We start from the raw sequence: 121896 nt of genomic DNA, 5'->3' as shown, positions 1-121896 counted from the left end.
TCTGCTCCGAACTGGGCTAATGACGACGGGCATACACCATACAGTGCGCTATGAGGGAAATTTTGCCCGGGCAGCGGCACAACGGCCTTCTTTTATATCGAATTCCAACTGTCCAGGGATCTTTTACATGTACGCCAGTGTGTACACAGGACCTCGATTTTTCGTCCCATCCGTACGACTAGACAGTTGTACTTGTCAGGCCCTCTGCCCTGCATCACTGACAAGGGGGAACCACGTCGGAAAATCTGGATGAACTTTCTCGGCCAATGCAGGGATCGAACACCCGACCTCCAGGCTAGTGAGCCAGCGTCTTACCCACTTAGCCACAGTATTTGAAATAGTATTTACAAACCATACATATATATCACGTTCAATGTTGTTTGGGGGTTGGATGGCCGAATGGTTAGCACGTGCGCGCTGTATCTTAAGGTCTGTCATTGAGTCAACTGGTGTGGTTTCGATTCCCCGGTTGTACGTGACAAGGAGTAGGGTCGCCTGTCCAACCTCGTGGTTTTTCTCCGGGTCCTCCGGTTTCCTCCCACTGCTTAACACCCCTACACGCAAGCAAATTATTGAAATAAAATTGAACCATGTTAATACCGAAATGACCTAGTTTGTGTCGAGTGGACGTTAAACCCCATCCCCCTCTCTCTCTCTCTCTCTCTCTCTCTCTCTCTCTCTATGTTGTTTTCAATTTTAACACTCCGTAAAACCATTCAACCGGACGAAGAGCGAGTCGTTTATATCAACAGAATGGTCCCGATCAGGTGCTCACGATGGCGACACCAAACGACGTCATAATGATGGTTGCTAGGTAGAAGTATCAAAATTCTAAATTTGTTTGCCGTTCATACTTAACATGTAAAGCGACAATGAAGTGGACATTTTTCGCCTTAATAATAGAAACAAGATGAAACAGAATTAAAATTTACACTGAACAAATAAAGAAGTTGGATTATACATTGTCTTAATTTAGAAATTACATGAATGGAAGCTAGAAATGACATGAATGGAAGTTAGAAATTACATGAATGGAAGTTAGAAATTAGAAATTACATGAATGGAAGTTAGAAATTACATGAGTAGAAGTAAGAAATTAGACGATAGCATGTTAGAATTTTGAATCTAATATACCGCCATAGAAATGGAGTGGGGTTTAATGTCGCACTTTTCTGCACCGACGCTATTTGGGATTAAGGACAGTGTACACAAGTTTAATGATTTATAGTAGGGGGTGGTGTTATTTTACAAATGTTTGTGTTCAAATTCGAGGCCCCCTTCAAATGTTGTAGTTACCCTACCCACCCACTTATGAACATATTTGTTTTATTATTTTCTGACCCCCTAACCCCATAGTACCCCCCCCCCCCCGTTAAAATGTGTGTGTGTGTGTGGGGGGGGGGGGGGTCATTATTTCTCTCTGTGTAAACCTCTTCTTGACTCTATAGTAGGGTTTTGGGGGTCGCTGGATCCATTGCAGATGTTAAATTTAAGTTTTAAAAATCCAAAATTGCATAAATCCAAGATGGCGGCATTATTTCTACAAATTTCATACGTGTTGATATTTTCCCAGTGTTCAACGACCTGTCTAACATTTACCGTTACATTTACTGGGCACTTTCTAACCTCTGTATCGTCACAATACATATCAAACAGTACAGAAGATTCAGTGTTATATAATTTAACATTCTCTTTATATTTTCATTTTTCCTAGCCAGGCTCGTTTGGGTGTGATTTTGGAATCTTGTGTAAAGAGTTAGTATATTCTTTTTCATGTATCAGCTGCATCATTTTTAGAACGTCCACTTTGACCAGCCCTAGTTGGTCTCACAAATATAGGTAGATATGTAGATAAGCAGTGCCGTAACTAGCTCAGAGCAGCGAGGGGGGTGGGAAGTGTTCTCGGGGGTGCTGTAATATTGACGGATAATGTATATCTAGTTTTTTTTATGAAAAGAGAAAATGTTTTATGAAATCTACAACTTTTGGAGTGGGCCCCTTAAAAATTCATATTTAACACAACCCCCTATTTATAGCGTTTAAAAAGCGTCTATTAAGAATCACGTGTTTGATGTATGTGCGAACCAGGAAGTCACATCTAATGCCAACTGCATGATGTCACATGTACTTATAGAGTGTCGTGGTAATTTTGTGTATGTTACCAAACTTTGATACACCTTTGTGTCGTAACATTGGCAGGTAGCCGCATGGGTATCACGTGGCTAAGTGGGTAAGACGCTGGCTCGCTAGCCTGGAGGTCGGGTGTTCGATCCCTGCATTGGCAGAGAAAGTTCATTCAGATTTTCCGGCAGTGATGCAGGATGGAGGGCCTGACAAGGACAGCTGTCTAGTAGTTCGGATGGGACGAAAAGCCGAGGTCCAGTGTACACATTGGCGTGCACGTAAAAGACCCCTTGGTAGTTGGAATTCGATATAAGAGTAGGCCGTAGCGCCGCTGCTCGGGCAAAATTTCCCTCATAGCCCACTGTATGGCGTATACCCGTCTTCATTAGCCCAGGTTAGGAGCAGAACAGTAGGACGTTAAATCCCATTTCATTTCAGGTAGCCACATACTTTTGGAAGACCAAACAGCTCTTTATTCAGCGTTATTAATTCTTAGTTCTTAATTCACAGTCCTTAATTTTTATTTCGTCATTTGTTGCCGTATTTGTATCTTAAAATGAACTTTCTCGGACAACGCAGGGATCGATCTCGGGATCTCCCAGTTAGCGAGCCAACGTCTTACTCACTGAGTCAAAGTAAAGATAGCCTTGCTTGTCTGATAAACGTACATTACTCTACAGAGTTCAACTCTTGATTGATTTTTATGAAATGTTCAGGAATAGTTAAAATGATGTTGAATTTCCAGCCGGTTTACCCTTATTGATGGCGGACAGGGAAATTACCACGGATTAGAGTCTTAGTTCTTCGTTGCCTGTCCAACCTCGTGGGTTGAAATTATTGAAATAAAATTGAACCATGTGTTAGTCCCGAAATGACCTTGCTTGTGTTGGGTGGACGTTAAACCCCATCTCTTTCTCTCTCTTAGTTCTTCGGGAGAACGTTAAACATGCACGTAAATAAATCCTTGTTAGTTTAAATTCAGTGAAGAGTAGGCTGATAATGTATGTTTAATCAAAACCCTCTCTATTGTTCAGATAATCGCCATGCATTATGTGAGGAGTGTGGCCAAACGTTTTATTTTTAATTGGCTTACATTTACGTTGTAACAATGTCTGCACATGGTCAGAAATGTATCGTTGGGTTGGCCTTGAACTTGTATGTCGTTTACGTGACCTTGGCATTTGATAACTAAATTGCTTGAATTTCGTAGTTTTGTGGTATTTTGGATAACAGAAACTATTGAGAATTGTCACAAACATGTGATATTTCTGACTCAAACGATTAATGTAGACTGTAAATTATTGTCGAATTTTAAAAGTATTTAACAAATTTTAAACTAATCCACGAAAAAGCGTAAGCCTAGATTTGAAATGTGAGTCCAATGGACCCTTTCAATAATATACTGATGTCCAAAAGAAAGTATACACTGTGCATTTTGTGCTGCATCAACCAAAGTCGTTTTTCCATGGTATTTGGGTAGAATGTCAATTCGTTTCACATTTTTATTTTGCTTAGAAATGTTGAGTTTGGACACAAGAGACAAACTCAGTAATGCTTTATCAAATGTTTTTAATCTAAACAAAACTTAGCATACTTTTAGTGTGTATACTTTCTTTTGGACATCAGTATACTTTGAAAATGCCAAAGTGTTATACACTTTATTGGATAATGGCTATATATCTTACTTAATTAAAATGATTTTTCCCCAATAAAAAATACCCTTGGCTCCAATATTAAACTTCTTTGATTTACGCAGTTTATTAACGAACGCCTTTATTTAGAAATAATAATAAATTCACGATATTAAAATGTAATTTTATTCAAATAGACCTAAAACATTTTTCAATAAACACATTTGAGATTATTGATAATCTTTTTAAAAATCATCATAACCAGAAAAAAAAAATATGAGTAAATACTTTGTATATGGCGTGTCTAGTATTATAGGACTGTAGGTCTTCTAATACCAAGAAAATAGCAATTTTAAACAATTGTAGGCCTACAAACATAGCCATTAGAAACGAAGTGGGTTCAGATTTTTTTTATTATTTTTTGTTTGTCCATTAATTATTTGAAAATGGTCTAATTTATACTTGAATCATATGGTAATATATAAAATAGTAACAAAACGTTTTTTTTTTTTGTTTTTTTTTTGTTCTTGGCGTTTTATTTTGGGGCGTCATTTAATTGCTTATATTGCCTTACAATAAAATAAACGGGTGGGCGCAGCTATATTTCCCATGCAATGTAAAGAAATTGAATGAAAATTATTTTTGTAGGTTATGTTAAAAGTATGTGACCCGGGCCATTGGCAATAGTATCCTTTTTGCAAATATATCTATATGTCGCAATATACCTAACAACGTAGCTCTAATCAATGTTTGTTAATGTCGTGATTTTAAGTTAGGAGAGGGTGACGGCTGTCCTAAGTTAAATTGATTTTACTTAAAATTGTCCCTAAAATATTTTAGTGTTAATTTAAGATAAAATTTTAACTTAAAATATTATTTTAGTGGATTTTATCTAAATGCTTAAAATCGTTTTGTGAAACGCATCTATCTTAAGATAGGATGGAATTTTAGTTTAAGTCAATTTTACGGAGATTTGAGTTTTTGTGGAACCGGGCCCTGATCAATGAATTTTGTGATGTAATTTAAGAACTGTAATACAGTATCATACTTTATACTTCATATTAACTGATTTCTTGGTGTGTGTTTTATGTAGTCTTCAGAATTGGGGAAATGAAAATATAATTATGTAGTATACTGATGATGGGATTACTATGACTACCAAGTAAAATGTGTATTACATGTTAATTTATGTAGCTATAGTGCAGGTAGCGAGAGATAGAGAAATGGGGTTTAATGTCCACTCGACACAACTAGGTCATTTGGGGACTATATAGTGCAGGTATCCAATAATCTAAAAGAGCATAATATAAGAATAATGACATCACATCAAATAACATTATATGGCCGGATATCAGATGTTATGTTACTGGGTGCATGCAGTGAACATTTTCTTTCCACACCATTAAAACTGGAGTTTATTGCATAGTATGAACAAGCATTTGTTATTTACAACGACACTTAAAAAAAGTACAATTTTTCGTATTTAAAAGGATCTAAGATTTATTTCACAAACTTTCTGCGAACTATTGTTATTATTTTTAAATTTCACAAATCACAATTTATTGACGGGTCTTTATCAGAAAGCACACAAGCGTAACGTATTTGTGAACACGGTTTAACATTGGCGGCGTTGTGTGCATAGCTATAGTCACCTGTAATAAAGAGATTGTTACATATATTAAAAATGGCGACTGCCGAATGGTTTATCCTTATGACGGTTGCTGTAATAACCGCATCGGGTAAGTTTAAATATGTTTATATATCAGATGGTGCTTATGAGGTTTCACAAACATAAATGTATTGCTTTGTTTTAAATGGTATCTCCTTTATCAGACAGCTATACATTGTCACGTCTGGTATAATTATCATACGAGATCACATTCGTGAAATGACACCGTCGGGCGTATTTGGTCTTAACAATACATTAATTTCGATTATATTAGAACACTGTTGCAAGGATAATTTATTTAAATCTTTTTCCAAGATGAATAATAATGTCTATAATCTGATCACACCCCAAAACAAACCATGTAGATCAAATATGCAACTCATCATTGCGGCGAGTTCGGGTTTTTGCACAAGGAAACAAAGGGCAGATCTCAACAGGTAAAACTGTCACGTAATATACCCATCTCTCGCTGATATTGTTACGACCAATATAGAAGACCGCCATATTCTTCAAATTATATTTGAAATAACACCGTGAACTTGCCATTAGTTCGAATTCATTTCCATTATCTGTAAAACTGAAAAATGTGTACAAATTTAGGGAACCCGATTTCTATTTCAAAATTTTCATCAAATTTGGACCGATAAAACATGTGGATGGGGGGGGGGGGTCTGGATAAGGTAACATTTCATCCTATTTGTTTGGTTGTGATGGTCACGAGACCAAAAGTGTTATAATAATGCTTAATTCAATATAACATGAAAGAAAACAAAGACTACCACTGCTATATATTGATTTTTAATTAATAATCAATACTCCAGAGAAACTAATCCAGATGATTGATCATGCCTTGAATATATTTAAATATGTATGTCAACTTATGGATTTTACATGATTTATTCTTCAGCATAAGTAAAATTACTGATTTTGCTATATTTTTTTATGTCCATTGTGTATACGGATATAAAATCAATGGACACACTTTCACATATATTTCTTTATTTAATGCTACTAAGTATAATGAATTGGACACGCTTCCAATGCGTATACGAGAACACGAGAACGTCATCTTGTATGTCTAGTATATTAGTTTTGTAACTGATAAAATAAAATATTTCTGGGTCCAGCTCGTATTTGATTTCTATGAAATCAAACTATGATGTATATTGTTGTACACGGTTAGAAACAAGGTTTATAAATAATTTATTTTAAGATGATTTTGAAATAGAATTGTACTAAATTCAACAACGTATCTGTCTATAAAATGTCCTAACTAAAAACTTAATTGTTAGCATCTAAAACAACACAAATTCTCAACTAGTGGAAATAACAAATAAAATGTCTCGACTCTCGTACTGATTAAACAGGATTAAATCAGACTTCTCGTGGAACCGAATATTCGATATTTTGCATATTATAGCATTAAAAAACATGTAAGGCTAATTTTCTTTAATGAAAAGGCATCTTATTTTCACGTGAGCGACACGTTTTTCCCATGGGTAACTGTGCTGTGTTAATTTGATTATTAGTGGCCATGCCTATTTTGGAATAAATTACCATAATTGAATGGGTCAGAAATCAGCAACCATCGTTAGTCCTATCCATATCAGCTTTGGCAACCAAAACAAGGGTAAACCAAATTTCAACAAACTCGTATAGAGATCACTGGAATAAACCAAGTCTCTGCATAGCGGGAAGATGGGCCGATGCCCTCAACCCTACCCGCACCACAAGCTGTATATTGCTTAATAGAAAATGAAGGAGGACCACACTACATGCCAACAAACCTGATAAGACAAACCTGCGAACACGACAAACAAGCTACACAGACATTGCAAGAAATAGACAATGAATAATAAATTTAATGAAGTGAATAGAAAGTGGGCCGGTAGTAAGCGTCTACTGTGATGTACAAGTAGTCACTATACCTGCCCCAAATAACATATACATATATCGGTGTATGATTGTTTTTTTAACAATGTGCTTTGTGGCATTCTGATAAAACTTTCTTTAAAAAAATAAAACTTCATTATATCAGTTTCCCCTATAGACGTATGAACATAAAATGTAATTCGCCTCATATTAGCCGATATCAAAAAAAAAAACATGAACAAATCTCCAGTCGAAGTTTCAATATCAATGCCATCTGCGATCGCCTATTTAAAATTTAATTACACAGCTTTATATGATTTAAACTTGGACAAACGATTAAACTATTTATTTCTTGATGTTTTAAGATTTGAGAATCTGACATGGTCTTATTCACTATCGGCTGACAAATCCTCACTGCATAAATATATATCTACTCTTATACTCGGTACTATTGAAACTGTCTTGATAGTAGTTTTCTCATTATAAGCAGAAAAGATCTTGGTATAATTCACATACCCTGCATATCAGCGTTTTGTTAGGAATTATCCCCAAATATTCCCAATAACTTTGTTGTCCAGACATTCTTGAACACTACAAAATTTTGAATCAAGACTATTTATCTCCTGGGCTAACGATATTGTATTTAGTTCTTCCCTTTAAGCTTTAGGAAATGTGTCCTAGTAACTTCGAATTTGTCAAATTGTTAAAGATGTCTATCACATGAGCCTTATATTCTGATCCCGCAGTTTGAGTCCTTTCTTTTGGCCGTTTCTACAATCATCTTGTATATCACAAAAGCTGTATTCTACAACTATTTAATCTGGAAGTGGGTGACATATTCAACTAATGGGCTGTCGATTGGTCTAATGCGTGCGCTTTAGGTCTGTCATCACGATATCCAAATCAAATATGTACAAGAACAATAATATCTTTTCTATACGTTTTATGTCAAAGCAGTTAAACAATAGTCCAAATTACAATACTTAATTAACACACCTGTCTCTCAACCCCACTCCTGTAAAGTCTAACCAGTGTGGCTAGACTCTTGAAACCAGTACATCATGGCCTTTTGAGAGAATCAAATGGTCGTCTGGGAATCAACATTGTCTGATTATTCAAGTCCAGGGCCCTGTGTCACAAAAATTTAAACTAAAATCACTAAAATAGATTTTTAACTAAAATCAAAATGAAATTTTATATTTTAAGCGTTTCACGAAGATCGATTTTAATAGATTTTAGTTAAAATTGCTTGCTTAGGGTGTGGGCATAAACGATTCGGAACAGAAAACTGTTGCCAAAATGAACTAACCGTTATAATACCAATGAGGAGAGTTTCATACGTTGTAGCAATGTCTGCACATGGTCAGACAGTCGTAGAGAGATGAAATAAAACAGTTCATTGCGTATTATTCGTTTTGAAATGTATCAGTGGGTTGGCCTTGAACTTGTATGTCGCGTTCGTGATCTAGGCGTTTGATTTACCCGCAGGCTTCAATGGAAATAATGCGTATCGATAAACTAAATCGCTTGAATTTCGTAGTTTTATGGTATTTTGGATAACAGAAACTATTGAGAATTGTCACAAACATGTGATATTTCTGAATCAAACGATTAATCTAGACTTAATTATTGTCGAATTTTAAAAGTATTTGATTTGAAATGTCAGTTCCATGGACCCTCTCAATAGCACTTTGAGAATGCCAAAGTGCCACACTCCTTATCTGTCTTACTAAATTAAAATGATTTTTTCCCAATCTAAAATACCCTTGGCTCCTATATAAATCATCAATTGTAGGCCTACAAAGATATTTTGTTTTTATAGACATTAGATATGAAGTGAGTGTAGATATTTTTAGGTTTTGGTCTATTAAATATTTAAAAACGGTATAATTTATACTTGAATCACGTGGTAATATATAAAATAGTAACACGAAGTTTTGTTTACTGTGGGTTTGAGGAGAGGGGTGGGGTGTTCTTGGGGTTTTAATTTGGGGCGTCATTTAATAGCTTATATTTCCTTACAATAAAATAAACGGGTGGGCCGCAGCTATATTTCCCAAGTAATGAAAAGAAATTGAATGAGAATTATTTTTGTGAATGATAGTATGTTTAAATTATGTGACAGGGGCCATTGGCAATATTACCATTTCGCAATAGATCTAACAACGTAGCTCTAATCAATGTTTGTTAATGTCTTAGTCAATTGTCTCTAAAATAGTTTTGTGAAACGCCACTATTTTAAGTTAAGATAACATTTTAACTTACAATTCAGCATATCAATCATTTCAATAACAGAATTGTACCTATTTATATTGGTCCATGTCCAACACCCAGGGGCAGAGTCACGCCCATCTTTTGTGTTTATCGTCTACAGCCTGCAATTCTAAATGGGTAATCTTTTAACTTGACATATGTATTCCTTATACACCTAGACTTCTTTAACTCTTGTCATATTACCATCGTTGCACCCATTACATATTTCATTCTCTTCATTTTAAAAATACTATATCAATCAAAGCAGGAATGTGGACGTATATTGCAGCGGTAGCGATGCCCTTGTTTGAATACTCTATAAACCATTTTTATGTTTGTCAAATATTTACTTTCTATACCGGTTTAGATTGTTATCCTTTTTCTTATATTTAGATTAAATATTCTTATATTTGGACCGAAAAGGTAATTAGTTATTATGAGTGGTCGCGGTGGCTAAGACGCTGGCTAGCTAGCCTGGAGGTCGGGTGTTTGATCCCTGCATTGGTCGAGAAAGTTCATCCAGATTTTCCGACGTGGTCCCCCCTTTGTCAGTGATGCAGGACGGAGGGCCTGACAAGGACATCTGTCTAGCCGTTCGGGTGGGACGATTACCCGAGGTCCCGTGTACACATTGGCGTGCACGTAAAAGATCCCTTGACAGTTAGAATTCGATATAAGAGTAGGCCGTAGTGCCGCTGTCCGGGCCAAATTTCTCTCATAGCACACTGTATGACGTATGCCCGTCTTCATTAGCCCAATTCGGAGCAGAACAGTAGGGTGTTAAACCCATTTCATTTCATAGTTATTTTGATATCTAGATGAATGGTCGGTAAATGAAGTCAGTTTTATTGTACATGATTTTATAAAATCTTGGACGTTTTCCAATATGAGCCAAAAGTCAATTCCTTTTACCAATTGATTCGTTTGTTTTCAGGTAACTCCTTAATAATATTATTAAAGTTCTGAACATATTTAAGAGATTATAATATTAACTAATGATTGAATATGACATTTTGTACCTCCCGATGATATAAAACCTTCAATTGCTGATCCTAAGACAATGGGGCAGAATCGTGTTTACTTCGTATCGTATTCGTGAGGAGGAAAATGCCCAGTTGCACCGATGATCATACGAAGCAAAGACGGAGATGATACGATTTGACATGATGCCCTCACGGCGGCCTTATCAAGGGCAAAATGGACACACGCATTTAATACGAAAATGAACTTTCGCAAGGTCTTTCGGCAATATTTTGGCATTCCAGTGTTTGTGCAAGCGCTCGCTAAGTTTCTGCCGGAGTATGAGAAATCCACAGGAGGTCATACGATGACTTAAGATCAGAACCGAATTTGAACATTTACTTTATCGTATGTCCATTCTGCTGTCACTTTCGGGACATGTATCAAGAACAGTCGTACTATGGATCAGGAATTGACCATGTTGTTGGATGAAATTCAAAAATCACCAAATCGATGCAGAATTGTTCAAAAAAAAAGCATGCCAATTTGAATGTCGATCGGACCTGAATTTACGGAACCTTAGGCGTTTTCGAAGAAGATTAGTAGCTGAGGTTAGCGTCCAGTTCCTGGTCCTAAAAGACGTGCAGACAAAGTAGCGGTGCTCGTGACTTTCATAGAAAAATCTAAACAAAGAATGCATTTCTTGTAATTTTACAGTGTTAATATCAACATAGGAAAGATCAAAGTTTAAAGAAATTAGTATTGTGCAGACAAAGTAGCGGTGCTCGTGACTTTCATAGAAAAATCTAAACAAAGAATGCATTTCTTGTAATTTTACAGTGTTGATATCAACATAGGAAAGTTTAAAGAAATTAGTATTGTAAGTTTGGTTTAAGTTGGGTATTTTTAGCCATTGAATTAATTCCTAATGACATGGTATTTTGCTCTACCCATTCGTTGATATTGCTTGTAATTCTATTCTACAGTTAGCTGTGTTTAGTTCTAAGTGGTCCTATTATTACATGTTTTGTGGTCCTATTATTAAATGTTTTATTATTCAAATGTGTTCTATTATTAAATGATTCTTTAGAATAAAAACTGTCATAAAAGTAAGGTTATTTCCTGCGTTTGTAGTTTCTAGTTTCAAATCATATACTCTTCAAACAAAGTAGTGGATATTGAAATGCAAATACATATGCAGGTTGGGATATGATAAATAGTCATAGACATTTGACATGCTTTGAGAGTATGTTCACAGATGAAGAACGTATTGCCCCTACAGAACCACTGAGCTGCACATGCGACACCCAATAGCGCCATACACGTGGGAGGGGTTCATTGTCAAATTTGACACTTCAAGGAAGGGTTAATGAAAACTGCCGCGTGCTTGATTATCTATCCCTGTTTGCTTTCCTATCGGTTTTTGCCTAAGATAACTGTTTAGTGTATCTTTGCTTTTGTGTGTTACGTTTAATTTGATCGGGAGACGAGTTCTTCGACGTCAACGTCAACCGACAACACTGCAAGAATTGGTTGTTGCACTGCAAGTGGAGTGGGTCAGATTGCCCCAAATCGTGACTGGACGGTTGATTAGGAGCATGCCACTACGAATTGCTAAATGCCTGAGGATTGGTGGAGCAATTACCCATCACAAACATCCATTTTAATATTTGACGGTGTATCTCTTTGTGAGTGAAATGGGGCCGTCAGATAAGCCGCCCATATGAACTGTTTATGTTCATGTGTAGGCAATTGGCCTGTTATTAACATACACTGGTTACCTCTTAATAAAAACAGCAGTGCATTTCCGCAGTTTTGTATTGTTTCTAAATACCCCTACCTTTTTTGAAGAGTATATATACTATTCAAAAAAAGTAGGGGATATTTGATTTTTAAGTGTTATTAAAGTCACCTAATGAAACTGACGAAGAAACAAATGACAAAATGAAATGAAGTTCACATTCATCGATTTATTCCAAATGATCGTTAGACTAAGTAAGGCACAGACTGACCATTATAAGGGTAAAATGATACCCGGGGTCAAACAGCAAAGTTACCACAGCATCACAACCAAGTCAGTAACGGGTAAATCCTCCTCTGTTTGCCAAACAAGCATTGATCCGACGTGGCATACTCCTAATGAGACGTCTAAGGTCATTTTGGTCCAGATTGTCCCATTCCTGTTGCAACGCAGCAGCAAGTTCTTGGACATTGGCAGGACGTTGTTGACGTTGACGTAACCTCTGTCCAAGCATGTCCCAGACATGCTCGATGGGGGAGAGGTCGGGACTCAGTGCTGGCCAAGGTAATGTGGTGATGTTCTGTTGTTGGAGGTAACCTGTAACGATCCTGGCCCTGTGACATCTTGCGTTGTCATCCTGGAAGATGAAACGGCGGCCATGACGTCGTGCGAACGGCACAACATGGACTGCCAAGATGTTGTCCCGGTAGTACTGGCCTGTAACACGCCCTGCAACAACATGTAAAGCCGTTCTTCCAGCAACAAAGATGCCTCCCCACACCATAACAGAACCACCTCCAAATCGATCATGTCTGATGACGTTAACGTCTTGGAAGCGCTCGTTTCGACGACGCCACACCCTCCTACGTCTGTCCAAAAAATCAACAGTGAACCTTGACTCATCTGAAAACATCACATTGCTCCAGCGTCGATTATCCCAGTGTTGACGATCCCTACACCAACGACGTCTTGCCTGAATGTGATGATCTCTCAAACAAAGGATCACGCGAGGACGTCGGGCGCGAAGGTGACCCCTATGCAGTCGATTCCGAATCGTCTGGCCACTCACTCTCACACCAGTGTCTGTTTGAAGACGAGCGCTGATCTGATTTGCTGTCATGACACGATTTCTCAAGGCCAAGGTACGGATAAATCGATCCTGGGCTTTAGTTGTCGCCCTTGGTCGACCTGAGCGTGGTCTGTCCTGTACAGATTGTGTATCACGGTATCTGGACCATAGCCTGCTTATGACAGACTGAGAAACATTCATCGTCCGCGCCACAACCGCCTGTGTTGTGCCGATCTGTAGCATGCCAAGGGCACGTAACCTTTCATTTTGGGTAAGCCGACGCATATCAAAATTTGTTTTCTGGTCACTAAAACAATTAAACTGATGTTTCCACCCTGGAATTCAATGCCACAATGACTGTAACATTCAAAGTCAGAGTCGTGCAAATCTTGGGTTGGACCCCCATGATGATCCCAAGCATCACCTGCATTCCATGCGGTAGCTATTGGTGCGTTTGGGCGTCACATGTAACTGGAAATGTTTCTTCTGTTAGGTTCTATAGTAACTTCTTTCGTAGTCATTTGCATATTTTAGTATTATGCCCCCAAAATCAAATATCCCTTATTTTTTTTGAATAGTATATTTCGATATACTATTAAGCCAGACATATCGATCAACTTTTATGACGAGAATGGATATAGAAATATAGAAACACCGCCTAGTAATTTTATTAGTATTCTGCTACGTTTGAATATTATATGGGTCTTTAAAAATGAATGAATAGAATAAAATTAGAATATATTTAGACTTGACTGCATGTATTCAAACGGGTTTATCTCAATCGGTTACGACAGATCTAAAATATCATTGACCTGTTTGTCTACTTTTCATGTAGATTTAATTCAAGAAATACATCTAAATTGAAATTGATCGGTATTAGGCCTATATCAAATAACACACTATTTATGGATAACAATCAGGCCTATATATTTAAACTAAAAACAACACAGGGTTAATTGAACTTTCGTCGTCATGAAACACGTATTTTATTATATTCTTGAAATAGCACAAGTAATTAACCTAAATAACCTGCGTAGACTCTGGAATACATATCAGCGTTCCTTAAATTTCCCACGCAGGGTTACTGTTTGTTTCGGATGTGGTTCATTAACTTTCCCATTATCAAATCTATCACTTCTTTCTAGAGGTGATAGATTTGATTTATAAGAATTTGACTGGATACCCTGATCTAATACTGTGTGAATATAATTGTCTAAGTGTACATCTCTACCTGGATTGTGCGTGAACTGTGACTTATTGCGGAACAGACGTGATAAACTTGTCCTGCAGTATGCCCTGCAGTACGAAAATAGCGTGTTTATAAAATCATATTGTATTTAACATCATATTTAGACCCTATCATGAGCATTTATATCTACTCAAGGATAATGTTATTCGGTATTCGCATACAATCCCTTTTGCCTGAGGCTGGTATCAGCCTTGACAGTATTGTAAGGGCGTTTTCGACCTTACAAAACACAAAGACACTAGTTCGACGGTGTTCCAATCTCTCTTCAGAGAGCTAAGGTCTAAGTATGTTTTTTATACTCTCAATTATACAGATGGTTCCACAGGTGTTGATCGGGTAGCTTCGGCTACGTATCGCCATCTGAGACCATTTCCGTTCGCCTACCACCAGTCCTGGAGTTCATTTAGTCCTCATAGGTTTAAAAACACATTATGTTTTCTGATTATATGTCCTCGTTACAAGCAATTAGTAACAAACAGCTTGGTCACTCATTAGTAGCAGACATTTTTCGTCTGCTATCATAGGAGTTCATCAGCAAGGACACTGGCCTTTGCTGGTTCCCCAGTCATGTGGATATCAAAGGGAATGGTCAAGCAGACTCGGCTGCCAAGTCTGCTTTAGATCTTCCCATATCCGACAATTTTAAATATATAATAAACAATTTTATTTATGGGCGTTGGCAACGGTCTTGGGACCTTGCAAGCACAAATAAGCTTCATCACATCAAGCTTCTGTTAGGAGTCTGACCAAACTCCTATTGAACTAACTGAACTGATGAAGGTGCTTTGCGTTGCTCTTGCATAGTTCATATTTTTTTTAACACACATTATCATCTTGAACCGAAAGCCTCAGCCAGAAAGTGAACACTGTCGTGTTCCTGTGACAATTAAAAACATTTTGATTGAGTGCAAGCATCTCAAAGATATTAGAAGATCAAATTATTATCGATCTTGTAGAGACTTTTACTACTCTTGTTTCTTTGCATTGAAATAAGAAACTTTCCGTTCGGACATTACCTGTTGAATCTGTTTCTCCTTTCGCCATATTGGGCACTCGCCCATATATGAATCAACAGGTATATTCAAATAACCGGCCTTGATAGATTTCGATAACTAGGGACGATCGAAAGTAAGAATGTAAGTATTTGTCGGGACAAGCACATCGTTGCTTCTAACACTCTTTTTTTTAACGTGAGTCACGCCTTCTGACGATAGGTTATCTACCATTTCCTCCTCACTACTACCTTCGAGTTCCCGGCAGCGAATACCACCTCTCGAAGAATTTAATGATTTATGCGGTGTCACTCTGATAGGAATGTTGGCCAAGGATTCAGATTTTAAGAGTAAATCTGTATGTTTTTCCTTAACACATTCAACCAGAAGTGTTCCATTTTTTAAAACTTTTTAACCGATTCCGGTTCACCAGCTAATCCAACAATACCTTTGGAAATAGCAAATGGGGATTTTAGATAAATCAACTTCGGGGGTGCTCTCTATCAAGAGAAACCTCGGCCATGTTCGTAATTGTTTAAATGAGCTACAAGGAGCATCATCATCGGTAGATCTGACGCGTTTAACTGCAGATCGTTCCTTTTTGGGTGGGGAAGGAGTTTGGTAATCCATGAAATAGGATTTAGAGATTCACTCCTCGTCGACCCCCAGGTTACCTTCCTGCCTACCAGGGGGGAGGGCTAGCGCGGAAATCCACCGCATGACCTCAGGGATAGACGAGGAGTATACTGAAGCTAGAAATACAGTAACGTAAATCTAACCTGATTGGCCCAAGCCGACCACTGAGTATAAAAATCAAGCAAGAAAAGGATAATTATCACCTCCCCAAGAGCAAGACTAAGTGAACCATGGGCCAAAGTAATGTGATGCAAGCCAAATCCCCACTCAATCACGAGGATTCTACTCTCCACCGACACGGGTCGCAACGCACGGCAAACACGTTGCCCCATTACAGGGATTCTTTTAGTCGCCTTTTAAGATACGCACGACATAAGAAGGGTATATTCTTATCACACCCTACACCCCGGCGGTCGGGGTACATGTTAAGAGCGCCAGAAAAGATATACAATAAATGTTCACGTGGACGTACATTGTCGTTGCCCCTGCCCGTCCGTCAACAATTCGGTTATGGACACTCTACAGGTCACAACTTTTATCCGATTTTAACGAAACTCGACACATAGGTCTATCGTTATTGGCATGTAACTTAGTGGATTATGGCCCCTGTTTGTACGAACAATCACGTCTTTAGCTTGCGGATATTCTAGAGGTCACAATTTGTATCCGATTTGATGAAACTGTACATGCATGTTTATAACCCAACGATCTTGGTTCCTTTAGTCCGGTCGCCAAACCTGGGGCCTGTTTCACGAAATTTTAACTAAAGTTAAAATCTAAATTTTAGAAGATACTTCAATTTTGATTGTCTAAGCACTAAAATCAATCTAATATTATCCAATCAAATTACTAAAATTTGGATTGTATCTTAGTTAAAATTTCGTGAAACAAGCCCTTGGAAAGTATATACAAAGTTTTTTTATGATTGATTTTAGTAGCCAATGGTGTCCTCTTTGAGCGTTTTGAGAAATTCAAGATGGCGTCCAAGACGGCCGCCACATCAAATATTCCCCTATAGCTCCCGTAGTATTTATACTAGGATGATAATTTTGGTGTATAACCGTATGTTTCCTGGGTCAAGGAATACACTGAAATCATTTATTATGTTGTGGGGTGATTAGATGATATTAAAACCAAACATGCCAGACAATATGGTCCTTTCACTAATTAGCGGCGGTTGGGGGCAATTATTTCACCGAACTAAACTATATCAGGAGATAAACTATATATTTCTGGACATAAGAGCGTATGAGTGATAGGAAAACACCACAAACATCCCTATCAGGACATTCAGGGCCACATGGGTCGGTCCTGAAAAGGGAGGCACAAGCTGATTGCTGAAAATTCTACCCGCAAAACAGGAACATAACTTCCACAAAACTAGATAATATCCAGTTTAATACTTTAGTCTTGTTTCTGACTGCAAACTGTGACAGCACAAGCGCAAAATATTGTATATTCTAAGCCCTCACTAGTGCAGCTACAAGCACACGTACTAGATGAGCTGTCACTATTGCATCCACATCTGATGAGCCACATGGCAGACTCTGGACCAAGTTTTACGGTTGTGATGTTTTCAATTTATTGTCCTTCTCCCAGCAATACAGTTCAGAATCAAGTTCACTGCAAATGCATCATTCGTTGGAGCTAGACTACATGGTTTAGATGGGGATGATGTCGATACATTTCCAGTTGTAGATGCCTGATACCTTCAAGCGTGTTTTAAGTCATTGATTTGCAAGAGTTCGGTCCAAAATCACCAATCCAGGAAAGAACAACTGTTGACATTGGTCAAACTACGGAGAAACACATGTCAATTATCATTGAAATCCTGCCAGCTCATTCTCGTACTGGATGTGACACGGGTACATGCGGCTACGTCGTGTGGAAATCAACAGTTTTGAAAGTGGTTAGAGCTTGATTGTATTCTCTCTCACCCCACTCGTCGGAGTAATAGACACTCCAATAGAATCATTGCTCACACAGTTACACAGGCCACTGTATTTATGTCAGCTTTTTTATGAACAGAGTTCTAAAAATCTATGTCCGAAACACGCTGGAGGGTGTGGACATCTAAAACAAACTGGAAATGTATCATTATTCTCCACCCAAACCATGTAATCTTCCTCAACGAATGATACATTTGCAGAGAACGTAAAAAGAGCTCATCACCAAGCTATTGTGTGGCGTTCACTGGAAGATCGGAATCCATCGGAACTTGATCTAAAACAGTATTGCTGGGAGAAAGATACCAAATTGAAAACATTACAACCAGTAAACTTGCTCCTGAGTCTGCCATGTGGCTCATCAGATGTGGATGCAGTAGTGACAGCTCATGTAGTACGTGTGCTTGTAGCTGCACTAGGGATGGCTTAGAATATACAATATTTTGCGCTTGTGCTGTCACAGGTTGCAGCCAGAAACACGACTAAAGTATTAAACTGGATATTACCTAGTTTTGTGGAAGTTATGTTCCTGTTTTCCGGTTAGAAATAGTTTTTTTTAAATGTTCAACAATCAGCTTGTGTCTCCATTTACAGAACCGACCTATGTGGCCCCTGAGCCCCTGATAGGGCTGTATTTAGTGTTATCCTATCACTAATACGCTCCTATGTCCAGAAATATATAGTTTGTCTCTAGATTTAGTTTGGTTCGGTGAAATAATCGCCTCCAACCGCCGATAACGAGTTAAAGCGTCATATTGTCTGGCATGTTTCATTTTAATATCATCTAATCACCCCACAACAGAAACATACGGTTAGACACCAAAATTATCATCCTAGGACAAATACTATGGGAGCTATAGGGGATTATTTGATGTGGCGGCCGTCCTGGACGCCATCTTGAATTTCTCAAAACGCTCAAGGGTGACCGAGGTTCACCCGGCAGATTCTGAACGAGGACACCCTAGGCTACTAAAATCAATCATAAAAAAAACTTTGTATACAATTTCCAGGTTCAGTCATAGGTCTGCCGGACTACCTTCGATAATCGCGCATATCGGTCAGTAACGTCTTGGATTATGGGCCCCTGATTGTACGAAAAATCACGTATTGACCCTGTAGTCACAATTTTGATTCGATTTCAAAAACCGTTCAAATATATCACCGTTTCGCCCTAGTGATGGTTACTTCGAATGGCCCGACAAAATGGCTGCTACCTGTACGCTAATAGTGTACAAGTATGTAATACCAAGGTTGTCACAGTGTTTATATTAATGAAACTTTAAATTTACGTTTATATCACAAAGATTACCGGACTGTAACTTCGTGAATAACAGCCTCTGATTAAACACAAAATAACGTTTTTATTTCGTGGCCCCCCTGGGTCCCAATTTTATTAGATTTTAAAGTAGCTAAGTCTCTAACTCAAAATCATCAAAAGTCTTCCACATTGAAACTACGAATTATCTGTCAATTTAAATCAACATTGATGTTGTGATCTTACCGGGAAATGATGGGCTTCTGATACCTAATATTTAAGACAAAATAAACATTTTACCATTCTACTCGAAGAATGATGCTGGACATATTCCACAAGTCATGTCAAACGGCGACGGCACATAATTATCTGGAGAGAATGCGCAATAGACTGGAATTATCTGAATTATCTTTTGGAATTACTATGATTCTTAACAGAATATATGGAATTGTAATTAACAACTAGATATTCATATGAAAAGACAATGTGAATAATGTCTTTTAACCGAGCTTTTAAAAGTCAAACGTTTGTATAGATGAGACTGAAACAAATGTTCTAGAATGCAAACCATCAAGTAATTCTTCTTTGGAATTTTTTAATATCCACAGATGATATGATTAATACCACGACGAGATATTTTGCAACAGTATGTTTGAATACCCTCTTTAACTGGCGTTAGTATAGATGTCAATATTGTTTTAAAGTAGTTCTGCGGAACAAGTGGATGAACCTGCTATAAAATGTTGTTTGTAGGGATTTTTGTGTAGTTTAGGCATTCAATATAACAAGGGCAGATCTGTATAGGTATCTCCACACGGAGTACCAAATGAAGTGAGTACAGATCTGTGATTGGATATAATTTCATCTTTACTAAGAGTAGAGCGTTTATATGTAGCACTGTCGATTGATTTCCCGAAACCAAGTTCTTTGAAGAGACAGTCGTAATAATATCGTTTTCATATAAACACTATGTTATGAGACGCTTTGTCAGCAGGAACAATGACATACTTGTCTCCGTCACCCTTTGTTTCGTCGCGTCTATGCCATGGTCTCTATACATTAACGAAACTAATTTAACATCTTGTTCACAAAAGACATGTTCTTACCAGGAAACCAAACGCTTTACTATAGCAAAAATGTATAGAGTGTACATTGCACTGCCTTTTAACTGGTATGCATTTACCAGCATCACGTTGTTCAAGTGTGGTTTTGTCGCCTAATCTACACGATTCTTAGACGTTGAAGTTTCTACGTCACCGTAAGTTTCTTTAAGTGAGACTGTTTTAATCCCCCTTATTTTGGTTTTTATTTGTGGGGCACACTTTTAATGTTCCCGATCATAATGATGTTGAGAATAGGTAATTGGATTAATGTTGACATATCTATGAAAAGATAAACTCCATCATAGTTTCACGATTTATATCATGTAAAGCCTCAATAAACAAGAATGTTGTAAATAATCACTTTCCTATATACATAAGAACACAAGTATTGTAACACTTCTACTTGAATACAGGGCTAGTATCATGGTTGCGGTTTATATTATATATCTTTAAAGCCTCAATGAACAAGAAAGTTGTAAATAATCACTTCCCAATATACATAGGGACACAAGTATTCTCACACTTCTGTTTGAATACAGTGCTAGTAAACGTTCTGAAATGAAATGAGCTGAACTGTAGGATTCCCTATTGACCTGTATCAGCCATAGTCACCCATTTTCCTCACCTATTTTGGAACTCGACAGAATCACAGTAAGTCATCTTCTTAAACTTTTTATATTTAATTTGCTAACTCAGTGTTTTACTTGAGGCCGTCCAGGACAATTTAATACCTACATGACGTTGCTGTTTTCTCTGCGTATAAAACCCGTCAGTACTAAAAAGTAGGACATTAAAGCCCATTCCATTTCTATTTAAACATGAAACAGAACTTGATTTAACCAGACAATGAAAACCCATCGGATACGTCTGCAGGTTGTCCTACGAAACAGAATTAATTGACCTGTTTCATATTTTCAGGTGAACCAGACCCGTGTTTTATATCATCTATATGGACTGATGGAGATGGTAGAAGTATTAATTGTCATGTAAATTATGATAAATGTGACAGATATATGGAACCAGGATGGTATCGTGTTCAATCAGAATCTGGTCAAGATCTCACCATGCCCACTTCACCTGTACCAGTAAATAGTTGTGGTACCAAGTATCCTATATGGTTAAATGGTAAGATCATTATAAATGTATAAAGGGCGATAATTACAGATTTCTTAAATCATAATTCCAAAATCTTGTATTGGAGATAAAATCATTTACTTTATAGACAATTACTGTACTATAGAAGGATGTCAGATGGACATAGATCCGTGACGGAAATTATTGGTTATAGCGGCGGATTTGAATTTGATTGACAATATCTATATATTTATAGGAGATCATCCAAGTTCATCAGATGATATTGTTGACCATGTTGCATGTGTAACCACTAACTCCTCGACCTGTCGCTACTCCTACCAAATAAGGATCAAGAAATGTCAAGATTTTATGGCTTATTACCTGGTAAAAGCTGAAGGATGCAACGAACGATATTGTTTTGGTACGGTGATGGTTATTATATATTCTCTGGGATTTGTTTAGTAAACGGCGCTGTATATGGTTAATAGATTAATTAAATCGCTAGGGACATGTAATTCACCATCTAATTAAAAGACGTTGGTGATTATAATATAATCACGGATTATTAGACTCGGTTACGAAGACACAGAATATTCGCCGTCGTATGCTTTAGATTCATATTTCATGAACGTAATGATTTAGATATGGAGTTTGTCATTTATTTAAACCTTTACCATTATCAAATACTTTTATTCATTTGGTTGTAATATGTTAGTTATTGCTTAAATTCCTTAAATATTATAGAAAGAACAATACAAGATTTGTTTCAGATAGGAAATACGGTCATTTGTGGGTGGGACGATTTACCCAATATTACCTCAATCGAACACATACTATACAATACTGATGTATTATTTGGTAGAAATATACTACATCACCAGTGTATGTCTTTTGTAGGAGACACCTATGATTGCAAGACAACGACACCAATATCAACAACACGGTCATTCTATGTTGGAAGTAGACGTAAATCTTCTGGAACGAACGAACGGACATTCCATAAATCAGCTACCTTTCGGGATTCAGATATAGGTAAATAATTGCCACCTAGCATTGACATTGTATCATCGATAGATGATTTGGATAGGACGCAAGATAGTTTAACGCCCACTTGACAAAGACCTGCAGTATATAGTGTGCTTTTGATGTTTATGCTTGTATGCTTAAAATATATTTATGAAATAGTTGAAAGCTTTGATCTAGCTGTGGTTTCGAAAACTTATATATTGCCATAGACTAGACCTTACTGGTGTTTTTTATCCCAAGTTTGGCGTGCAAAAGTTACATTGCCACCTAGTCTTCGAATAGGGTGCAATCTTATTTTAGGTGTGAGGGAAAACCGATGGACCATACTTCTTGTCACGAACAAGCAGGGTATCGAAACCATACCGCTTGATAGACCTTATGATCGTTAACCCATTCCCCCCCACCCTCCCAGGCTTGATGGTCAAGAAAGTCCTAACACTATGTTTACCATTTCAGTTAGACCAGACCCTATGCTGTATATTGCAATTATTGTTGTGGTGATATTCCTATTCGGTGGTGCTGTGGCCATTTTGGTATACATCAAATATAACAAGTATGTACCATGTATTTTTTTTCATATTCATTAAATGTTCGCTCTGGTCACAGTGTGTCGAGGGATCTAAGAATATTTATAAATATTAAGCTTGTTTGTAAAACGAAGGTATTCGTCAGCGAAGCCGATAAACATTCAAGATTGTAGTATATATCACTTAAATAATGCTAAACACAGGCTCAGATATGGTTACGTGTAAGTAGCTGGGATTTCTATTTGAGACCCATCTGTAGAACCGTAATCTTTTTAGTCTATAGCCCAATACATTATGTCCGGGTAACAATCAATGTTTGTAATTCATTGGTTTTCTCGAAAAGACAAAGTGCTACCACCCCCCCCCCCCCCACACACACACACACCACACCCCTAGAAAAAGGTAGAAAAACAACAAATACAAAAAAAACTTTTTTTTTTCTATTACATTTTTATCCTTACGTATTTATATTACAGCCAATGTTACAATTAAAAGATTACAAATTAAACAAAAGTAAACTATGTTTATATTTTTCTACTTACAGGTCAAAAAATAAGGTACATGATCAAAAACAACTGTATAAAACATAATTCCATTAAATGGACTCTCTCTTTATTTGAATATGTGATATCGTAGTTCTACTGTGATATAGAAGTTAGTGCTGTATATAGTGTGATTTTGATGTTTATGCTTAAAATATATTTAGGAAATAGTTGAAAGCTTTGATTTCGAAAAACTTATATATTGCCATAGACTAGACCTTACTGTTAGTTTTTATCCCAAGTTGGCGTGCAAAAGTTACATTTCCACCTCGTCTTCGAAACGAAATTGCATATTCAACTAACCTTAACCCTGCACATAACAGAAGAAGTTACCAAGCATTACTCTCATACCAATACCCATAAAAGTAAAATTACCATATGTTTGATAATGACCAAGGTATTTGTACTAGAAATATTTGTGTAAAGCATAAATAAGTGGGATACATTTTCGTACATATTCTCTTTGAATATGTATATCTAATTGTGTTATGTTCTTGAATAATTTGTTTTGTCTCCTGGTTTATGTATTAGAAGCATGGTGCAGAATAGTATGACGTTAAATCCCATTTCATTTCTATTAGTGGCCACATACTAGGATAAGAACGTAACGCCCCAAAATTTGAAACAGGCTGGCCGGAATTACAAAAATTAAGTTCAAACATTATTCTCCGGGTATAACTCTTCTCATTTGTTGGCTAGAGGCCACGAAACATTTTTTTCAACTTGTGAATTTTTGTCACCCTCCTACCGGCAACACACCCTTAATACAATATATGGAATACATTTGTTAAGATTGGGTTGCCGTATCAAAAGGAAAATATTGATACTACTTTCAGTTACTTTCATGGGCTGTAGCAACAAGCGATTGAAATGAGTTGAAAAACGCCGTTTAGACTGGTCACCATGTATAAAAATTGTAGACCCGTATTTTATGTGTTATATTCATGTATCATTGAATGTATATTATAGTATATTTTATCATATTTCTATACGTGTGTGTATTTCTTGCAATAAAATGAATTCTCAATTGATTGGACAATATACTCCATCTTTGTAAACATGGCAAGGATTGGGTGGGGGGGGTTAGACCATGAAAAATTTATAAAATAAATTCTATTGATTTTGCTGGGAAATTAATAGCTTTTCCTATCGTCCTGTATATTTAATCAGATTTTATTCAGTAGTGTTTTTTAACACAAGATTCCATAAGAATCTCTTCTCAGGCCCCTATATATCCCTTTTTTGGTGCTACATTTCAGAAGATTGTCGACAGAGTGTTTTGGTCTGTGGTATTTTTCGCCACAAAAGTTCCAAAAGTTTTTCAAATCCCATCATCTTAAATTTGGAGTGACCCAAGGAACAGTACTGGGACCGATACATTTCAATCTGTATACATCACCATTATCCCACTTGGATAATAGCTGCTAACAGACAGCGGTGTGTAATGGTGCTCTCCAGATTTTGACCTTTTCTGCGTGTTTAAAGTATAGGTTTGTGAGAAATATTTGCGTGTGAATGCAACCAACTGTAAGGAATCATTTTTAAAAAATCGTTTGGATTTTAAAAGTTATTGTTGAAATATTGTTTCAAATGAAAATAGTATGTTGATCAACTGGTGTAATTGAACTGATGTTAATCCCCATTGTTCTCTTGCACTCATCAAAATACCCATTGTTGTAAAACGAGAGGTGTAAAGGGAACCAACAAAAGATCTTGTTCAAATCACTTTATATCACTAAAGGTTAATCCATATGATTAAATACTCACGTAGTGAGCTTTCAGAACTTAAATCTGTTCATTCATCATTTGACTTTACATATATTTAAGAAAATCAGAAGCAAAAGAGCTGGACGACGAAAACAAAAGCTTATATCTGTTATAAATGGCAACAGACCATAATAATTTAACCCAAATACAGTCAATTGAATATTGTTTGACAAATTCTACTGATTTCAGTGTACTGCATGGTGATTTATCACCCTCCACCCACTGCCACTAATAGATCTTTCAACAGCCAGGTAAGATGCTGGCGCGTTAGCCTGGAGGTCGGGTGTTCGATCCCTGCATTGGCCGAGAAAGTTCATCCAGATTTTCCTGCGTGGTTTCAACTTGTCAGTGATGCAGGACGGAGGGCCTGACTAGGACAGCTGTCTAGTCGTTCGGATGGGACGGAAACCGAGGTCCCGTGTACATATAGGCGTGCACGTAAAAGATCCCTTGGCAGTTGGAATTCGATATAAGAGTAGGCCGCTGCCCGGGCAAAATTTTCCTCATAGCACACTGTATGGCGTATGCCCGTCCTATTAGCCCAGTTTAGGAGCAGGACGTTAAACCCCATTTCATTTCATTTAATTTCATTTCATTTCAGTTTTAATCAGAATTTGCTTTGCTTACATCTAAAGTTGTTCTTCTGTGGGAATCCATACTTAATTTACACATTGACATACCCAGTGATCCTATTGTTGCCCAATATAATGACTTACTTTATTCGTATAATCTGGTTCAGCATGTTAATCGAGCTACACATCTAAAGGGACACATTCTTGATCTAATTATCACCAGGAATGATGACCACCTGAATGACTCAGTGGATGTATTGCCCGATATTATTTCTGACCACCATCCTGTTTATGGAATAATTAATCGAAAGCCAGACGCTGGAACCGATTTACAAGTAACACCGAGAAAAACATAAATTTAGCGGACTTTTCTCCGATCCGTCAGAAAGTTTCAATAGTACACGGATTGGGGATCCATCTAAATTTGTTGAGGATTGTGATGCCTGCATTATCAGTATTGTAGTTTGTACATTCCTTCTACTACTAAAGGCGGTTTAGATGGGGTGGCTATTAAAGCTCTCTTTCGGATAAAAAAAACAAACAAAACGAAATTTCTGAGAGGAACGATTAACTGAAATATACAATAATAATATTTCTGACCACCATCCTGTTTATGGAATAATTAATCGAAAGCCAGACGCTGGAACCGATTTACAAGTAACACCGAGAAAAACATAAATTTAGCGGACTTTTCTCCGATCCGTCAGAAAGTTTCAATAGTACACGGATTGGGGATCCATCTAAATTTGTTGAGGATTGTGATGCCTGCATTATCAATATTGTAGTTTGTACATTCCTTCTACTACTAAAGGCGGTTTAGATGGGGTGGCTATTAAAGCTCTCTTTCGGATAAAAAAAACAAACAAAACGAAATTTCTGAGAGGAACGATTAACTGAAATATACAATAATAATACAATGAATTAAACATAGAAATTATTATAAAAATGATTAAAGGGAGATAACTATAATGAACGTACAGGGAACTGCTGTGATGAACTTATCAAAGACTTGTTTACGAAAGTCTAAATAATTCATCAAAAACTTAAGTAATGGGACTTGTAGCTTGTACATTCCTTCAACTATCTACTAAAGGTGGGTTTAGATGGGGTGGCTATTAATGCGCCCTTTCAGACATAAAAACAAACGAAATTTCTGAGAGGAACGATTAACTGAAATATACAATAATAATACAATGAATTAGACAGAGAAATTATTACAAGAATGATTAAAGGGAGATAACTACAATTAACGTACAGGGAACTGCTGTGGTGAACTTGTCAAAGACTCGTTTGCGAAAGTGTAAATAATTCATCGAAATAAAGGGTACTTGCAAACATTACGACTAAATTAGACTCAATATGACCATGCATCTACGACAGCTAGGTGAAGCCTGCTTTACAATACATAATTTATGAATTCTTTAAATGCAAGAAATAAAGAACTTTCTAACTTTATATAGTAATTAAATATATGACACTAGTTACCAGATTTGTTATCCACCATAGCTAAACATATAGGCAAAATATAGCCCTGGGGGCTGGGCATGCACCCCAAACGATAGGGATGTTCCTTAGGGTACAAAGAATAAGTATGAAAAGTTTCAATATGATACGTTAAGAAATGCAGCCTGTAGATGACAAACAAAGAAATACAAAAAATGGGCGTGGCTCTGCCCTTGGGGGTCGGGCATGCACCAAAAACAATAGGGACCATCCTTAGGGTATAAGGAATAAGTATGTAAAGTTTAAAGATGATCACTTAAGAATTGTGGCCTGTAGGCGACACACACATACAGGCAGATTATGGTTTTGCGGGACCATGACATTTTACATTGTTTTGGGGACCATGGTAACCCCTACTGCAATTAAGCCATAAATAGACTCAGGTACCCCGAAGACGGTAGTGTACCTCCCCGAGGCTATGCTAGAGTCGATATCTTTAGTGGTATGCTAGATATGTGATGTTGGTAAATTGGTGGCGTTAGAGGACCATTCTAAAAAAAGAAACTTTGTATCAAGAAGTAAAGTAGAGAGGGGGGATATGGGGACCAGCATAACACCCACTTGCATATTAAAAGTATTACAACAAAAAGAGGACAAAAGTAACACACTCACACCAGTAAATTAATGGGGTAGGAGGACCATTCTAAAAATAGAAACTGTGTATCAAGAAGTAAAGTTGAGAGGAGGGATATGGGGACCAACATAACACCCACTTGCATATTAAAAGTATTACAACAAAAAGAGGACCAAATGAACACACTCACACCAGTAAATATTAGTAAAATCTGAGGACCTTTATTTTCACACACGTTCAGTTTTTTCACTGGATTCAGAGACCAGTTGAGTGTTTCAAGTTTAGTAGAAACTTATTAGATCTGAGGACCTTCCATTACACATGTTCAATATTTTAAAGTGTTCAGAGACCACTTGGGTGTTTCAAGTAAATATTAGTAGATCTGAGGACCACCAAACACTCATAATAATTAAGTACTTTAAATAGATAAAAAAAAACACTTGTTTAATTACAGGAAAGAGAGAACAAGGCATTGGTTGTCCCCCCTTAGACCACAAAACTCAGTTTTTCCAAAAATGAGTGTTTCAAGTAGATCTGAAGACCACCAAACACTAATAACTATTCCTTTCATTAAATAAAATGTTACTTGTTAGGCCCCCATATGCGTGTTTTTCCCTCCACAACTACAACTTTCAATTGTTTTTGCAAAAATGCACATACCACTAATAGTTAAAAGGGCAAATTTCCCTCATAGCACCCGGCTAGGTGTATTGCCCCATCTTCATTACCGGGTACGGTACAGAAAAGTAGGATGTTAAAACCCTGTTTCGTTTCAATTATAATAGGCAGGAGAGGTCGGGTGGTACCCTCCATTATATATATCTGTGCCTTTGTTTTATTAAAAATAATATAAATCCAATCTCTCACTGGCTCTCATTACGTGATCTCTTATCCGACCTACTCTCAGGAGTTTTGAGCAAAGGTAGATACCTTACTTGAATGAACATCAATTCTAATGAGGACGGGATGTAAAGACCAGCATTTGACTGTTACATACTGAGAATACCATAACAAAAGGTATCACACATGCGTCTCACAACAAGGTAAATCTCGCAGAAGGTCAGGAATGGGACAACATTCAGTTGCGTATTGAGGGGTGTGGGAGTGGGATGGGTCGGGGAGTGGGATGGCCCTGTGGTCTAGACTGTCAATCTAGCTGGTTGGTCATCTCCGGCTTGCAGTTGTGGGTTCGATCCCTGGTGTGAGTAAATAGAGATAGGGGTGCCGCCTTGGGTTCACTCTGGGTAGTCAAGTTTCCTCCCACAGCAAAGACATGTGCACATGAGTTAAATTTGATAACATAAAGGTACCACAGAACTGTCCCAAAACGACCCAGTTGGTGTTGAGTGGGCATAAAACCCCATTTCATTTCAATTCAGTTGCATATTGAAAATATGAAAACAAACAGGACTAACTTCTGAATATCTAACTGTATTTTATTAAAGATTTAATCCATAATTGAAGCTATTTTACAAATACGAAAATGATTGAATTTTCCTGATCATATAGGCAGATAATGACAAAATAGAAGTGTACAATATGGTTTATCTCCTTAAGGAAACCCAACTTTCTAGTAACCCAACAAACATTTTTCAAGAATTAACAGTAACCATGAAGATGAAATCAAAGATTTGAATAACAAAGAAAACAGCACTCCCGGTGTACATTTGAACCAAACATATGAATAATTTGCATTCATATTATGCAAAACTAAATGGCAACAAACAGAAATTAATTCCTCTAATAGAAGCCTTTCTAAACTATTTTTTTTTCTCTATTAGGTTCTTAACTTGGCTTTTTACATGTACCCAGTTACGAGAGCATAAAATACCATGACTAGACTTAATCACTTCTTCGCATTTCTTTTTACCAACACCTGATAACTGTAATTTGCTTATATTATCACTGAAGAATTTTTCAAAGGTAACTCTTTTCAGCTTGGGACCATGACTTATGTGGACATTTCTTCCCACCACCACCTGTAAATATTAAATAGTTAACATAAGACTAAAATCTTTCCATCCACATCTTAATTTTAATCCATTGTGTAAAACATCATAACAAAAATTCTCGATAAGAATGACAATGCTCTAAAAGAACTAAAAAAAAGAAACCCCAAGGAAACCATGGGCGTAAAATTGGTGTGTAACATCTAATCCTCTATTTTGAAGTAGCGATGGGCTTATGTCAAAACAATTCCTTGTACTGATTAAGATGGGTTACATGTAAGCCTTGTTAATTCTGTACACAGTAAGAGCAATACAATATTGATGCCATAACACAATTTACACATTGTGTCATTTTACATTGCGTCGCAAGCACATTATCCACTGAGCCACCACTGACCTCCAAGGGAACAATGGAAGCAGTTAAAGATACGAAAGAACTTCAGCAAATTACCTGGGTTTCTTTTTTCTTTCAAACTGGTATTTGTTGTTTTAGGAATCCCTCTATCCACTGTTAAACAACTTGGCACCTGAGAGGTATGGTTAACTGAAATAATAAATACAATTGCCATAAATATACGATATTTCATTATTTCTCAATCTGAGTCAGATTAAAAATTTACATGACAAGAGGCCTGTTCTTTGCAAAAATTCTTCATATCTATTACCCAACTTATATGTTGATTTATATTTCTATACTCTTGAATACCGTCGTTACTCAAACAACTACTGCATAGTAATTTCAAAGCTACGTAAACAAAATCTTGAACATAAACATGCTGGGGGTGGGGGGGGTGAAATGAAATGAAATATGGGTTTATGTCCAATCAACACCAACGGGGTCATTTTGGAACAATTCTATGATACCTTTATTTTATTCAAATCAGCACATGTGCAGGGCCTTTGTGGGAGGAATTCGGAGTACCCGGAGTAAACCCATTGGGTCGAGAAGGTGCCCCAATCTCCAAACCACATACACTCGCACCAGTGATCAAACCCACAACCACACGCCAGAGGTGACTATCAAGCTAGAGGTTGAAGCGCAACAATCTACACCACCAGATCATCCTAGCCCCCCGGTTTGGGTAGGAGCATAATTTGCAAGGTGAAAGGCTTGTTGTGGGAGGAGCCACAGGCGTGACACTGAGTTGGTCTTGTAATACCTTGTGTTCATCGGGTAAAAGCTGAACTGTTGCTTTAAATAAAAGAGGTACAAAATAAATATTTAAGATGGGTTCCTGCGTACAAACTGGGTGATTTAATGGTATATATAATTTTATGATAATCAAATAATAATTGACACTTTTATAGACCAAAACCTATATCTCTGCAACCGAAAAAATTAGAAACCATTTTGTGATATCTGTATGGTCATATGGGTTTTTGCCCAAATGTCGTCATTTTCAGTGACAGTGAAAATGTTAAATTGGACTGACCTAGTCAAAGGTGGCATGAGGCATCACATGGTAACAAAAATTGAAAATCGAACGATAATTGACTCTTTTACATGCAAAATAACGTGAAAAGTGACGCATGCAAAATTGCCTATTTCTTTGCAACTGCGCATATTACAATCTAATTTTGACATACATTGTCCTCGTATGGATTAATGCTACAAAATTATGAAAGTTGCGTAGAAATAATCTAAAATATGAAGACGATGAATGGGTTGTAAACAGCTGATTTTTACTACTTTTTTCAACCTTAAATCCAAATGGCGCAAATACAAAACTGATATTAAAAAAAACCCAAAAAACTAAGCCCGACATATTTTGCGCCTGTAGTAGGAGGATTCATCTTCATTGATAAGATTTGTAGAAATCAAGATTTTTCCTTAGGAAAAGACCTCCTGACCCGCCAAAATTTAAATTTTAGGCAAAATTACGTCACTTCCGGTGCCGACAGAATACTTTATAGGTAGAAACAAGTTGAGAATTTGCACCAAGGAGTATATGAGCTTTTGTTTTATACAAATCAGGCAATAAATAATTAATTTAGAACCCATAAACTGTAATAAAAATGCGAAAAGTCTTAAAAAGTGATCCTGACAAAATTGGTTATTTCTTTGCAAAAAAAGATGTTAGAGGCTATTTTTTGACATATTTATGATCGTATTGATCCAATCTATATTTCCACTGAAATGAAATATCATAATGATAAACGAATACTAAATATAACTCACTTCAAAAAAAATATTTGTTTTGAAGGCTAAAATACAGTTTTTGCTAAAATGACATTACTTCCGGTGTGAATGAAAATGTTAAATTAGTTTTAGGAAATCAGAAATGGCATAAGGCATCACATGGTGAAAATTTTATGAAAATCGAATAATATTTGACACTGTTATAGACCAAAAACCTTGAAACGTGACTCGTAGAAAATCGTCTATTTCTCTGAAACCTTACAAGTTAGAACCCATTTTGTGGTATCTATATGGTCGTATGGGTTCATTCTATTTGTTGATTGAAATTAAATATCATACTTTTAAACAAATAACATACATGTATATGACTCATTTGAAAAAAATATCGGTTTTGAAGGCTAAAATTCAGTTTTTGCTCAAATGACCTCACTTCCGGTGACAGTAAATGTGTTAAAATGATTTAATCTAGTCAAATGTGGCATTCGGCATCAAATGGTGAAAGAAAATTGAAAATTGAATAATAATTGATTCTTGAACAGGCAAAATAGCACGAAATGTGACTCATGCCAAATGGCCTATTTCTCGAAAACTGCTGATATTACAAACTAATTTTGACATACATTCTCTTTGTATGGGTTATTGCTACGAGGTTATGAAAGTTACGATGAAATATGAAGACGGTGGACGGGTTGTAAATAGCTTAATTTTACACCTTTTTTTCACCTTTTAATCGAAATAGCCGGAAAACGAAATCGAAATTAAAAAAACTGAGTCCGATGATTTGTGCGCCTTTGCATGGCGTATACTTTTGGTAATATCAAATTTTAAAAAAATAAGATTTGCTTTCAAAAAGTTGTACCGAACTGTCAAAATCTGTCCAAATTGTAGTTTTTGCTGATTTTACTTCACTTCCGGTGCCGACACAAATCTTTACCGGTAACCAAAAAAATGACATTTTGGACCACGCAGCATATGAACTTTCTTTTGTACAAATCGAATAATAAAGAATTAATCTAGGACTGAAAAACTGAATTAGCCAATTGCGGCCAAGGAAAATTACGGACACAAAAAATGTTGACATTTTTAGTCAAATCGGATAACTCTTCAACCCTGGTTAAAATGCCATATAAAAATATTCAGAAATAAAAAGGTTTTTTGTAAAATTTTAAATTTTCGAAATTTGGCGCTTAATATCTACGAAGATTCGTCGACAATCAAAAATCAAAAGTAGCACAGCTATGTGCCTGGTCTCCGGCTATGCATCATATGTTAAAATTCGATGATTATTGTTAATACTACGGCATTCTTTTACAAAACGACAACTTCGGTGATTTCGGACATTTCGCGTTGTCACAGAATGCCCAAAATAGCTTTAATCGCTAAGTCACACCCACCTTTCCCAATAAAACCGAAGAAATCGTATCGATCCGACATGTAGTTTCTGAGATACAATCAAATTGGAAAAAAAAAAATAATAAGAAGAAGAATAATTTTAACAAAAACAATAGTGTTTCACACAAGCTACACAGTGTGAAACCCTAATTAATCCTTATGTTGACTTACATTGCATCATCAGAATTACAATTAACATCCACAAAGTTGTCCCCAAATCTCTGTTTAAGTTGGACTGGCCATACCCCTCGACATCCAGGCCCACATATACTGGTAATTCTCTGAAGTATTAAATGTAAAAATATTTATGTTTAAATCTACATGTATTGCAGTATGAACAAAGATTATGACTTAATAATTTACATAAAATGAATAACTAAAAACATAAATTGGTTTTATCCATACAGAATATACATGTATGATAATGAAGCTTAACCATAATTGATATTGTAGGCCACTGGTATTTAACCGTAAGCACAGTAGCATTTTGATGTTAATGATACAGAATCGCAGATCACCAAACTGCAGATAATACATGATTTGGGAGAAAAGCAAGAGAAAGTGGAAAATGGGACTTAACATCCCATGCTTGTGCCTATATAGGGGTCTTTAGTAGGGGTCTTTAGCTGTGGGAGGAAACCGGAGGACCCGGAGAAAATACACGCAGTTGGACAGGCTACCCTAGTCCTTGTCTTTTACAAGCTTAGACTCGAAACCATGCTACTTGACTCAATGAGAGATCTTATGATATAAAGCGCTCGCTTTAAACTACTGGACCCCAAACGGGAAAAGCCATGCTAATGTCTTTAGAATGTAATTCTCTTTTTTTTTGCCGTTAGTTAATATCAAAACTTCAATAAACATTGCTTTTGTATTCTATAATATCCTTCTGAATGACAGACAAAATGACCATCGATTAGAGTATATAATTTACAAAACACGTACTATCAGAATGATCTTGACCGTTATTAGCAACCACATCATTACTCATCATTGCGGAACTAGTCACTCTAGTGAAAATACTAAACCCAATATGTTCTTTAAATGGCATTTAGTAACTGGATAGAGTAACAACAAAACACATACTTATGGAATACAGCTACTAGTGTATTTAAGGCGACGTTTCGTAGAGTATTCTCTCAACGTTATCAAGCTAATAACGTTGAGAGAATACTCTACGAAACGTCGCAGCTTGATAACGTTGAGAGAATACTCTACGAAACGTCGCCTTAAATACACTAGTAGCTGTTTTCCATAAGTATGTGTTTTGTTGTTAAACCCAATATGTCATTGTCATGTTTTACAAATTACATGTAGTCTCTTACCTTTAATATTCGTCATTAAAGTAGCTAAATCTCTAACTCAATACCATCCAAAATCTTCGACATTAAAAACATGATTTATTTGTCGGTTTAAATCAACATAATTGATGTTGTGATCTTACCGGGAAAAGATGGCCTTCTGATATCCAATATTTAAGACAAAATAAACATTTTACAATTTAGCGCTACTTTTAGCTAATACTTTTTAGCGCTATTTGTAATAAGGGACTCGCAAAACGCGGCTAGGCATATTCCACAAGTCATGTCAAATGGTGACGCTACATGTATATTCTTATCTGGAGAGCATGCCCAATAAATACTATCGGCGTAGGTTGGAATAACCAGTCGCTAGAGATTGAAATTCGATTGAGAATACTGGCGTATTTCACCGAACCTAATTGATTAGAAATTACAGTAAAAACAAAAACGATTGAATGTTAATCAATTTATATACATTCATATTTCATTATTGTATGCATTGCAACCCATTTGTGTCAATTTCTAGGTCCCAAATATTAGCGACTTAGCTCCTTTAAGCAGAAACATAACGATGCCAGTGGTATGCTAACAAAACTGTTCATACTGTAAACAAAATACATAATTTAAAGGGGCAAAATCGCTAATATTTGGGATCTAAAAATTGACACAAATGGGTCGCATTGTATATAATAATGTACGGTAATATGAATGTATGTAAACTGATTTACATTCAATTGTTTCCGTTTTTACTCTAATTTCAAAGCAGTTATGTTCGGCGAAATACGCCAGAAGTCTCAATCCAATGGCCATCTCTAACGTCTGGTTATTCCAGTCTACATCGATAGTATTTATTGCGCATGTTCTCCAGATAAGAATATGGGGTCACCGTTTGACATGACTTGTGGAATATGTCTAGCCTCGTTCTTCGAGTCGCTTAATGTTTATTTTGTCATAAATATTGGATATCAGAAGCCCACCTTTTTCTGTTAAGATCACAACACCATTCGTGTTTTCATTGTCGAAGGTTTTGGATGATATTGAGTTAGAGATTTAACTACTTTAAATATAGCGATAATTGCATTTTTTTTAAGTCTTATGTTTAAAATATGTTTAAATAAAGACTTAAAATACATGGCTTCTATATACACAGTCCTACCTTGTTAAAGAATAATCCTAAAAATGGCATCATTATCCCTGTATCTGTTTAACCGCGGATCTTGTGTAGACATAGTTTTCCAGTGAAAAGAAATTATACAATTTCCCATTCGGCAAACCTCGACAGACTCGCCGATATTCTACATCTAGCGCAGAAAAATACCGTAGTGTTGCGCGTGACAATTTCCAAATACCGTCCGCGAATAGAAATTATTTCAAATTTTATGTGAATGTTTTTTTAAGTACTAGAATGATTCCTATGATTGTGTACGTAGTAGATATAGAAATAATTATGTTTTGACTTTCTTAGAAAATATGCAATTATCGCTTTACTTTGGGAAATACAATGACAATGTAGAAATGGTTCCACTACTGATGTACGTCTTCCGCCTTACCGATACATACATAATTGTAGCTAAATGACAATGGTGCACTTTTAATTCTATCTATGTCATGAAATATAAATATTCTATTTCTGAAATAACGATTTTATTTCAGAAATAGGGAAAACATGGGTCAATTTCGATTGCCCATTGGTGCAAGACAAACCTCCGAGACATTTTTAATTTATTTCAACATCACAAGATTTCGTTCTACTGAACACCAGAATATTAGAATATGTTCACCATTCATACAAATACATATATATAGGCCTAGACTCAATCAGTCAATGACTGAATCAATGATACTAGGCCCAAATGATCAGATGATAACTTAAATTAAATGACAAGTTATTGATAGAGTCTACTACGTTGCATATTATGTCGAAAAAGTCGATCCCAATTTTTGTACATGACACCAAGCATAACAGTTAATATGACCAGAACAACAAAAGTGGAAAATGGTCAGCAAAAAAATAACATGAATATTTCTAACTCGACTAAACATGGTGCCTTACCGTGATTGTTGTTGTTTGTTAGTTGTATTTTACGTCCACTTCCACCGAGGTGATTTAAGCTATTATTAATATGGCGGAGATACGCTTACAGTATGCGCATGCGTGATAAATGACGTAACTGAGCTGTGTGAATATGAACTGACATGGGAGGTGATCAGGCTGGAAAACACACCCTTTCACCCAAGGGGTTGGTATTTTACGGTTAACCGAGCACTACCGAGATATTCTAAAAATAAACTCGGCAGGGGGTGGAAAGTAGATGACACAGGTTTCTAAATTCGAGGACCGATTTTGGTCCTCGAAAACCCGATGGTCCGGCAATTGTTGGTGTGCAAGCATACAAGTGTCCCCCAATTCAATGATCTGCCCACACACAGACACACACACATACACGCACCCACAGGCACGCACCCACACACACAGACAGGGGCGACGGCAATATACGTCCACATTATGAATGTGGACGTATAAAAACGATTTTGACCTGGCACTGGATACTAATCTAGCTGTGCACCTAGTACTTTTGGATCTCAGTGCTGCTATTGATACTATAGATCATAGTATTCTATTTCAAAGGCTGGAATGTTTAGTTGGGATCTGTGGTGCCGACTGTCATCGATAAATTCATATCTTCAAGATAAAACGCAACATATGCAAATAATCAGGTCTGTGTCTTTACTTTTTCTGTTATACATATTGGGACCTCTACTTTTTCTCTTATACATTCTTCGAATTGGTCAAATCATAAGAAGGCATGAGGAACTTAACCACGATTTTGCTGATGACACCCGAATAAATGACTACGTTCAGCACAACTAGGATTATATCAGTAGACTAGAGCCTTGTCTTAATAACATTCGAGGCTAAAACTTAACGATGACAAATCCGAATTTCTTGTCATATCAAAATCACAATCCAGTAAATTGTTTTTAAAGCTGATTCCATTCATATCGGTGATTGCTCTATATCTTCAAAGAAGCAGGCTAAGAATCTTGGCTATGTGACCGATGAATTTATGTCCCACATAATAGTATCACACAGAAAATGCATCTTCAAATTAAAGCTATTTCGAAAATACTCTCTAATCTTAATACCGATGCTTGCCAGAGTGTTGTTAGAGCATTGGTAACATTGCACATGGACTATGCCAATTCACTTCTATTGGGATCACCAGAAACAACTTTAACAGACTACAAATAGCGCAAAACAATGTTGCACGTCTCATAACTAGAATACGAAAATTTGATCATATACCAGCTAGGTTACAGAAACTCCACTCTGCTCCCAGTTCGAGCGAGGGTTCAATTTAAAGCTCTTGTAAATGTTTTAAATCAATTCATTCTGACAATGTACCCAGTTATTTAAAAGAACTCTTTGATTGCTATATCCAACCTTCGTTCTGTAGGTGATCGTAGAATCTAAATATAATAAACGTTCTGGTGAATATGCTTTCTCCGTTCTTCGTCAGAGCAGCCAAATGTGGAATGATCTTCCCAAATCTCTTCGAGAGTCACCTTCCATCCAAAGCTTTAAGACCAACTTAATAATATTTATTTCGAACTAACAATAATGATAATAATTTGATTCTCAAATTCAGACTTGAATTTCACTTTATGCGGACGTCACCCAACTGTATATAAGATCCCAACAGTTTTAATATCGAAAAATGTATAGATGATAATAAACGCTGGATTTCACAGAATTTCCTTAACCTTAACGATGAGAAAACAGAATACTTGGTAATTGTCCAAAAACACGTTCTCTCAAAGCTAGATGATGATCTTTCTATCTGTTTTGCAGTAATCCATCACTATATCTACTGCAGCCCTAAACATTGGTGCAATCTTCGATTTCAACTTGCATATGGAGTTATAAATTAACACTGTATGAACAGAAGGCTACTTTCATTTGAGCAATATTGCCAAAAATAGGAAGTTTATTACAATAGATGGAACAAAAACCCTGATAAAAGTCCTAGTTATCCATACACTAGATAAATTGAATTCACTGCAGTCGGGCGTTTCGAATAAAGCATTGGACAAACTGGAAAAATCAGCTGCTCGTCTCATCTCAAGTTGTTCTAAATACTGTTTAATCTCCATTGGCTCCAAGTAACGCATAGAATTGAATACAAAATTCTACTTTTCAACTTTATTGATAATAGCAATGGATGCGAATCAGAAAACGCTCATTTCAAGATAATGATGCCATTTCAATTATTATTTGAAAAATATGGCGCGTCTACTATATTGGTCGCAACGATTATCAGCGAGAGAGAATGGTCTTAATACGTGACAGTTTCACCCTTTGAAGGAGGCAAGTCTCTAACTAAATATCAGCCACAGTCTTCGCCACTTATTGGTCAATTCAAATCATTGATGTTGTTATCTTACCGCGAAAAGATGAGCTTTTGATATCCAATATTTAAGATAAAATGAAGCGATTCGATGAACGACGCTAAACATAACCAACAGGAGAATACTACCGGTATAGACTGGAATAACCAGCCACCAAAGACTGCCATTCAATGATTGAATGTAAATCAGTTTATATACATTCATATTACATTATTATATGATTGATCTACATGGTTTGTTTTGGAAATGGAAATGAAATGGGGTTTAACGTCCTACTGTTCTGCTCCGACTGGGCTATACGCCATACAGTCTGCTATGAGGGAAATTTTGCCTGGGCAGCAGCACTATTGACTAATCTTATATCGAATTTCAACTGCAAAGTTATCATTTACGTGCACGTCAATGTGTACACGGGACCTCGGGTTTTCGTCCCATCCGAACGACTAGACTTGTCATGCCCTCCGTCCTGCATCACTGACAAGGGGGGGGGGGGAGAGACCACGCCGGAAAATCTGGATGAAGTTTATCGGCCAATGCAGGGATCGAACACCCGACCTCCTGGCTAGCAAGCTAGTGCCTTACCCACTTTGCCACCCTATAGTTGGACAAGGAGCAGTGTCTAGTTGTTATAGCTGCAGTTATCTGGCAATATCTGATTATGCCCGGCTTAATCCACGTTAGGAACACATTAAGATTAAGCATATTATTTAGCATCTGATTACGAAAATCAAATCAATATCAACGATGGATAATGGGTTTAAAAGAGATCCGTATTCACATTTTAATGTTATATATATTTTAATTGTAAAGAGCGCCCAGGAACATACTGCGCTATACAATTATTATTATTATTATTATTATTTACCCCTTGAATTCGGAAATCATCGCCACGACACATAGCACGATTTGTTTGTACAAAAACTGGTTAGACATAACATAAGGTATGTGCAAGCTAGTAGAGCAATAGAAAAGGTGGGTGACAATTTAGTAGGGAGCTGTTCAACACAAATAATTTTCTGCAGTCCAATTTGTGATCATTTTGTAAATGAAAATATGTTGTATGCTGTAATTAATCTACACCATTAATTTAGAAAAGGCAGAGAGAAGGGAGTTCAACATCATTTTAACTATTCCTGAACAGTTCATAAAAATCAATCAAGACTTAGAACTCTGTAGAGTAATGTACGTTTATCAGCTACTTTTGTGAAACCAATCGGGACTATCTTTACCTCAATAATATCAAAAACTTGTAAAATGAACACAAGAAAGTGTGAGCGAATGGATAGACAATGGCGAAGTAAGGAAAAATGCTATGTTACGATACCTACCCCTCCCTCAAAAAATATAGACAAGCATTTCTGGGCCACTCTTTGTTAGAAAAACCCCTGTGTTGGTAGAATATTAGGTTCTTTACATCGTAGCTTTGGAAATAAAGTAAAATATAGTATGGGAAAATTTGATCGGTCAAGACTTTGGTAGAATGTTTAAACTCGGTGTAGATGTTGATTAGGTGAATATCGTGACTGAGTTCAATGATTAAAAATTTCCGCTAAACCTGAAGCAATTTCATTGGTCGATGATTTAGGCCAAAGCAACTTTGATTTTAACTGATGAAGAGTGATGCAGCTTAGTGTAGAATTTCATTAACAGGTACTTTAAAAGCTTGACCGAGGTTGATAGTGAAAATGTTCTGCTTCTAAGTATAGATAATCAGTTTAATTGCCCAACACTTTTCGAAAAAGTTAAATTTACAATTAATTTTATTTATATGTGTCATTTATTTATCACTCTCACCCAATTATAACCAAAGTTGTCATGTTCCAAAGTCTGACCCAATCAAATTACGAATCCCTACTTAGCCTTTGTGGAAAAAACTCATGATCAAACACTGTCTAAGCATTCACCTAGTAGACACCTTCACCGCAATTATGAGGGTTATTGTGTTCCAAAGTTTCGATCAATCAGACTGAAGTCTCTACTTATCCTTAGCGGAAAATGCTGATCATGGCACTTAGAAACGATATTGATATAATGAAACTATAACCGAAGTTTCACCACCCTTACTCAATTAGAATCAAAGTTATCGAGCTCCAAAGTCTCGACCATCCACATGGTCAGAAAAGCAGAAAATGTTCATTATCGAACAAGGTATCGATGTAATGAAACTATACACCACGTTTTATCACACTCACTTAATTAGAACCAAAGTTATCGTGTCCCAAAGCATCAATCAATCAAATTGCTTATCTCTGCTTAGCTTGGGCAGACAATGCTCATCATCGAACTCTATCGCGACATTCACCTAATAGACACTTACACCAATATCCTAGTCCCAAAAAGTGTGACAGACAGACGGACGGACAGTCCCATTTTAATAATCCCCTGCTTTCTTTAAAAGGCATGGGGCAAATCGAATCATTGAACCGTTATATATTATGAACCTTTTATTAAAGATACATTATGGGGGATTCGATAACGTGTTGACAGTTCTCACTATAATTTAAAAAACTGGATAATTTTAAGGCAATTTGCTGGCAATTTCATTCAAATTTATCCATTATGAACCGAGAACTAAGTGATTGAAATTTCCGCCTAGCCTCCGTCATCATTACTAAGGTCAATACGATAAACAGCATAGTCTCGATTATCCATTTAGTCGTTAAATCGTGAAGGAAAGTTATGTAGTAAATCGGTTCATAATCCACTAAGGATCGCAGGCTAGCGACGCCATCTACTGTTGATTATGGTCTGGATAGGTTAATTAATGTCTAATTAATAATTTAGATAACATTACAGGCTTAAAGAAAGACCTGCAATAGACAGATTTAGCTCTTGCATAATGTATGTTTAAAGGGCCAATCCCGATAATATTTTGGGGAATATAACCGATTAATTTTGTGTTAAAATCATTTAAAATCCATTACCTTAGGGCAAAACAACTAACTCAATATATGTACTACAACAACTTAAACCTGTCAGTCTTAATCTGGAAATGAGGATCGATGTCCCAAGCTGTATTATGTGGTGTCTGGATAAAACTAGACTTATATTTTATAAAAATACTGTGTAGGTGAAAATTACCTTTTGTTATCAAGTACAGCACAGGGGTCAATCACTGTATAGACCTTTGAAGGAACCGGAATCGATTATCCCAACAAAATATTTATCCCCAAATCTTAAAAGGGTTACGTGTCCGGATAAGCAGTTTTGAGGTTCATGTCCAAACAACTCTAATTTTTTTTAGCTGTAATTTTGAGACAGTGTTAATACACCATTCCTCTATATTCTGGCGCTTAAATTTCATACATACTCGGACTTTTATTTTTGAGACTATTCAAATCGGGATAGTCCCTTTAAGGAAGATGTCAATTTGGCCTTGTGGTAAGTCTATGGTAGTTTGCCTTTACTTTATGCCAGTGAAAGCCCCCAGTGACGTATGTAAATCATCACTCGTGTTATATATATTAGATTGTTGGGTTCTATTACGCCTTAAAGGGGTGTTGCTAACCAACTCCACTTTTCTGCTTCGTATTGTCAAAATAACTCGCCAAGAATGGCAGTTTCTGGGCGCTTGTCCAAAATAAATTTTAAAGGTCTTTCGTTCATAGAAGCATTTTATATTAATGTTTTCGAATTATGTATTATTTTATTTTGCACAACCCTAACTTTGGCGGGTGTGGCGCCAGACAGGGTAAGCTTACTCTTCCGGACACCTGTTGCCACTGTTTGTCGTGTATTTTGTACACGGTGAACAAGTCCATATGCTGCTACACTATTTTGCCTTATTATAATATTTTGCCTACACCGTTTTTTAGGACTTCGAATTTTGTCTAATGGTTTGGATTGTTCGTATTTTATTTCTCAATGCAGGAGAGGCGAAGGTATACATTTAATGTCCTTAAAGTGTCTATCTTCACTGGATCACGTGACAATATCTCTTGAATGTTATCGCGAATCGCATATTGAATTGCATATACTGAGCTTAAACCGAACTGTTTCTATGAATAGTAACAGTCCATGCTCGTATTTCATTTAGTCAACACGACAGACAAGGACATGGATACATCTTTTAAGATATTGCTATATTTTATAGGCTTAACAACATTATGGACAACGGTAAACTGTTCTACTACAGGGGATGCAGGTAAGATAGTACATTGTATCTTCGGGAAATGAGAAACGTGTCTTGGCTGACGACCAGTTATTAACGCACAGAAATTGGTTCTTAGATTTCTGAATTATCCAACATCTGCACCGAGAAAACGATTGCGGCTGTAAGATTAACAACATCAGAGGACCATTGCAAGTATTTTGGAATTATCCATTTCATTTATGAAAGGAAAATCAATACCGTTACTGTTAATTTAGTAAAGTTCGGGGCCGTGGTGGCACAGTGAGTAAGGCGTGGTTTTCCCCCGTGTCATTGGGCAGACACTGGAGAACCCGTTGTATTTTAGAGTATATACAAATGATAAATCGTTGTATTTTAGAGTATATACAAATGATACATTAGACTCACAAGAAGGCGGTGGTAAGTTTTCTGGGTAAATAATAATAAAAACATATGAAATATGGTAAACAGTTCTAAATTAGATCCGTACTTGATCGAGTCCTGTATCCGTCTTCCCTTCTAGAGTGTCTTGTGAACATTCTACAGATTAGTCTAGCCCATTTTGTTTTGTTTGATTGTTGAACTTGTTGATGTTCAATACGATTATATAATAATACGTTGTTTTTTTAAAGATATTCCGGATTTTAGAACCGTACCAAGTGTCACTTATGATCAAGTCACGGCGGCATATGTCACACAATTCCGGTTCTTCTGCAACTTCACCGAATCAACAGACGAAGTATTATTTTATGAAGCACACTGGTACGTCCCTATTGATACAATCATGTATAATACTACTGTGTATCCTACCTTACAGACGGTAGTGTGGTTTACAGTTCTGAAATATTTGTGCTTATAAAACTAAAAAAAATATTAGCCTGTTTCATCTGTAATAAACACGACGTTCAGTCGCAGGGTCGCACAACAGGCGCCTGTAACGTGGAAAATGTTTCAAGCTATGACTAAGTATAATGTCTATAAAGTCTATTACGTCCTGGTTCGTAAGCGAGATTGTCAAATAATTGGTCTGATTCCGATTTGTAACTCAGGGGCAAATAACTCGTCTGAAACCGATTCTCTTTCAGTAGATATAATAATACCAAGGTGAGAAACGGTTGGATTAAAATATTTGGGATCAAATTTCACTTCTCTAGATTCCGTCAACTAGTGTCAATACTCACTAATTTTCGCTATAGGTAGACAATTTAATCTACGATGACGTTTAACAATTGTCCACGTGATTTAAAGAGGGCCACGTGGATAATTTAAACCTTTGGCTAAAACTCGGCGATTTTATTTCTTATTTAGTTGATTTTAACCAATGACGTATATATTGTAACGGTTCTCGGTTCAGAGTCAATTCATGTAATTTCGTCATTTTTATACGCCCACAATTTGTTTGTGGACACTCTACAGGTCACAAATTTTATCCAATTTTGACGAAGCAGCTTGAAATATAGGTTTACATCCCAAAGATCTCGGTTCCTTTCAATATTGGCATGTATCGGACAGTAAATTCACAGTAACTTCATGGATTATGGCCCATGTTTGTACGAAAAATCATGTTTTGGGCTTAAGGACACTATAGAGGTCACATTGTTTATCCAATTTTGATGAAACTTAAAATGTTTAATGTATGTTTATAACTCCGAGGTCTTGGTTCCTTTCGATATTCGCACATATCAGACCGTACCTTCCTGGATTATGGCATCTGATTGTGTGAAAAATAAAAACATGGCAAGTCAGACGGCATACAACAGTAGAGATAGACTAGTCGTAGACACATAGAATGACTTAAACTACATAAAGAAAACCACAGCTATGAACTTATGAACTGTATTCAGTGGGTCGGGTTTCATATAAAACCGTCCAGAAAATGAGTTAAATGAACAAATTGGTCTCCAAGCTTCGGTCGCCGGGCTAAATCAGGCCATTGATTCAGAAATAATATCTAATTGCTGTGTCCCAACTATGGAGAAGGTAGCGGGGGGCTAAGTTGATCCTCAAGATAAGTTGACCCACCCTCTCTCCAACCTGTATGAGTCTAATAAACGACAGTTATTGGTGTAAGGGACAAGTCCATTCCATCACTATAAACTATAAAATTTTAGCCGAAAAGTTGATTTCTTAAAATCGGGTTACTTGTTTTCTATTTCATTAACGGTGTAGATTTCCTTGAGTGACAAATTGGCATTTGATAATCACTATATATGGTTATAACTCTAGCTTGCTGGTTTGGGATTTTATGTGTGAAGATGCTGAGTCCTACTTAATTTTAAAGTTCACCTCGGGGCAATTTGTGCAATTTCTGACGGGACAAGTAGAGCTTTGGCAAGACTTACCCCGCTGATTTATCTGATGTTATTATGTGGTATCCTATATTCAGCAGTGATATATTTAAATAGTTTTTTAGGCCTATGACGATGCGTTCATTGTTAATATTAACTATAATTCAGTGCTATATAATCTATAGCCTAGTCATTATCCATGTCTTGTGGGTGCTTTTAATACATGAGTAAATTGCATGTGAATCTTATCATATATACCTCATTGTAATGTCATATGACCAATTAAAACAACAGCTCTGATTACATTGACTCGACCCAATGTAACCCACCCTCGGGGTAAGTTGTGCCATTTGACCAAGAGTTTTTGCCCACCCACCCAACCCCCACGATTTTAGTCCGGCATAGTACTTTGGCTGGATAATGGTTGTTAATTTTGAACAACTTCTTAGTAGTGAAACCAATTTTGACAGCAGATTATGGATACTTTGGACTCCAGAACTGTTTTTGTAGCAAGTGGCACAACTTGGCCCCTCTAATTCTATAACATATTATGTTCACTAATTATGAAAGTTAGATAGGATTAGTTAAACACATTCCAATATGTTGGGGGTACAACCACAAGATCTGTGATAATTTTTCGGGGAACATAGTTTCTGATAGAAGGGGTCCTAGTAAAGATATTTGAAGTTTGCTACTTCTGAAAATGGTCTGAAATAGAGTTTAACAAATATTATTGATGAAATAAATCATTTTTTACTTTTCGCGCCAATTTCGGTCATGATTTTGGATTTTGGCCTCCATTTTGGATCCATTGTTTGCGAGATGAATCGGAAATTGTCCGAAATAAGTCAGGTGACCACCAAAACCAATAAAATGATATATTACACCATTTCGCGGGGAATAAGGTTTGACGATGGTTTCTGATAGAAGGGGAGAAACCATGTTCCCAGAGTGATATTTAAACAAACTGATAATCGTTCCAGCTCATTTTAACCGCAATTTCTGTGTTTTATTTTTATACAGGTACGTGAACAACCGTTTTATATACAATTCACCTTTAGCTGCTTATAATGATCCAGCCAACGAACGAGTACTAACAGAAGCTAAACTACGGGAACAGGGTGTGATTACGGTTGGCTTTGATGTAAGATTGTATTATAATATATTTACAGCTACGAAATAAGTAAAATACAATATAATTACAGTAATTCGCACAGAAACTTTAAATAAACAATTTGCTCTTAAAAACCTCTCAACGGTAAGGATGATACCTATTGTTTTATGTGCATGCCGACCCACCAGAGGCAGAGCCACGCCCATTTCTTGTATTTGTGTATCGTCTGCAGTTCGCATTTCTGAACGTATCATCTTGAAACTTTGCATACTTATTCTTTGTGCCCTAAGGAACACCCCAATTGTTTGTGGTGCATGCCCAGCCCCAGGGGCAGAGCCACGCCCATTTTCTTTTTGTGTGTCTGTGTGTTGCATACGCGCCGCGATTCCTAATGGATCGACTTGGAACTTGGCATATATATTCCTGCAAGTCTCGATCCCCAGGAGCAGAGCCACGCCCAATTGTTGTGTTTATTGTATACAGGCTGAATTCTAAATGGATCATCCTGGAACTTGGCATATTTATTCCTTATACTGTAAGGATAGCAACTATTTATTTTGGTGCTTGTCCAGACCCACAGAGATGTGGTCCCCCACTTTTTTGTTAATTTGTATCAGTAAATACTCTACAGGTTGCAATAATTAACAAATTTTGCTAAAATTCAGCATATCAGTCATTTCAATAACACGTTGGTACCTATTTATATTGTTCCATGTCCAACTCCCAGGTTCAGAGCCATGCCCAAGTTTTGTATTTATTGTCTACAGGCTGCAATTTTGAACGGAACTATTTATTTTGGTGCATGACCACTTTTATGTTAATATTTAGTCTGTAAATTTGGCAAAACAAACCCAACGCCTAGCCTTCTTTGTTGCCTCTTGTCATATTGCAGCCATTTCATATTTCAATCTCTTTATTTTAAAAAGTGCCATATCAATCAAAGCAGGAATGTGGACGTATATTGCAGCGGTAGCGATGCTCTTGTATTTGATGTCCCACTTCACCACAGAATTGACAAATTATTATGTGTTCTTTTAAGTTAACATGCCATTGTTGACTCTTATGCTCTTTCTTTAAAGCACCGATTCCCATAAGATTTATTTTTTCTTGCACCTTTGTATTACAATATGATATTATTTTTCCCCCCAAGATTTATTGTGACATTAGAGCAGGTAGACGCGCGAACGGAGCAGCAGGACTTCCATCTACGAGTAAACCCATATTTATTGGTATAGAGGTTAGTTCCATCCTGATATTTTTATATTTAAAGATACATTATGTAAGATTTAGATAAAGAATCATTATTGCTATAATAGTTCGAAAATAGATAATGTAAAATGAATAATTTGAAAATTCCATTCAAATTACTCTTTTGCGAGCGAAGATATTAGCTTTTAAAAGTTTGACAAGACGTGTGCAATAATTTCAACCACCGTACTGATTGTTCTCATCCAAATCTCGCTCCTCCATTTTTAGCTTAAATCAAAATATGGCTGAACTGTTCTAATCTATTTAATATCGGAGAAATCCGATGCCATCGAGAGTTGATTATGGCCTGGATACGTTAATTAATAGATTTTCGTCGGATCCTCCTGTTTCCTCCCACTGATAAAAACCCCTACGCGCAAGCAAATTATTGAAATAAAATTGAACCATGTGTTAGTCACGAAATGACGAGTGGACGTTAAACCCCATATCTCTCTCTCGCTCGCTCTCTCTCTCGTCTGTCCGATAAACACGGGACCTAAAAAAGCTATATAAATTTATCTGAATTATTTGAACTACCACTCGTGAAGTTGAAAACTGGCCCCAGCTTCCGGGGCTTATTTATATATTTCTGAACCATTCATATTACAAACTTATACAAAATATCCAAAATATATTTTACAGGTTTTGACACCCGCGGTTACCATTAAAGAGGGAAACTCTGGCCGGATCTGGATTAGAGCTACAGCTAGCATTGGGTGTCCCGACGCACCATGCATATATGGTGTCACGGCCAATATACCAACAGGGTCTGATACCTGCTCCCCAACAGTTCGTGCAGATACGGCTTGTGGGGTGGCCATTGATCCTGACAATTGGGAACAGATTTACAGTATCAAAGTTACTGGTACAATTACTGAAGATGGATATGGGCAACACACCAATGTTATGAAAATCACACTTCGTTCTCCAGATCGTTACTTTGGACACCTAATATGGGGAAATTATACTTTAGCCCCCGTTACGGTAAGTCCTTGTATGTTACATTTCAAGTGGGACAGATAACGTCCTACATTTTGGCACCCACTGGGCTAATAAAGATGGGCACATCACCGTGGCTCCTGTAGATATAGGCAAGTCAGTCAGATGGAAACATGTTTATTTGAAGAGTCGTGATATTTAGAAATTTTTTATTCACTTCTTGCATCTGAACAGTTTTATTCCGTAAAAGTAAATTTTCCGTACTTCGAGTGTGCCCCAAACATGAAAACATATTTAAGACATATTTAAAAAGTGTTAATTTCATCTCTTTGTTAAAGGGGTCATTTGAAATTGGTATGGGTTGGTAATTTATCGCGGAGTTATCAAGACTGACCTCAATCCGTTATCTCAGTAAGAGTTTTAGATTTGTTATTATAACTTGTTGTAGATCTAATAACAGACAGCTTTATGGATGACATTCACTAGGTTTATTAACTGTAACATTTCAATGAGGTTACTCTCACCGTTATCAAGCAATGATACAATCAACATGTTACAGAAGGTTATATACAAACAGATAACAATAAACTAATTAACAAAATAAGGCCGAAGCCATTCAATGTCATACCTAAGTAAACTATTAATAATCAATGAGAAACCCTTAAAGGGGGGATGGAATGTACAAATCATGCTAAAACAACAACCGATCATAATTAAACCCTTAATTTCCATATTGTCAATAAAGATTACAAAATTTAAAAGTAAAGATTAAATTATTTAAAAAAACTATGAATGAGAAACCATGTTATTGTTGATACCATTAATGACCCTCTCCATTAGACAGCAAGATGTAGCCAATCACAAATATTATAACAAAATATATCTAGTGGTCTAACTTATGCAGAGTTAAAAACCATAATAAAGGGAAATAAACATATATGACTCTGTTAAAAGGTTATCCAAAAGTTAAAACATTAAAACACAAATAAAACACAACTGCAACAAACCGGTAAGGTTGTTCCATATGAGTGACAGCTCAAGGGTGGCGTTTGGGACTTGAACACGTAACAAGCACAAACCAATATTATAGACCCCAAAAAAGTGTTTTATTCCCTTTTCCTCAAGAGTTGTTATGTTCACAAGGAATAGTGAAGAGACATAAGGTTAACACATTCCACTCTTATGATCACAGTAAGTCTCGCACATTGACACTTTTACACGGAGCACGATTTAGTTAACGTTTCCTAAGATTAATGAGTCATATGCGTGTGGTAGATATACTCCAGTGTCCCGGCTGAGTTCAGGCTGGTTTCTTCTGATGTGAATAGCTTCAATAATTTTTCTGTTTTTTTTCTGGTGTTGGTTTACTGCTAGCGTTCGCGTCAAGTCCCAATTCACATGATGTCGTCTGTTATCACTGAGATGTTCGGCCACTGCTGATTGGTTATATGCTGCTAAGGATTGGTGTTCTTTGATTCTTTTAACCAACGGGCGTTTCGTCTCACCTATGTATTTTTTATTGCATGAGCAGGTTATTTCGTAAATGCAACCCTTGGGTGGTGGTTGGTTCGTCTGTTCTTTTTTACCATTTGCTGACAGTATGTTCTGGATTGTTTTGCCACTAGAGAAGCAGACCTCTATTCCTGCCTGTTGAAGTAGTCTTCTAATCTGGTATGATCTGGAGTCAATAAAGGGGAGGGATACCCTTATACCACTCGTAGCTGGTTTGGCCGGTTTTGGAATATTAGCATTGTCGTTTGTCACTTCTCTAATGGCTTGGTTTACCAAATGTGCAGGGTAATTATTAAGTTCGGCGAAGACTTTCCGTAAATGAGTTAATTCTATGGATAATGAATCTGCTTGACAGATAGTGGTGGCGCGCTTGGTGAGAGTTGAAACAATAGCCTTCTTAATGTTTAATGGGTGATGTGAGTTGAAATGTATATATTGGTCTGTGTGAGTGGGTTTACGGTATACTGACGTTTTAAGGCTGTCTCCATCTTTAGTGATTAATACGTCCAAGAATTGAATTTCACCTTCTTCTTCAGCTTCCATAGTGAAGTTGATTCTGTCTGTCTGGTTGTTGAGATGTTGGAGGAGTTTGTTGGGGTCATCATCTTTGTTGAGCGCGACAAAAGTGTCATCCATTTTCAGATACCAGACGATAGGGTTGATGACAGATGTCTTTAAGGATTCTTGTTCAAGTGACGTCATAAACACTTCGGCGACCAAAGGTGAGAGGGGGCTACCCATGGGTAAACCATGAATCTGCTCATAGAAGTCGTCCCCCCATCTCAAATAGGTAGAAGAAATACATACTTTTATCAGTTCTATGATACCATCGGTGCTGAGAGTTGTATTTAGTGGCGTATCAAGGTTGTTTATCCTATCTCTAAAAAGTTGTAATGTGTGATCGCGGGGCACATTTGTGAAGAGGTCTACTACATCATAGGAGATGATCGTGCAGCCAGAATTAACCTGTCTTATTTTCTCGCAGAATTCGCCTGAGTCTTTTATAAATGAATCTGCTGTTTTTCCTAGAGGTGACAGGAGCTTGGAAAGGTATTGGGAGGTATTGTAAAAAACGGAGTTCCTGGAGCAAATAAGACTGGGTCTTTGTGGATCTTGATGGTCGCTCTCGCATAAGGTGGCAATGGGTGTGAAGGTTTAAGTTTGTAATATAAACTATTATCCAGTTGGTTGTCGTCTTTCAGTTTGGTCAATACCTTGCGTAGGTTAGCTTCATGCCTTGCGGTTGGGTCCTTGCGAATCCTACGGTAGGTGGTATTTTCATTTAGTAAGTTCTCTACGGTCGACATATAGTCAGACTGGTCCATTATGACTGTAGCTTTACCCTTATCCGCTGGGACAATGGATATTGTCTTATCTGACTTCAGTTGTTGAAGGGCTTGCTGTTCTGTTGCTATCATATTTCCTGTTGGTTTGTGTGGTGATTTCTTAAGCAAAGTTGTAATTTGATGTCGAAGGTAGTCTGTTTTCCCCCCCGGTGCCAGTTGACGAATCCCCTTTTCAATGTTGGTGATGTAATTATCATAGTTCTTGGGTTTGGTGGTTGGTATGAACTTGAGTCCTTTAGACAGAAGGGTGTCCAGATCATTAAATTATTGAAAAAAGTGATTGGATGTATCTAAGATGTATTTAACGTCATGTCAACAATGTACTTTTCTATGGCAGTATATTAGACTCAAAATTCTAACATCCTATCGTCTAATTTCTAACTTCTATTCATGTAATATTTGAAATAGTAATTCAATTTGTAAACCATGTCACGTTCGATGTTGTTTTCAATTTCCACACTCCGCCAAACCATTCAACCTGACGAAGAGCGAGTCGTTGGTATCAAAATAATTGTCCCCATCACACGGCGGCGACACAAAACGACGTCATAATGATGGTTGCTAAGTAGAAGTATCAAAATTCTAAATTTGTTTGGCTTTCATGCTTAACATGTAAAGCGACAACAAAGTAGACATTTTTCGTCTTAATAATAGAAATAAGATGAAACAGAATTAAAATTTACACTGAACAAAAAAAAGTTGGATTATACATTGTCTTAATTTATAAATTACATGACTAGAAGTTAGAAATTACATGAATAGAAGTTAGAAATTACATGAATAGAAGTTAGAAATTAGACGATAGCATGTTAGAATTTTGAGTCTAATATACTGCTATACTTTTCGGCATCCATCTGCTGTTTCATACCAACTTTGGATTAATTTTTGTTGCCTTTTTTTTTAGGTGAATGTAATAAAAGATACTAAGGCTATAGAATCACGACATTGCATTGTATTAAGCGGAGGATTTGTTTTCACTTTCGGTAAAAGGTAACGTTTCATATAATGAATAGATACCTAGATGAATTGTCGCCACCTCACTTAAAGATACATTATGTAAGGTTTAGATAAAGAGCTGACCATTCTTGCTATAATAGCTCAAAAATAGATAATGTAAAATGACAATATTGAAACTTTCATTCAAATTACTTAATTCTGAGCCCAGTTATCAGGGCACTGGTATGTTCGAGAGTTAGCCTCGCTTTCCCATTTTTAAATTAAATTTTTAAATGACGAATCGTTCTTATCTAGTTAAAATCTTTTTAGTATTCGTTGCCATCTAGAGTTGATTATTGTTTTGTTTTATTAATAAATGTCTAATTAATAGTTTATATAAAATGTCAGGCCTAAAGAAAGACCTGCAATAGGCAGATTTAGCTCTTGCATAATGTATGTTTAACCATTTAATGTCCGTAGATCAGTTCACATTTCCGTCTTTCGGTGTTAATGAGCGTAATACCAGTGACACATGACGAGTTGACGATGGCTATCCTATTATGAGTTTTATTCACTTTGATCGCCTTAATAAAAGAAAAACAATGTAACCGTAAAAATCACAGTAACTATTTTGTCTAGTTTGTTTAACAGATAATACAAAATATCATTTCAACATTACAAAATCAAATAATACTTAAGCTAGGTTCCCACTATCACGATTCGTGCTACGATTGAAATCGTGGTTTTAATTGTGGAGTAATCGTGGTGATCCTATCAAGTCTTATATATTGAGGTCAGTCGTAGCATTCGTGTTGATCCTATCGAACGTATCCGAATGCATCTGCACGTAGCAGACCGTGGGCATAACAGGGACAATCCTATTGTAACGCATCGCATGACAGTGGAAACCCATGTCCCTGAAGCAACGACTGCTAGTTTGACAACATCTGGACGTTGCTTGTTTACTTCACAATTCCCGAACGTATAGTTACAGACACGTGGGCGTCCAATCAGAGGTTGCGACATCGCGACCTCCATGGAAACCTTGACATTGAATAAACCTTGAATTGTGCAACTCGATTATCACAGGTGGACATTTTAGCTTGAAAGCGCGAGACTTGGTATTTGCGACGACCGCGGAATGTGATAGGCACCCAAAGCAAGCTGGGCTTGTACCCAATCGAAATAAGTGCCGAAATGTGCAGGGTATTACATGAAGGCCCTGATAAAATGTACGTAGTTAAAGCGAGATCAGGCCTTCTATTGAAGACGATGGAAACCTAGCATTATAATTGTATGTACTAACCACGAGCCATGCAGTTAAAATATCGTAAATGATCCATGAATAATATAACCACTGAATGAATGTGTGCTTCTCCCAAAATCCATCATTAGAGTGACTATACAAATTCATCCCACCACCTCCCCTATGAAATACAATCTTGTTCGCAACCAAAAAACACACATGTAAACATAATAAAAGATTCAGACTTAGCAAATATTATCTATCAATGTACATCTTACTAATAAACTACAAAAATTGTTATAAATCGAACTTCACTAGCATAAACCGAAAACAGTTAGTATAAACTGTAATAAACAAAAATAACAAAAGATACATTTATTAATTTAGTAATACCCGTGGTCTTGAAATATACATCAATACCAGTGTGAATATACACCGACTTTTGTGACACTCACGGGTAACTGCCGTAAATTAATAAGATATTGTCATATTCACGTAGAGATACGGCTGTATTTAATGTGTTTGTCGCCCGTGTTTGTTTGTCAGACATTTCTTGTGAACACCCTATACTCTTCCAGCTCTTGTGATTTGTTAAAACTTAATAGGATCATTTTTCTTCATTCACAAAGCTAGGAGTTATCTCTCTATTTATGCTCGGACTAGGAAAATTTTGTGAATGTGATATAAAAACAATTCTTCATATAATTTATTTTAAATTCAGCGAGATGGTCCTTTGGGAATACTATTTAATTTTGCCTATTTACATTACATTTACATAATTTGACTTTTAAAGCTTCTGAACGCGATTGGGACAACAAGTTAATGCATAGAATCCCCATAGATTCGTATTTATTTAAATCATATATTTTGGACACTTCAATAGGATTTTTAAAAACTTAGGAAGAACGTGCATTGGGCTATAAGGAAGAATCTTCTTGGGTTTCTCCCGTCACATTATACCTTAAAAACCCAGTACAGTGTTCTTAGAGTTATTTGAAACTTACCTTGATGGATTTATTGACAATAATATGACTTTGCTGCTGCTGAAATTTATATAGTTTCGGACAGACAAGCCCGCGTTTATTTTGAGATATTTGTCGAAATTACTGAACTCGCCCAACTACTCATTGCATGAACTCTAATGTAACGTAGAGTGATTCATCAAAGTCATGTAATCGCTCTACAGGCCAGAGTTAGCTATATACTAATATTTGTGACTGTCGTCTGTCCGTTTGGGCAGGGTTGGCGGCTGAGGGAAACATACGCCTGGTGGTGTTTGGACTATCGCTTCCGTATTCAGAGTTATACTACTTTCAACCCCGGCAGCGCCGGGTCATGCGTATCGAAATTAATGGTACCACATCAATCACTAAAAAGTTATTGCCGTTTTTTTTTTTATCGAAACCGGTAATAGCTCTATAGGCTATCAGTCTTGTACATACATGTGTATGTGCCATCTTTCAGTGTTGCTGTACATGGTGAAAACATGGTAATATGAACATTGAGATATCTCATGTATCGAATTAAAATAAAACCAAGTACGAACAATCCAAACCATAAGACAGAATTCGAAGTCCTAAAAAACGTTATAGGCAAAATAGTGTATTCAAGCGAAATAGTGTAATCAGCAAATGGACTGCTCCTCGTGTACAAAATACACGACAAGCAGTGGTAACAGGTGTCCGGAAGAGTAAGCCTACCCTGCCTGGCGCCACACCCGTCATAGCTGCATCCAAACTATTAGGCGAAATGTCGGTAAAATAGCGTGATTGGCCAATGAACTATCGGTATGCAATATACACGCGATGAACTGTGTTAACGATGTAGTAGACATAATCAGGGAGATAGTAATAGTATACGGGTCAATTAAATATATCTAGAATAATAGCCGAGAGAGACACGTTATATTTACCAATCAAATCAATATGACGGCCATAAAACTTTTTAAAGGTTTTAATAAGTTTAGTGCGCAAGTATCCTTGTAGTTGAAGCTTAGATGACAAATGCCTCGATCTACTTAAAAAATCAGACTAAAAGGAGAACAAGCTCTCGCGTAACGGATTAGCTGAGACACAAACACTCCATAAGCTGGTGATATTGGAATGTTACTACTAATAAATGGAATTAACAATCGGAAAGTCAAAGTCATCACGTTTATCGTACAATTTAACACTCAGTTTATTGCAATTGTCAAAATCGAGACGCAGATCCAAGTAGGAAGCGTAATTGTCACTGTCAGTGGTGTTTTTAATTTCGAGCTCATCAGGATATATGAATTCTACATAATCACTAAATTTAGGATTTTTAAGTGATAAAACGTCATCAATATATCGATAAGTGAAATTAAAAAGTCTGACTGATCGTTTATTTGTTTTTACGAGCGTCTTTATGTAATCGGCTTCGTACGAATAGAGAAACAGATCAGCAAGCAAAGGTGCACAGTTGGTGACCTTGGGGATGCCAACAACTTGCTGATATATTTCCCCTCCAAATTCAACAAAGATGTTATCAATTAAAAAATCCAACATCTGAATTATCTTGATGGCCGTGAATTTGTTTTTGGAATCACTGTGAGAAGGGCTGTAGAACACGCATGTGATATCCCTCCATGATCTCTTAATATCGTTCCATATTTTTATCTTTATACATTTCAGTGGTGTGTTACTTTCAATTCCTGAAACATTTACCATGTATCAGAATAATGACTATAACATAGAGGTAAACTATATTTATTGTTAATATTGCTAAATCTCATAACAGGTTTAAGCCATCCGTTATATTGAATATTAGTTGTTGATATTTGATTGTGAAGAGTTTGACTCTATGTGTTTTTATAAGGACCAGTGTCTCACAGATTAAAAATACACAGAGTGGCGACTCGCATTACGTCCCATAGAAACACATCGACGCGCAATGCATCTTGGGAATTGTCTGTAATAAACACACACTGACAGTTCGCTCAACGCCGTTACGATATCTATATCGATGAACTAAATCTCTTTAATTTCGTAGTTTTATAGTATTTTCGGTAACAAAACTACTGAGAATTGTCACATACAATGATACTATGTTAGTTGTGTGTGTGTTTCGGGAATTTATAAAACATGATTCATATCTTTAAAACATGCTTTAAAACATGCATAAAGCGTGGTACGGGCCAGACTGATGTGAGACGGAGACGAGAGACGGCATTTGTGACGGTTTACGAATTGGTCTAATCAAGGCCGTAAATTATTGTCGATTTTTAAGAGGTTTTATTAACTTTGAAACTATTCCACCAAATACTTGTTGTTTCCATTCCTAAATTTGAAATGTAATTTCCATACACCTTAAAATGGGCCATTTGAAAATGTCAAAGTGTCACGCCTTTTTTTGGATAAGGCCTATTTTACTCAACATCAACATGATTTATTTTTTCTCCCAAAGAAAAATTCCTTTTTCTTCTAGATCTTATCACTGCGTGCTTCTCTTATTTATGTTATGTTAATAAAGTAAGCTTTCATTCAAATATAAAATAATAATTTAAGAATATAAAAATTGAATTTCAAATAGGCATATAACGTTTTCCAATAAACAGATTTGAGCCGTTGGTTGTTTTCCAAGATAAAATACCTTTGGCTCCAACGTTGACTCAAGGTGTGCTTTTATGATTTTTGTTCTATTAATTAATGTAGGCTTTCATTTTTAAAAAAATAAAATAATTAAAGATATTAAAATTCTATTTTAAATAGGCCTATAACATTTTTCATTAAACATTATTTGAGTTGATTGGTTTCTCTTTTTACAAACAAGTATAAACCAAAAACAATATTTTGCATATTGCTCTGGGTGTCATGTAATGTTTTGACGGCCTTTATAGGCCCCCTAACACTATGAAATTGTCCATTTTACACTACTGCACAAGAATATATTAAATTATTATAAATCTGAAGTTTGCTCTACATATCAATGCCATTAGGTCTGATCTGTGTTCAGAGTTACTTTTATTTTTGTGATTTTTTTGTCAACTGATTATTTAGAAATATAAATTTTAATTTATACTGTGTACTATTATGGAATTATCTGCCATACAAACTGAGGTTAACCATACAGCATACTATTACTAGATAATCACAGAGTAAATTAAAATTATTTTGAATTACTAAATGGTTTAAAATTAGTGATAGGGCTTCAGTAAATATTTTATTGGTCGGATTAAGGCCTACCAGTAAAAGGGGAAATGTGATTTTGAATAGCATAACAGTATTAGGCTTACTGTTTTATTAAAAGCTTATTGCAACTGAAAATTGAGCAAAATAAAATTTTTGTTATGAAATTTGGAAACATACCATAAACTTAACATTTAAAAACAAATAAAATCTACAAACACAATAATAGGCCTACAGTCTACCGAATAAAATAAATTTAGATTCATATGTTGTCATTAAAAGCAATTGAAAAAGAATCATGTGCGAGGGAACTAACTATATTTTCTGAAGAATCTGATTATCCGGTCTTTTACATTATCATAGACAAAGTCTAAGAGAGGTACCTAGTCCTAATACAAGCTATTGACGCCCATGGAAGTAATTTAAGAATGTCATTTCAGAAAATCCATTCAAAAGTTTTTATTGTAAAATTTCTCTCGTCATGCGCCATGTCTATATTGTTTTGTTTATTTTAATAAATCCTAATTCGTCGTCACGATTCATGTTTGTTTATATCAATGCAAGAATTATGGGATTTATTGCAGCAATGTGGGCAACCCTTACTTTACTTGGCCAAACATACTGGATAATGAACCACATAAAACTCCCAGTTACGCATGGGCGATGAAATTTTTCGTCAAATATTGACAACGATCCCAAATCCGCCGTACGCTGAAGACTAGGGGTTTCTGGGTGACCGAGGCTTCAAACAATATTAACAATAAGGGAGAATCTCATGATTCGATTAAACATCGTAAAACATCAAAGGCTGCGAGCCTCCATACTCTTCAGATGCAAATGTTGGCCAACAGAAAGCTCATTATGTGTTTTGTATTCATCCTAGCCGTTTCATGCCACGAATATCTAGTACTAAATCCTAATAGGAACACCTCCCACTTTCTGGGTTACACTAAATTACCTGAATTTAACGAGGAATGTGGTAATCTGAATTCCATTACCTCTGCCCAATACTTCTAGTTTCTTCGGTATCAAGGAGCCATTGTGGCTCAGTGAGTAAAACACTGGCTGGATAACATTTTCAGAAGGTTCGACAAACCAAGGCCCAGCGTACATGTTGACATGCACGTAAAAGTACCCTTGAAGGTATCGCCACTGTTCGGGCATATTTTCCTAATGGCACACTATATGGCGTATGTCCGTCTTCTTTAGCCCAGTGGATTTGTTTTTTTTTTAAAAAGTGGATGCAGAAAAGTGGGATGTTTAACCCGCCATTTCATTTTATTATTTTGCTTTTTCAGGTTCAAATAAAAGCCTACCACTGTTCTTACTATGGGAATCTCTACTGTGTTTGTGGTATAGTCGTTCGAGTTGGACAGACAGTTTTTATGATAAATCATTGTTCCATTGATTATTGGTTTATTGATTATATTCTGTGTAATGATGGTGGTGATATTCTCGACGTTAGAGGAATTGATGATATTTACAGGGTAATAATATATGTTTATATCTTTTTGAAGTGTCTATCCTTGCAAAAGTCGACATTCGAATCCAAGACTGAAATTACAGACATTGTTCCGCTTTGATCGATGAGACGTCGTATACCAATCCGGACAACGCTTTCAAGTGACCAACGGTTGATTGGCATCGTTTTATTTTATATCTCAACCAAACTTGTTTCTATATTTTCATCATAAATTATTAACGTTTTTTATGGATTTTCAGATTATATTATCAACAGGGGCATATTTTGAAATATATATTAATAGTACGGGATCAACCCTGAATGTATTTATGAATCCATCTGTGGTAGATTTTGGCGTGAGTGGAGGGCTGTGTGGTAATTTAACTATCATGAATTACAACGAATTAGTATTAAGAAGTGGAAGTATAACCACTGACGATGAATCTTTCTTTGATTCCTGGAGGTTAGTAAAACTAATAAAACCTATTTGCCAATATGCCTTTAAAGGAGCATTAGGTAAGATTAAATAAAGACCCGACAGTCAGCGTTATAATAGTTACAAAATAGATAATAAAAACAGAATGTGCTGAAAATTTAATTCAAATTGCTTCACTCTGAACCGCGATAATAGCGATTTTATATTAAGCTGAGAGTCAGCGTTATAATAGTTAAAAAAATAGATAATCAAAAAGAATGTGCTGAAACTTGGTACCGTTGGTACGGTAATAAACAAGGTCTCGATTATCCATTTTCACGTTAAATAATCCATCACAAAACGTATTCAACTCCACTAAATATCATGGTATTGATAAGTTAATTAATAATTTAGATAACATTTAATTCCCAAAGAAAGAATTGCAATAGGCAGATTTAGTTCTTACATGATATATGTTTAATGTTTCCTTCTATATAGCCGGGGACGGTTTGTAGTAAATGACGAGTTGGTGATAACAAATACACAACAAATGATAATGACATAATAATCTATGGCGGGATTTAATGGTCAAAACTAGATATATGTTGAAAGTGTTATCATACATTACAGAAAATGCCTAAGATACAAAACAAAAATGGTGTTACACTTTAAAATGATAATTACATAATGCCGTCAATGTAAAAGTCAAATGTCAAATTACAAATGTTTTTTTATATACTTCCACTAATGTTACTAACAATTAACATAACCTATTCACAGGTCAGGTACACTTCAACAAAGAAGAAATTTTGAGGTCAAGGTCGTCCGCTTATGTGTAAGGCAAGATTTCCGGAATCATCGATCGTCCGTCTTCCCAGCCAGCTTACCTGAATAGGTTTTTGTAATATAAGTATTTGACATACAACTCTATCTGAAACATTATCGTTAAATAAAGTAAAGATCTCTCTCAGTATCTGTAGGTTTCAATGTTTTTAAGAAGAGAACATGTAAATAGTGTTTGCGATGCTCATTATTGAGAGTTATTTGGATAACTATGCCCGAAATTTCAAATATCATGTGATGTAAGTACTTAAAGACTATAGGTAATATAAAAATAATACTCTTAATAACAAAACATATTATAGGCATATTATTACTATATACGAAATATTAACTCACCTAAAAATAGTAGAGTTCTAAATAAAATATATGTACTGATTGCAGTGTAACTGATAATGCCCATATTTTCTCAAACTTTCTCATCCGTTCAGAAATTTACTTGGAACTACATCAAACATGTTAAGAGGATTATAATATAATTCTAGAAAAATAGCCCGTTGAATTAGCAATTGTAAACAACTTAGTAGGTTAAAGTAGCTAAGTCTCTAACTCCTCTAAAGTCTTCGACATTGAAAACACAAATCATTTGTCGGTTTAAATCAACATTGATGTGATCTTGCCCGGGAAAAATGAGCTTCTGATATTTAAGACAAAATAAACATTTAAACATTGATACACGAATCGTGTACCGTAATGCGTTTCAGCGCCATCTGTAGCAAGGAACTCGAAGAACGAGTCATGTCAAACGGTGCCGTCATATTCTTATCTGTTGTTGTTGTTCTTAGTATTTAACGTCCGCTTCCACCGAAGGTGATGTCGCAGCCAAGTCTTATTTTTCATTTTTATTATCTTAGCGCAGGGGTCTTTCCTGTGGGAGGAACCAAGAGTAAACCCACGAGGTTGAGAAGGCGTCCCTATCTCCAAGCTACATACGCTCACACCAGGGATCGAAACCACAACCACAAGCCAGAGGTGACCGGCCATCCGAGCCCCAAGTATCTGGAGAGCATGCGCAATAAATACTTCCGGTGTAAACTGGAATAAACAGATGCTAGAGGTTGCCATTCAATTGGGGCTTAACTGATTTGAAATTAGAGTAAAAATGGAAACGGTTGATTGTAAATCAGTTTATATACATTCATATTATATACTAAACAGCAAAAAAACAACGTCAGTACGATTTCAAAATCAGAGAGGCACTTTAATCAAATGATTCTAAATAGATCAAAGCAAATTTTTTGTGAACAGTATGTTGACACAAGGGCTGGCCAGTGTATAACGTTGACATCGTTCTGCTGTAGAAAGTCCCCAGTAACTCTGGCGGTGTGGGCACGGGCGTTGTCATGCTGGAAAACGTTGTTTCGATGACGTGCGAAATGTTGTATGACGTGGGGTCTGAGAGCTTGATCAATGTAGCGCATTGCTGTAATGCCGCCTAGTCTCCCTGGACCAAGATTTTGGAACACCACAGGACTCACTCTCTGGTTTAGGCCCATTCCACCCCAAACCATTATGGTTGGACCTCCGCATGAGTGTCAATTCATTACACATCGGTCAGAATAACACTGGCCACGTCGACGCCATATAATATTCTGGTCCTACAATCTACAGTTGATACGCAATACCGACTCTCATCTGTGAACAGAACAGTTCTCCATTGCATATGTCGCCAGTTCTGGTGCCGTTGAGCAAACTGTAGACGTTCACGTCGATGGCGAGGGGTGAGGATCGGTCCACGGTAAGGTCTACGGCAATGGATGTTCTCTCTGGTGAGACGTCGGCGCACTGTATCGGTACTGATGGGTCTTCCATGAGTTCCCACTGTCGGACGTGCTGTCTCAGATGCCTGTGCGAAGGGATTCTGCACGTGTTGTCGCACAACATGAAGGTCTTGTCGCCTTGTGGTAAACCTTGGTCTAACAGATCGGGGCGATCATCCGTGGTGTTAGTGGCCCGAAAGCGTTGCTGAAGGCTGTAGATGGTCCGAACATTGACTTGGAAGTGATTGGCAACGGCTTGGGCAGTGTGGCCAGCGTCGAGTCGTCCAAGCGCCTCTGAGCTGTCGTGAGTCATGGCATGCTGCTGAAGTTGTAGCGTGAATGATCCAACCAGGTATGGGGGTGCATTTTATAGGGCTGGTCCCAGTGAACAGCACGTGCAGCATGAGTTATATAAAAATCACGGAGAACACATTACCATCTCAGAAGTCAGGTTGTGTTTTTGAGAACATTTCCTGGGTTTAATTCTCTGTTTGGGAAGGAGCCTTATTGATCAGGTAAAGTTGGAGATGTGGTCACAAATATACAATAAAAACATTTATGCAATGCGTCTATTCAGCCTAACATACCAACCTGACGTTTCTTTTGCTGCTTAGTATATATGCGCGATTTAAAGAAAGAGCTGGCTGTTCTTTCTATACAGGAGTCACGGTGGATAGGTGAGTAAGACGCTGGCTCGCTAGTCTGGGGGTCGCTCCCAGTGTTAGCTGAGAAAGTTCATCGGGATATTCTGGCATGCTTACTTATGAGGCAGTTTATTTCTAGGACTCCTGTTGGTGAAGATATGTTTAATTCAGACAACTTGGGTATGCGCAGGGCGTGGCCTCCTAATTATACCACATGTAAATGCAATTCGGTACCTGGTGGCGGCGTCACAAATGAAATCGATTGTTCACCACACAACGAATCAGTTACTTGTAATGAGGATGTAGACTTCAGAACAGTTGACAAGAAACGCTGCATTTCACCAGCCCGCAAGACGGGATCGTTACCCACAATAAGAAACCGGCCCGTGAATCATAGACGAAATAAAAGGGTAAATTATACATACATTATTTTGTTATAAGATAAGCAATAACTCGCTTAAAAACGACACCTTGAAATTTCCGTGTGGCTAACTTGATGTCATTTGTTTTTACAAACTGATAACATTTCTATTAATGTTTATCAACGTGTAGAAGAAGAAAATCAACTTTTAGTAGCATGGATGTCGTGTACCAGGCAGGATGTTTACTCGCTCTAAAACACCTTATGACAAGTTCTTCGCATTTTAGTTTGAAAATTCATAACTATTTTTGCATTATATACTTTTCAAAAATAATGATGTATCAGGTGTTCAAGCCTCAGTAGCTGGTGCTCAACCCGTGGCGAAAATTTGGAACTGGAGCTCGGAAAGTAATAGTTTGTTCAAACACCACACACACACTGAAGCTCGTCCAATATTTAAATGTTTAAGGAAGCTAAATCCTATGCAATGTATATATTCTTCAAAAAAAATTAGCGGATATTGAAATGCAAATGCAAATGCAGGTTGTGATATGATAAATAGTCATGGACACTTGACATGCTTTGAGAGTTTGTTCACAGATGAAGAATTTATCGCCCCAAACAGAACCATTGAGCTGCACATGCGACACGCAATAGTGCCATACACGTGGGAGGGGTTCATTGTAAAATTTGACACTTCAAGGAAGGGATGATGAAAACTGCCGCGTGCTGGTTTATCTATCCATGTTTGCTTTCCTATCGGTTCTTGCATACAATTTACTGTTTAGCGTATCTTTGCTTTAGTGTGTTATATTTAATTTGATCGGGAGACGTCAACGTCAACCCTGCAAAAATTGACCATGACACTGCAAGAGTGGGTCAGAGTGCCCCAAATCGTGATTGGACGGTTGATTAAGAGCATGCCACGACGAATTGTTGAATATCTGAGGATTGATGGAGCAATTACTCATTATTAAGACAAAACGGTGTATCTCTTTGCGAGTGAAATGGGGCCATCAGATAAGCCGCTCATATGAACTGTTTATGTTACTGGTTACCTCTAATAAAAACAGCAGTGCATTTCCGCAGTTTTGTATTGTTTCTCAATATCCCCAACTTTTTTTAAGAGTATATATTCATTACATCGGAAAATACTACAGTATTACAGTTATTAGGTGGATTTATCACTGTACAAGACATGTCATCGATATCTTATAACGATTTCGTATCATTACAGAATGTAAATTGGAAGAATGGATGGACCCATGAGTCTGCTACGGATTATTGTGACAATCTCTTTAAGTCTTCAAATATGATTAATCTGTGTAAAGAGGTACCTGACGTCGATGTTTCATTTCCCATGGCAAATTGTGTTCTTCATATTCAGGTAAATAAAACTCACGTGATCAAATCTATAGTCTTCTTTACTATTAAACACATAGAATAATGTCCTTTGGTTGTGAAGCTTCACAATAGTTTAAATAACCCCAATAAAACGCCATGTTGGATAATTTAAGATTCGTTTTTCGTTCAATTTAGCTATACTCCATAGTTTATACACATTTGGAGGTGTTATTACTTTAATTAGTCTATGACTTAACAAAGTATTATAAATAAGTAACTGTGTGTTGAAAGGTATTAATCTATTTAGTTTTAATTGTGCATTTATGTGTATACCTGAACGTAGATAGGAATAAGTCTGTAACGTTGCCTGTTGTTCATTAATTGACACATAAATAATCAAAACGCTCAAAGTCCCACCATATAGACTACAATTTGTTCAAATTCTAGGAAGTCGTTGTAAATGCGTGTGCATCGGATTTATCTCAAAATTATTACTTGTTTAATTGGAGAATTAAACGAGCTTACCGTTAGGGAAGTGAAGTTTGATTGTAATTCTACGGAGTTGTAGTCTGGAACGGAGTAGTCATGTGAGAAGCGCTCAAGCCATCAGTCTTCAGTATTCAAAGCAAGTGAAGGAACACATCCTTCAATAATTACGGGAGGGATTAACAAATAGGGTTGGGCACATGACTACTCCGTTCCAGACTACAACTCGGTAGAATTACAATCAAACTTCACTTCCCTAACGGTAAGCTCGTTTAATTATCCAATTCTACCTCGTCATAGTCTGACGTCGTAGTCACGTGAGAGTTTAAAGCAGGTGTTCATGAACGTAAAAGCAGTAACAGTTACATCATTTATTTGTTTAATAACAAATGCACAATTTAAGCAAGTGTATCAACCCAGTTCTGTTAAAATATCACCAAAAAATTCTGTTTTTGTGTATTTATTGTAATATTTTGAAAATGTACTACTGTTTTTCCAACCAGCTGCTTTCATAATACAGTCTAAATATAACCCGCGTATTTTTGCACAGGATGTAATTGCAGCACGTGTACTATGCGCTTGGATTTACCAAGTACACATTTAATCCATCTACTGATTATATCTTTTGAAACACCTTTATGTGGTTTATTACAACCAACAAACAATTGAACACATTCCCCACGAAGGTTGGAAGTAATCTCAATCTATTGTTTTAAATAAGTTATTACACACAGTCTCGTATCCGGAGCATATGCTTTCAAAATAATAGGTTCCAAATGATTTCCAGGTTTGGACTGTTTAAGCAAATGATTCACGTAAAACACACATTTCGAATCTGATAATTTCATATGTTCAGTATCTAGACAATGAAGAGTTTGATACCTTTGTCCTGTAAGTAAAGCTAATAACATGACAGTTTTTTAAAGTTAAATCTCTAAGAGATTATTGTTATTATTATTATTATTGTTTGATTTATATAGCGCTTCATTACACATGAGTGTTTCTAAGCGCATTCACAACAAAACAGTTCAAAAACATTTTGGAAATAAGTATGTTTTTAAGTTAGTCTTAAAGCTCTGGATGGAAGAGGACTCTCGAAGAGTTTTTGGAAGATCATTCCACATTTTAGCTGCTCTGACGGAGAAAGCATATTCACCAGAACGCTTATTATATTTGGGGATCCTCAATATGCTACGATCACTTGAAGACCGAAGGTTGGATCGCCGGGGAATATAGAAATCAAAGAGTTCTTTTAAATAACTGGGTGCGGTGTCAGAATAAATTGATTTAAACACATTCACAAGAGCTTTAAATTGAACCCTCGCTCGAACTGGAAGCCAATAGAGTTTCTGTAACTTATCTGATATATGATCAAATTTTCGTGTTTTAGTTATAAGACGTGCAGCATTGTTTTGCGCTATTTGTAGTCTGTTTAAAGCTGTTTCTGGTGCTCCTAATAGAAGAGAATTTGCATAGTCCATGTGCGACGTTACTAATGCTCTAACAACACTCTGGCAAGCATCAGTATTAAGATTAGAGCGTATTCTCGAAGTAGATCTCATTTGATGATGCATTTTCCGTATGATAATATTGATTTGGGAAACTGGGGACATAAATTCATCAGTAACATAGCCCAGATAATTTATCACAAGGTGTCAATGATTGTAAATACATTAGAACATGGTCTACATTCCAAATTAAGGAATATTTAGGTAACGAAGGTCTCTTCTCAAACACACCTTTCATAAATTTTTTCACAATATAATGTTCTCCAAATGATTTACCATTATCAAAAGTTGTAACACAAGACAAAGCTGAACGAGCTGTATTGATACAGCTGTAGCCTAATCCTTGATCATAACGTTCAGCCAAAAAATTTACACCATCTTCTAATAACGGAGTAAAGGGATTAATTTCCCAAAACACACAATATTGTTCCCACTTCTTGAGATATGTCTGGTATTGTTTGTGCGTACTAGATCGCCAACTCACGACGATGAGTTCCGAAGCTGTCCCTGAAAATTTTCCCTCAACAAGGGCTTTCCTGATAAGTGACATGCCAGTAGCTGAAGTTTCTTGTACATTGGATGGGGTATGTCTGGTTCTTGTGGTAGGTGCAAGAGTTTCCTCCCCTTTGGTAATAACACTGGACTGTCTATCAATAATCTCAACAGCATGGGAAACCAAACCTGGGTTGCCCAGAAAGGAGATATTACAATCCCTGTAACTCTACCCCTTTCGATCTTCTGTAGAGCCTGGGTTAATACACTGAAAGGAGGAAACATATAAAAATTATCCTTCCATTCTAATGAAAATGCATCAATGGCCATTGCATTCGGGTCTGGTCCGTAAAGTTACGTATCTGTCAAATTGAGCTTTAATGCGTGATGCAAAGAGATCCATATCTGGAGAAACCTGCAGCATTTCGAGTGCACTTTGCAACAAAACACTGTTAAGTTTCCATTCTTTTTCTCGACGATCAACACGAGATTCCCTGTCAGCAATGGTATTCTTAACACCAGGGACATAAGCTGCAGACAGCCATATTCCCTGTGAAATACAGAATTCCCAAATTTCTCTTGTTAACGAATTACATAATTGAGAATGGCTAGTACCCATATGATTAATACAAGCAATGCCAGTGGTATTGTCCATCATAATTCTAACATGTTTATTGTTAAGTGTATCTTTGAAAGATTTCAAAGTAAGCAAAACTGCAAAAAGTTCTAAATAATTAATGTGGTGAGAGCTTTCATTTGGGGTCCATTTACCACCTGTATTGGAATTACAATGCACTCCCCCCCACCCTTTTTTGCTTGAATCAGTGAAAATTGTTTCCTGTGGCAAGCCATGATCAATTAAATCATATTCAATTTTTATATTGTTGATCCACCATTTTATATCCTTTTTAGATAAATCTGATAGGACCATTATTGCCTCAAAATTACCTTTGTTCATTTTTAAAGCTGCAGATTTCTCCATTTCCAAAATTCGGAAATATAAGGGGCCATACCTAGTCCCCGAAAAACTTGAAGTTATTAGACCTAAAACAACAGAAACATCTCTTATAGTATTTTTATCTGAAGACAATAATTTTTTACAAGCTAACTCAATTAAACCTTATAGGAGCTGGTGTATAATTTTGAATTGGGACCTCATCAAACGAAATATGTGTACCTTGTACAGTATCTAAAATTTCTGCATCATTAGTTAAAGGACAATATTGGTGTCAGTCATTATTACATATGTGATAGAACTGGTTAAATACATTCCAAATATAATTTTAACACAGAGATCATTGCTACGGGAGACTTGTAACAAGCACGTGAATAAACGGGAAGTGACGCCAAACATGACAAACACGAGTTGTCCTTCTATATAAATTTTAATATTTTGTGGAACTCTTGTGGTGAAAAACACCACAGACCCAAAACACTCTATCAAAATTATTCTAAGTCGAAAATTTTGTGGAATGTAATACCACACAGGCACAGAGGGGTGTCTGAGAAGAAATTTTTGAAATTTTTTTCTACGTTCAATATCTTGTGGAACTCTTGTGGTGAAAAACACCACAGACCCAAAACACTCTATCAAAATTATTCTAAGTCGAAAATTTTGTGGAATGTGGTACCACACAGGCACATAGGGAGGTATGAGAAGAAATCTTGTGGTGAAATACACCACAGACCCAAAACACTCTATGAATATTATTCTAAGTCGAAAGTCTTGTGGAATGTATTTATTTTCAGAAACCCAGTATCTTGTGGAACTCTTGTGGTGAAAAGTTCCACACAAATGCCCCCAAACTTTGCCATAGATGAAAGAAAAACAGAAACAGTCCGTGCATTACCATGTTTTTATAATATAAACAAGGGAATGTACGGACTATTTCTATTTTTCTCGTGTTCTCTTATCTAATGACATTCAATTACTTTATTGAATTGTCAGATATCCTCTTACAGTCCCGCATAACAACTTTTGGTCTTCGAAGGAATTATTAGTGAACAGAAATTCGGCCGTGTATCTGTTATCACTCGTCACATCAGTCAGTTATATAGAGGCTTTTGTCACTTCGGATTCAGGAAACCTGTATTACTCAGCTATCGTAGCAATGATCTCTGTGTTAAAATTATATTTGGAATGTGTTTAACCAGCAATATCACATATGTGATAATGACTGGCACCAATATTGTCCTTTAATACCACATTACCAAAACAAAGCATTACAATTGGAATGGACGAAACAAGCTAACATGATTGCACGGTCTGTCGTTTATTCCGTTCAATGTTGTTCTTTTTTCTATTCTATCTTTTCAAATTTTGTATTAATATTCTTGTTTTTATTTTGAATTTAAGCTGAGTGGAACAACACATTTTTCGTTGGCTGCTGTCAACTCTATAAGAAGTCAGTGTTTACGTGAGGCTAGAATGAATGTTACTCTTCGACAGGAAACCAGTCCAGACAAACCGTCAGTGTTAGAAATGGTGAAAGCTGTAGCTTGTCCTGCAGAGTGTTCTGATAGAGGTGTCTGTGTTAATGGTAAGAATATGTATGCAGTTGATTGAATTATCGTACATGGCTTCTGTAGCAAGGTATGATTTGAATGTTCAGGAATTGAATCCCCGATTATATCAGTAAGTATTATCAAATGTGATAGAAAAGCCTAACCCAACCATATCTTTTCATTAAAAGCTACGGAATTTGAAACACCCCAAAGATATCCAGTGCTTAATAGTGATATGATTTCTTGAATATGCAATAATAGGTCTTAAACTCATTAATACTAGTACTATTGAATTACTACTGTAAATCAGCGATTAGGGGAGTGGGAGGATGACGAATCAGATTATTTACAAAATATCTACACACACCATCGAATTGTTTCTACAGGAATCATGGCAGAATTGCTATTACTTTATTTGTTTTATACTCATAACTATTTTTGCATGACTAAAATGAACGCAAGTTCAAACTGATTGATTTGAATAATTTCTGAACATATACATTTTTGATTTGATATGATCTTATATTCTATATTTAACTCTTATTCTGGCACATTATCTCTTACACATGGTTTTATCATTATTCTGCATGAACAATTTATGTAATCAACAGGTACCTGTGATTGTAATGATGGTTATTCGGGACCAGATTGTTCTGTTGATCTAAATCAACCACCTCTGGTCGATAGTCTGGAAGGGAACGGGTATTGTGATCGCAAAGATGGCAGTTGTGAAGAGATTGCAGTATTTGGTGGACCTTTTGTAGAATCTGACAAATTCAAATGCCGACTGCTGCTGCTCGAGGTTCGGAGATCTATCGCAATTATACAAGACTTTATCTAATTCGGAAGTGTATTGTCTTCATCCATGTCCGTCTGTCCACACTTCGTGAACAAGGTCTACAGGTCACATCTTTGAGATTGTGCTTGGCTAGTTATAGGGAAGTTCGTAGTTGGAGACTTAATGACCCTATTACTGAAACTTTGGAAACACTTGCGTTTTTTGCTGGATATGTTTAGCTAGCCATAAGCCATCGATCGCCCACTCGGTGCGTAAGCCATCAACAATTGATGTTAACTATCTAGAGATTATAATTGTCATCAGACAAAACAGAAACCCATAGATTTTTAACAATTTCTGACATCAACTTTTTTTTAAAATTATTCTCTAGTGTACGCACTGCATCATTCTTGATTGTATCGCCAAATTCAATATTGTTTGTCTAAACTTGACATTTCACACTTGAATCACATTTTGCCGTTAAAGTTTGCTATAAAATAATATCGCTTGAAAAAAAGATCTCTTTGGTGGGTTGCAGTAAAATTCTCGAATTATTTTGGATTTTGTTTTTTATTAGAACTTGCAGCTCAGCTAAGTGACGAAAAAGCTTTAGGTGGACATATGTTACTCTGACTGACAAAATCTGCAACTAACGGGATATTCATTTTTAAGGAGCTGCTTAGTCCTAGCATTGATATTTCAGCATAGGTATATACATTATTAATATATTATTAACCCAATTTCCCTACTTTGAATCTTGTGTGAAGTAAATAAATTTATTGTCCGCTTTCAGCGAGGTGGGATCACTGACAGTAAAATTGATTTACAATTTACAAAAATGATATTACAGATTAATGTACAACAGCAAGACCCATCGGGCAGACATCTTGTTCATATGCAAATGTTCATGGATTGTTCGTTCCACCGATGTTTTGCTATTGAAATGTGCAGTAGCTAACCGTCTTCAGTGCTGATCCTGCCCCTTGTAAATTCATCACACCAATGTTTGATTACTATACGAAGGAACATTGTCCCCTAATGCCATCATGCATTTGCTTTGATTTAATCGATATTTTATTCGAAAACTTTTAGAATTAATATGCTGAATATAGGATATGATAACATTGCAGCTCCTAGCTGCATAAAAAACAGGGTCCACAAACTTTTGAAATTTTGCGTAACTCCATAACGGAAGGTACGATTTGCCGCACCAAAATGCAGAAGAAGTTTCATCTAATCGGTACAATAATTATGGACTGTATAGGGTCCATGATCATTGACATTATTAACAAAAACAAGAATTGTGGCCCTGGAGGGCTGCCCATCGCACATATTTCAAAATTATACGGAGGGGGTCATACAGTTGCGGTCCGATTCGCACCAAAACCGAATTTATCCTTCGGCCTAGGATACATAAATATATTTCATCAAAATTGGATAACAATGGTGACTTCTTGAGAGTCCACAAACGAATGTGAACGGACGTCTTGACGTCCGGAAATGCGCGACAATTAACACGTCAACGGTAAAATGTGGAAGTATAAAAATTATCTCATTCGGTCCAGTTGGTAAAATTCTGAGACATAAAAGCCGAAAGTGGCACTTTAGTGCTTGTATTCAAATTTGAAATAGCTTTATTCTTAGCCTCCACCGGGGGACTGTAAGAGTTTTGCAATCATAATATGAGCACATTAAATTTAGATATAGATAGTATCTACAATTTAGATAATAATTTAGGATTTCTTAAAGGGACACTCCCCAAATTTCATCAATGGAATATAGAAATTTATGGGTTTTTTTAACGACTACATCTTTATTTATTATGTTAACATCCGGTTTAATGTTTGGTGATATTTGCCTTTGCTCGGTAATATTATTTTTAGATCGAGCACAAAGGACAAGTAACTAACAGTGGGTATGTGTTATAATTGAAAAGAAATGAAATGGGGTTTAACGTCCCACTGTTCTGCTCTGATTAGGCTAATGACGACGGGGTATGCGTTATAAAAGCTGTAAAAGATTAAATAAAGATTACATGAGTTTTAAAACTTGATGTTTTATGAATGTCAGAAACAATAAACATAATACTAATGTATTAAAATATTCTTAAAGGCACAATAACACTCTTGCTGGCTTGACAGCTCCAGAAAATGAATAATAGCCTTATTCGAAGTACTAGATGTTTAAGTGTCCTACCTGTTGTGTAATCCAAGTCACATTTGAAAAGGTTTACGTTAGACTTTTCAAATCATTTAGTTGGATTTTTCCAATTTTTTGAATTAGGTGTGTTAAGATGAAATTTGTATCACCAATTAATTAAAATATTGTAAAATAGTACAATTTGTTGACCAGAATAAAGTTTGGGACATATTATTCAGTTACAACAAGAGTGGTATTGAGACTTTAAAGTATTAAGTTCTAGCCAAATCAAAACTAAACACGTCACTTTTTGTAGCAACGATGGGTCAAGTAACAGCTCCAAAAAGCCGTCACATGACCATTTATTACCCATAATTACAACTTAAACTAAATACCTCACCATGAATGTAAACACAATCATTGCGCACACTATCGAGTTGTAAACGACCGGTCCCAACACCCCTGACATTTAGTGTGTTCACTAGCAACTAAGTGATTTATTTCTAGGCGTAGATATTTATAACTGATTTGTATTTAATAGTCAAACGCAGAAGCAGAGATAACAAATGCTCCAGTTGTTGAAAGTATTGGTGAAGTGACGTGTCCACTACCAGTTAATAGACAAAAACGATCCGCAACTGTTCACGTTGTAGACGCAACAATACCAAGCTACAGGGTAGCTGTGTCCAATGATGGACAACTCTTCAGTCGACAGTTAACAGTGGTTATCATGAATTCTGATTGCATGAGCTGTTCGATTGATGACGCGACCGTGAAATGTAGGATTTTTGTAAGTATTCATGTCTTCATTCTCCCCACCCACAGTCTGATATCACCAGCCTGTATACAATGCACGTATCTAAATGTTTCTAGATTTCTTAATATAAAATACCTTATTTGAATGAATCAAAGGGAAGTGAAAAAAGAATGAAATGAAATGAAATGGGGTTTAACGTCCTACTGTTCTGCTCCAAACTGGGCGAATGCAGACGGGCATACGCCATACAGTGTGCTATGAGGGACATTTTGCCCGGACAGCGGCACTACGGCCTACTCTTATATCGAATTCCAACTGTCAAGGGATCTTTTACGTGCACGCCAATATGTACATGGGACCTCGGTTTTTCGTCCCATCCGAACGACTAGACAGCTTTCCTTGTGTCAGGCCCTCCGTCCTGCATCCCTGACAAGTGAGAACCACGCCGGAAAATCTGGATGAACTTTCTCGGCCAATGCAGGGATCGAACACCCGACCTCCAGGCTAGCGAACCACGGGAGTAAAAACAAATTTGCATTTGTGATTTTACTCCCAGGGGATTTCGATCAAATGGATTAAATGTGTGTTGCTTTGTAACCGAAACATCGTTTACCTGCTCACAGTTTAAATAATTAGTGAAAGAGGGGCCCACTCCACGGTCACTTAACATATTTAACAAGGTTATGGATTTGTAAAATTATAACTAAATGGATCCAGGAGCAGCCAAGAACAATATTTATCCTGTTTTATATAATTTACACTGGTTACCTGTTAAATATCGAATTGGTTTTAAGATTTTGTTACTTACTTTTAAATGTTTAAATAATTTAGCTCCTGTTTATCTCTCAGATCGTCTAGAACTTTATACACCTGGCCGAAAATAACTACTTTTAAAGCCCAAAACGGTTCAACATGTCTCTTATGGTCAGCGCCCTTTTAGTTATCAAGCACCAGTTTTATGGAATAATCTACCATTTAGTTTAAGATGTAGTACATCTCTATATTCTTTTAAAAACAACTTAAAACACATTTATTTAATCAGACGCTCTATACAATCGTTAACATGTCCATAATCTTGTTGTTTATTTATGATTACATTGTTACTTTGTAAAGTGCCCTTGAACATTTTATATGAAAGGGCGCACTATAAATATATATATGCTGTAATAACAAGAACAATATCAGAGCATTAGGAAGGACATTATCTCCCGTTCTAAATTTTTGCTTTTTGATTGATCTATTTAAAACGTGATCGGGGTGTTTAACCTGACATCAGACAAAAACTTTTATTGCGTGCGCCATCCTACATTTAAGTTGTCTGAACGTGTGGCGAGCTTGGACGCGGACAATCAACCTATTAAAACAATACAGACAGTCATTGGTAATAAATATTTCTAAATTGACTTTTCAGAATTATTTTAAACCGGATATGAATAGTCTATTAAGATTAGGGAAAACCTCAATTTAAATCTTAGACATTAATAGATTTCTATTCTAGGACGATTATTGTTATACGGAGGAACGCTGTTATAAAACTGGTGAAAGGTATATAAATAATGATGACTACCAATGTACCAACGGACAGTGGCAACTCACAAGTATGTAGAAATTTTATGATTATTTGTAATGTGCTCTTTTATGTGATGTTACTTTTAAACAGGTTGATATTCGGGTCGGAAAATCGAAGTTACATAAATACAACATGACTTATGTCAACTTCTGCTGTCCTGATCAACAGATTTTATGGTATTATTATCTTAACTTTAACTCCAACCCATAAGTATTAGTCTTGCAGGTCAAGATACATTTCGACCAGGGCCCTGTTTCACGAAAACTTAAATCTCCTTATAATCGTCTTAAACTAAAATTCCATCCTAACTTAAGATAAATCCGTTTCACAAAACGATTTTAAGCATTTTAGATAAAAACCACTAAAATAATATTTTAAGTAAACATTTTATCTTAACTTAAATTAGTGGCGTTTCACAAGACTATTTTAGGGACAATTTTATACAATTTTCAAATAATTAATAGACAAAAAAACAACAAAAAAACCTAAAAGAAACGTGAACCCACATCATATCTAATGTCATGGAAAGAACAGCACCCTTATCTATAAAAAAATATCTTCGTGTAGGCTTACAATGGTTTAAAATTGCCAATTTCTTGGTATTAGAAGGTCTACGGACCTATAATACTAGACATGCCATATGCAAAGTATTTACTCATATGGTTTTGGGGTTATGGTGATTTATAAAAAGGTAAAACAATAATCTGAAATGTTCTTATTGAAAAGTTTTATAGGCCTATTTGAAATTAAATTTTAACATCATAAATTTATTATTATTTCTTAATAAATGCTTTCGTTAATTACACAGCGTAAATTAGAGAAGTTTTATATAGAAGCCAAGTGTATTTTATATTGGGGAAAAATCATTTTAATTTAGTTAGGATAAATAGGCATTATTCAGTAAGGAGTGTGGCGCTTTGGTATTTTCAAAGTATTATTGAAAGGGTCCATGGGGCTGGCATTTCAAATCTAGGAATCGGAACATTGACTATTGGGTGTATTAGTTAAAAGTTGTTAAATATTTTTAAAATTCCACAATAATTACAGTCTAGATGAGTCGTTTGGGTCAGAAATATCACGTTTGTGTCAATTCTCAATAGTTTCGGTCATCTAAAATACCATAAAACTACGAAATTCAAGCGATTGAGTTTATCGATACGCATTATTTCCATTGAAGCCTGCGAGTAAATCAAATGCCAGGGTCACGAAAGCGACATGCAAGTTCAAGGTCAATCCACCGATACATTTCAAACCAATAATACGCAGTAAACGCATTTATTTCATCTCTCTACGACAGTCTGACCATGTGCAAACATAACCAGAACGTATGAAACTCCCCCCCCCCATTGGTATTGTAACCGTTAGTTCAACTTGGCGACAGTTTTCAGCTTCGAAGCGTTCATGCTTACACCCTAAGTGCCCTCACCGGAATTGTGCACTGCGCGGGCGCAAGCAATTTTAACTAAAATCTATTAAAATTGGATTTTAGGTTATAATCGATCTTGGTGAAACGTGTAAAATTTAAAGCAGGGTTCCCGCGGTCCTTGAAAATCCTTGAATATCCTTAAATTTAAAATTTCATTTTCAAGGTCTTGAATATCCTTGAATTTCGCGGAAATAGGAAAATATCCTTGAATTTCAGTTGAGATCCTTAATTTTGTTTCAAATTGGTAATAATAGTAAGTTGATATGAAAATCCCGTTTAGATTAGAAGTTTTATAACGATAGTTGGTTATTTTTAAGATGAAAAATTGTAACTTAAGGCTAAAAAATGTCCTTGAAAATCCTTGAATTTGACGTATATTTATCCTTGAATATCCTTGAAAAAATGTTTGACGAAGCCGCGGGAACCCTATAAAGTTTCGTTTTGATTTTAGTTAAAATCTATTTTAGTGATTTTTTGTTTAAGTTTGTGTGAAACAGGGCCCAGGGACGCACATATACATTAGTTGATATTTTGCACCCGAGTTTGCTGACCAACTGTTATGCGTTTCTGGTCAAGAAGCAAATACTTCTCGCTAGTACAAGATGTGTGCCAATCGGCTGTCATTATTTGAAAGCTATTCGGTAGTATAAACTGGGTGTCTTTGGATGACCTATTAACATTTTGAAAATGAAATGGGGGTTTAACGTCCTGCTCCGACTGGACTAATGAGCCGGGCATACACCATGTGGTGTGCTATGATAAAAATTGTGCCCATACTCTTATATCGAATTCCAACTGCCAAGGGATTTTTTACGTGCCCGCCAATGTGTACACGGGACCTCAGTTTTTCGTACACTCGAAGGACTATCCTTGTCAGGATTTACAAATGTCAAAAGGATCTGTTGACATGAAGCTGTGTTTAGTTAGAAAGTGTTGTAAAAGGTGGACGTATCATGCATTGGCCCACGTACTTCAGTCCATTCACATTTGTGTGTGGTCACAATTATCAGATGTTAATGAAACTTAAAATATGTTTATATCCCAAAGATCTCTGAGGGTTTGGCACGTATCGGACAGTAACTTTATGAATAATTGCCCCTAATAGTAAAAACAAATCGCATTGGTAGCTTGTGAACCGACCCACCCGTCTTCATTAGCCCAGCAGGAGCAGAACAGTAGGATTTTAAAAACCCCGTATCCTTTCATTTCATTTTGTGGACCGACCCTCTAGAGATCACAATATGTTTATACGATTTTGATGAAAATCGGTCCGAAACTTGCTTAATTGGGTCTACAATGTTTAATGTATAGCATGCAAATGTGTAAACTCTAAACTTAAAAAAAATAAACTATTCTAAATTGTAATATAACGTATTAACCCTTATGTACATAACTGCAAACATGTAATATTTATTTTTAGGTTCTAATGGTGGCAACACAGGCTCCAAAGTTGGCACAACTCCTAAGAGTGGTGCGGATTCTTGTTCCGCTATACAACAACTCAATTTAATAATGATACTTCTTTGTTCAGCAGCCTACATGCTTTAATATTTAATCACCGGGCAAACGACGTTATGAGTGAGGGAATATTGAAATTGCTCTCACCTAAGAAAGAAATTTCCGATTTTCATATTTTTTTGTTTTCATGGGTTTTTTTTACCTTCCAAATAACACATATTCAATAACGTTCTTGTTTATTTGTCGTTTATAACTTTCTTATGTATTTTACTTTCCAAAGTTTTCTGTGTATTTTACCTGTTAAATATACCTTTCCGCGCACAAACTGGATGATGTGATCATAGATTTGGACTAAAAACATATTCAAACTAATTAATCGATCAAAATTGTGCTTCAAATCCTTCTCAAAAGATTGTATTCGCGGGGAAATACCCCAAGCTATACAAATCTATTAAAATAAGTCATGTTTGTATCACGTGACTTGACTGTCGCGGTACCTAGCAACGGGTGCCAAGACGGAGGTTGTCTTTTATGGCTGTCCATTTATCATAAATATCGAAGCCTAATTAAATTCTCGGATTATCCACTTCCCACGCCGTGGCTTTTATCTCAGAAACTGTTGTACGGTCAAAGGACAATATTGGTGTCAGTCATTATAAAATATGTGCTAGAGCTCGTTAAATACATCCCAAATATAATTTTAACACAGAGATCATTGCTACGATAGCTGAGAAACAAGCACGTGAAGAAACAGGAAGTGACGTCAAACATGACAAACACGAGTTGTCTTTCTATATAACAGACTGAATTAACGAGCGGTAACAGACAAACGATCGAATTTCATTTCACTGATAATTCAGTTGAAGATGAAAAGTTGTTATATGAGACGATGAGAGGATATCTGACAATTCAAAAAAAGAATTGACTGTCAGTAGATAAAAGATGTCCCTTATCTAGTGACCGCCAATTCTATTTTTGAATTGTGAGATACCCTCCCACCGTCCCATATAATAACTTTTCAACTTCAACAGAATTATCAGTGAAATGAATTTCGATTGTTTGTCTGTTACCGCTCGTTACTTCAGTCTGTTATATAGAAAGACAACTCGTGTTTGTCATGTTTGACGTCACTTCCCGTTTCTTCACGTGCTTGTTTCTCAGCTATCGTAGCAATGATCTCTGTGTTAAAATTATATTTGGGATGTATTTAACGAGCTCTAGCACATATTTTAAAATGACTGACACCAATATTGTCCTTTTAGTCTCTCACCTTTTCCTAGTCTGCTCACCATTAAATTTATCAACATATACATCAAGCGGTCCTTAGCGCTGAGAGATCAGACAATCTTCGCGTGCAACCTTTGACGCCACTTGAGCAGACAGCCCTTAATCGTAAGGCTGTCAATTAGTGACACCCTCTCATTTTTGTCCTGTGCCTGCTCCATGGGTGTTGTTCAAGGAATCCAATATATTTTCCTTATATACCAAAATTGGTATACTTTTGTTGGAAATAACCACCCGATAAATACTTTTGTGGGAAAGTTTCTTTAAATATTTGATATTTTCTTGTGTATTTTACCTTTCTTGTGTATAAAAAACAAATATTTTATAACTTTCTTGTGTAAAAATAACAAATATTTTATAGCTTTCCTATATAGAAATAACAGATATTTTATCACTTTCCTGTGTATTTTACCTTTTGAATGTTAGATATTGTTCTTAAGTATTTTATAACGTTCTAATATATTTCACACGCTTAATGTTACATATATATTTTCCTCAAGCATTTTTCGTCTAAATACTTAAAGCATTATTGGTAATATGAACTGAATTTGACTCAACAAATATATTTTTTAAATTGTTATTGTAATTTCGAATCAGTTATGTTTGACGAAAAACTTCAGCAGTTCAAATAGAATGGATTTGTGCCTAATTAGTCCAGTCAACATCGGTATACGGTTGCTTCGTTTATCAAGGCGCATCATTACAAAATGCACTCGAGACCACCGAGAAAACGACTTCGCGGACCGATTTTAAATTTTTCATTGTTTCTTCAATATTGGATATCGGGAGATCTTATTTTCACTGTAAGATAAAAACATCAATATTGGTGAAAATATGTCAATTCTAATTCGGGTTTTGAATGTCGAAGACTATGGATAATTTCGGGTTGAATGTTTAGCTACGTTAAGCGCCTGTAAAGCGTGCATAAAGTCAGACTTGCTGTCTTTTATGACCATAAGGCATAACAAACACAAGTCAATCTTGTATTATTAAAATAGTGCTAGAATAACTGTGACGCTGTGAAGAAAATACCTAGTCTGTTATGTAAGGCAAGGGACCTGAGAGGACAGCTGCATAGTCGTTCGGATAATCCGTGGACGTAAAAAAAACCCTTGACGATTGGTATTCAATATAAGAGTAGGTCTTATTGCTGCTGCCTGGGCAAAATTACCCTATTAGCACACTGCATGCCGTATGTCGGTGCAGATGAAAAAGAACGCTAAACCCCGCCAGCATATTTACCCAATTTGTTTGATATTCACAATACATTTACGTTGAAGAAGTTCATGAGTAGTTAGCCGATGGTGTTAAACGTGTTAATAGATTCCCAGAACACTGTGATTTTTGTTGGATATATGCCTATATAAATAGATTTTATTATCCCTCCCCAATATTTAATGCTACACAAACTGGAGCGGGTGACAATAATTCGTAAGTGTCGTGGCCACCAACCCACACGTTACACGAGTTATACTCAGACAAAAATAATTGTACTTTATTTTTGTATTTGCAGTTGGTCTGTTTTAAAACTTTGGATGTGCCACTTCTGTGGACCCATAATTATTTTATTAAAGGGCTATCTCCAGATGTTTTAATTTTTCTGGAGTGTAAAATATATGTATATAAACTATCCTTTACTGTCAAGGTTGAATCATTAAAACAAATTCTACACATCCGAGTACAAAATACCGTGAGCTTTGTCAACTATATGGTAATTTTACTTCCATGGAAGGAGTTAAATGCGAGGTAAATGCCTTCGCCTACTCATCTGTTGGGGTAAAGATTAGTTGAATATGCAATTTCGTTCAGAAAATGTGATGGAAACGGAATGAGTTCGAAAACCCTTTGGGATAAAACAAAACTAGGTTGAAACTTCCAACTGTTTACAGGAATTATATTTTATACAGTTGTTTTTGATCATTTACCATATTTCGAGATCTGAAAGTAGAAAAATAATATAAACTGTGAGAGTTTTTTTATATATTTTATTTGTAATCTTTTAATTGTAACATTGTAATGCATCCTTAAACACGTATGTGAAATGAGGACTATATAAATTTGGTAATAATAAAATTATAATAATTTAATACAAAAAATATATTCTTGTATTTTTATGTGTTGTTTTTCTACTTTTTTTCTAGGGGAGCTACATAAAATTGAAAAGCAACATTTTTTATGCGAAAAGTGTCACGGTCGTGTGCTTTATCCTTCGTCGTCAGATGGTGGGATGGGATAGACATTCAAAGATACATTCCTGGATCCGCCCCTGAACAATATCTGGTCCTGTGTTTAGCATTATTTAATTGATAATCTTGAATATTTATCCGCTCCGCTGACGACTACCTCCATTTTACAGACCAAATTTAATTTTTATAAACACCCTTAGATCCGTCGACAAACTGGCCAGAGCGAAAATTATAATGAATATGAAAGACAAGATACATAGTACATACTTGTACAGTTTGGTGTATAGCAGCATCACCAGTACCAGGCCAATTAGGAACACAACCACAACTGCTATTGCAATATACAGCACAGTGTCTGGTCTAACTGAAATAGTAAACATATCGTTGTGACCATCTGTCCATCAAGCGAGCGGGGGTTGGGGGCGAATAGATTAATAATCATAAGCTCTGTCAAGCGGCATGGGTTCGATACCCCACTTGTACGTGAATAGATTAATGATCATAAGCTCTGTCAAGCGGCATGGGTTCGATACCCCCCTTAACCCAGCTTGTACGTGACAAGAAGTATGATCCATCGGTTTTCCCTCACAGCTAAAGACCCCTAAGCGCAAGAGAAATACTGAAATAAAATCGCACCATGTTAGTCCCGAAATGATAAAGTCAGTGTCGATTTGACGTTAAACCATCTTGTATCCAAAGTATATATTTATTCTACACTGTAGTTGCAAGAAGCACTTACCTATGTCTGAACTCCAATTCGTAGGTGATATAAAGAAAGGACCAATATTTGTTGTTGTTGTTGGCATTGGCGTTGTTGTCCTGCATCCATATGTGTCTCCTACAAAAGTAATGCACTACTGATATATATCTTAATGTCCCTAAGACAGGGACATATTAGGGGCCCAGGTGCCCCGGATTCTGGTTCCTTGCGAAACATTTGAAAAACTGAACATAATGGCGCTTTCTATAATATATTCGAAGTACAAAACCTGCTTTGCTTATCAATCCATCAACAACGACGTACATTCCGACTAAAAGCGGACCCCAAACTGCGTGAGAACACTAACTTCTTTAGGCATCTACGAGCCAACCATACTCGCGCATTCGCTATCCACCCCAGCCCTAACAGAGAGAGAGAGAAAAATGGGGTTTAACGTCCACTCGACACAAACTAGGTCATTTCGGGACTAACATATGGTTTTAATTTTATTTCAATAATTCGCTTGCGCGTAGGGGTCTTTAGCAGTGGGAGGAAATCGGAGGACCCGGAGAAAACCCACGAGATTGGACAGGCGACCCTACTCCTTGTCACGTACAACCGGGGATTCGAAACCACGCCAGTTGACTCAATGACAGGCTTTATGATACAGCACGCACGTGCTAACCATTCGGCCATCCACCCCCCCCCCCCACCAGCACAAACAGTTTCCTTATATTCCATATAAGGAAAATACATAAACATATTAATTTCAATTCATATCTGGGTCTATAACGTTATTGTGGTTGTTTTAATCATGTCAATTTCTTAACGTAAAAACACAGAAACGTTTTTCACAGATTCCTTGGCTATTGTTTATTCAAATTGAAATCTTTGGACTTTCAGTTATGAAACTTTATAAACTTATTGATCGGCATAAATAAAACGACAGGACATGGCGTAAATAATTTTCTCCAAATTGTCGATAATTGGTTGCAGAAATGATACTGACTGACGATATTATCTTATTATTTGATGATATTTGGTGGTATTTGATTAGTAAGGTGTTATTATTTACTTGTTGGGTCTAGGACAACTCCGGTTGGCCAATTGCCGTCGAGGACAACTGCCGGCAGGACAACTGTCGACCATTTTATTTGTCGTTCGTTTCTAGAGTTTATTATTTATTTTTTTTATAGTCTGTGGCCCAGATTCCAAGAACCAACAACAATATAGAAGGGTGGCACAGAGGATTTCAGGCTTCCGTTGGCGGTTGCCATGTTAATATATGGAAGTTTCTGGAGACCCTGAAGAAACATCAAGCACTACAAGAAGTAACTATTGAACAGATATTGGCTGGAGAACAACCTGTCCGGAGCGCGTACTAAACATTGTCCGTAAGTTCAACAGTCGTCATGTGTTGGACTATTTACGTAATATTCACCTGTGATCACTTTGTGTCAGTGAGTGTTATTATAGGTCGTCAGTCTATAGTAGTGAGTGCTATTATAGACAATATGTTAAGTAAACTGAACCTGTAATGAATTCTTTTAAAGATGGACTCCCTCGTACAAACTGGGTGATTTAATGGTATACATGGACCAAAAACATATTCAAACTAATTAATTTGTCATAATTATGCTTCAAATCCTTCTCAAACATTGTAATTGCGAAGACATTGCCTGTTATTAAAATTCGATCAAACCAGGTCATGTTTACGTCACGTGTTTGGAGTCAGAGGAGAATTCATTGTATACCTAAGACGATGTTGTCTTTAATCGCTTACTATTTATTACAAATATCGAATCCTAATTAAATTCTCGGATTATCCACTACCCGCGTCTTTTTCCGTCATTTTTATCTCAGAAAGTATTGTACGTCTAACTCTTCATAAAGTTTATCAACTTGTACATCAAGCGCTCAATGCTCACTAGTGACCTTTGACATCACGCGTGCAGAAGTTCCTAATCGTCGGGCTGTTGATTAGGGAAACCCTTACATTTTTGTCTGTATACGCTCCATGAGTGTTTTTCGGGGAATCCAGTATTTTTCTAGTAAGATTGGATATCTCTACTTTCCATATATACCAAAATTGCCATACTTTTATTGGAAATAACCACCCGATAAATACTTTTCTGGGAACCCATCTTTAATCGCATAGTGATAAAACCACTGACAGTTCTGTTAACGTCGTTCTTCTCTGGGAACTGACGATACTCTACCAGCATGATTCCTCTGAACAATCTAGGGCTTTGAGATAAGATGCATGATGGTGTCTACCGACTTCCATCGAGGAATGACCGACTATTGTATAGGAACATCTATCTTGATCCAGTTTTATAACTACTTAATGACTAATTAGCACCATTTAGCATCTTAAAATAGGTTTAAACACGTGGATGTGGGCTTGGTGACATATATATTGCCAAATAGTAATGGAATTTTGGATGGATAAATCACACCCCCTAATTGGCACCATATAGTTTGCAATATAATTTTTCTTCAGTTGGTTAGTATTAAATGTCCTTGCTCTACCGTATAAATTTGCGTCCAATGATGATCCAGCAACACTTGATATTCTGTAATGAATATGTCAAGTAAGATGCCAGACAGCAACGTAATTTTGGATGGAATTTGCAAACAATTAAAGACCCTTGGGTAATTACAGTAGCGCCGTCCAATTTACCACCGCGCTAAATTTACTTAATACTTGTGGTTATTTGGGGCCATTCTCGCTACATCTCAAACATTTTGTAACTTTACAGGGATTGTCGACATGTCTTCCCACAATAGGATCGCTAGGTTTATTAACTGTAATGTTATCCATAAAACTATCTGTTTATTATATTGACGTCAAAAAAGTAGGGGATATTCAGAAACAATGCAAAACTGCGGAAATGCACTGCTGTTTTTGTTAGAGGTAACCAGTGTATGTTAATAACAGGCCAATTGCCTACACATCAACATAAACAGTTCATGTGGGCGGCTTATCTGACGACCCCATTTCACTCGCAAGGAGATACGCTGTTCAAAGTGAAAATGGACGTTTTGATTTTTGTCTTAATAATGAGTAATACGTGCTCCACCAATCCTCAGACATTCAGAAATTCGTCGTGGCATGCTCCTAATCAACCGTTCAATCACGATTTGGGGCAATCTGACCCACTCCTCTTGCAGTGTCACGGCCAATTCTTGCAGGGTTGACGTTGACGAACACGTCTCCCGATCAAATTAAACGTAACACACTAAAGCAAAGATCCGCTAAACAATAAATCTTATGCAAGAACCGATAGGAAAGCAAACATGGATAGGATAAATCAGCAAGCGGCAGTTTTCATCAACCCTTCCTTGAAGTGTCAAATTTGACAACGAACCCCTCCCACGTGTATGGCGCTATTGCATGTCGCACATGCAGCTCGGTGGTTCTGTTGGGGCGATAAGTTCTTCATCTGTGAACATACTCTCAAAACATGTCAAGTGTCCATGACTATTTATCATATCACAACCTGCATAGGTATTTGCATTTCAATATCCCCTACTTTTTTAAAGAGTATATATCGCTTTCACTAAATGCCTTTCAAAGACACTAGTTCATTTAATTGTTAGTGATTTCTGTATTGATAAAACAATTCCAACAATGGAATATTTTAGTGAAAACATTCAGCATGTTTCAATCCTAATCAAGACATACACCACATAGTTATAATTTGAAATAGAATTTTTTAACTTTTATAAATCGATAAAGATTAACAGTGAATTGTCGCACATGGAATCGTAACTAGTTCCCGCCACGTTGAGAAACACCCAGGAAAAATTCTGGAAAACAACGGGATCAGACATCCTATAAGCCAGATACTAAATGAGGTATCAAAACTCCCGATCACATTAAAATATAGCGCATAGACCGCATTACATTCTAGACGAACACCTGTTAAAATCTGTTGTCCATTCCATAACGATCCACCTATTTCCCGTATATTCTGAATTAAGAGACGATTTAAGGAAAAGATGTATGCGAGTGTTACTAAAAGGGGACCAACTCTTTGATGTTATCTTGCGCCCTTATTTCTAGAAGATACAATGAACACCATTTACCTGTAACTCCCGTGTCTGTAACTTGGGCTTCTGTAGAAAGTGAAGTTGGTACCTGGGTTGTTGGCTGTTGACAGCCTTCAGTATCACCTTGTAAAACAATTATAAGTTTTTAGACAATTGTTATGGATTACGTTCAGTTAGGTAGAATGGACATTGGTGAATTAGATGTCCCTAGTGATTTAATTAATCTATTAACCATATAAAGCGCCGTTTCCTAAACAAATCTCAGAGAATATATAATAATCATCACCGTACCAAAACAATATCGCTCGTTGCATCCTTTAGCTTTTACCAGGTAGTAAGCCATAAAATCTTGACAATTCTTGATCCTTATTTGGAAGGAGGCGTAGCAGGTCGAGGAGTAATAAGTTACACATGCAATGCGGCTAACAATACCATCTGATAAACTTGGATGATCTCCTATAAATATAAAGATATATAACAAACTAGAATCTGGCAGACATGGATGGTTTGCTTTACACATTGACAAATATTACAATACAACCTTGGTATTGTAAATATTTATCTAATGACCTCAAATTCGCAACTAAAAGCAATTCTATGTAGATCTGAAATCTTTCTATAGTACAGTAATTTTCTATGAAGAAAGTGATTTTATCTCCAACTAACAGAATGCCCGGCTTCGCTCGGTTGTCATAACTCCGATACCGGAAGTGGTAGACTAACGCCACCTGGCCTATGTTACTCCCCGGGCCGAGCTACCCCTATACCCCAAATTTCAGACTCGGGGCAGACCTAGTGTAGCCGCCAACCCCGAACAGACAGACAGACAGACAAACAAACGACAGTCACAAATATTAATATAGATAAATGATTTTGGAATGATGATTTTAGAAATTTGTGATTATCGCCCCTTATATATGTATAATGATCTTACCATTTAACCATATAGGATACTTGGTACCACAACTATTTACTGGTACAGGAGAAGTGGGCATGGTGAGATTTTGACCAGATTCTGATTGAACACGATACCATCCTGGTTCCATATATCTGTCACATTTATCATAATTTACATTACAATTAATACTTCTATCATCTCCATCAGTCCATATAAATGATGTTAAACACGGGTCTGGATCACCTGAAATTACGAAACCGGTCAATTAATTTTGATTCGTAGAACAACCTGTGGAAGTAGGGGGTTGCTATTTTCTGGTTGAATCAAGTATACAATGTGTGCAATGCTTGAAGTGAGGTATAACTGCCTTAAGGAAACACAGTGCCTGCAAAAGGAGGTCTAAAACTGAAGTTTTAATAGATAGTTTACTTTGATTCTGTCGAGTTCAAAAATAGGGAGGGAAAAGAAGTGAAACCATATGGCTGATATAGGTCAATAAGAAACCTTACAATTCCGTTCATTTCATTTCATAACGTATACTAGATACAACATCTCATCTAAACCCAGAGCTGTAATCAAATACAGGTGTTGGGATACTTTTGTCTGTATGTTTATAAGGAAAATGAGTATTTAAAAATTGTTTGTGCGTCAAGGCTTTAAAGCTATAAAATATAACCGAATAGGAGCACTCCCTTGAAAGAGTAACTAAAGCTGGACAGGCTGGTAGATCTGTGTTGATACTGGATCAGGAAAATGATACCGGCGGGGCAGGAGAGCATGATATAAATTTAAGATTCCCCGCACAACAGATTAAGTTTAGTGTAGAGATTTTTTTAATGATATAATGTTTCTGGTAATCAGTATCCCTGTTCAAAAAGTTATATCCTTTAGCTATTTGTTTACAGGAAACTCTTTTGAGGAACTCTGACACTTTGTCTTTTGGACAGTTTGTTAGTTATCAATACTCAAGTAATTATGGCAGAGCTGATGGGGGTGTTTCTATTATTCTTAATGGAGATACCCCTCAGAGTCGAGTCACTCTCAACTCGGCTTTACAGGCAGTTGTAGTTAGGGTGACGTAGCATATTCCTATAACACTCTGCTCTGTATGTCTTCCACCAAGTTTACATCTTAATCCCAGAGTTCTTGAGTACCTTTTTGCACAACTTCCTCTCCCGTTTATAATTATGGGAGATTTCAATTGCCATCATTCACTCTGGGGTAGTCCCGATGATAACGATAGGGGTAATCAAATAGCGGACTTTTTGTGTTTATTAAATGACGACTCGCCTACTTATCTAGATCCTGCCACAGCTTCTTTTTCTTCCCTCGACCTTACCATTTGCTCTCCGGTTTCAGGATTTCTCATGGACAGTAAATGTAGATCTGTGTGGCAGAGACCATTTTCCTATCTTGATAGATAATGGTCCATCTCCGGTAGAAGGACACCAGAAGTGGAAGTTGCCCAACTTAAGGCAAGTCCCGCAATTATGAATGTTACAATGAAAATTTTTCTCTTGCAGAGCCCCGGGACACTGCAGCTGGTCCAGATAAAATACACTACCAAATTCTAAAACATTTACCTTTTCCAACACTCTTAATATTATTGGATCTTTTTAACCGGATTTTGGGTTGATGGGGGTTTCCCTGATCTTAACATACCTTTTGATTCTTACATCAGTAACCACTTCGATGTTACAATTTTCAGAAATTTGGACATAGCAAAGCCGCCCGTCGAGGTAAGGACACCTGCGCTCGCTGTGGTCATGATGGCTATGCGAACGCTACCTGTCCGGCGGATTTGTTTTGTATCAATTTGTTTAATCTCGCGAATGTCCGATATGGCAAAAAGAAAAAAAAAGAATTAAACATGTAATGTCTGAGCGGAAAATACTATTTTATGATGCCCGAAAGTAAGTGGACTTAACTGCGCTCTTTCCCGTTCCATCGTAAGAGAAATCTTTTGCAGGCGCAGAAAAGGTACCTACCATCTCTGGCCAAATAAAGGGAAAGTGTCTTTCATATCATTAGATCATGATAAAGGGGTATCGAGCTCCTTTTAAACAAATGAGAGGTCGATCGAAACTATTAGTTCTTTGACTGGCGAGGGTTCATCTTTCTTGCCTCAGTCTGAAGTTGTTGGGATCATTCCTAACACTTCCTCCCAGAACGGCAAGGGGTCATCTCCCTCGCCCACCCTTGAAGCTGCCATCCTTGATTCCACTTCTACTGGACCAGGATCGCAGTCAAAGGGTAATACTTCATCAAAGAAAGAAAAATTAGTAAAGTTTCGAGAGGGAGGGCAAAAGGGTTCAAAAGACCCCGCCCCTCTCTATAATAGAATGGGGATGATCTGATGGACGATATTACCGTAGTGGATGTCCATACGGACCCACATAGTAAGCCGTCAAAAAATAAAATTCTCTGACTATGTTAAATTACATTATTCAATGGAATTGTCGTGGTTTAAAACCGATGAGATCCTTGCGCTTCCAGTTCGCTGCTAACTCGCATGACGTCACGCGAGAGGTGTGAACTTGCCGTGAAGTGCATAAAGTAACCACTGGCTGCAAGTACAGAACATTTCGTCTGGTGACTTTATGCGGTCTATAAGCGATCTAAGCCTAGGAAATATATCTAAACTAATACATACTTTAGGTCTTAGTACACAACTAAGATGCTTTGTATACAAATATACCTATAGGATTATATTAGGAAGTTATTAAAAATTAGTTTATCATCTACGAGTATAATATAAAAACGAGTTACGTTCCTATGGAAGCGTTTAGAGGTCATGCAAAATTTTGTAGAAGGTCTCGAGATCAGGTGATCCCGTGATACTTTCTGAAAATCCCACGATCACCTGGTAGTTGTCGTGAGATCTTACTTTAATATATGATACAGTCCCCAGATCTACAGTTTTCTCGAAACCTTATGATAGTGTCTCCACGTTGTGAGACATCCATTGGTCTTATAATTTACGCCAAATTTTAAAAAAAAACAAATACCTAAACCAGTAGCTACCAGGCAAGATACGCCCACGTGTTGCAAAAGATGGGTAGAGACGCGCTAAAAAAGCAATTTTTCGAACAATGAAGGGTCTAATTATCGAGTCCCCAGTTCAACTTTTATAATCTTTAACTAAGGCATTCTTTGGGTACATGTAATCAAAAGGTATCTTTGGTTGGTCAGCATTAACCAACAATCTGATTAAAATACAGATCTATATTTCGTTTCGTTTTTTATACTTTCGATGGCCCACACTACATGAAGATCTGACAAGTTATAGCGATAGGTCACGTCAGGGGTCAAAAGATCGACTTATGACCCTATGATGTCAGACATTTGATTAACCAATCAGCATTGGTGTTACTAGTGGATTACCCACAGTTCCGTGCAAAACATGCCTAAAGCTCGCCGTTAAATAACAACTCTTCCAGATCCAAGACAAGTAAAACGAAATTTTGAACTATAAAAACGAAACAAAATAGGATGTGTGTTTTAACCAGATTGCATTACCCAAGTATGTTGTGTACATGTATGTATATATTGTCTTGTTGTATTTTCATATTTTATCATTGCTTGATAATGACTAGAGAAGCCTAGTCGAAACGTTGCTCATTAATAAGCAGTAGTTGTATTCCATTGTGACCTGTTTATGCTAACTAATAAACGGACAATCGATAGGGTTCATCCATTCTCTTGTGGTCCCTAAATTCTAAATATGATTAACATCGACAGGGTTTATCGTCTTATGGCCCAAATGCTACACACCAAATTTGAAAATCAAAATTACAGACGTGCTTGCTAGACTTTTTAAATTTAATCCGTGGGCGACGTAATTATTGAAATTGTCATTTTCTGCATGGTTTTCAGACCATATTTCTTTTAGAATAGAGCTAGACACATGCTTCGCGGCAGATATTACAACGAAGCTCTGGGCACTACAAGGTTTACGGGAAAATAGGAATAACGCCATAACAAAGAGTCGGGGAGCGGCGCTGCAAATCAATAAGGTTCATTCTCTAGTGACAACAATCCTTTCAATAATGTAGATTCTATCCCACGGAACGCCGAAAATAAATTTGTTATATCTCTGTGACAAAAAAAACCCTTACATTGCTGAATATCAACAGGGTCATCCTTGTCGCGGAGCACTGCATATCGAAAATCCGTTAAAAATGTAAGTGTCTATCGCGTTAAGAAGGTTTTCAAAGAATGGAGAGTAACTCCGGAACGGAAGATCACTGGGCACTGAATTGAGTTGATAACCCCAATGCTTCACACAAAATTTAAAAAGAGAGGTGGGGAGAGAGTATACTAACGAACAGGTCCTCATATCGTCCAATATTTGACAAAATATGGACAAAGAGGGTAACTCTGGAACAGAAGTTTGCGGAGGGCCCAGTGCTTCACACTACATTTGAAAACAAAATCAGTTAAAACCATAGCCACTATCTAACGCGCGTTAACAAGGTGTTTTGAAAAGTTGTGTGTGTGTGCAGATTGGGGGAGAGGGTAACTCCAGAATGATAAGATGCACTGAAACCCGATAGGGGCCGTCCTCTCATCACCCCAATGCTTCATACCAAATTTGAAACAAATCCGTTAAAAACTGCTGGCTCTATCATGCCATTAAGGTTTTCGGGAAAGGGGGGGATAAACTCCGAAACGTCAGGTCGTAAAGAGCCGAGAATACGTTAAGATTTACGTGCACGCATAAAAATACTCGAGATCTCGAGAAAATTTACTCAGTATAGCAAGATTCCGAGAACATTAACTCGAATTCTCGAGATCGTAAACACAGGATGGGAGATTCTCGGGAAATTTATTAGGTCAATTGAGATCTCGAGGTCTACAAAATTTTGAATAACCCCTATACGCTCCTGTAATGTTCATTCTCACAAATCATATGGAATTATTTTAATACTGTTTTAGATCTCCGTGATATAAAGATAAATAAAAAAACATGTAATTATCTTAAGTTCTGTCGAGCTAACTTACGAAACGAAAAACTAAATATAAATAAATATGAACGCTTCTTAATAGAACATGCTTCTGTCGAGCTAACTTACGAAACGAAAAACTAAATATACTATTCAAAAAAAGTAGGGGATATTTGATTTTTAAGTGTTATTAAAGTCACCTAATGAAACTGACGAAGAAACAAATGACAAAATGAAATGAAGTTCACATTCATCGATTTATTCCAAATGATCGTTAGACTAAGTAAGGCACAGACTGACCATTATAAGGGTAAAATGATACCCGGGGTCAAACAGCAAAGTTACCACAGCATCACAACCAAGTCAGTAACGGGTAAATCCTCCTCTGTTTGCCAAACAAGCATTGATCCGACGTGGCATACTCCTAATGAGACGTCTAAGGTCATTTTGGTCCAGATTGTCCCATTCCTGTTGCAACGCAGCAGCAAGTTCTTGGACATTGGCAGGACGTTGTTGACGTTGACGTAACCTCTGTCCAAGCATGTCCCAGACATGCTCGATGGGGGAGAGGTCGGGACTCAGTGCTGGCCAAGGTAATGTGGTGATGTTCTGTTGTTGGAGGTAACCTGTAACGATCCTGGCCCTGTGACATCTTGCGTTGTCATCCTGGAAGATGAAACGGCGGCCATGACGTCGTGCGAACGGCACAACATGGACTGCCAAGATGTTGTCCCGGTAGTACTGGCCTGTAACACGCCCTGCAACAACATGTAAAGCCGTTCTTCCAGCAACAGTGATGCCTCCCCACACCATAACAGAACCACCCCCAAATCGATCATGTCTGATGACGTTAACGTCTTGGAAGCGCTCGTTTCGACGACGCCACACCCTCCTACGTCTGTCCAAAAAATCAACAGTGAACCTTGACTCATCTGAAAACATCACATTGCTCCAGCGTCGATTATCCCAGTGTTGACGATCCCTACACCAACGACGTCTTGCCTGAATGTGATGATCTCTCAAACAAGGGATCACGCGAGGACGTCGGGCGCGAAGGTGACCCCTATGCAGTCGATTCCGAATCGTCTGGCCACTCACTCTCACACCAGTGTCTGTTTGAAGACGAGCGCTGATCTGATTTGCTGTGATGACACGATTTCTCAAGGCCAAGGTACGGATAAATCGATCCTGGGCTTGAGTTGTCGCCCTTAGTCGACCTGAGCGTGGTCTGTCCTGTACAGATTGTGTATCACGGTATCTGGACCATAGCCTGCTTATGACAGACTGAGAAACATTCATCGTCCGCGCCACAACCGCCTGTGTTGTGCCGATCTGTAGCATGCCAAGGGCACCTAACCTTTCATTTTGGGTAAGCCGACGCATATCAAAATTTGTTTTCTGGTCACTAAAACAATTAAACTGATGTTTCCACCCTGGAATTCAATGCCACAATGACTGTAACATTCAAAGTCAGAGTCGTGCAAATCTTGGGTTGGACCCCAATGATGATCCCAAGCATCACCTGCATTCCATGCGGTAGCTATTGGTGCGTTTGGGCGTCACATGTAACTGGAAATGTTTCTTCTGTTAGGTTCTATAGTGACTTTTTTCGTAGTCATTTGCATATTTTAGTATTATGCCCCCAAAATCAAATATCCCCTACTTTTTTTGAATAGTATATATAAATAAATATGAACGCTTCTTAATAGAACATGCTTAATTGGAGATAAAACTATCTCCGAAACAATATAGAAATAAATGGCAATAACTTTTTAAAGAATTAATAGATCCCTAGAACCTTATATTTTTATTACTAATCTTTTATTGAATCTGTGTACTGTAGGAACCCATGTTAGTAAGACGTCTATACGGAAATGCTTGTTATTAAATATAAATATACTTAACATGTTTGTAAGTATATAGGTAAAAATAGAACTGTAATATCTCATAGTTTTAAACAATGTAATATCTCTGTAAAATTCAATTAGCCCACGGAAAATGGGTAATGCCTTATTGTCACCTCTTTTCGAAGACATCAGGGGACTTAAAATGGGTTCGTCCGTCTGTCTGTCTGCCACACTTTCTGGGACACAATAACTCTATCTCTAATCGAGCTAGATTGTTCAAACTTGGTGTAGGTATTGATTAGGTCAATGCCTTGACGGAGTTCGAAGATGGGTATTTTCTGCTTAGGGTAAGCAGAGTTAGGCCATTTGATTGGTTGATGAATTGGGACACGATGACTATTGTTCTAATTAAGTTAGAGTGATGGAACTTGGTGTAAAGCTTTATTACATCATGTCAAGTGGACCACATTTCGGAAAGTTGGGAACATACCCCCCCCCCCCCAAAAAAAAATATTATAAAAAATATATGTTATAGCACATGGACTTAAGCTAACAAATCCAAAACTATACCTCTCTAGGCCGAACATTCGCTGAGATATGCCCATTTGTACTTAAGGTACTGAAACGGATCATAAACTCAGTCATTTTTGTCAGGTTTCGGGTGCTTTAAACTCACATTTCTAAGCACGTGCGCGCTGTATCATAAGGCCTGTCATTTAGACAACTGGCGAGGTTTTGATTCCGCGGTTGTACGTGACAAGGAGTAGGGTCGCCTGTCCAACCTCGTGGGTTTTCTCCGGGTCCTCCGATTTCCTCCCACAGCTAAAGACCCCTACGCGCAAGCGAATTATTGAAATAAAGTTAAACCATGTTAGTCCTGAAATGACCTAGTCTGTGTCCAGTGGATGTTAAACCCAACCTCTCTCTCTCCCTCTCTCTCTAATAGGAGTAGAACTCTCTAACTTTGTAATCTAAGACAACTTTTGGTGTAGATTATGAATTTAGTATCACACAGTTCGTTCCACGGGGGGGCAAAATATGGAACAAATAAACTATTCACTTTTCTTCCAGGATGTCCACAGTTACTGGCAAAGTGACTATTGCATACACAACCTCCGATATTGTCAGTTTATCTTTTATCAATTTACAAAAGATTCGGAGTCGAAGGGATATATACTTTTCCAAATATTAAGTCTGAATATTCAATGCACACTGAAAATGTACAAAATATACCCATTTTCACCATTTATATTTGGCATCCCAAATGAGAAAAAAAAATGGTTATCCCGCTTTACAAATTGAAATATTGGGCTTTGTGTAACAAAGTACTCTATAACTTTCATCAAATTATACGGTCATTTAGGTGCTTAGAACTGCATGACCTCAGCTGATTTTTGATAATATGTGATATTGACGTTTCAACTCTGTATAAACTTCTATTAAGGCACGAAATGGCTATTATCTAATTAAACATGTAATTAATTCAATATATCATTTACGGGCTGCACATGATCTGTGTGCAACGCTCGGTAGGACTTCAAAAGGAATGTACTAGGGGTCATTGCATCATACCATGACCTGTTAATGACTTCAATGCAATTACAGATACCATAATCTGATAAATAAACAATACCATATATGTTGATCACTTTTAACCATTTTCCCATGTTCCTGAAGCAACGACCGCGAGTTTTACAACATCTAGCCGTTGCTTCAGTACTCAACAATTCCCGAATTTTTGCGCTCGTTGTGTTTACACTGACTAATTAGCATTGTCCAATCAGAAGTCGTGGCACATAACATACGGTAAACAAATATGGCGGCCTCCATAGAAAAAGAAATAGACAAGTTTACAGCCTTTGTTGATCAACCACGATTTCCACCAACCTTGACATTGATCGAACCTTGAACTTTGCAACTCGATTGTCACATGTAGACATTTTAGCTAGAAGCGCGAGCCTTGATAATCGTAACGATATTTTTAACGAAGGAATCTGATAGGATCACAAGCTGGGCTTATACCCAATCAAAATTAGTGCTAAAATATGCGGGGTATTACGTGAAGGGCTTGATAAGATGTACGTAGTGAAGGCGAGATCAAGCCTTCTATTACATGTACGGCATCAGATACGAAGAACAGAAGGAAAATATGTACATGTATGTAATAATCTTACTTCCTTGATGCGATGCAGGGATGCCGATATAGTAAGGGAGATCTCTGGTTTGTTAGCATAAACCAAGTATTGTTGTGTACATGTATATATTGTCCTGTCATATTTTCATTTTTTTTATCATAGCTTGATAATGACTAGAGAAGCCTGGTCGAAACGTCGCTCAGTAATAAGCAGTAATTGTATTCCATAGAATTGTGACCTGTAAACTCTAGTTCAATTACTAAATGCCATTGAAACAGTTTATCAGACATCAGTATGGAGATGTGGCAGTCAAACTCATTGATCAGATACGAAGAACAGAAAGAAAATATGTACATGTTCGTAATAATCTTACTTTCTTGATGGGATGCCGAGCAGTAATTGTATTCCATAGAATTGTGACCTGTATATTAAGTGATTTGCCAGACAATTGTCCCACAATACCAGAAAAAGAATAATCCTTTATTTAAGTGGAGGACAGACGAGCGTATTTTTTCGCCCGATCGCGGCGATTTTTAAAATCGCTCGAAAAATACGCCCGTGTGCCCCTTCAGGGCGACGACGATTCTGCTCGGCGAACCATTCGCCCGATCAATCGCTCGTATCTAGCATGTTAGATATTTTCGGCCGAATATTTTTCGCCGGCGATTAAATTCGCTCGTGTGCCCGTGTCCAGCGTATATTGTCAGGCGATTCATTTTTATAAGCCAATCATTGAGATCCTTGATATCACATGATCTCAAAATGGCTGCCATTTTGTACAAGTCACTTGATCGACAAGTCATGTGATCGACATAATTACTCACAGAGTGGCGTACGCTCTTGAGACGATCGCTACGTGTGCCCGTTCGTTATCGGCCGTAAAAAAATCGCTGGCGAATTTCAATCGCCGCGATCGGGCGGAAAAATACGCTCGTCTGTTCATAGCATTAAGGAACACTGATTGGCATTCTCGATTAACGAATGGTTATTTAAGGCCCATTAACAGTCCAAGTTATACGGAACCGAAATATTATAATATATGTATGATATTATAAAAATACTCATCTATACGGTCTATTTGGATGTACAACTACCTTTAGTTGAAGGCAACTCTTGTGTGTTATACTGTTGTTTTGTCCTATTAGAAGATGCATTACGTAAAAGCTAATTCTGCCTATTGCAGGTCTTTATTTTGGACTCAACTGTTCTATTAATTACTTATTAGACATTTATTCACATGCCAAGTTAATAATCAACAGTCTAGTACCTCGGACGGTCGTGATTTGTAATGGATTGAAACACGGGCACTATTTAATAACTTAATTTAAAATTGGATAACCGTAACAATCGCAACCAAAACCGAGATTGCGCTATACAATCATTCTTAACTTCGCTCAGAATAAAGTAATTTGACTGAAATTTCCTTTTTTCACTGGCAGTTTTTTTGTGCAAATCTTAGAAAATGTCTGAATTCACAAGGTTTAATGCCCGGCTCAATAGCCGTGAAAAACAAGTGGTGTCCAAAACACAACTAATCTGTCCATTTGGCTAGAAATGTATCTCAGCGTCAAACAACATGACCCTTTCGTTAGCTCTCAAAGTGGAGAAACCGAATGTAGGGTTGTGACAAAGTACCCGCATTTGAAATTTTTGACGCCAAAACAAATTCAAAATGACATGACGCACATATGAGGTGACAATGCTCCTTCGTATAGTAATTCCAGTCAAAAAGTGTTGTGTTGAATTTACAACACTACCAACCATGAGATGACCACCCTTGTGAAGTGACCATCAAATATACAGATGATGCTTTTCTCGACTTAATAATACAGGGCAGGCGAGTAATTGGTTAGTCACTGCACATATCATTAACACCACATCAGTGGAACGAATCACCCTGAGTGCGACCACCTGACGTCGCCAAAGCCCAAAGGGCGTCTTCCAGTTACAATTCCAAACATCCGTGATGATGGGTGCTCAATGTCTGCTTCCGGCGAAGGTGATATCGCAGACAAGTTGTCTTATTTTCAGGTTTATTTTCTTAGCACACACAGGGTATGGCCGGTCAAAAAGGCTGAAGAAACAGTGGAACAAGTGCATTGAAAAATAGATCATGCACAGTTCATATGAGCTCATGCACAGTTCATATGAGCACAAGTTGACCTATATATTTAAGAATGAGTTCGCGAGAGAATCATGCAAAATTTAAAAAAAAACGGCACAAGCGGTGTCGGGCGATTTTGACCAAACTTTGCAGATTTTGTCATTGGGTACCTCGTATACCCCACATGAAATATGAGGGTCGCCAACCTTGTAGTTACGGAGAACCAGCTATGGCCATTTTAGTGTTAAAAAACCGGTCATTTTTTATGAAAAAATTCCTTAAATTCAAATATTTCCCATAAATTGTCTATTGATTTTTTATTTTTTTAAATTATTTTTTTATGAATGATCATGTCTACTACTTTAAATATATATGACTATTAAATTTTTCCGACATCCATTTCAGGCTATGAGGAATTTATTTTGAGACGTAGTTTTTGCTATATGCTAAAACATATAAATTTCATGATGCTATATCTCACCCACTGCGGGGCTGAGGACAATTATATTTATAATGGAAGTTGATGACTACTAATACTAATATTTGGTTTTGACAAAATGACTGGCACGGATTTCTTTCATATTAAATTTGATGGTCGAACTTGAAGAAAATGACTTCATTTTTGACATCATTTTTCCAATAAAATCATCCATTGCCTGGATTATTAGGCCTGATAATGCCCCATGCAACCGCCTACCAGCAACCCTGTGTAGGGCTGGTACAGATGATTCGGGAGTTCGACAAGGATCAATCCTTGGACCTGTCCTTTATGTTATGTATACTAAGAAATTGGGACAACTAATCGATAAGCGTGGTTTCTAGGACGACATTCTTATGCAGATGATACACAGCTGATCGCAAGTTATTCCCTTTCAAAAACTGTTTCATTCCCTAATTATTCTGACATCAAATTGTGTACACATGACATTAAAGATAGAATGACAAGAAATATGTTGAAATTAAATTTAATTGAATTAAGTAAATAAGAATGTATTTTATGTGGTCAAAATACACATCTGAAAAATACAAGTTCAAATGACGTGGTTGTACGAGATGTAATATTTGTACCATGAGACACTGTGAAGAGGTTAGGTGTCATCTTGGGGTCCAATTTGAGCATGGACAGTTACATTAGTGAAAATTGGCCATATAAACACTTTATTAGCCAGGAAGCAGCGGCTACACTTATATGTTCTTTGGTATTCTCAAGGATTGACTACTGTAACAGCTTGTTAGTAGGAACATCTAGTGCCAATATTAAAAAAAACATCAACTTGTAGAATAAACTGCAGCTCGAATTTTTACCAGATCACCAAACCACTCTCATATTACTCCTGTTCTGAAATCAATCTATTGGCTGCCAATCATCTTCAAAAGTCTGTCTTTGACGTATCAGTGTGTTAATGGCTTAGCTCAAATATACTTATCTAACTTTATGCACATACAAATTCCCTCGAGTAACCTCCGGCCGAACACACATTCATCAGGTGGAAATTAATATCATTTGGATACGGGTCGTGCTCAGTGAATGCGCCTAAACTGCGTAATAATCTTCCAGATTTCAAAAAATCATCTCAAACCCTTTCTTGTTTTACATCAAGACTTATCAAGATTAATTAAATTAATTTAATTGTTTGCGCAGTGGACATTCTTCTGTACATGGAGTACGTGCGCTATATAAATATACATATTAATAATATTATTATTATTCGTCAGGCCAAAGTTAGATTTGCACTTTCGTTTAAACTGGCGTCTTCCCTAAAACTTTGGACAGTGATTTAAGGTATTAAAAACGGTGAAAGTATTGTTCGTCTCCAAACAGTATTGTTTACATTGTAGCCATGCTGATAGCCTCGTTTGTCACGCAATTAGTTTTTCTGCAATATTCTGCTATGCACTGGTTAATTGGGTGAATCATGACGTAACGTTATGTTAACTAATAACATATTTGAAACTCTGTTTAAACCAGAATATTATTGTTACACATTTAGGTATTGGTTGTTAATCGGACTATTGACCAATCATAATTTGGAACAGAAATTTGCTTTCATTACGGCAGTGTTGAGTGGGATTAGGTTTAATCAAACGAAACACTGCGGGGAGTGTGCTAAAATAGTGACCTTACGGTCATATACAATTTGTTTTTTGTCTTTTTCAAATATCGCTTGATTCGTTTGTCAAGTATAGACAGATATATATATATGACTACTACACTATTTAGTTTTTACGATTTGCTGTTCAAAAATTCGTCATCCTTCTACTAGATCATGAGGTTATATTGCCGAATTAATAAAATGTTGACACATAGTCTAGAGAGATTAATTGGTTTAATCTCACTGTGCCCCCCAATCAACTGGTGTTATAGGGTAGTGGTGTGAAAATTAAGTAAACAAAGGATTATAGACTGTATCCTTATTAGTACTGTTCACCTAGTTAAAATTTAATTATTTTAATGATTAAAATATATAAGTTAAGTTCACGTGTCATCGGTTAACGAGTATCTTAAATATTATTCACCTACCTTTCATTCAGACAGTACTCATAAATCAATCAAATATATGATTAGAAACTCACTATCATTATATAAGGATAGTTGTCACCCCCAATTACATTATATCTTTTAAAATGGCTCAAGTTCGCATAGGGTTTATTCCTAATTCTCAAGGAGGTCAAAATTTAGTTAATTTGGGGTATAAGTACAGAGTAAAAAATACGAAACCCAATAGCACCAGCAGACTTTTACTGAAAATACAATAGTTCAATTGGATAACGGGGGACGATTGCCCCCTAAAAGACGAAAATATAAAAGAGTAGAAGAATCTATTAATGATCTAAAAATCAAACTGTTATATGGAGTAAAAAAGTGCAATTGAATATACTGACGCCATATCTATTTTGGAGGGTTATGATTTATGTTTGATACATGTATTTGTTGTTACTTTTATGAAATTTATTGTGAATAAAGTTGTTAATTAGTTTAAACCTAGTAGTTGAAAAAAACAGACTATTCTTTTAACACCATTGTATTCGATAATCCCCTTGCTTGATTAATCCCCCCATGAGAACAATAGCAGGGGGCACAGTGAGATGTCACCGATTAATTGTATTTACCAAGAACAGCTCTTTTGGCATTTACAGTAAATTAAGCTTTTCAAACTTCATTGTTTGAAAATTTTAACGGTGTAATTGTGGGCTCCGTTTTCGTGATCAGATACTTATTGGATAGATAGGTAAATAGATATATAGCGCTAGATAGATAGATAGTAATAAGTATCAACATATAGATAGTAATAAGTATTAACATTTTTAGTTTTGATAATGGAACATTTTTTAAACTTGAATTTTTTGATGAAAGTATATAATCTGCGTTTATATTTATTTGTTTATTTCTATTTTTATTATGGCTTGCTCTTAACGGAACTGGAAACCACGTTAATTTGGTTTCAAGTGCCATGTTACACTTTTGAGTGTGTAAATAAAGCGGTTTATTTTTCGTCATTTTTGTTAAAAATCGTTATTTTTGTACAAAAATGGAAATTATTTACTACTAAACGGGTCGATTGCCACCCAATTTCTTTCTTGATCTTAATACTATAGATCATTGTCTTTTCAGTCAGCTTTCCAAAAAAATACTTAAACCCGCAGTGGGTGAGATATAGATAGAATAAAATGACATACCTAAATTGAGCTATTTTGGTACCTTGCAGCAATAAGTCCCTATACCACAAACCGCTCCATGAAAATCCATCAAACTTTCAGAATGTATACTTACTAACCATTTCTGCTACGCTATAAAGTTTCATTAATCTACTGAAAATGATGATTTTTTGGCTATTTTCTGTCTTAAAATTTCAATTTTTTTCTACGCTCTCAAAATGGCTCGATTGATCTAAAATTGTGGCAGTGGGGTTTGGAGGGGTTACCCATCATACATAAAAAAAAATGGTCAAAATCGGTCACCCACCATGTGCCTGTCCCTGCACGGTTCTCTCGCAAACGCATTCTTAAATATAAATGATCAATCATCTGGATTAGTTTCTGAGAATTATTAATTAAAAATCAATATGAAACAATGGTAGTCAGTGTTTTCTGACATGTTATCATAACATGATTGGTCACATGACCATGAAAACTAAACTAAATAGGGAAAATAATACCCCCCCCCCCCCCCCTACGCTTATCCACCTGTTAATACACATTTTTCAGCTTTGTAGATAATTGCAATGGATGCGAACCAGTAAACGTTAATTTCACGATAATGATGCTACTTCAATCATTTGAAAAATATGGCGGTCTACTATATTGGTCGCAACGATTATCAGCCAGAGGAGAGTCTATTACGTAACGGGTTTACCTTTTGAGATTAGCCCTTTGTTTCCTTATGAATAACCTAAAATCGGTCCAGTAAGTAGTCACATATTACATATCAGTTTATAGACAGAATTATCAATCTTGAAAAACGATTTCGATAAAAAAAATTCTTACAACATATTTAAACATATTTCAACTTACCCGATATGGTTATTACAGTAACCGTCATAAGGATAAACCATTCGGCAGTCGCCATTTTTAACATATGTAACATAATATCTTTATTACGGGTATTTATAGCTATGCAAACAACGCCGTCAATCTTAAACCCTGTTTACTAATGTGTTATGCTTGTCTGCTTTCTGTTAAAGATTCGTCAACAATGTGTCACGATTTGTTCAAATCTGGTAACAGAAAATATTATGGGGAAATATATTGTAGATTAAAATGAAATAGGGCTTAACGTCTTACTTTTCTTTAACATAGGATAAGAGAAGACAAATATATTGGGTTTTTTTGTACACGTCGCAGTAAAGATAAAGGGCTTCTTCACGGTGGGTAAGACGCTGGCTCGCTAGCCTGGAGGTCTGGTGTTCGATCCCTCCGTTGGCCGAGAAAGTTCATCCAGATTTTCCGGCGTGCTGCAGGACGGAGGGCCTGACAAGGGTAGCTATTTAGTGGTTCGGATGGGACGAAAAACCAAGGTCCCGTGTACTCATAGACTTGCAAGTAAAAGATCCCTTGACAGTTGGAATTCGATATAAGAGTAAGCCGCTGTCCGGGCGAAATTTCTCTCATAGCATACTGTATGGTGTATGCCCGTCTTCATTAGCCCAGTTCGGAGCAGAACAGTAGGACGTTAAACCCCATTTCATTTCATTTTATTTATTAGGTGGAAGTTTAATCAACTTAACTAGGAAATGTAAATCGTTTTGTAGCACTTATATTCGAATGAATACTTTTAAAAAAGGCCTAGTTCTTATCATCATTCACAGAATATTGTGGAAATGATAGGGTAGATTATCGATCGTACTGATTCTTTCTTCATTGTACAATGGGCAAAAGGGGAAAACTAATCTACTACGTAGGCGCGGATTCTCAGGGAGCGGAAGTGGGTAGGAATACGCCGTTTCTTTGAACATTTTGTTTTCATCACGACTGAAATGAAAGACAAAATTTATAGATCATTTGTAGGCTGGTGTAAGATTTTATAAGTCGTGCTTCTAGTTTTAACCAGACAAACTATCTCGTGTTTTCCAGCCCGTTAGAATACATTAATACTTGAAGGACAACACAAGAAAGAATTTGACCACATTTCTCACATAATGCATGGCGATTACTGCAGCCTATCTGAACAATGGTTTTGATTAATATAATAAGACAATGATATTCACACCGGGGATGGGAACTCCAGAATTGGAACACAACGCGGCTATACACAATGCCAGAAGGGTGTTGTGGTACAATAGACATATTCTGAGATATTTTATTATAGCCTGTGTGGCGTCTTATTGTCCCAGGATATGGTTATTTATTACACAATAAAACTCCTATAAATTCGAAACAGGAAGTATCTCATAAGTCTTTCGTTAAGCAAAATGGGTACAATTGGGTAAACATCCTACTTTTATACACCAATGGGTAAAATCAGCCTACTCTTTGACGAATTGAAACTGACAAGGGTTTATTTACGTGCACGTTTATCGTCCTATCCGAGCCACGAAGAATACATGTATGTCCCATGCCCCCCGGTTCTGCATCACTGAGGGGAACCGGCTGGAAATGCAAGAACGGTCGCGGCCAACACGGAATCTAACCAAATAAATGACACTGCTATTTAACCGTAGGTGTAGAATAAAAGAACGTCAAATCTCATGGTACCCCCTTAATTTTTGAAATTATCAACAGAATACGGTGCACAATTATTTGTTTTTGTTTTTTTAAAAAAAAAAGCTGGGTACGTGTTATAGAAGGTGTACGCCGATAGAGCAAAAATGGAGAGAGAGAGAGGGGGGGGGGTCATTTTGGGACTGACACATGGTTCAATTTTATTTCAAGAATTCGCTATTAGAGAAAACCGGAGACACCCCTCTTAATTCATTGACAGACCTTATGATCTAACGCACACGCCTTAGACCATTCGGCCACTCAACCCCTCTAGAAAAGGGTCTGGACAAAATACCCGAGCACTTGTGAGTGGATAAGACAGACTGAATATTAGTGACTTAATAGTGTATTTATATCTAACTTTCATTAGCGTGCCCCTTTAAACATTAGTATCATTTTACCACATTTAATTATTGCATTTACAGGATGTTTTTTTTTATGATTTAAATTAAAATAAATAGAACAGAAATTTAGAAACCGTCAAATTACTTTTGTTTGAATACATTCTGCACAATATGTGTTAGAAAGAATTTCCCACTAACTGCGGAAACATTTACGCTTAAAGATTCAGTAGATTGAGCTTGGACTTTCGGTTCTAAGGTGAGTCCATGGTTATTTTTAATATAGTGTACGTCGTCTATTTACGAAATGACCCAATATATTAAACACAACACTGTAACGTTTTATTTGGGCCACAGCGTGTTTTGATGCAATACAATACATGCACAAATTTATGATCTTCTGATGAAATACGAGATATTTTTATATTAGATATGCAGTGAACGCAATATCATTGTAAACCCACCTCTTGTCACAAGAATAAATCTTATTTGTAGTCTTATTTGTAGGGGCATTATTCCAGATAATTTATTGGCGTGCGTTTAATCTTCCCCGTTTAATGAGACACTAAATTGGAAGTCAGCTTATTGACGTCAGAACAGTACCATGTATCTACACAGATCCCAGGTAACGACAATACCTCAGTGCTTCATATATGGGGCTGTAATCTTGTTCATGTTTTAATATATATAATTCTTTGCATTTTTAAGTAGGTTTATAAATATTATATGTATATATTATAATACATGTATATAAGCTTAGGTACCAGATTGTGTTACCTGTTTAATCTCCAGATACTTTTTGAAAAAGAATGATTGATCTTAGCAATGGAAATCTCTGCCATTCGGCGACAAACGTTTTGGGGTACTTATATGTGGCCATAGTTCTTGCCTTTCAAAGACTACACTAATGTGCATGAGATATGTTTATTAGGGTATACTTTATTGCGTTTTTTTTATGTAATAAGTATACTTCTTTGTCTCGATCGTTTGACACAAGTCAATCAAAATGACATATTATTTATAACGCCACCAAGTGTGAGCTTCATTTGTTGTGATATAAGTATTAAAAAAACAACTCCTTGAACCGTTTAGATTGTAAACCTTAGATTGAGGAAGTTACCAATTTAGCTTTGTGGTAAATGCCCCAGGGAATGGCCCAGTGACGTATGTAAATCATCATTCTTGTGATATTTGAGTGATATTTATCATTAGACCTTAAAGGGATGTCGCTAATCAACACCACTGTTCTGCTTGGTATTGTCAAAATAACTGGCCACTAAGAACAAATACAAAATTGACAGCGTTGCCCCACCACCACCCCCAACCTTATACGTGAAAGATGTACACATGATTATCAAGCTCCCTTTCGGTCCCTTTTCAACAATATGTCAACCTGCTTGAAATAACACATGAAGTATAATCAATAATATATAAGTTAACGAGAGTTTGTTATGAAATGAAATGAAATGGGGTTTAACGTCCTACTGTTTTGCTCTGAACTGGGCTAATGAAGACGGCCATACGCCATACAGTGTGCTATGAGGGAAATTTTGCCCGGACAGCGGCACTACGTCCTACTCTTATATCGAATTCCAACTGTCAAGATATCTTTTACGTGCACGCCAATGTGTACACAGGACCTCGGTTTTTCGTTCCATCCGAATGACTAGACAGCTGTCCTTGTCAGGCCCTCCGTCCTGCATCATGGCAATACATGTTACGAATCAGATCTATAGAGTTATCAGATACGTTTTACCATTTCATCTATATGTAAGGGTATCGCTGCCAATATTAAATGCTCTGCTAAAATGTCTTTTCCGTTGATTATATGTAAAAAGTACAACGTACAATGTCCTAAAACCGGTAATGATGAAGTCAAAAAGTCAAAGTTAAATGTAAAGCATCAAATGTAATGTGTCAAATGACAAATGTTTGATTGGAAAAGGCTGTTTTTTGGCGTGTCTACATTTTACATTTCCCTCATTATATTTTATATTTGCGTTCTGCCGCATTTCATTTGATCTTCGCGCTTTCTACATAGCATGCATTAACCTTTATATGCAAATGTAGGATATCACGTGACCTATTAACATATACGGACACCAGGCCAAGATCAACCGGGCACACTATAAGCCAGCACACGATAAGGGAAAATCAACCTGGCACACTATAAGAAATTTACTTACTTTGAAAAAACGACCAAATTTGGATGGTACTATACTATATTACCATGAATACTGAGGGAGGGTATGCAATGTCAAAATACGGGTCATAATACGATATTCACGATATGTTACATATTAGTGAAAAACACGTTTATGTATACTCTTATCTCTCTTTAAGTAGCCTACATGTATAGTCATTATTTGTTGGGCACAATGATTATACTTTTTTAATAAAAATGGATTAAAAGTTAATTAGCCTGTACTAAAATTTAGAGAAAGGGTGTGGGGACGGTGGTGGGAGTTTAAAATGTCAAAAAATACGGGTCTTAATACGGGTCTTAATACGAAATTCCATTTATCGTGTTATACATCACTGGAAAGTATCTTCCTATGGCTCTTTGAATCTTTCTGATATTTCCTGGAACATTCATAATTACGTACTTTTGAGATACAAAGGTCTTCCTTGTTTTGTCGAAAGAAATGTCGCTGCCCGACAGTAATTGCTAAATATAGACTATACTGTCAATTTATGTTATTTGTCAAAGGCTCGGATTAACCACAGGGCCCACCAATTACATAATTTTATTGTAGGCACGATCGTCCCGTGAATTTCTTATAGTTTGCCATGTTGATGGCTTCAATATCGTGGGGCATAAATATCTCGTGTATGTGAAATAGCTTTATTTAACGTCCGCTTCCAACGAGGTGATATCGCAGACAATGTAAATATCTTATAGTGTGCTGGCTTATAGCGTGCCATGTTGATCTCGACCTCGTTTGCGTATATGTTAAGGCACGTGATATTCTACATTTGCATATGGTGCTCTGGGTAAGATGTTATGTAGAAAGCGTGAAGGACAAATGAGATGCGGCAGAACGCAAATGTAAAATGTGTTGAGGGAAATATTTGTCAAAAACAGCACTTTCCAATAAAACATTTGACACATTGCATTTGACGTTTTACTTTGGTCTTAGAGGTAATTTGACTTTATCACCGGTATTAAGACTTTGTACTTTTTACACGTAATCAAGACATTTTAGAGGAGCATTTAATAATGGCACCAATACCCTTCCATACATCTATCAATACATTGATTTGTATACAAAGTTTTCCTACCTGCCCTGCGTTTAATATCATTCGATGTAGTTCGATCTGATTAAAATACAGATCTATATTTCGTTTCGTTTTTATACGCCCACATTTTCATGTGGACGTATATTGTCGCCCCTGTCCGTCCGTCCACAATTTGTTTGTGGACACTCTACAGGTCACAATTCTTATCCGATTTTGAGGAAACTTGGAATATAGGTTTATCTCCAAGAGATCTTGGTTGCTTTCGATATTGGCATGTATCGGAGAGAGAGAGAGAGAGAAATGGGGTTTAACGTCCACTCGACGCAAACTAGGTCATATCGGGACTAACATGGTTTAATTTTATTTCAATAATTCGCTTGCGAGTAGGGGTCTTTAGCAGTGGGAGGAAACCGGAGGACCCGGAGAAAACCCACGAGGTTGGACAGGCGACCCTACACCTTGCCACGTACAACCGGGGATTCGAAACCACGCCAGTTGACTCAATGACAGGCCTTATGATACAACACGCACGTGCTAACCATTCGGCCATCGAAACTTCATGGATTATGGCCCCTGATTGTGGACCCTATAGAGGTCACAATTTTAATCCTATTTTGATGAAACTTACCACCCAAAGATCTCGGTTCCTTTCGATATTTGCGCATATCGGACTGTAACTTCCTGAATTATGGCCTATAGAGGTCATAATTTTTTATCCGATTTAAAAAAAACTGTTTTAATATATCACCGTTACACCCTAAGGGTTGCTGAGTTCGAATTTTGTGAAAATCGGCCCAAAACTGACAGACAATTTTAATACGATCTTGTTGAAACTTGAAATGGAACTTTATAACCCAAAGATCTCGGTTCCTTTCGATATTCGCGCATATCGGATCGTAACTTCCTGAATTATGGCCATTGATTGAACAAAAAATCACGATTTTAGCTTGTGGTCCCTGTAGAGGTCACAATTTTTGTCCGATTTAAAAAATATGTGTGAATATGTCACCATTACACTCTAAGATCTTGGATTATGGCCCCTGATTGTTCGAAAAATGGCACTTTTAGCTTGCGGATTCTCTAGAGTTCACAATTTTTTTGCCAATTTTAAAAACCGTTTAAGCATTTCAACATTCCATCATAATAAAGGTTGAATGCGAATTTCGAGAAAATCAAAATGAAATTGTCCAACAAAATGCCCGCTCTTTGTAAGCAAATTGTGTAAAAGTATGCAATACGAAGTCGACCCTCTAGAAGAACTTAATTTAGGGAAACCAATCGACAGTGCTACATATAAACGATCTACTTTTAGTAAGGATGAAATTATATCCGATCACAAATCTGTACTCACTTCATTTGGTACTCCGTGTGGAGATACCTATACAGATTTGCCCTTGTTATATTGGATACCTAAACTACATAAAAATCCCTACAAGCAACGTTTTATAGCAGGTTCATCCCGTTGTTCCACAAAACCACTTTCAAAAGTATTGAGGGTATTCAAAAATACTGTGACAAAATATACTCTCGTAGCGGTATAAATCAAATGTGGATATTGAAAAATTCCAAAGAATTACTTGATGGTTTGCAACCTTGATCCCTTGCTTCAGTCTCATCTATTCAAACGTTTGACTTTTCTACTTTGTACACTAAAATTCCCCATAGTCAATTAAAAGCCCGGTTGAAAGACATTATTCACAGTGTCTTTTCGCCTAAATCAGTTACTGCTAGATATCAATATTTAGTTGTAAATTACAATTTCACATATTTCGTTAAGAATCACAGTGATTCCAAAAACAAATTCACGGCCATCAAGATAATTCAGATGTTGAATTTTTTAATTGATAACATCTTTGTTGAATTTGGAGGGGAAATATATCAGCAAGTGGTTGGCATCCCCATGGGCACCAACTGTGCACCTTTGCTTGCTGATCTGTTTCTCTATTGGTACGAAGCCGATTGGATGGGGTTGGATGGCTGAATGGTTAGCACGTGCGCGCTGTACCATAAAGTCTGTCATTGAGTCAACTGGCGTGGTTTCGAATCCCCGGTTGTACGTGGCAAGGAGTAGGGTCGCCTGTCCAACCTCGTGGGTTTTCACCGGGTCCTCCGGTTTCCTCCCACTGCTAAAGACCCCTACGCGCAAGCGAATTATTGAAATAAAATTAAACCATATGTTAGTCCCGAAATGACCTAGTTTGTGTCGAGTGGACGTTAAACCCCATTTCTCTCCCTCTCTCACGAAGAAGCCGATTACATACAGACGCTCGTAAAAACTAATAAACAATCAGTCAGACTTTTAATTTCACTTATCGATATATCAATGACGTTTTCTCACTTAATAATCCTAAATTTAGTGATTATGTAGAATTCATATATCCTGATGAGCTCGAAATTAAAAACACCACTGACAGTGACAATTACGCTTCCTACTTGGATCTGCGTCTCGATTTTGACAATTGCCATAAACTGAGTGTTAAATTGTACGATAAACATGATGACTTTGACTTTCCGATTGTTAACTTTCCATTTATTAGTAGTAACATTCCAATATCACCAGCTTATGGAGTGTTTGTGTCTCAGCTAATCCGTTACGCGAGAGCTTGTTCCTTTTATTCTGATTTTTTAAGTAGATCGAGGCATTTGTTATCTAAGCTTCAACTACAAGGATACTTACGCACTCAACTTATTAAAACCTTCAAAATGTTTTATGGCCGTCATGTTGATTTGATTGGTAAATATAACGTGTCTCTCTCGGCTATTATTCTAGATATATTTAATTGACACGTATACTATTACTATCTCCCTGATAATGTCTACTACATCGTTAACACAGTTCATCGCGTGCATTTTGCATACCGATAGTTTATTGGCCAATCACGCTATTTTACCGACATTTCGCCATAGTTTGGATGCAGCTATGGCGGGTGTGGCGCCAGGCAGGGTAAGCTTACTCTTCCGGACACCTGTTACCACTGTTTGTCGTGTATTTTGTACACGAGGAGCAGTCCATTTGCTGATTACACTATTTTGCTTGAATACACTATTTTGTCTATAACATTTTTTAGGACTTCGAATTCTGTTTTATGGTTTGGATTGTTCGTACTTGGTTTTATTTTATTTTTATCGGATTTTGATGAAACTTTAAAAAATATCTTTATATCCCAAAGATCTCACACCCTTTTCATATTTGCGAATTTCAGGCCATAACTTTCTGGATTATGGCCCCTGATTGTACCAAAAAATCCTGTTTGCCTTTAGCTTGTTCTCTATCCATCTCTTGCAAAATGTGGGCGTATCCTGCCTGGCAGCCGCTGGTTTTACACTTTCGATGGTCTAAATTACATGAAGATCTGACAGGTTGTTGTGGAAGGTCGCGTCAGAGGTCATACGAGCGGCTGTTGACCCTATGACGTCAGAGATTTCATTAAGCGACGAACGTCGATATTTCTAGTGGGTTACCCACAGTTCCGTGCACCTCACCCCAAAAAACTTGTAACAGACCGTTCCATTGGCTAAACCCTCACCTCATCCAGAACACGGGTTACATAACAGCTCTTCCAGATCCCTGTGTAGTAAAGACAAATAAAACGAAATTGTCAACTAGAAAAGAACGAACGAAATACAGGATCTGTGTTTTAATCAGATTGGAGGGAGTTCATGGTTTTACTTTCGAATGACTCCCCTAGAAACACGAGGACTAATAACTAATTATTTAACCAAACGATTTTGCAATCGGAGACTACTAACGCCTTTGTACGCGACTCTCAGTTCATATCCCTATCTTTGCTCCAGATCGTTGTTTTTGACGTAGAATCCGTATCTTGTGTGGTATCTTTTCATAAGATAAAAACTTCTTTTGACCAACTATTATGGCAGAAATTCAAGATGGTGGACACATATGGCCGTTGTATGTACGTACTGCACCCAGGAAAGACCTAGCAGAGCAATGTAAAAATTTTGAAGTGAAATATTGCCAACCAAAACGATGGTCATAGATAATTTGATGTACCCAAGGAGACAGACGAGATCGGAAAACTATGGACTGTTGGACTTTCTTTAAACATAAATTATGCAAGAGCTAACTCTGCCTATTACAAGTCTTTATTTAGGCTTCAGATGTTATAGAAATGGTTAATTAGACCTTTATTTACATGTCAAGGTCAAAATCAGCTCTGTAGACCCTCGAATGGCTTGGATACAGCTTGGATTTAAACAGTCGTCCATTTCAAATAAAATCAATGAATAGCCGAGTAAGCTAACGTGTGTACCGTTAGTTACTACCAGGGACATCCGATGAAAGGCCTGCCAAGCGAGGGTACCATAGTCATTGCGAATGTTACTTGATAATCGAGAATATGTGGGTGGAGTTATCGTCTGTCAATCAATCGATCGGCAGTTCTCGTAGACGGCGCGGGCACAGTTGATGCCTATTTCTAGTCATAACCTCCAACTGTGACAACTCCGTTCAGAATAAAGTAATTTGACTGAAATGTTCAATATTTTCTTTTTTGTCCCCCGCCTTTCGAAGAAAGCAGGAGACTATTAAAATGGGTTCGTTCGTCCGTCTGTCTGTCCATCCGTCTGCTTGTATCCTTCTAATTGAGCTAGAATTGTTAAATTTGGTGTAGGTGTTTATTAGGTCAATGCCTTGATGGAATTCGAAGATGATCATTTTCTGCTTAGGGTAAGATTAGATAAGCAATTTGATTGGTTGATCCTTTGGGACACGATAACTTTAGTTCTAATTAAGTGAGATAGAGAGAAATGGTTAACGTCCACTCGACACAAATTAGGTCATTTCGGGACTAACAAATGGTTCCAATTTTATTTCAATAATTCGCTTACGCGTAGGGTTTTTTTTAGCAGTGGGAGGAAACCGGAGGACCCGGAGAAAACCCACGAAGTTGGACAGGCGACCCTACTCCTTGTCACGTACAACCGGGGAATCGAAACCCCGCCAGTTGACTCAATGACAGGTCATATGATACAGCGTGCACCTGCTAACCATTCGGCCATCCAACCCCCCTAATTAAGTGAGAGTGGTGAAACTTGGTGTATAGTTTGATTACATCAATGCCTTGACTAAGTTCGATAATGAGCATTTTCTGGTCGGGGTCAGCAGAGCGATAAGCAATTTGATTGGTCGAGATTTTGGAACACAATAACTCATTCTAATTGAGTTAGCATGTTCACACTTGGCGTATTAGGTGAATGCCTTGATGGGGTTCAAAGATAAGCATTTCTTTGCTTAGGGTAAGCAGAGATAAGTAGTTTGATTGGTTGATGCTTTGTCTCACGATAACTTTAGTTCTAATTAAGTGAGAGTGTAGCTATATTACATCAATACCTTGACTAAGTTCGGTAATGGACATTTTCTGCTGATTGTAAGCAGAGCGATAAGCAACTTGATTGGTCGAGACTTTGGAGCACAATAATGCTCCTTCTAATCGAGGTAGAATGTTCACACTTGGTGTAAATGTTCATTAGGTGAATGCCTTGATGGAGTTCGATGATGAACATTGTTGGCTTTAGGTAAGCAGAGATAAGCAATCTGATTGGTTGATGCTTTGGGGCACGATAACTTTGGTTTTAATGAAGCGAGAGCCAAGAAACCGCGAATACAGATTCATTATATCATTACCTTCACTAAGTTCGATGGTGAGAATTTTCTGCTGAGGCTAAGCAGCGATACGCAATTTGATTGGTCAACACTTTGGAACATAACAACTCTGCTTTTAATTGAGGTAGAATGTTTAATCTTGATGTAGATATTCATTAGGCAAATGTCTTGACTGAGTTCAATGATTAACATTTCGAGCCGGAAGCTAAGCCGAGCTAATTAATTTCATTGTTCAATGCTTTGGGACAAGATAATATTGATTCTATCAGATAGAGAGTGGTGAAACTTAGTGTATAGTTTGATTGCGCAATAATTTAATTAATATGTGTCATCTATTTATTTTGGGATTTCGGCGGAGGACATCAGCTTCGCTGTTGGTTTGTTTTACCATCTATTTTGGAACTGTTATATGAAGAATGACCAGCTCTTTATTAAACTCTTAACTAATGCATATTTAACATTTACACGGTGACAACCAAGTCTTGAAACTGTATAACGAGTTTACAAACTGTATCAAGACTAAGATGGTATTAGACCTTGCACCATTCTTGCCACTTTCCAGAAATAAACTGAAAAGGTATTTCCCTCATAGAAACATTTTACATTAATATTTTCTAAATAGGTATCATTTTATTTGCACAACTCTAACTGTCACATTGTAGGAGGGGCGAACGTATGTCTATCGACGATCTTCACTGCATCACGTGATATTAGCATACTGAATTGCATATGCGGAGCTTAAACTAAACTGTTTCGATGAATTGTAGCAGTTAATGCTCGTATTTCATTTAGTCAACACGACAGCTAAGGATATGGATACGTCCTTATTGCTATATTTTATAGGTTTAACAGCATTATGGACAATAAACTCTTCTACTGCAGATGAACCAGGTAAGGTAGTAACATTTATCTTCGGAAACTGAGGAACGTTTCTTGGTCGACTATCCTACAACCACACCGTCAGTTATGTCCATCGGGGGTAAAACACACTGAACAGGTCCTAGATTTCTGAATTATCCAACATCTGCACCGAGACCGAGAAAAATATCTCGATTGTTAGACTGAACAACATAACGGACCAGTGCAAGTATTTGGGAATTATCCATTTCATTAATAATTAGTAATTCAATACCATAACTGTTAATGTAGTTGCGGTGTATTCAGTCCATACAGAACAATAGGACGTTAAACTCGTTTCATTTTATTTCATTTCGTTTGGTTCAGATTATGCTAGAATGCATTCGTTTCAGATCCGTGCATGGTTGCCTCGCCGTTTCCTCATCTCCAGAATAGATCAACCACGTACAACGACACGTTTAATATTAACGATAGATTCATAATTCCTGGATGGTATGGAGTGCGTGATTTATCAATACCCCACACACCTCCCGAATACAAGCATTGTGGTACAAAATATCCCATATATTTAACAGGTAAGTTTTAATATACCTATAAAAAATTCCATGTGAGACAATTTAGATCCGAAAATGGCATATATTAGCCTTTAATTAACAAGCTAACACTGGTTACTCATTACACTATTATTGCTGGCATTTATCATTGATCTATCTGATGAATAAATCGGCGCTTATTGGGTATTTTCAAAACAAAATGGCTTCGTTTGGGTCTATTAATACCGAACGCGAATCGATGGCGTACAATGTATTTAAAAACAAACGGTTAGCATGCAACTAGATACGGCCAAAGTTTGCGAAAGATGGACGGAGAACAGGGTATTCAATAGTGTTCACCCGTTCCATGTCCCAATGTTTTAAATCGTATTTTAAAAAAAAATCAGTGAAATAGTTACATTTAGTATGGCATACACATGCTGACACATTTTTTAATTTTTATATAAACCCGACAAAATTGGTCGCCCCACTAACTTTGTACATATTTCACATTTTGCGTAGAAGGCAGCGGGCAAAAATCCGTCACGGAAGATGCGATGCGCACCAAAGGTCCACAATCTTGTTATGCGTTTACACTATTTGTATAAAAGGGGGCTACCAGTTTGACGGAAAGTGGGGTCAGATTTTCATGAATTCGCACTCAGAGGCACTTATGCTGTAACCGTGATATATAGTCTGGAGGCTCAGCGCGCGGGGGGGGGGGGGGGGTCCATCAAATGGGCACAAAACTAGACCCAACTTTTCTAGAGGAAAACTTTGCGTAGAATACGATGCCGAGTGGTAATCAATCCGCCGTTGGCGCGTTTTCGAGATATTCGGGGTCAAAGGTCAAATGAGTTCATTTGCACTGAAAGTGAATGCGTGGTCATTCTTGTATCATGAAGATAAGCTGAAAATGATCGAAAGTAATGACACTTTTCAATAAAAATGTAAACTTGCTAAATTCACCTTTGTTCTTTGTGACCCCAGAGGTCAAAAGGTAAAATTTTCCGTTTTAGCACTAGGAAGTTTTAAAGTAATAAATGTCGGCGTAAAATATAAAAACTAAAGCGAAACCAGTTCTAATAAATAATAGGAACATTTAAAATTTATCTTTAGGTGATCTTAGCACCAAACTTTTACTTTGGAACGTCGAAAATGATCCTGCATAACAGAACCAAAACGCTTCGGAGCCTGTTTCAAAAAAACGTAAAAACTGTTAAATCAAAATCTCTCCGAATTAGTTTTACAACGAATGCTATACATAATGATACTAGTTGTCTGAAAAAAAACCAATTAAATAGTTCCATGGCTGGACTCCAGCCTGCAGGCCGCGTCACAAAGCCTGCCAATTTTTCCCCGCTAACATTTACGAATACGACATATATATCCTGTGAACTACTATGTACAATGCATTCGTCGATTTTATCTGCGTCCATGTTCCGGCGAAATTCAAAAAAAATCTTAAAAAGTTTGCAAACTTTTAATCTCGTCGCCCGATGCGTGTTTTCCCGTCACAGATTAACGTCGGTTTCCCTAGACTGGGATTCTCGGAAATCCACGTGGCCTGCAGGCTGGAGTCCAACACTGAAACTATTCAATTGTTTTTTCAGATAACTAGTATCATTATGTATAACAATCGCTGTGAAAATAAATCGGAGAGATTTCGATTTGACAGTTTTTACGTATTTTTGAAACAGGTTTCAAAGTGTGTTGGTTCTGTTATGCAAGATCATTTTCGACGTTCCAAAGTAAAAGTTCGGTGCTAAGACCACCTAAAGATAAATTTGAAATGGTCCTATCATTAATTAGAACAGGTTTCGCTTTATTTTTATATTTTACGTTGACATTTTATTGCTTTAAATCTTCCTAGTGCAAAAACGGTAAATTTCACCTTTTGACCTCCAGGGTCACTAAGACTAAAGGTGAATTTAGCAGGTTTACATTTTTATTGAAAGTGTGATTACTTTCGATCATTTTCAGCTTCTTTTCCTAATACAAGAATGAATATGCAAAATTTTACTCTAAAAAGTTGGGTCTGGTTTTGTGCCCATTTGATGGACACCCCCCCCCCCCCCCCGCGCGCTGAGCCTCCGGTCTAATATTTGAACGTTTGTTAAAATCGGATAAATACTGGGATCGGTAGAGTGTCTACAAATAAAGGGGGGGGGGGTGGATGGCTGAATGGTTAGCTTGCGCGCGCTGTATCATAAAGTCTGTCATTGAGTCGACTGGCGTGGTTTCGAATCCCCGGTTGTACGTGGCAAGGAGTAGGGTCGCCTGTCCAACCTCGTGGGTTTTCTCCGGGTCCTCCGGTTTCCTCCCACTGTTAAAGATCCCTACGCGCAAGCGAATTATGTAAATAAAATTAAACCATATGTTAGTCCCGAAATGACCTAGTTTGTGTCGAGTGGACGTTAAACCTGTCATTTTCCTTTGTTAGTTAAGCACATTTTGATTGAGTGCAAGCATCTCAAAGACACAAGATTACGGAATTACCGTTGCCAATCTCTTCATCAGTTGTTTGCCCAACCGGGTCTATATTGTAAAGCGCTAGATTTTTTAAAAGAGACAAATTTTTATCGAAAATTTTAATTGTATATATCTGATTTTCCCTTTCATGTTTTAAATATATATACATAAAGTTTATATTTATTTTTATTTGATATTTACTGTGATATTTGTTTTTATTTATGTATATAGATAATATGTGATTATATGTTTCTAGTTTGTCTCGAGGACTCTCACCATAGGTTTGGCGCAATATAGCCCGGTTGGAGCTGACGTGCCATTAAACAACATTTCATTCATTCATTATACTGTCTGAGACAAGATGTGAAAATAAACAAAGAGTAGAATCAGAATAATCTTTTATTATGTCTAATTAAATAAATGGTTTATAATTAGATAATAATTGACTAAAACTACGATCTCTTTATTCCAGTATACTGTTATAATATACGTTGTTTTAAAAGAGACCTTAAATATATCGAACGATACATACATGGCGATTTCTACTTAATGTTTGTAATAATTAATATGAGGTTTTAGATATGTAGAAATATTAAAAAACAAATCAAGTGAATTACTCGACATTCAAATTCAGGAAGAGTGGTTTTACATATAGGTTAAGTCAGATCCCTAATCCAGTTCCCCAATCCCATTCAGATTTTCTCAATAAATAAAAATCATAATGTGATAAAGTAACATAATAAATGTTATCTTAAATGTCGACGTAATTAATTATATGAAAAAAAACCCACAAGATTTTATAAATCTACACAAGTTTGTGTTAAGACATTGAAAGGAACACAAACTTGTGTTATTGCAATGTAAAACAACACAAACTTGTGTAAAATATTTTTGACACGAGTCCTTGTGTTGAGATCCAACACAAGAGTTTTTTCGGTGTATGTTTTCCCACGTTCATAATAATGTTTCATTTCAACAGACAGGCCAATGCGTAATACCGACCAGATACAGACTATTGGTACCTGCATTCGCTATCCAACAGAGGAGTGTGTGAATACGGCTCCGAACGTCAAAGTGAAAGTATGTTCTGCCAATTTATTGGTATTTTACTTGGAACGTACAGGAACCGGCCTGAGCGGATATTGTGTCGGTAAGTGTATATTTACCAGCGTATGTGTTTATGAGTAAGTTACACATTTTAATATTCATAAAAAAGAGTGGCACAGATTGATGATCAAGGCAATGACAAACTACAGTCGCCAATTCATGTTTACCGTATACGCCTGGGTTGTACTGTGGTTGTATATTGTCGTCTCCCATGTCCGTTAGACATTAACTTTTCTTGTTAGCACATTAGTCCACTTTCATGTGGACGTACGCATGTCACAATTTTTATCCGATTTCAATGAAACTTGAAATATAGGTCTATCTCACGAAGATATCGATTCCTTTCGAAATTGGCATATGTCGGGCCGTAATTTCATGGATTATGATCCCTGATTGTACGAAAAATCCCGTTTTTAGCTTGTGGACACTCTAGAGAACACAATTGTTATCCGATTTTGATAAAACGTAAAATGTATGTTTATAAACCAAAGATCTCGGATTATTTCGCTATTCGCGCATATCGGACCGTAACTTCCCCGAATTGTACGAAAAATCGCGTTTTTGAGTTTGTGGTCCCTCTAGAGGTTAATTACAACTATTATCCTATTTAAAAAAACATTTGGATATATCACCGTTACACCCTAATGATGGTCGAGTTCAAATGTCGTGAAAATCGGACAGAAACAATGGCCACTCCGTGAACGCACATAGTGGAAAAGTGTGGCATATGAAGGATGTGGACCCTCTAGTGGACACAATGTTGGTCGGACTTTACATTTATGTTTTTGTAAAAAGGTCTCGGTTCCTTTCGACAAATTAGGTTTTTAGCTTCTGGGCACTCTAGAAGTCTCAATTTGGATTCATTTTACATATATCACCGTTAAACCCCCATGGCGGTTGACTTCGAATTTCATAAAAATCCGACCGAAACTGCCGGACAAAATTGCCGCTCGTTGTACACAAATAGGTAATACTATCTCGATCGCTGAGACAGGCGAGATAAGTTTACCCCTCGTTTATCTCTGGTAAAACTCGCCGGCCATTTTGAAATCGGAAGCATTTCATTCTTAAAAAAATCCTGCCAATCAGTAGCCACTGGGGCGGAGCTAAGAAACCGTTTTCACTAAGGTTATGCTTGGGAAAGTAAGACTGAAGAAAATAACCCGAGAATAAGAAAACCCGAGGCCGACAAAGCACAACTTTGGAGCGTTCCTCAATGTTTTCCTCCAACCGTGCGATCATCGTAGAGGCTACATACAGGATCTGGGGGATTTCTGTGTAAATTTCTCTTTTACAGCGAAACATTGGAATTTCCTGTTCTATATGCTGAGACGCTTGGAAAAAATCTGTGTAACACTCCAAAACCAAGTTCATTTTTTCTGCACAGTCAAATTAATGATTAATGATGACTTCACCCCAATCGACCAAATTAGCAAAATTCAGTTTTCTTGGGATAATTCAAGAATTGGCAGCGTTTGATTTAACTGAAACATTTATTTATCATGTTTATTCCCAACTAACATATTTTAAACATGGTTCAACACCATAAACTACCATTTTCAACCGAAAAATTCACTATTTAGCAAATTCGCCCTAAAAAAACACTTTCAATTTGAAAATAGCTCAGAGTCTGACTACCTCTCGTACAGCCAATTATGGTTGTATTTTAGAGTATATATACAAATAATAAATCGTATGTTTATTTCAGGCTCACTAGAAGGCGGTGGTAAGTTTTCTTGTTTTATCAAAATACAGATAATAACTACATAGAAGATTCGGTACAATATTTGGCATGGTACACGTGATAGACGTGTGATATTGTCGCAAATAATGGTAAAAGTATATGAAATATACTGATGTCCAAAAGAAAGTATACACTGTGCATTGTGTCCTGCTTCAAACAAAGTCGTTTTTCCATTTTATGCGGTATTTGGGTACAATGTTCATTTGTTTTGCCTTTTATTTGCTTAGAAATATTGAGTTTGGACGCACGAGACATGTTCAGTGTAGTTTTATCACATTTTATTGTTTTAAACAAAACTTAGTCCTATTTTTAGTGTATATACTTTCTTTTGGACATTAGTATATGATAAACAATTCTAAATTAGTGTCCTTACTTGCTCAAATCCTTCAACAGTTTCTTGAGAACATTCTACAGATTAGTCTAGCCCATTTGATTATGTTCTTGTTTGATTATTGAACTTGTAGATCTTTGTTTTTAAGATATCCTGGATTTTAGAACCGTACCGAGTGTCACTTATGATCAAGTTACGGCGGCATATCTCACACAATTCCGGTTCTTCTGCAACTTCACCGAATCAACAGACGACGTATTATTTTATCAAGCATACTGGTATGTACCTATTAATACAATCATGTATAACAATACAGTACTTCTCAAACTGCATGCGCGAGTCAGGCATTTGTCTGAGGCCTCCGGCGGAATTACATTTTTGTATAGTGCTTTATAATGTATTATGATATTTGCAATATACGAAGAATATTTGGAACAATTTATGGTTGTTATTATTACATTTGTAGGCCTGTCGTCGCGAAAATGCTTAAGTAATGGCATATTCGTGTTTCGCCATTTCTTGGGGAACAAGGTTTGACGATGATTTCGGACAGAAGGGACCCTAATGAAGATATCTGTAGTTTGCTACCTCTAAAAAATACAAATACCGCCACTTGGGTCCCTTCTATCAGAAACCTTTAAAAAAGCTGATCCACAATTCCCGTGGGGTTTTTTATGCAGGTACGTGAACAGCCGTTTTATATACAGTTCACCTTTCGCTGCTTATAATGATCCGGCCAACGAACGAGTACTAACAGAAGCTAAGCTACGGGAACAGGGTGTGGTCACGGTTGGCTTTGATGTAAGATTGTATTATAATATATTTACAGCTACGAAATAAGTAAAATACAACATAATTAGAATGCCTTAACACGTGGCATTATAATTACAGTAATTCGCGCAAAATATATTCTTTAAATAAACAATTTTCTCTTAAATAAAATCATTATTTGGTAATACGAAATTTATAGACACCTCTTCAAAGGTAGAATCAATTTTATTTGATGTCCCCACCCCACCACAAAACTGACTAATTATTATGTGTTCTTTTAAGGTGACATGGCATTGTTAACTCTTATGGTGTTTCTTTAAAACACCGATTCCTTAAGATTTTTTTTCTTGCACCTTTGTATTACAATATATTATTTTCCCCCCAAGATTTATTGTGACATTAGAGCAGGTAG

General features: G+C 36.8%; 1 protein-coding gene and 4 long non-coding RNA genes across 8 annotated transcripts in view; 3 read left to right on the top strand and 2 right to left on the bottom strand.

The window, feature by feature from the left end:
• The first annotated feature begins 5379 nt into the window (after positions 1 to 5379).
• LOC130012961 (uncharacterized) lies at positions 5380 to 21970 on the top strand. The gene is made up of 3 exons (XR_008788199.1): positions 5380 to 5494; positions 21419 to 21625; positions 21831 to 21970. It is a non-coding gene; the product is annotated as an uncharacterized LOC130012961 (long non-coding RNA).
• A 7587-nt stretch (positions 21971 to 29557) lies between these two features.
• On the bottom strand, positions 29558 to 36087 carry LOC130012962 (uncharacterized). 3 transcript variants are annotated; one of them, XR_008788202.1, is made up of 4 exons: positions 34892 to 35019; positions 33738 to 33847; positions 30486 to 30578; positions 29558 to 30064 (listed from the first exon to the last, which is right to left on the bottom strand). It is a non-coding gene; the product is annotated as an uncharacterized LOC130012962 (long non-coding RNA). The 3 variants fall into 3 exon arrangements; XR_008788201.1 differs by lacking the exon at positions 34892 to 35019 and adding an exon at positions 36024 to 36087 and having other exon boundaries at positions 29559 to 30064; XR_008788200.1 differs by lacking the exon at positions 34892 to 35019 and adding an exon at positions 34512 to 34667 and having other exon boundaries at positions 29559 to 30064.
• Positions 36088 to 43291: 7204 nt separating this feature from the next.
• Positions 43292 to 78341, top strand: LOC126822577 (von Willebrand factor D and EGF domain-containing protein). 2 transcript variants are annotated; one of them, XM_050551525.2, is made up of 16 exons: positions 43292 to 43421; positions 44021 to 44150; positions 46700 to 46820; positions 47941 to 48027; positions 48681 to 49022; positions 52740 to 52825; positions 56672 to 56735; positions 59464 to 59652; positions 59888 to 60090; positions 63426 to 63696; positions 64885 to 65034; positions 69834 to 70017; positions 70594 to 70784; positions 73441 to 73689; positions 75155 to 75254; positions 78073 to 78341. In XM_050551525.2, the coding sequence occupies exons 1-16, from the start codon at positions 43295 to 43297 to the stop codon at positions 78198 to 78200; spliced, it is 2622 nt and encodes an 873-aa protein (XP_050407482.2). In that variant the 5' UTR covers positions 43292 to 43294; the 3' UTR covers positions 78201 to 78341. The 2 variants fall into 2 exon arrangements, with proteins under 2 accessions (XP_050407482.2, XP_050407483.2); XM_050551526.2 differs by lacking the exons at positions 63426 to 63696; positions 64885 to 65034; positions 69834 to 70017; ... (2 more) ...; positions 75155 to 75254; positions 78073 to 78341 and adding an exon at positions 60823 to 61097.
• A 2236-nt stretch (positions 78342 to 80577) lies between these two features.
• Positions 80578 to 102878, bottom strand: LOC130012964 (uncharacterized). The gene is made up of 7 exons (XR_008788203.1): positions 102779 to 102878; positions 87271 to 87477; positions 86628 to 86792; positions 86373 to 86459; positions 82320 to 82418; positions 81848 to 81944; positions 80578 to 81332 (listed from the first exon to the last, which is right to left on the bottom strand). It is a non-coding gene; the product is annotated as an uncharacterized LOC130012964 (long non-coding RNA).
• Positions 102879 to 118570: 15692 nt separating this feature from the next.
• Positions 118571 to 121896, top strand: part of LOC126822614 (uncharacterized) — a 3390-nt gene continuing 64 nt past the window's right edge. The window contains exons 1-5 of the long non-coding RNA XR_007680903.2: positions 118571 to 118681; positions 120347 to 120364; positions 120862 to 120991; positions 121394 to 121514; positions 121871 to 121896. The exon at positions 121871 to 121896 is cut by the window's right edge and continues 64 nt beyond it. This is a non-coding gene — a long non-coding RNA (uncharacterized LOC126822614). The remainder of the gene's footprint in view (positions 118682 to 120346; positions 120365 to 120861; positions 120992 to 121393; positions 121515 to 121870) is intronic.

The sequence above is a fragment of the Patella vulgata genome, chromosome 5 (assembly GCF_932274485.2).
Source record: "Patella vulgata chromosome 5, xgPatVulg1.2, whole genome shotgun sequence".
NCBI lineage: Eukaryota > Metazoa > Mollusca > Gastropoda > Patellidae > Patella > Patella vulgata.
This window is presented reverse-complemented; position numbering and strand designations above follow the sequence as displayed.

Excerpts from the sequence above, each read along its gene's own strand:
- LOC126822577 (XM_050551525.2), top strand. The coding sequence starts at position 43,295 with ATGCTCGTATTTCATTTAGTCAACACGACAGACAAGGACATGGATACA. Across the intron at positions 43,422-44,020 it reads TTCTACTACAGGGGATGCAG|ATATTCCGGATTTTAGAACC; the intron begins GTAAGATAGTAC and ends GTTTTTTTAAAG. Across the intron at positions 59,653-59,887 it reads GAATTGATGATATTTACAGG|ATTATATTATCAACAGGGGC; the intron begins GTAATAATATAT and ends ATGGATTTTCAG.